The 144,179-nt window shown below is 41.1% G+C and overlaps 9 protein-coding genes across 11 annotated transcripts; 4 read left to right on the forward strand and 5 right to left on the reverse strand.

Annotated features, from left to right (window-relative positions):
- The first annotated feature begins 11,310 nt into the window (after window positions 1–11,310).
- Window positions 11,311–25,968, forward strand: rfng (RFNG O-fucosylpeptide 3-beta-N-acetylglucosaminyltransferase). The gene is made up of 9 exons (XM_080455262.1): window positions 11,311–11,743; window positions 15,040–15,647; window positions 21,403–21,448; window positions 22,025–22,127; window positions 23,143–23,296; window positions 23,658–23,743; window positions 24,080–24,245; window positions 24,435–24,520; window positions 24,893–25,968. Exons 2-9 carry the CDS (start codon window positions 15,141–15,143, stop codon window positions 24,957–24,959), a joined length of 1,215 nt encoding a protein of 404 aa, XP_080311388.1. The 5' UTR covers window positions 11,311–11,743; window positions 15,040–15,140; the 3' UTR covers window positions 24,960–25,968.
- A 915-nt stretch (window positions 25,969–26,883) lies between these two features.
- On the forward strand, window positions 26,884–34,172 carry dcxr (dicarbonyl/L-xylulose reductase). The gene is made up of 9 exons (XM_080456371.1): window positions 26,884–27,008; window positions 27,933–28,010; window positions 28,808–28,905; window positions 29,256–29,410; window positions 29,893–29,935; window positions 30,043–30,142; window positions 31,664–31,728; window positions 33,072–33,189; window positions 33,743–34,172. The coding sequence occupies exons 2-9, from the start codon at window positions 27,959–27,961 to the stop codon at window positions 33,844–33,846; spliced, it is 735 nt and encodes a 244-aa protein (XP_080312497.1). The 5' UTR covers window positions 26,884–27,008; window positions 27,933–27,958; the 3' UTR covers window positions 33,847–34,172.
- Window positions 34,173–34,181: 9 nt separating this feature from the next.
- Window positions 34,182–41,774, reverse strand: rac3b (Rac family small GTPase 3b). Of its 3 annotated transcripts, none has more exons than XM_080456372.1 (6): window positions 41,634–41,774; window positions 39,283–39,354; window positions 38,697–38,814; window positions 38,346–38,408; window positions 37,599–37,758; window positions 34,182–37,035 (listed from the first exon to the last, which is right to left on the reverse strand). In XM_080456372.1, exons 1-6 carry the CDS (start codon window positions 41,666–41,668, stop codon window positions 36,905–36,907), a joined length of 579 nt encoding a protein of 192 aa, XP_080312498.1. In that variant the 5' UTR covers window positions 41,669–41,774; the 3' UTR covers window positions 34,182–36,904. The 3 variants fall into 3 exon arrangements, with proteins under 3 accessions (XP_080312498.1, XP_080312500.1, XP_080312499.1); XM_080456374.1 differs by having other exon boundaries at window positions 38,673–38,814; XM_080456373.1 differs by lacking the exon at window positions 38,346–38,408.
- A 494-nt stretch (window positions 41,775–42,268) lies between these two features.
- On the reverse strand, window positions 42,269–55,906 carry lrrc45 (leucine rich repeat containing 45). Its single transcript, XM_080454503.1, has 18 exons — window positions 55,826–55,906; window positions 54,621–55,023; window positions 54,082–54,143; window positions 53,099–53,169; window positions 52,797–52,975; window positions 52,534–52,662; window positions 51,403–51,515; window positions 50,696–50,754; window positions 49,650–49,727; window positions 47,891–48,026; window positions 47,712–47,789; window positions 47,114–47,225; window positions 46,748–46,818; window positions 45,685–45,777; window positions 45,452–45,544; window positions 44,859–45,032; window positions 44,544–44,691; window positions 42,269–44,340 (listed from the first exon to the last, which is right to left on the reverse strand). The coding sequence occupies exons 2-18, from the start codon at window positions 54,850–54,852 to the stop codon at window positions 44,141–44,143; spliced, it is 2,028 nt and encodes a 675-aa protein (XP_080310629.1). The 5' UTR covers window positions 54,853–55,023; window positions 55,826–55,906; the 3' UTR covers window positions 42,269–44,140.
- A 4,932-nt stretch (window positions 55,907–60,838) lies between these two features.
- Window positions 60,839–66,834, forward strand: sult1st6 (sulfotransferase family 1, cytosolic sulfotransferase 6). Its single transcript, XM_080456076.1, is given in 8 exon segments — window positions 60,839–61,572; window positions 61,691–61,819; window positions 64,601–64,698; window positions 64,927–65,053; window positions 65,535–65,629; window positions 65,716–65,896; window positions 66,346–66,449; window positions 66,451–66,834. Coding segments are annotated over 8 exon segments (1,062 nt in total). The 5' UTR covers window positions 60,839–61,385; the 3' UTR covers window positions 66,592–66,834.
- Window positions 66,835–67,129: 295 nt separating this feature from the next.
- On the reverse strand, window positions 67,130–79,963 carry LOC308105388 (sarcoplasmic/endoplasmic reticulum calcium ATPase 1-like). Its single transcript, XM_080456075.1, has 23 exons — window positions 79,691–79,963; window positions 78,589–78,606; window positions 77,993–78,075; window positions 76,480–76,584; window positions 75,298–75,436; window positions 74,211–74,291; window positions 73,914–73,999; window positions 73,452–73,749; window positions 73,134–73,300; window positions 72,730–72,818; window positions 72,488–72,590; window positions 72,252–72,383; window positions 72,008–72,124; window positions 71,661–71,879; window positions 71,439–71,550; window positions 71,060–71,283; window positions 70,732–70,952; window positions 70,365–70,567; window positions 70,174–70,259; window positions 69,918–70,051; window positions 69,579–69,696; window positions 68,951–69,068; window positions 67,130–67,416 (listed from the first exon to the last, which is right to left on the reverse strand). Exons 1-23 carry the CDS (start codon window positions 79,806–79,808, stop codon window positions 67,403–67,405), a joined length of 2,985 nt encoding a protein of 994 aa, XP_080312201.1. The 5' UTR covers window positions 79,809–79,963; the 3' UTR covers window positions 67,130–67,402.
- Window positions 79,964–88,848: 8,885 nt separating this feature from the next.
- On the reverse strand, window positions 88,849–98,069 carry LOC308105572 (serine/threonine-protein phosphatase PP1-gamma catalytic subunit B-like). The gene is made up of 7 exons (XM_080456394.1): window positions 97,648–98,069; window positions 95,126–95,257; window positions 93,973–94,203; window positions 92,538–92,642; window positions 90,743–90,966; window positions 89,900–90,034; window positions 88,849–89,754 (listed from the first exon to the last, which is right to left on the reverse strand). The coding sequence occupies exons 1-7, from the start codon at window positions 97,700–97,702 to the stop codon at window positions 89,659–89,661; spliced, it is 978 nt and encodes a 325-aa protein (XP_080312520.1). The 5' UTR covers window positions 97,703–98,069; the 3' UTR covers window positions 88,849–89,658.
- A 3,551-nt stretch (window positions 98,070–101,620) lies between these two features.
- Window positions 101,621–108,923, forward strand: pelo (pelota mRNA surveillance and ribosome rescue factor). The gene is made up of 13 exons (XM_080454531.1): window positions 101,621–101,818; window positions 102,973–103,065; window positions 103,206–103,356; window positions 103,755–103,845; window positions 104,464–104,627; window positions 105,838–105,898; window positions 106,017–106,178; window positions 106,264–106,310; window positions 106,447–106,520; window positions 106,621–106,692; window positions 107,536–107,610; window positions 107,732–107,763; window positions 108,361–108,923. The coding sequence occupies exons 1-13, from the start codon at window positions 101,778–101,780 to the stop codon at window positions 108,453–108,455; spliced, it is 1,158 nt and encodes a 385-aa protein (XP_080310657.1). The 5' UTR covers window positions 101,621–101,777; the 3' UTR covers window positions 108,456–108,923.
- Window positions 108,924–109,513: 590 nt separating this feature from the next.
- LOC308105585 (progestin and adipoQ receptor family member 4-like) lies at window positions 109,514–111,957 on the reverse strand (the record flags this gene model as incomplete). The annotated part of the gene is made up of 3 exons (XM_080456408.1): window positions 109,514–110,054; window positions 110,272–110,490; window positions 111,792–111,957. 3 exons carry the CDS (start codon window positions 111,955–111,957, stop codon window positions 109,618–109,620), a joined length of 822 nt encoding a protein of 273 aa, XP_080312534.1. The 3' UTR covers window positions 109,514–109,617.
- Window positions 111,958–144,179: the final 32,222 nt, after the last annotated feature.

Genomic DNA, 144,179 nt, shown 5'->3' on the forward strand with positions numbered 1-144,179 from the left:
AAAATAAATAAGTGATGTAGAAATAAAAACAGAAGGTAGACTACAAAATACGGCAGGTTATGCACTGCATAACCTGTCGTATTGAGTCTGCATAATATGCAGACTGCCATGGTCAACTCTTTAAACAGCCATTTAGAATTTCTTCAACATGGTCCCTTCCTAAAAAGTTTAATAAACAAGCAAACAAACAAATAAAGTAGAAAATGTGCTCCTCGGAGCACAAGTCTCCGCCAGCAGACCCGTGCTATTTTAATAGCACGGGTCGTCTTGGTAGAACGGGTCGTCTTGGTAGAATGCGCGTGGTTTTTGGTGTTCTGCAGGGGCGACTGAATATGTAGTGTCTGCATCTAAAAGATGTTCTTCTTGAAGCAATGTGTCATATGGGAGTCGTCGTAATTGACTGGTTTGTTCAAATGCTTGTCTGTCTTCTTCATCTTCATTGTCTTGAACAGTTTCAGCAGTTGATTGGTGTGTTTGATCTACTATGTCAGTTTTCTCTAGTGCTACATAATGTATTTGATCAAGGCGGCCAATTGTTACAGTATTAAGACTTCGGCCTTGTTGTGGGATCAATTCAACTCTATAGTCCTCTTCTGTGTTACTGTTGTAGATGAGTATGCTTTCTTAGCTTTGGCCTTCTGCGCCTTTGCTTGACCAATGTTAGGTGTTCTCAAGAGGGACACACACACGCACGGACGGATTTGTACTGGAAGGTACTGTTCCAATCAAGACTGATTGATCCTGTCTTACCTCACTTCAAAAGTCATAGGATTTTATTTCGTCATGCGTCCCTCTAGCCAATCAAAGGCATTGGTGTCAACATATTGACACGTGTCACGTGGAGCTTGACCAATGTTAGCTTGGCTAGGGGCCATGCTAACACACGGCGGGACGAAGCAAAAATATACTCTTAATTTCATTCCTTCTCTCTGTTTCTTAGCTTTGGCCTTCTGCGCCTTTGCGTCTTCATCAGGTTTCAGATGCTCATTTGCTGCTTCTTTAGTTTGCATAATGGGAGTTAGTTACATTGTGTGATCTCAGCCTCCTATTTATATATTTATATTACATATTGTGATGTCACGTAAAACTGACCAATGTTAGGTGTTCTCAGAGGAACACACACACGCACGGACGGGTGATTTGTAGTGCAAGGTACTGTTGGTAGAATGTGCGTGGTTTTTGGTGTTCTGCAGGGGCGACTGAATATGTAGTGTTTGCATCTAAAGAATGTTCTTCTTGAAGCAATGTGTCATATGGGAGTGGTCGTAATTGACTGGTTTGTTCAAATACTTGTCTGTCTTCTTCATCTTCATTGTTGTCTTGAACAGTTTCAGCAGTTGATTGGTGTGTTTGATCTACAGTATGTCAGTTTTCTCTAGTGCTACATAATGTATTTGATCAAGGTGGCCAATTGTTACAGTATTAAGACTTCGGCCTTGTTGTTGTGGGATCAATTCAACTCTATAGTCCTCTTCTGTGTTACTGTCGTAGATGAGTATGCTTTCTTAGCTTTGGCCTTCTGCGCCTTTGCTTGACCAATGTTAGGTGTTCTCAGAGGGACACACACACGCACGGACGGGTGATTTGGACTGGAAGGTACTGTTCCAATCAAGACTGATTGATCCTGTCTTACCTCACTTCCAAAAACATAAACGGCTTTTTGAAGTGACACACCTATTTATAGGATTTTATTTCGTCATGCGTCCCTCTAGCCAATCAAAGGCATTGGTGTCAACATATTGACACGTGTCACGTGGAGCTTGACCAATGTTAGCTTGGCTAACAATGTTTGCTCACACACGGCGGGACGAAGCGAAAACATACTCTCCACCTACGGCGGAGACAATAAGTTAAGAACATTGAGAAAGTTATGTTGTCAGTATGTTACAGTGATGATAATCCCTTGGCTTTGTATCTGACAAGAAGTTCTCTATCTAACGTCTAGAATTCGACACCTACGTGCCACCGCCGATGTGACTGATATGCCCATATCTGGAGATCTCTGTATTTGTCCCTTTTATTCCCATATGGGGAGATCCCTGATCATCAGTAAATGCCCAATTGCCCATATATGGGCATGCTGATATAACTATTCATAGGGGTGGGCAACATGGCAAAAATATCATATCCCGATTTTTTCCCGGCAGAATCACAATCCACGATCGTATCATAATTTATTTTATGTTGTTTAGGATTGTGTGTATACACAAAGTTGTCTAACCACAAATCAAGAACAATGCACACGCATTTGAAGATGAAGCATCAGATACAAGAGCAGTCCATTTCAGAGTCAGGTCACGTAGCGTGCAGGAATTATGGAATGCATGCATGGTCCTAACCCGTAAACAAACATTACCACTTAAATGGAAATTCTTTATGAGGAGATGGAGACTGTACATGAAGCTTATTCAACTTTCCCAAAGTTGCATAACAAATGCATGGACACACTCGATCCCGACATATATGTCACCATACAGTATGACCATACCAGTGAGTAGCTTATATTTTGATTAATTTGGCCAGATGAATCTATCAATCTTATGAAACATTTGCGCAGACCCGACTTTTAGACTGTTGCTTGTTATTCTGAAGAACATGTGTTGGCAACTTGGCATGAAACTAATGATGCAATATGTTGAGAAATCATTATGCACGCAGCCAGCCACGGACACAACCTGCGCGATTGTGGCCCAATAATTAATTCCCAGCAAGATGAATAATAATAATAATAATAATAATAATAATAATAATAATAATAATAATAATGAAGCTGTACATTTTTGTATATCCTACCACTCCTTTACATTCAATTAGTTTTCAGTCCCAAATATAATGCTGTCGTTATTATTTGTAATAATATTTGTGCACCTTTGTGCATATTTGTGCACCACCTTATTATGTCCGTTATTTTGATCAGATGTCCGGTAAATGTTCATTATTCTGGACACTATGACCGGGAGTTTAAAATCCTAGCGCAATGTCTGAGAGAGAGATAGAGAGATGGAGAGATGGAGAGATAGAGAGATAGAGAGATAGAGATATATGTTTGTTGTTCTGTTCTACCATTCAGACATAATAATGTGCGCCCGGACGTTTATTACCAACGCACGTTTAATAAAGGAAAGGAGGAAAACCGAACGGGGTGTGGAATTAAGGCAATTGTAATAATAGATACTTTTAGGGTGTGTTTATAAAGTGAGTACACTGGCTTTAATGTGGTCACAACTGCCTGGGACTAAGTTGTAAGACAGAAATCATATGTACAAAATAATAAATCTTTGCAGAAGACAGAGACAATTGGAAGCCACATTTAATGTGTTCAAGTCACTTACAGTAATGCTATTGTCAGTTGAGGAATCTAACAAAGATAAACTATTACACAGGAAATTGAGAATATTTGAGAATGTATTGCAGTATTTTATTATATTTTTAAAGATATTTTTTGCGGCTTTTCTACCTTTATTGGATACAGAGAAGAATGACAGGAAACAGGGAGAGAGACAGGGAGTGACACCCAGCAAAGGTCGCCGGGCTCAGGAATCAAACCCGCGACTCGCTGTCAGGCTGCAGAGCCCACATTTGGCATGCGCCCCAAACACCAGGCCATCAGCGCCCCTGAATCTGTTGCAATATTAACTAAGCATCGATATCGAGAAAGTACAACCAGAAAGAGAGCAGTGACAACAGAGACTCTGGAAACCAAGAAGGGATGAAATCTATTACAGAGAAGGGCCCCAATACATAGCACAACAAAGCTGCATTAATGCACCATCAGTGAGGATGGTGATTTTCTAAGCTAGCCATGATGGAACCACAGAGGTACATTTAGACACTGACCTCAGTGACCTGCCACCCACAGGGATTCCGAGCAGCAGGATGAGGGAAGGACAAAGAGGAGGCAGATACGGAGCAAACATTGAGACAGAAGCCACGTCAGTATCAGAATCTACCACACGAGGAGCTCAACTAGGTGATCAATACTTGATCTCTGGTAAATCCTTCGCTAATGACAAGCTTACAAAAAAGAAACAATCGTCTTTTATCGCTACCCTGAATTTGACACACAATTAGGGTAAGTCCTATCCCACAGGACTTCTAATGAGACAGTTGAGTGTGCTTTCTCTTAAACCTGCCCTTTCAGGCCTCATTCTGAATTCTGGCCAGTTGAACTTGTCCCCAATGCCACTCCAAAGACACTTGCCAAGAAAGCAAACTTTGATATTGAAACTTTTAAAAGACAGAACACAGCACAAGAGCCAAACTAATTTAGCTGAAAGAGAGCTTTGGATGATACGTCCCAGGTGCATCCATGTGATGTTTTTTCGTTATAGTTATTCTATTTATAGTGGCTCATAGGAATTTATAGACTACGTGACAACCAGGAATAGATTGGTGACCACCGGAGAGACGGGTGACAGCCGGAATGTAGACGGCATCCGGGAGCAGTTTGGGTTGGCGCCCCAGTCTGTGTCTTCCGTGAGGAGGAAGCCCAACAAATCCACGGTGAGGCCTTTAGGAGGGCCATTCAAGCAAGCCGCAAAGGGAGCCTGCAGTACCACCACGGGCCAAGACACCATCACACCAGAATGCAATGTTTGGAGCGGGGGAGTCTGGTGCAACGCTCAGGTCCTGTACCTGGTGAGACGGAGGAGGAGCTCGGCCAGGAGGCCATCCACAGAGCCTAGCCCCTCCACGTACCAGAGCCTCTCCTCTCCCCCATTCCTGGCAGAGTAGTTTCGGACAAGCGTATTGAGTGGCCCTGTCTTTCCCTATTTAGGACTGACCGTGGGTAGCTACCTGGGACATAAGTCGGGGCTTGATCAACCCTGGCTGGGTCACCTGGGCGAGGGTGTATGTTGCGAGACCCGAAACATCCTATGACCCCAGGCTACAACACTGATGATACGTCCCAGGTGCATCCATGTGATGTTTTTTCGTTATGGATGAGTGGACAAACGATGAAAATATCATTATACATAATATACAAAAAGCCGATAAAAAGGTTGTGCTATAGCTTTTTGAGACAAAGAGAAGTATCTCAGTGAGGCATTGCAGCAATTGAATGACAGCTCTTTTTCATCAACCTCTGAAGTTCAAAATGGAGATATTTCTCTTGACAGCCCTCCCAGTACACCAGTGATATGAATACTGAATCCTTGGGCTTTCATACGAGATACTATGGATGCTGTTTTTCTTTTTTACTTTATTGACTGAATGGTCAATATCATCTGGTTGGGGAGATGCATAGATGATAGTATTCTATTATGGTCTGACGTGGAAGAGTTGTTGCACTTGAATGATGAATACCTTAACAGCCTTAATAAGATACAATTGTCTTTAGAGTATAGCCGTGATAACATACATGTTTTAGTCTCTCTATGCAGTCATCTACTGCACAGAAAGAAAACAGATAAGATGAATGCAATCCTACATGCCAATTCCTTCCATAGTGGAAACCCTAAAGGACTATATCTGGATCTGTGAGAGGGAAGATTATATTGAAACTAAAGCTTCTGAATTATGAGACTTTTTTTCTTTCTATCTATTATTAACCAGTTCTATACCAAGGCAAATAACAAGACGGGGTCTAATAATGGTGTGGCTTCCCTGTGCAATATGTTGCTAGGAATAGCAAGTTACTTCAGTACAATGACGTCAGTCATCTCCATATCTAAGGTTTCAGCCCGGTTTGACCACCGTTGACTTACAGTACAAGATTAAAGTTCTAAAAAGTATACAAATATTCATAATTCCTAACATAAAAATATATACCCCTATATACTACGTTGTACAACAATTAGCAGAAAAAAAATTGTTTATTTTGGTTATACTTTATGAAGGACAAATAGACATGATCAACACATCATAATACAATGCATGCTTCACTAATCCATTCACATAATAAAATAAAATTCACCCACCCAATCTATGACTGAAAAAGGAATAGGTTGAGCCCAGGGCATAATACTACTGCCTATCCTATACAAACCATAAAATAAGTTAACCCAGAATATAAGCATAATAAAGTAAAAAGAGATGGGGAAAAGAATACTACAATTGTGTAAGTTTATATTTTATGGCTTTTTAAAACTCAGAGGGTTACAAAGTTTTAAGTGGTCTTTAAAGACCATTCCATAGTTTGACTCCCAAAACAAGTTTCAAATATGCACAACCCTCCTCAGGAAGAGGGAACAGCTTGCCCTGTCCCTATTCCCGATAGCCTTGCGAGCCAGACTGTTGCCTCCATAGACTGTAAAATAAAATATGGTCAATATTGTCAAATGCTATATAGCATTCAGAGATTGTGGAATAATTGACTGGCTATAGTGGCTACGCGAGAGTACTAACTACACAAACCTACTCTGCAGAGTGTTACATTTTGTTGATTGATGGTATATTTTATTTTAGACTCTAAATGATCAATCAACAAATCCACTCTGCTTGTTGGACAAGATAAGAATATAAACGAACACTGCAATACCCTGCCCCTTGCTGGATATCATACAAAACTGCACTTTTATTTCAGTTGACCAACTCACATATCGCCAGATACCACATTATTATCTCATCTTGAGAGTTTACACCTGTACAGGACAAATACAAGACAGGTGGGCACTACGGACATCTGGGCACCATATTTTTGGGATGTACCATGAATGGGCACCTGAAGGTGGGCACCTGAACAACTGAGCACCAAAACCACCTGGGCACTAGGGACATTGTGGGAACCTGGACGAGTGGGCACCTGGAGAGGTGGGAACCGGGAGCACTAGGATGAGTGGGCACTTAAGGGTGGAGATAACTGGGCATCTGGACGAGTGGGCACCTGAATTAGGATTATTATTATTATTTATGCCACTAATCTCAGCCTATTTAGTTGGAAGTTGTCTTTCTATGAGGTTTTAAGATTAGAAGCTTCCAGCGCTCTAGCCCAAGGAGCAAAGACAGAATATATATATAATATTGTCATGGACACAAAAGAACACATCTACAACCTTGATTAATAATAGACAAGGCTTGAGCAATTTGCAGGTTCTTAATTTGCAGCGCATATTAACATTAATGACTCTGCCTCTGACACACACACACACACACACACACACACTTTTTGCCTTTCAATAAAATGCTATTTTCTGCACACACACTTCTATTTTGGTAAATACACTCTTATATTGTACTTTCAAACTCTGTTATAATGTACTTTTGACCTCAGTACTACTTTGACAAATAAACTCTTATATTGTACTTTTGACCTCGTTGTTGTGTTGTGTTTGGGGGAAGAACAGTGGGTTAAATATCACTTACCAACAACAAAGCAGCATGCTACTGTATGTAAAGTTAAAAACCACTTGTGGACACGAATCCTAATTCATATGCCCACTCGTCCAGGTGCCCACATGTCCCTAGTGCCCACTCGTCTTAGTGCCCAGTTACTCTGTCCCCTACACAACCCTGCCCTGACATCATCTCTCTTCTGACTCTTTCCTCTCTGTCGTATACCATCCAGTAACCATCCGAGGAAGCGTATCTGATACGCAGGAGGGGGGGCTGGGGGCAGCAAGAATGTAAACTTCAGTTCAAATAGCCTTTTTCATGTGATAATGTGGCATCTGGGATGAAGGCTTATGTGTGGCTATTGTCTTGAGGTGCTAATGACCGCTGGCCGAGTTTTCGTAGTAATTCACACATTAACTACTTAACAATAGAGCCGTAATTTCATTCGGTGACCACGCACGAGCGTATATACGCTCGCATGTGTGCGTGAGTGAGCGTGCCGTGCATGTGGGAAGGAATAATTATGGTATACCCAAAAGAAAATACTATAACACACCACTGCACCCAAGTCATGGTTTTCCTCAGCCTGCAGGCCTGGCATATGTTTATTGAATAGAGTGAGTGAGTGCATGTCAAGTGTGCCTGGGAGGCAAGCCTGCCTCCTCTGGGTGATCTGACTAGACAACAACTAGACAAGAGGAGACACATGATGGAGGAGTGGGGCCTTCAGAGAGGGCAAAATCCAAGTAACAAGGTGGTTGCATCTCAGTTGCGGTTTTTAGCTGCAGGGCTGGGGCCTAGGTGTGGTAATAGCTTCAGGGAAGGAACTTTAGCTCTCATTCTGGAGGTGTAGGACAGGTCATTGATTGTCTCTATTGTGGCCACAAAGACAGAAAAAACTAAATGCTTCAATGACACTATTGCTACAGCAGACCCTGCACTCCCAATTTAATATGATATTGGTGCCTATTAACTGCTGCCTAGTTACATGGGACAAAAATACATCTAATTATATGTACCCCTTTTCATTGGCTGGGGGCCAAGCTCAAATTAAGAAGCCTGTGTCGCTGTGCTGAGAGAACCGAGGCAAAGACAAGAAGCGCGTCAGGAGCTCATGGCGGAGAGAGAGAGTGACACAGAAGGAAGAGAGCACGGCATTCACAGTGACTACATAACATCACAGGTGAAACATGCACTAGTCCTGCAGGACCTGTGCTACCGTGCTAATCTGTTAATTTCAGATAAGGGGTGTCCCTCTGTATCTCGCTCTTTCCCATGCATCCTCTGTAGCACTGCCAGTGAGGAAGCTGGAGGGTAGGAATGTAAGCAGGAAGGCAGGCTGGAACATCGCAACATTGTCAAAGACTACAGGGGTAGGCAACCTTAGGCGTGTGTATCACCATTGGCACAGGGGAAGGTAATCACTCACTGGCACACTGGCATAACAGTTTTTTTAAAATTAAATATTGTTTAATGTAGTCAAATAATTTAAGCCCCGTCACATCTGCATGCAATTTATCTCCAGCACATAATCCTTCCTCCTCAGGCAGTATATCCTATTATTTATCCTATCCTATTGGAGCATGTAGCTTACCTCACACACTAGCAATCAGACAGTTATGGCTCAAATGGCAAAGAAAACTGAGATAGACGTTCTGGCATTCCAGCCCTCATGGATAAATTTTGTTTATGTTTTGAAATTTTGGAGAGACTAAACATAAGGGCTCTTATATCCGGCGGAGGCACAACATATGTATAGCCTACAACCGGAACTGACGCCCACTCTCGTTTTTACCAATGATACTAATTAAGGCTCTGTTCCAATCTGGTCAAACAGAGTCAGGGTGCTGATACTGTGCATGTTGGCTCACTGGAAACATTCTGCTACACCAGAGGGTCTCAAAGTATGGTACCCCCATGGTTCCTTGAGCGGGTTCCAAATGGCCCCTTATGGGTGCGTAACTCTGAAAGTGTAGAAATGGAACCAAATTGACCATTTGGGTCCCTTTGTACACTCCCAGAGTTATGGGATCCTTGAAGTAAAAAGGATCCACTGTGCTACACGGAACAGAGCCTTAATCTTATCTTACTATCTTACTATCTTATCTTACTATCTTATCTTACTATTTTACTACTATATAATTGACAAAAGCTCCGAAAGTTCGTGCGGGATTCGCAAGCACAGGATCACTCCACATAACTCCAAGACCCGCCACAGACTGTTGATCAGAGCTCTGGCTATGTTTTAGGCTCCTCACCCCACCTGGATCAGTGATCAGACTCTCGGCTTGATTGATTTTGCGATTTGCCTATCAGACCCTCAGCCTGATCTGGCAGGTTGCCATAGCAACCAGATACAGGCAGTCTGACCTCCTTATCACATGACCACGGTTGGGAGGTTGGGACTAGACTAGAGGTTAGGGCCGCAAAGCAAAGCGGGGAGGGAGGAGAGGAGAGGGGAGGAGACGAGAGGAGAGGCCAGAGGGGACGGACTTCGCATGACGTGTGTGCAGAGTGACTATAGGCCAGTGCTGTCTGGACCAACCTCGGATCGGGCCTAGATGTGAGGGCCGCGAAGCGGCCCTGACATCTAGTTAGTATAATTGGTAAGACCTGTGAAGCTTGTGGAAAGCCAACATCTTAACCACTAGCCTACAGGGGAATTTCCCCTTGACTTGGGGAGATATTAGGCTTTTGGTCATCAGGCAGGTTCTGAGCCACTACTGCTACATAAGGAAGAGGCCCAATTTCTTTCCAATATGGCTGCTGCTGTGTAATATGCATATAGCCTATTGGGACTGACATGATACACTTGTCTGTCTGTCTAACATTTGATCAATATACAATAAAAAGTATAAATGCACAATATATCGGCACAATATATATATATTTACATTATATGATTGAAAATGTTTCATACATTGTCAGGCAGCATACCTTAAACAGTGGGTATCTGGATAATATAATTATGAAGTATATAGACCTTAAGCCCTAGAAAGAAAGAATGGCTGTGATATTACATTAACACTTGTAGTGTTCCATCTGTAGGCCCACTCACCCAATAATGCTGCGACTTGGGGTCAGCTGTGTCATCTAGTTTCATAGGTGCCATTTAATTACCCCGCACGCACTTGTGTGCCCCATGATATATATACAATGTCCTGGAGGAAATGTGGTCCGTGTGAAACTCGTGGAAAAGTGGTGATACTTTACACTAAATACACGTTTTCTGCCAGAACCTTTAAATGTATATGAAACTAGAGGACAATATCTCGTGTTTTACAAAATACGAGGGTTTATTTTTAAAGAAGAATTAGAAGAATCTGAGAAATGTGTAGAAGATTCAATGACAGTTAGTGGCGCTAAAATGCTGCGGTTGGTAGAACATGCCGGGCATAAAGTAATGAAGAAGAAGAGGTCCCACCATCTATGGATGCATTACATGTCACCGCCTCCAGGCGGCGCGAAATTGCAGAGTTTATTATGTGGTCGATTTCAGAGGGACAAACTAGAGTTGCCATGTCCGCTTATTATAAGCGACGTTGGGCTTGTTTTTTTCTGGTAAGTTGCTTGTAAATATTGGTAGTTGCGTCGGGTTGCAGTTTTTTGGGCTTGTTTCTAAAGTGTAGTTGAGACATTTTCATGTCAAGAACCCCCAAATGAATATGTATTTATTACTAGTCGTCTGTGTGTGTGTGTGTGTGTGTGGACCCCATCTGAAAATATTTTATGACAGGGACCCCCATACAAGATTTGTGTTGTTTCAAAAATATTCCACATTTTTTAAATTTTCTTCAAGATTGTTGTGTGCGTGTGCGTGTGCGTGTGCGTGTGTGAAAATAGCAGATCTACAAGCTCAAAACGCGTCGCAGCTATTTTTTAAAGGGCGAAATCAAGCTTCTTTTGTGCTTGTTTTCATAGACCTGGTTGCTTGTTTCTTTCTCAAAACCTGGCAACGCTGATTTTATGTCACCGCCGCCAGGCGGCGCTAAACTGCAGAGTTATTATTATGTGGTCGATTTTCAGGGACAAACAAAACAATAATCAAGAGCAAGTAGCGAGGAGGAGGAGGAGGTAGAGCTTCGTTGAATGGGCTGTTGTTACGTGAGGACGTCCTGACTCTGACAGTGGCAGCGAATTACAGCGATATCATCCATTAGTTGATGAATCATCGGGATTGACAATCCGAAGGGCTTGACGAAGAGGAGCTGCATGTGAGCAGCAGCAGTCATCAAAGTTTAGGCGCTGCATCAAAAAGTCACGAACAAAAAACAGAACGATCAGACCCACTTCTCTAGTCTTCCTCTTCACTCTTCAGGTTTGAATCAACGTTATCACATCCGACCGACGTGATTCCTTCACCAACTTACAGTCGATCGTTGCCGTTTAACATCGGGAATCAACGGGAGGTTGGAGGATGGTCGGGAAAAGACAACAGATTCGTGCTCCCCCGGCAGATTATTTCACGGTAGGTCAGTTCATCGTGGCCATTTGCGTGAGGTAACGTCACATGCACACTGACTGTCACTGCAACATTTGTCTGCACATACAAATCGAGAGATTCTTGCACGATTGCAAAATCCTGCATGGTGTCACACATTTCGAAATGTGATCAAAAGTTCACAGCAAGCAGCCAAGCTGGTTGAGCAAGAGAGGCTAAGAGCTGTGCAGGGTTACAGGCTGAGGCCATGCACTGCAATCTGCAATGCAATGCATGCTGTATGACTGTGACATTTAAACCAGTGGTTCTCAAACTTTTTCAGGTCAAGGACCCCCAAATTGACACTTATTAGCCCGCGGACCCCCATTTCAAAAGATATATAGGGACCCCCATAAGAGGAGATTTTTTTTTACGGCTCTATAGCAGTGATTCTCAACCATTTTAATTTCAAGGACCCCCAGTTTGACATGCATTAGGGCTACAGACCCCCATTTAATGGCATTTCTATCACTTGGACCGCAATTTATATTGTAAAATCATGTCAATTTAACTCTGAGAGTGTACAAATGGAACCAAATAGTCCATTTGGTGCCTAATCTATCATTTAGCTGGGGACCCCCTGGAACTCCCTCAAAGACCCCTGGGGGTCCCCGGACCCCACTTTGAGAACCAATGATTTAAACAGTGCGTGGTGGGGAGAGTACTCACATTTTTTACTTAAGTAAAAGTATCATTCTATCAATACTGCAATGTAGAAATACTCTGTTACAAGTAAAAGTCCGGAACTAAAATTGACCCGACTAAAAGTGCAAAAGTATTGTGGTATGGTATCTGTTGTGTGCCTAACTTAATACTTAATTAGTTAGTGCAGTATACTTTTAAGTACAGACGTAAAAGTAATCATTATGCAGAATAATGTCCCATTTCACAAGCTTTCAAATGGATACAAATCTTTTGCAAATAGCAGATCTACAAGCACAATGTGAGCTATTTTCAAATGGCCGAAATGTATATAGGGCTGAAGTGGTTGAAGTATGTTTTTGTAATAATCAAAATCTACAAAGTAACTAGTAACTAAAGTTTTCATATAATTGTAGTGGAGTAAAAGTACAATATTTGCCTTTGAGATGTAGTGGAGTAGAAGTAAAAGTATTGAAAATTGGAAACACTCAAGTAAAGTAAAAAAAAAAAAAAACCTATACATTATACTCAAGTACAGTACTTGAGTACATGTTTAGTTACTTTGCACCACTGGTCAGTTGTTGTCATTCTATTCTGATAATTGCTAAACAACATGCCTGTGTTCTTGGTCTTGGTAGAGATGCATTTAAACCACACTGTGACAACAGTGCTGTGACAACAGTGGTACCTTTCTCGTAAGCCTTAACACTTGCTTAAAACTATATGGCTTTACTTTTATTATAGCCATGCCGTAGCATTCAACTGTTTCAGTAACGTTAGCTTTAACTCGATTGCTGCTGAGTAATTATATTATATGCTTTACTAAGGATTCATTCATCACCGTTTGCTGAGTTGGCATGTTCGATGAGCTATCCCAAAATAACAGCTCTTCAGGAAACTGACCTCTGGGTGGAAACGATCACATGTAATAACCAGTGGTAAAGTAACTATACATGTGCTCAAGTAAAGTACTGTACTTAAGTACAATTTTTAGGTATTCTTTACTTTCTTCTGTATTTACAATTTTAAATACTTCTACCCCACTACAGTACGTCTCAGAGGAAAATATTGTACCTTTACTCCACTACAATTATATGAACATTTTAGTTACTAGTTACTTTGTAGATTTTTATTATTATTACAAAACACTTCAGCCCTATATATATTTTGGCCATTTGAAAATAGCAGATCTACAAGCTCACAATGCTTTGTGATGCGACGCATCGTGAGATTGTACTGTAGATCGACTATTTTCAAAAGATTTCTTGAACTTGTGAAATGGGACATTCTGCATAATGAGTACTTTCTACTTGTAACAGAGTACTTCTACATTGCAGTATCGATACTATAAAAAAAATGAAGTACTTTTTCCACCACATGTAATAACACTCACTGGCAAATTGGTGCCATTTGAAAGGAAATCTTAATTCACTCACTAAGCCTTGCAAAAGCAAGTGTTTGGTTGATTTAAGTGTGCTCCCAGCCTCTGCCCGTTACTTGGTAATGATGGATCCATCTCTGGTTTGGAAGTAATTTAAAGAGGGCGACTATGTGGGGGTTAGAAATCTCAATCACTAACAGATGCTTCATAGACTATTTGTGTCTGCCACAGGCAATGGATTGTTAAATTACTGAGTAATATAACTGTTGTGACAGGCTCAGAAATAACAGATGTATAACTCTCTTTCCCCAGTGTTTTCCCCCTAGCCCTTGCTCTCCATCTTTAAATAATGTGTGTGTGTGTGTGTGTGTGTGTGTGTGTGTGTGTGTGTGTGTGTGTGTGTGTGTGTGTGTGTGTGTGTGTGTGTGTGTGTGTGTGTGTGTGTGTGTGTGTGTGTGTGTGTGTGTGTGTGTGTGTGTGTGTGACATTTTTTTCTTATAAAAAGTATTGAAGGACACTCATTTGTCACAGGTCTGCTGTAATGTGATTGTCACCAGTTCTTGTCTGTCCATTAGGACCACTGGGACACCACGGGACCTGACAACAATGTAATATGGGTGTAAAGGATCCGAAACGGAACCAGAAACCGCAATCCTAAATCGTGGTTCTATCTTCCCAAACCACAGTTTGGGAAGACGATATAAAACTATATAAACATTTATTTTCACTCCAAGTCTAATCAAAACAAAATAGGTCTGAAATACAAGCGTTTACAAATATAGGCGTGACCAACTTGGGGGTGGATGAAATAATGGAGTGCTCTGAGAGGCTGTGTAAACAAAAAAACGAGTGATACTGAGTGTTAGTGAACTGTGAATTTTGAGAATCGTTACAGCCTTATTAACAACCAGGCCAGGGGTCTTCAACAGGGGGTCCGGGACCCCTAGGGGGTCCTCCAAATCTTTTTGTGATAGGATTTATTTTTTACATTAACCACTTGAACCCTAGCATCCTTTTTCTGAGGAGAACTTTAGCCAAAAATAGCAGATCTACAAGCGTGAGGCATTGTGAGCTTGTAGATCTGCTATTTTTGGCAAAGAGGTATAGGCGTAGAGGGGAAAAAAAGTAGACCTAATTTAATAGTTATATAGAGGGGGTCCCTGCTTCATCTCTCTCTCAGCTAGGGGGTCCCTGGCCTGAAAACGTTGAAGACCCCTGAACTAGGCTATGCTCTTCTTGAATTCATTTGTGTTTTCCGTAGGTTTCCAAATGATGTCATAAGGATGGGACACAGGGGCACGGGGAGTGAAGCCAGTGCCGGCGGCTGATAAGCGCCGCCTGCCCATCCATTGGCCATTCAGGATGCACGTAGCTTCAGTGGGCGTCAGCAAGCACTGCTTCGTGTTTTCTCTCGCATTCTGTGGCCTCCTGCTGCTCCTCATCCCTGCCCTCCAGCCTCCAACACGCCAGGGGGATCTGCCCCAGCCCCGGCCCCATGCCGGGCCTGGGCGGGCGGGCAAGGGCTCGGCCGACACCCAGGGCAACCCTGGAGGTTTGGATGGGGAATCGCCGTTGGACGTAGAGCTGACTGGGAGTTCATTGGGACGGGGGAGAGGTTCTGGTGACCGGGGCCGTGGCATAAACAGAGATGACACCCACAGATTGGGCCCCGGGAGGGGTGCAGAGTCCCGTAGACGCCCAGAACAAGTGCGTCTCCCTGGAGGAAAAGGTGGTGGACATGTAGGGTCCAGATCAAGGGACCCATTGGAGCTGAAAGACATTTTCATTGCTGTGAAAACGACCAAGAAGTATCACAAGTCCAGGCTGGAGCTGCTGTTTCAGACCTGGGTGTCCCAAGCCAAAGAACAGGTATGGAGAAGACATAACGATTTGACTCAAATGGATACAGGGATGCATGCAGCCGATTGGTCACCACAGTCAGTCCCTTATTGTACTGAACAATGAAAATTGTTCAAAAAATGTAGAATGAAAGTAGAATTAGAAATCCTGCTTTAAATTTCAGACTACCATTATTTGCTCTAGGGTCCAAAACAGTTCTATTCAGTTACCGGTACATTTTATTCTAGTGCACTGGCAAATCACAGCAATTTCTCTTAAGACACTTTACGTGTAGAGCAGAGACCTAATGTTTCCTCCCTGAGCAAGCATTTGATGACAGTAACAAGGAAAAACTCCCCTTTAGCAGGAAGAAACCAAGCAGAACCCGACTCTAGGGCAGTGTTTCCCATTTTTATGGGTCGCGAGTAATTGTTTGTTTGTTTGTTAGTTTGTGTGCATTACCTACACATGTTTTCTTCATCATTATTTCAAAAGGATTTCCAAAATAAATTTAGAAAATCCATAAATGTCAAAAACAAGTAAGAAATAGTGACAATGGCCCATCTACAAACTATAGATCTGCTATTTTCACTATGTAATTCACTATGTATTTTTGTATGTTTGGGTCCCGGGGAAACGCCAAATGTATCTCTGCTCTAGGGTGTGCGGCAGCCACCTACCTTGACTATGTTGTTGGGAAGGGGGAGGGAGACACGAGATGGACAACAACAATATGGGATATGGGATAATAACACCAACAACGATACTAACAGCTATAATGACAACAATAACTATAATAACACCTGTATAATAACAGCCCGCAGTAAAATTCCGTGGAAACCCTCGATCTGCAGCCGCGGGGCCCACAATAACGATACCTGGGAGGTAGAATAACAATACGCAGCTGTGTTACATGGAAAACCTTGATCGCCGCAGCCGGGGGTCCGCAATCATGATCTATGAGGGCCTGCGAAAAGAGAAAGCACAAAAAGTCTCCAGAATTTGAGTTTGTGACATGCATTGATGGAACTCAATGGCATTCAATTACACATGTAATTTGTGTAGATAAAGCTAGGACTCTGCACAGGCTACACTTTCGTTACACATTACTTAGAAGTCGCATTTTGACCTCATGGAGCCGTGCACTGCAATACCATTCAGCAATCTTGGGTCTTCTTTGGTTCGCGGTATGCTATTGGAAACATTAAATCTGTCAGTTCCATGCTGTCAGCAGGACATAATATTCAGACCACATCTTTAAGAAACGCAGCCAAAGTTTATATAAACAGAACATTCCTCCAACCATGTATTGGCTCCTGTGGTGATAGTGTGAAAATAGATTACGACATAAATTTATCATGACCCTCGTTCAAAGACAACTGAAAAAGCAGCCATCCTGTGTCATGCAGTGATGTATGAATTAGCCTTAAAGGGGCTGCAAGTGCCATGTTTTGTTAAAATAAGTGTTAAATGGCTCTATATTCACTACATATACTGTAAGTGTTTGTTCAGTAATGGTGGTCTCCCCATCTTTCCAGATCTTTAGTTAACAGCAAATACATTTTTAGGTCGGGATACCAATTGTATCCAGCTGAAAATTTGTTTTCTGTTTACTTTGATTGATTGATTGAATACTTTATTAGCAGTTTGAAAACGGTACAGCCAGGGGGCTTGTTTCCATTGTGGTCCATTGTACTCAGTTACAACCAAAGAGCTGAAGACATGGGGAGACTCATGTTACTGAACAAATGCTGTCTAGCAATCAGAATAAAGATCTTTTAACATTTTAACAAAACAAAAAAACAGTGTAGCTTTGAGGCTGATTGGCTTCCACTGGCTTTGTATTGGCCTCATTTTATACGTCCTTATTAATCCGTGCTTTAACTTGGTGTCTTTGAGTGTTTGAGTCATTTTTGGGTGTGCCCTGATCCCCACATGGAGATTCCTCTGCTGATAATGTGGTTAGGATGTCCTCAATGAGAGCCATCAAAACTGTTATTGAAGAATAAATCTTTGCTCTCTCCACCCCTCATCTATCAGTCCCGAGAGAGCGTGCGTGCGTGCGTGTGGGCGTGTACACATGCATGCAAGATGGAAAGGCATGGCCCAGGGTACACAACGGCTGGGGAAACTGTATGTGTGGTGTTCTTCAAGTTCTATATACTTAGTTGTAGGACACAGCTTAAATAGCCACTCTCCAAGCTCACAACACGTCACGGCCATGTGACACATTGTGAGCTTGCAGATCTGCTGATTTTTACAATTGTGCTCACTTTTCATTTTTCTGAAAATGTTTCCCAAAATAGGGAGGCCAGGATGAAAGTGGTTAATGTGTGTGCTGTTAGTGGACAGTTCTACCAGAGGACCATGAGCCTCCACAGCGACCCAAGTCTGGGACACACATGTGGTGCTAGAACAGTGTGCACTGTTTGTTCTCTCACTGCAGGAATCTCTGCCTCCCCCCCTTGCCCACCCCTCTACACACACTGTGCGTGCGTGCGTGCGGCACACACAGCCTCTGACCACAACTAAAAAAGTTGGGGTATAGAGAGTTGAGCTGAAAGTTGGGTGGTGGTGTATGATGGATAGGGGGGGAAGTCAAGGGGACAGAGGAGAGGAGTGGGATTTGTACTGGGTGGTACTGGTCTCTCTCAGGGAGGACAGCCAAACAAGACACTCTCTCCAAGAACGCATGGGCGTTTTGAAAGCTACGTTATGCTATGAGCCAAGTTGTTTACAATGTTTGTATTGCTTGTGTGCTTGTGTGCCTGTGTGCGTGTGTGTGTGTGTGTGTGTGTGTGTGTGTGTGTGTGCTGCGTGTGTGCATGCATGTGTCTAACTATCTATGTCCGGGCTCATTTAAGCTTGTGTTACCTCACCATTATCACACAGCTCCTCTATACTTTCCATGACATTTAGCCTGGCAGAATGATGTGGCCTGTTTCTCTTGGCTGTCAACACACTTGACACCTTCACGCTGCTCACAAGCGTCAAATCCAAGTCAATGGGCCAAGTAAAAAAATGTTTTCCAAAATACTACCTTTTTTTGTTTTTTTTTGTTTTGAGTGGCTACGTTTGTAAGCAACGTAATCATTTCTGTTTTGGGAGCCATAAACACCATTAGCGGTAGGTTCCGCCATCATCGGACAAAGAGCCCCAGTGTTCAGGGAAGGAGATTTAACTGGAGAAAACAGACACACCGCCCCAGTTTAGCCTGGAAATGTCACAGGATGGAGCAACTTCAGGAGAACTCAAACCAGTTGTATTCGTGTTTACGCAACCATTCTACACTGGTTTTTGAGAAGGGTCTGGTTAATAAAGGACCTCATTGTGTCAAGGGCGGACATGAAGTGACCACTTTACTCCAAATGGGTGCAAGTGGTTATAGCTTTAAAGGTGGCGTTATGTTTACTTCCAGACCAGTAAAGTCTAGCCACTCATTTTTATGAGTGCACATAAAAAGGCGGTTTGTATGTGATTTAGATCTGATGCGTTAGTCCCATTATTTGTTTGACATATAGTCCAAGTTGCACACATGATGGGTATTTTCTAACGGAGACAGACAGCAGACAATTTATAGGAGTCCAAGCAATGTCAAGTAAAAGGAGACCTTTAGCCGTATGCCTCATTTTGATGGCATGTGAAGTTTAAAGCGTGCCTGCTGGGCTTGTTTAACCTTGGTGAAACTTTAAAGAGTGTGGGGATGCACCCCTGACCCCTCCGTCTGCCTCGTACTGTATGACTTGTCTGGTTAGTGTTAACCTCGCGTTCTGCTGTCAGGAGGAGCACTCTATGAAGAAAAAACATAAAGGAACCACTGACTCACAACGAAGTTGAGACCTGTGGAAAATAGAGTCCTTCAGTGAACAAGGCCTTTACTAGATGACATTGAAGTGGATGGAATGTTTTGAAAGAAACTGAAACAACATTTTGACAATTTCATGGCTTGGTTTATGAAATTCATATGATAATATTTGGCTGACTTAATGTGTTTGGATTCAACAATCCAAGTGTTGCGTCAGCCATCGGTACAGTTGACGCCAGATCAACCAGTAGGAAACTAGCGCTGTGGTTTACCCCACTTGGCAGCCATTTCGCTAGTAGTTTTCTTTCAGTGATCCAACTCTCCAACAAACTACACACCAGAAAACCGGAACTCTTGCCGGCACTGCACACAGCCCTGCAAGACGGCATTGGAAATTGACTCGTCTGAAAGTCTCGCCTTGTGACAGTGCACTTATCCTTCGCCGCACACCGAAAATAGACGATCTACAACACGCGCAAGCCTGTAGATCCCTATTTTCATCCCTTTAGCTTGTCAGGCCCTGCATGGATGGAAAGCGTGCGCTTCTCCTGACATGCCTGTAGTGTTCTGCTCCAAGCCTGGCAAAGATAACTAGTGTCATGAGCTCAGGAAAGAGAGTGCATGCCACCAGTGCCACCACCAGATCAGGCAAAAGAAAAAATGAGCTGAGAGGAGAGAAGTTTCCCCACCGTGACAGGTGGGCATAAATGGAAATGTTTTGAAAGGGAAGATGGATGAGTGGAGTGATAAACTAGTTTGGGATGTCCGGGAGGTGTTTGTTTGCGACTCTGCGCGTGTGTATATTTTGGCTGGACAAGGTTTGGGAGAAAATGGAGCCAGAGCCAAGAGAGAAAGAGCTAAACAGAGTTTGCTGGCCAAGACTGAGACCTTCTCGCTGTTGCCTCGTATCAAACCAAATAACCCCCTTGTAAATCAGCAGACAGACAGATAGTTCTGTAGACCAAACATTCTCTGTCAATGCTCTCACACACACTCCCCCTCATATATACTGGCATGTAGCACGCCCTCTGGTGCAGCCCCAGTATTTATTACACTGTTCACTTAACCTCCAGTACTGAAACCACTTTATTTACCTGCCCTAATTATATGTACATATTATAACTTAATTAGAGATGAATGGAGCCTAGGGACATCAAATATTAGAGATAAGGCACCGGAATTAGGGAGAGCGTGTGTGTGTGTGTGTGTGTGTGTGTGTGTGTGTGTGTGTGTGTGTGTGTGTGTGTGTGTGTGTGTGTGTGTGTGTGTGTGTGTGTGTGTGTGTGTGTGTGTGTGTGTGTGTGTGTGTGTGTGTGTGTGTGTGTGTGTGTGTGTGTGTGTGTGTGTGTGTGTGTGTGTGTGTGTGTGTGTGAATTCAATTTCAAAGGAGTTTTTTTGGCATGAGAAAATGTACGTTTACTTTGCCAAAGCAAGTGTCAAAACATAATACAACTATTTAGAAAGTATGTACAGTTGGAGGGGGTACAGCATTGTGTAAACAGAGCTATGTCACATTGCAAGGTTATATGTTGGCAAGGGTAGCTTGGTATAAAGCTTTTTGAAACAAAAGACGGCAATATTTCAGAAATTTGCAGTAACTTGTGGGACAATTAGCAGCATTTCCCCCAAAACTATTAAAATAGTATACAAAAAGCCTCAGATTTCAAATGTGTTTAAAGGTTGTAGCTCCGTTTATATGTGCATCAGATCTTGCTACTGTGTTCGCACAAGCAACATGAACTTTTTTCTCTCTACCTTTCACTTTTCCCTTTTTCTCATTCACCTTCTGTGCCTACCACTCGTTTATTATTCCTCTCCCTCCGTCTTTACCCTGGTCCATGTTCTGCATAAACATCCCACTGGGAAAACAATGGACCGGTTCATTGTGGCCTTGGAGGCGGGGTGGGGTTGGGGGGGGTGTGAGTAGTTTGTTCTCAGATGGGAGCGGTGTATAACAGTGGGAGTTCTTGTCTGTTTCAGACCTTCATCTTCACTGATGGTGAGGACAAGGATCTGCAGAGAGCAGGTGAGATTCTGACGAGTGTACACGACAATGCTTGAAGTACAGACCCCCGGGGCATCCTGGTCAACAAAGTTTATAGGGTTTTAAGAGCCTGAGAGGATGCGAGCTCTACTCAAACAAATGTCTTACTGTGTACACTACACGGTCTTTTACAGGATTTCCAGTACTCAGAAATGTCCTTCGGGTACCAGCACGGGTAGCAAATAGAACGACATGCGTTTCAGAACAAAGCCGCCTTCATTTTTATACAATATAAAATGAAAATGGAAGTGGCTCTTCTATAGAGACCCATGCGCGAGGTATACCATTTAAACACTGTACACTAAATAAACCTTCATTAGATTCAGCAACACTAGAAATGTAGTAGTAATACCACATGATTTGCGGTATGTCTATACAATTATTTTGATGAAACATGACTTTGTGCTGATATGCGTACATTGTTCTGTTTGCCACCGTACCTAAAGGACATTTCTGTGAGGGCTACTAACCCCTATCTGACTGTAAAAGAAATGAAGCAAAAGCAGTATATACCGGTAGTACATACTAGTATCTTGTCGCTTCCTCTCTCATCCCCAGGTACCAACATCATCAACACTAACTGTTCAGCAGCGCACACTCGACAAGCTCTCTGCTGTAAGATGTCAGTGGAGTATGACAAGTTCATCGAATCTCAGAAAAAGTGAGTCTCGTCTCTCGCCCTGTAGTCTCCCACTCCCCCAAGACAATGACTACCAAATAGTAGCTACACCACATTAACCCTGGCATCTCTATTTTGGGGCATGTCATTAAAGAATGAAAAAAGATAATCATCATTTTTTATTCTAGTATTGGATCTACAAGATCACAACACTGCTTAAGTGGTTAAAGTGATTGTAGAACTTTGAGTTGTAAAGCTAGTGCTACATGGGTATACGTCTAAATATTGATCATAATCTTTATAGGTTGCTTCTGATCCACAAACTGGAATTAATTATTCCATTCACTCTCACTGTATCCTATATGAAAATAAAATTGCCTAATGGGTCAGTGGGCCCACTTGGGGGGCCCTCTAGCGGTCCGAACCTCTAGTGCCGAAAAAGGCCTTCTTTGCTCTGTAGCTAATGCTATATAAGCACAAGACAAAATTCTCACGGTTTCTATATTTGGTTTATTACAAACACTTCATTCAGTCCATATGTGCTGAGCAGATTCACATGAGAACAGCGAATCTCACATTCACGTTCTATGTATGTACTATGTTTATTTGGTTAGAAAAATCAGCAGATGGGGCTTGTTAAGTATTTATATGCACTTGGAGCCCTACCAGTGACAGACGGTAGAAACGCAGTGCACTTGACATGGGTCTGTGGTTTTGAAAAGCCTAAATGCTATGTTGATACAGTTTACCTTCACAGCTGCCTGGTGAGAGGAATCAAGGAAGCAATATCATGTAAAATGTCAATACTAACTTGTGTTTTCCAAATGTGTATTTCACATTGGATTAGTATTCAAACATGGAAAGCGCACTCTCTGTAAGGTGCTGATGCATAATTTATGCATCCTAATCCCAGCAGCCTAATGATCTTTCCCACTTTCGTTGCGTTTCATTAAACTCCTGCCATCCGCTCTTAAGCTATTTGGTTAACAGACCAGTAATTTAAATATCGGTAGATTGGGTCTAACCGCTGTGATTCTGACCCGTCTCTCTCCTGCAGGTGGTTTTGCCATGTGGATGATGACAACTATGTGATCCTTCCCAGCCTGCTGCAGCTACTGTCCTCCTACCATCACAGTCAGGATGTCTACCTGGGCCGGCCCAGTCTGGACCACCCAATAGAGGCTGCAGAGAGGGTCAAGAGTGACGGATCGGTCAGTTGCATTTAGCACTGAAACTTAATTCCATAATCAAATAATCTGTTAACAATTTTTCTAATTCAGATTGAATTTAGACCATATTATGATGGTGAAATAAGGTAGTAAAGTACAAAATGATGGTTAACATTAATCAGGAGTTTTCCAAACAGACAAATTGCTTAATATGTTTATCCAGCAGTTCAAAACATAACTTTTCATTTTATAATGTGTGTCTTGTGTGTCTATATTTCTCCACCTCATCCCTGTATCAGTCTCATTTGGCCCCTGCTTATTCAAAATTTTCATGTAGAATTTTTATATGCCTCCAATCTGCTGTTCTTGTGCTTACCCTTGGCCCGATTTAATCTTTTATTAGGTTTCTGTGAAGTTCTGGTTCGCCACAGGTGGTGCTGGGTTCTGCATCAGCCGAGGTTTGGCGCTGAAGATGAGTCCATGGGCCAGGTAAGTGGTGGTTTGTCCTGCTCCTGGTTAGGCCGGTAACAATTATTACATTACGTAACAAAATGTAATTTTTATTCATAGATTCCAAAGTTCAATGCCAAAGAGCACAATTAAATCGGCCCTATCTATCGTACCAGCTAAATCCAGGTTGGATGCTATGGTGCTACATTTTCCAACAGAGAGGATTAATTGGAAGAATTTCAGAGCCTGTACCGCTTTCTGTGGGAAATTACCGTTTTTGGTCAAGCCTTTGGACACTACAAGATCTATTCAAGGACATTGTACTGTACTCATGGAGCTATTTTAAATGACGCTGTCTGTTTCTTTGTTCCCCAGTCTGGGAAACTTCATCAGCACGGCGGAGAAGATCCGACTCCCTGACGACTGCACTATTGGTTATATTATAGAAGCTTTGCTGGAGGTGATGCTGACACACACACACCTGTTCCATTCTCACCTAGAGAACCTACAGAAGCTGCCTATCGACACAGTGTTGGAGCAGGTATGTGTGTGCATGTGCATGCATGCTTTTAGGTTTGTGTAAGTGGGGATCAGTCTTAAAGCAATGGTGAATTATGAGAGAAATCATGTGAGATAATTTGACTGATGTTAGATGTAAGATTTATTGGCTTCGGTTCTGTCCATCAGATACTTTTAATAATGGAGTTCAAATGTGTGTGTTGTGTGTCAGGTGACTCTGAGCTACGGGGGTTTTGAGAACAGAAGGAACGTGGTCAGCATTGGAGGACCTTTCTCCCTGACTGAGGACCCCACACGGTAAACCCAAATGAATAATACGCATTATGTGGACTGTACAGTGACCCACACATCCTATCGTTCTTTTGTGAGGAGGACATCACCACCAGCCTATGTAAAAAATAAATACATGTAATTTTAAGTAAGCTAGATGGCGTTTTGCAAGCGCATAGAGAGCAAGCTCTGGAAACACAACACATTGGGAAGAGTTGTCAAATTTCAACTAAAGGAAGTTATGTCCTATGTTGGATTCAGATTTCAAATCAGTGAAGTTGCTCTTAATTACTCTAGCAAGCACTTACAGTCGCACTTACAGTAGTATCATCATGTGCTCGAAACTTTGACCAAACTTGTGAAAATGTTCATTTATTAACTCTCTCTCTCTCTCTCCAGGTTTAAGACAGTCCACTGCCTCCTGTATCCAGATACTGACTGGTGTTCTAGGATGAAGCCACACTAAGACGCACTACAATGAAACCCACTACATTTGCATAACTCACCACTGAATCACACTACTACACCTTTATCTCGCACACCACTCTGCTCTGTCCAGACCATAGTACATGTGGGTCCCTTCCTTTGCACCCTTAACCAAAGTGACCGAGTGATTGATTGCCTTTTCAGCTTTGTTTATTAGCAGTATTCCTGAACAGTCCAAACACCCACCGCACACTGAAGAGAAGCTTTTCCAGAACCCTGTTCCCTCAGTGCATCATCACTGAACATTGGGAAAGTTGCCATAGCAGTATGATTCATTTTCCATAGCAGTATAATTCACCAACCTTTGTTCTTGACTGCTCTACCATCCCAAAGTGTTTTGGTGGAGTGTGGGGGGCATATGAATGATAGTTTAGGTACTTTTTTAAAGAAGCTGAGCTGAGATTATTTATTTTTTGGTGCCTGCCTTCAGTGAGAGAATACATACTCTAAACGAAACTCTAAAGTGTTTGTGTGAGAATGGCTGCCGCTCCTTTTTTACTTGCTTTCTCATGTAAATTTCTACCTAGTGTGTATGTGTATGCATGCATGTGCACACATTAATTTCACACTCTGTCTCAATTGTCCTCACAGCTTCATATTCTCTCCCAAATGCCGTTATTTATCATTACATCCAACAGGCCTGTTTTTATTGTTTTTAATTTGCACTACTTGTTTTGAAGTTGTCAATCCCTGTATCCTATGCTCTGTGTACGACTTGTTACAGTGTTGGTGTAAATATGAATTTGTGTGTCTGTGTGTGTCTATGTGTGTGACTGTTCAAACACACTAAAAGCCAAATCCAGAACACCTAGTAACTATCTGTCTGTATGTTTGTCAATCTGTCTCACTGCAGGTCAGTGGATGAAACGGAGCTAAATGTATTCGCTTTTTGCCATGGCTTGACTAATATTTCCTCCTGTGTTTTTGTACCCTTTTGTTAAGTATTGCCATTTTGATAAAAAATAAAAGTGTTTTTCTGCTTTAGCAAAGGCCTGTATTGGGTGTGAATTTGTTCCAGAATTTGTAGATTATTTAACAGTTGGTGCATGCTTTAGCTTTGCATGGTTCTTCGAAAGAATGCCCTATGTTTCTTGGCACCCTATTAACAGTCTTGAATACAGACTAAATCACATCATCTGTTATTGGAATGTAATAGTATCAGATTTATGTTACCTACCTGACTTGGTGTGTAATCAAGTTAAATGCTATTAGATTCGAAGATAAATTGGTGAGGGGAACCCAAAGATGCATGAGTGCTTTGTAGTGCAAGCATGGATTTTTAGCTGAGGGTAAGTTCATTATCTCCTGGATGGATATAATGGGAATGATGAAGAGGTTCAGCAAGAGGACAGAACAATAGGAGCTGACATAGTTCACAGTCGGGTGTACCATTTATAAGCCTATTAAGGCCATGGGTTTGTGTCAGATCATTTGATATATTAAGACAGTGGTTCTCAAACTTTCATGTCAAGGACCCTCAAATTAATATGGATTTGGCCACATACTCCTCCCCCCTCCCCATCTGACAATATGTTGTGCTAGAGACCCCCATACAAGATATGTTTTAAAATAGTTTTTTAGCAGATCTAGCTCACAGCGCACGTTGAGATTGGCTATTTTAGAATAGCCAAAGTTAAAGTAGGGTTAACTGATTTTGATGCAAAATGCACTGATTTTGATGCAAAATGCACTCATTTATCTGGGCCTGGGGACGCCCTGGAACCTCCTTAAGGACCCCTGGCAGTCCTCACACCCAAGTTTGAGAACAACTGTGTAGTGTGTATTAAGACACTATTTCAATTAGGTGCCATAAGCACTAGAAAATCAGTCACCTGTGACCTGGAAGATGTTTTCCATCATCACAGTGACTGTGCAAGTAATGGGCCAACCAGCAATAAGTGTCCCATCTTTTGGTCATTCACTTTTTTGTGGGACTTTAAACTTTTTTTGTGCAACAACACCGGGTCCATCTGATCACTGTCCAGGTCAAGCTGCAAGTTCTGCAACTTGTCTAACTGTCTGCAAGTGGGTAAGCATTCTAAGCAACGAGCTAGCCTCATTGGACCAAGACGGTCATAGATCTTTTATCGAGTCATTTGCGTTTCGCAAATGTCAGACTAGATAATAGCCATAGCTCACACGATGCTCGTCATGAATGAACTTCAACCTGGTGTTTGCACTTTCTCCATTTTTAGCCCGTACATCTACATAAACGTCCAGATTTCAACTATAAAGTACTTACGCCATGGCCACGGATGTTACAATGATGCACGGGCCCTCAGAAGTATCCTTATGTTCCGTATTGTTCAATAAAAAGCATCTTAATTCGACCGGTGACCGGAGTTATAATGTGTCAGAGTGCAGTACACCTTCCAAGCGATAGTGTCACGTAGTTGAAACTTGAAAGCATATGGAGAAAATACGGATAAAATGGCCACCGATCGGATTAAAATGTTTTTTATTGAATAATACGGGTACTTCTGATGGGCCGTACATCATTGTAACATGTGTGGCCATGGGGTCAGCACTTTATATTTGAAATCTGAACGTTTATGTAGATGTGGGGGCCACAAAGGGAGAAAGTGCAAACACTACGTTAAAGTTCACCCATGACTCATATAATATATGACAGTCATGTTTCAGGGCTAACTCGATAAAATAAATCCATGACATTCTTGATCCAAGGCTAGTAGCAAGGAGCAGTGTTTAGCAAATTTTCGCTGCAATTCAGAATGGTAGTCTCTGTGAACAGATTGTATTTTAATTCAGCCAATCTGTTTCAGAGAAAAGAGAATCAATAACCTAGCTGGATGCTAACGATTTTGAGCTATTAACTGCTCAGTAAAACTATAGACTAAATCGGTGGGACAGTTGTATATGAGTAACAGGCACATACAAAAGTGAATCTTTCCGTAATATATATCTAACATCCAGACTGTATGTGAATTCACAGCTTATCTTCGAGGACTTGACAAAACCATGGAGATTTCATTTGCAGGGAAACGGGCTCTGGTCACGGGAGCAGGAAAAGGTACTGTAAAAACAAAACCCCTTCATGTTTCCAAATGCTTACAGTGACACCATCTGGTCGCTTTATTAAAAGTTACACAGAGCCAGTGTGGAAAAAGTAAGTAAGTTACTCTGTAACAAGTAAAAGTATTGGCATTGATCAAGATCAAAATCAAAATGTAGGCCTACTTAAAGTACCAAAAGTAGAAAGTACTCATTATGCAGAATGTCCCATTACACAAGTTTTCAAATGAATAAAATGTATAAAAATCCTTTGAAAATAGCAGATCTACAAGCTCACAATGCACCGCAATGCATTGTAGATCGGCTATTTTCAAATGGCCGAAATGTATATGGCTAAAGTGGGTAATGCATGTTTTGTAATAGTAATCAAAATCTACTAAGTAACTATAACTAAAGTTTTCAAATAATTGTAGTGGAGTACAAGTACAATATTTGCCACTGAGATGTAGTGGAGTAGAAGTAAAAGTACAAAAAATTGGAAATTCTCTAGTAAAGTAAAAAAGGACTCCAAAATTGTACTTAAGTACAGTATTTGAGTAAATGTACTTAGTTACTTGACACCATCAGGCCGGTTTATTAAAAGTCACCCAGAGCTCACAGTACAACCTGTTCGAGCTGAAGTGCACTGTTGCAAGGGAAGTCCAACTATTCCAAGCGTAGGGGAGTCAATGGAAGAACCAGTTCCAATGTCGTAAGCCCTCAGACATGATAGGAATGCGTGTGTGTCACCCCCAGTGTCACACTGGGAGCTCAAGTGCATAATAGGCTTTGTGTTTATGGATATTTGTTCCTCAGGGATAGGGAGGGCCACCGCACTCGCCCTGGTGCGCTGCGGAGCGGAGGTCACCGCTGTGACGCGCACTCGGTCAGACCTGGACACCCTGGTGCTGGAGGTAAGGTATACCCCCCCCCCCACGCCCCCCACACCGTCCCACATACCGTACACACACACCCTGATCTCATTTCTATTCTGGGGGGCCCCACTTTGCGACCTCTGCACCCACAATCTCACCCTCCCACCCCCCCCCCCCCCTGCTCCAGCTCTCCATCTCGCTGTCCTATTGTGTCCCCCATTCCATCTCTCTGCTCATTATGATCACAGGCACACACTCTGTCTAGTAACGTCCCCGCTGCTCTTTTCATCTCTGCCGCCCCCTTTTGTTTCCACGGCCTCCTCCCCCCCCCCCCCCCCCCCGAGTTATTTGTTCCGGTGTCTGGTGTCATGTGGCTTGTCGTCCCGCAGTGTCCGTCCATCACTCCGGTGTGCGTGGACCTGGCGGACTGGGAGGCCGCGGCCGCTGCGCTGCAGGGCGTGGGTCCCATCGATCTGCTGGTGAACAACGCCGCGTATGCCGCGCTGCAGCCCTTGCTGGAGGTCACCCCCGACCAGTTTGACAAGTAACAGAGCCTTTCACCCCGAGTCATACTCTGTTGTATGATTGTGTAGCATGCTGAATTAGTCCTATCTACACGCTCACAGCAATGCGCTGCGGATGTGGCGCTTTGTGAGCTTGTAGATCGGTTATTTTCAGAATAATGTATAGGCATTATTCATATACTGTAATAGGGTGCATGTGGGTTTGTGTATAGTGGAGGGGTGGAGGGATTTAGGCAACAACGTTCATTTTCTTCAGTGCAGACAGTTTTGAGAGTAAGCCTGATTTATACTTCAGCGACAAATGTTGTGTGATGTCAATTCTGTTGAAAAAAGTGTTATTTTATGTTGCCACAAAAAAACATTATTTATTATTCTGAAGTTTAAATGAAACGTATTTTCATCCAGCGACACAATTGCACAACACTTAAGTCGCCAAAGCATAAATCAGGCCTCAGAATCAACGCCAAAGTATGAAACTCAAAAAGTCTCCCCCGATCTCCAGGTCAATGAACGTCAACGTGAGAGCTGTGCTCCAAGTTTCCCAGGTAAAGCAACATTCATCATCATCAGATCATTGCCATCTGTACAAATGCCTGGTTAGTTTGGTCATTTTGTCTCTCTCCATCTCTCCCTTTGGTTGGATCATGTGTAGATTGTGGCTCGGGGTATGAAGGCCAGAGGAACAGGGGGCTCCATAGTAAACATCTCCAGCCAAGCCTCTCAATGTGCCCTCAGAGACCATGCTGTCTACTGTGAGTAACTCTCAGTTCACACTAGCTAGTGACCACAAACACTGCAAGGGTGACGTAAGGGGAAAATGGCAGCTGTGTGATTATGCCATAATCCAAACAAAATGTACCATAATCATTACATTTTGTCTGGAAGATAGATAGTGATTAGACAATGTCCCCCTATATTCTTAATCTCCTCTCCTATTCATCTCTCCATCTGTGTGCCCTCTGTCTCCTTTGTCTCTCATTTTTACGGAGTGGCTCCGAAGGGACCCGCTAATGTGAACTGTGTGTGTGTGTGTGTGTGTGTGTGTGTGTGTGTGTGTGTGTGTGTGTGTGTGTGTGTGTGTGTGTGTGTGTGTGTGTGTGTGTGTGTGTGTGTGTGTGTGTGTGTGTGTGTGTGTGTGTGTGTGTGTGTGTGTGTGTGTGTGTGTGTGTGTGTGTGTGTGTGTGTGTGTGTGTGTTGATATTTGTTATGATGATGGTATGATGGATGACTGACATACAAAGACTATAAAACAATGTTTTGCCCAATTTGTGCCCTGCTTGGAACTCAGCATCAAGCGTTGGATTGGGGGTAAGTCCCTGTGACATACTAGCGTCATGTCCAGTAGGTGTACTACATCAAGCTCCTTACACTGAGGAAACAGGAGATAGGCTCCTGACCTAGATGCCACATGACTTTGGTTCCCAAGGCTACTTATGTATTTCCCCTGAGTAGACCATCTGTATGTCCAAACAAAAGTAAATCAATCACAGCAAACTACACAGCTCAGCTGACGCTTCTATACCAATCACAGTCCCCACAAAAGTAGACCAATCACAGCTAACTACACAGCTCAGCCCACGCTGCTATGCCAATCACAGCTCAAAAACATTACCACACAAACTTAAGTCAGCGTCTTGGCTCATCAGTGGTGATGTGTAGGCATTGTTCAAGATATACAGTATGCATGACACTGTAGCGTAGTATAAAAGAAAACGGCTCTGTGCATAACTGTAGTCCCAGTTTCATTTTCCCATAGCGTTGTATGATTGGATAAGCAGCAGATTTGAACCGGACACACATATGAAGGAGAAACAAAGCTACAGGCATGGGAAAATGAACTAGAGCAGGAAACGAGTACGCCACCTTCGGGTAACTGGGACTACAGTTTTACGGACAGAGCTGATTCTTCAACTACAGTTAGCTGAGGAAACGTTTTCAATATACATTATGCATTATACAAGATGTAGGCTAAAGCTCACATTAGCATGTTAGCACATCTTGTAGGCAATAGGCATTGTTCAAGATATAATACATGCTGAGTGCTGCCTGACACTGCTATGCCAATCACAGCATATCTCATGCTGCTAAGCTCCCCATAGCACTTTAATATATCATTGCTGCTTCATTCACAAACTATACACGTAGTAACTTGCTGTCCATAGCTACACACTGCAGAGGGAAGCGGCATGCCACATCGTTATTAGACCCTGTCTTATTTCTCTCTATTTATCTATCTCTCTTTCTCTCTCCTTTCTGGTCTGTTTGATTTAAAGGTGCCACCAAAGGAGCCCTGGACATGTTGACCAAAGTAATGGCTCTGGAGCTGGGACCCTATCAGGTACCAGACCGGCATTATGTGTTACACTGACTGGACACAATCAGTTATCGGAACTGCATTATGTATTACACTGGACCCTATCACATATCAGACCCGCATTATCTATCACACTGGACCTGATCAGGAACCAGACCTGCATTACAGTATGTATCAAACTGGATTAATCCATGTGGCTATTGTTACACTAGTGTGCTTGTAAAGGGAAACCTTCATGGGTTGTAACGGTTGCTATAGCTCCAGCTATAGCAATAAGAGGGAGGAGGGAGGATCAGTTCAGAATAAAACAATAGAACTGATAAGCAAATAACTTCAGGTCAATTTAATGTGCAAAATAATAATATTGTTTCAATTTGCAAAATGATTTTCATAAACAAAAACAAAACTGTCTTTTAATAGGTCAAACCAAATTAAATATTCAACAGTGACATTAATTCCAGGCTATTCCATGCAGCAGTTATGGCAAAATTAAAGTCCGCTCTTACCACCAGCACAACTCTTCCGCAAAGTTTGTCCACAGAAATCCTTTAGCCCAGAAATCCAAGAATCCACATGGAACCAAAAGTTCAGTCTCTTCTTCCAATGTGAAATCCAACAGTTACTCCAGTAGCAAGAACTTGTGATCAAATTATCTGGTCTCACTCCTCATTCACTCGGTCTCAGAGAGCCACACTCTCCAGGTGCCACAAACATTTGTCATCACACAATCATCTCTTGACGGCCCTTCTCAAGTGAGACAGGTGAATCCTGGGCGGGGTTTACCAATCACTGCCCAAATGACAGCAATAATGTGTACACCAACCATAATATGAACACAAAATAACACAAATGGTTTCTTATATAACATAAATCAGTACATTAATAGATAATGAGAAAACACAACATAATTGACATACTGCACTCAACCATCTCTAGCTATTTGTGCAATGCACAAGTATTCCATGAGTAATTATGGGTGTTGTACTGCAAACTGCAAACTGATCCACAACGGTTAGGGTTAGGGTTAGGGTTTTAACAGCGGGCGATTCAGGATAGTATTTTCCGGAAGTGCATTATATGTCTATGAGAGCCGGCAACTACTGGCGATGAGGCGAAGTGGGCGGGGGGACGATGTTGATCCCAAAAGATGGATTTTATTTATCTTTTGGACGATGTCGCCCCGGCGATCGTCCGGAGACTCGCCCGCTGTTAAAACGTACTGTAAGTACTTACCGTCCTGCATATGGGGGTTGATTTCCTCCCTCCTCTTTGCCCTGCAGAACTCATGTCTGTGAGGCGCAGACCATTTATAATACAATTTATTATATAATCCCTTTACTGCATTTCTGTACCTGTGCTGTGTGCAGATCCGTGTAAACAGTGTGAACCCCACAGTGGTTATGACTGAAATGGGCCGTCTGGGCTGGAGCGATCCGGACAAGGCCAAGACCATGACCTCACGCATCCCGCTGGGCAGGTTCGCAGGTCAGACTGTTTATTGCTACTGTTTATTACCTTGTACCTCGTTATCTTTATTATAACACACAGAGCACTGGTATCGTACAAACAGTTAATTGAACTAATCGGTTTAATCGGTTATAATCGATTTTCAAACTGAAACTAGTGGATTTACAGGGCTTGTATTTTCACTATCTTTGTGCCACACCATTGTACGGCCAAGTAGAAATTAGGGCTTAGTGGTTAATCAGATTCATCAATTTAATCGATAATAAACAAATCCGAATTTCTGCATTGAATCATTGATATACAAAGAATTAAGTATCCCAAAAAATTGCTTCCTGATTATTCGATTAATTGAAAAAGTAATCCAAAGAATAAGAAGATGATTGATAGGTCCAGCCCTACTCTCTCTCTCTTGTTTCATTTCCAAATTCTCTCTCTCTCTCTCTCTCTCTCTCTCTCTCTCTCTCTCTCTCTCTCTCTCTCTCTCTCTCTCTCTCTCTCTCTCTCTCTCTCTCTCTCTCTCTCTCTCTCTCTCTCTCTCTCTCTCTCTCTCTCTCTCTCTCTCTCTGTGCAGAGGTGGAGGATGTCGTCAACAGTATCTTGTTCCTGCTGAGCAATAAGAGCAACATGACCAATGGAGTCACTCTGCCTGTGGATGGAGGATTTCTGGCCTGCTGAGAGGGAATATTCAATTAGATTTGCACACGCCTGGAATTTGTAACCCTCCCTGCGTTGAACCCATCCTAACTAATAGGAGCAGTGGGCAGCTACTGAACAGCACCAGGGATGCAGTTTGGGGCTCAGTGTCTTGATTAACCCTTTAAGACGGGGAACGCATCTCTGTGATTTTAAGATTTCTTTGGCTATTCAAAAATAGCAGATATACAAGCCCATAGTGCGGCACCGAGTGCCACACTATATGAGCTTGTAGATCTGCTATTTTTTTGAAAAATAATGTTTTAAAGCGAAACAAATATTAAAATATGTTGTTCCAGGGACCCCCCAGAAGCAAAGATTTTAGTTATAAATGTTATATTGGTAAAAAAATATATATATATTCAATGTTCATGATTTTTCAAAAATAGCCAAAGAAATCTAAAATGAAAGAGATGCTTCCCCGGATTGAATGGGTTAAGGACACTTGTCGGGAGAAGCCGGGATCAAACCAGGAACCTTCCAATTCCAACCACTTCCATTACCTCCTTATCCACTGCCACCCCAATCCGGGTTATTGTTTCTCATGTCACTGGCTAGTGGCTGAACAAGAGCAGAAACACTTACTACTTCATCTGGTGTAATTAGATCAATCAACTGATTTATTCCGAGCTCTCTTATTGGTTTTCTCTCCAGCATGTGAACCCAAGCCAGTAAAGGCAGACTGTAACAGAAAGCAAAATGTCTTACATATACATTTGTATTTATTATACAAAATTGAAATATTTCACCACACAGACATGTGAAGTCATAAAAAATAAGACAAACAGTTGAAACAAGTATACAAGTCATCTTACATTACATACATACATGGCCAATGCATTTCATCATACAACCTTTCCTAAGAATTACAGTGGGTCAAATAAACCAGATAATTTCCATGCAATAGTAGTTTGTATTTTTTGCTGCGCTTCTCAGCTACATTTTTCACACCCTAGGCAGGACTGGACACAACATTATTCAACCACACAGTTGCTATGCCAACCAAAGACAGCAAGGAATTGCAGTGCTGCGTCTCGCCAGAGGAGGGAGACTGACACTCTAGTTCCACAAACCATACAGAGATGCATTTCATAAAGGTGCAATCTGCACTGTTTGCCACATGTGACAAATGGTACAATGATTGGCACCTTTATCTTACATAGTTTTGCAACATTTCTAAATTCAATGTGAGTGACTATAATCCTTTTAGCTTGAATCATTTTAGAAGTTTAAGAGCTAAATATTCAGGTACATGTAGATACTCATAATGCATTCCTTCTCTAAGGGTTATTCTGTACATCACTAGACTTGTAATCAATATCCCTTTTTCTTTTTTCTTTGTTGACCGTTGAAAAGTCTTGTGTATTACTACAATACAATATGAAATAGTACCAAAAACTTGACACTAAAAAATCTGCTTCAAACAATACTGTCTTTTAAACACTAACCCACGCTCGCTTTCTCATTGATACCAGCATGTGCTCATCTCCACACACACGCGCACACAAACATGCACACCCCCACATGCATGCTTGCGCCACACACAGGACACAGATAAGAGATCTAAAACAATGGGATAAATTAAGACAGATAATATTATTAAGACCCATGCAAGCTCTTCCACCTCAGAGGCAGAACTCAGGCAGCAAGGTTGTACAGCCCACATGTTTGGCATGCTTGTCTGTCACACGTTCACAGAGTTAGATGAAGTTACCCAGAAACCCCTGCCTAGGATCAGACCCATTTCTTAACCAAATGAACCCCAGCATCCCTATTCTGGGCTAGCCGTAGAATGGCTGTGATATAACGTATATTTCATATACACAGCCATAGATCACTCCCATGCCCTTCCGGGTAGCAGACTCATCGTGGCGGCATTAAGAGTTGTAGCCTTCCGTGTGTACTCGCCCAATAATTAATTGCTGCGACTTGTCCTCTAGTTTCATATCCATTTGAAAGTTCTGGCAGAAAACGTGTGTTTTGTCAAATATATCAACCTTTTAACAAGCTGCACACAGATTCTTCAGACCCACATTCTCCTACCCGACGGGCCTAAAATGATTGCAGGACTGAAAATATGAAAACTTCCTTTGGTGAGCATATGTATGGGGCACCTGTCAATTGTGTGTCCCATACTTATGTGCTCACCAAAGGAAGTTTTCATAATGTTCAGTCCTGCTAACATTTGGGTGAGTACACACACAGCGCTACAACTTTTGCTACTCGGGAGAGCATGGGAGTGATCTATGGTTGTGTATGGGATACATGAAATGTATACAATATCACAGCCATTCTAGGGCTAATTCTGGGCTTGTCATAATGGGCGAACATTCTGCGAAACCAGTAGAACTTTCGGCGAACAAATAGCAGATCTATAGGCTTGTAATGTAGCTTATAGATTGGCTATTTTTGCCATTTGACATACAACGAAGTATATAGGCTTTAAGTGGTTAAGAAAAAGAATTCAAAAAGTGTTGCATTTTGGGTACATCAAATATGGCTCTCAGTTAAAACATACAGTATAGCTCCAATTGACCTCAATCTGCCTGCCAATTGTATGAATTCATTCTCCATGTCACTGCTCACTGATCCAACATCAGATGTCCTGGGTAACTTCAAACCTGAAGGCGAATTCACAGTTCACTTTCTATTTAGTCAACACTGCATCAACTCAAGCAAGCATGGCTGATAACGGAGGGATGTCATGAATGAGATTAATAGACAGCTTTGTCAATTCTGTGCATATAAAATACAATTGCAACTTGATGCAGTTATGTATACAAAGTACATGGAAAGTCAATGCTTTTCATCGAGTGATGAACATATTAAGTCATGTAAAAAAAAACGTTTGTGTAGTGGTCTTGATACCATTGTCACTTTGAAAAACATGAATAGAAAGAAGGAAAACCTCAGCAGTGCTAACACTCTTTCTCTCTTTCTCTCTCTCTCTCTCTCTCTCTCTCTCTCTCTCTCTTTCTCTCTCTTCCTCATACACTCAGAGAAGTAGTGGTTGTTGTTATGTTGTTGTGTTATGCCATCCTCAGAACATGGTGCACCTCTTGCCCCTTTTCTTGACGGGCGGAGGGCAGAGCACGGCACGGATGGCCTCGTCGAACACCGTCTTCAGTCCTCTCTGGGTCAACGCAGAGCACTCCAGGTACTTCACAGCCCCTGAGAAACCAGGACGATCATAGTGTGTTAAAAGACGGGGAACACACTTAACTTAGGTTGGCTCTCGGTGCAATCGCCTCCCTGGGAAAATGCAGTGAGGCCGGTTAAAGGCACGGGAAGCGATTTCTGGGTTTTCTGTGCATTTCTAAATGCGACACTAGTTTAGTTTGAGGCACAACTGCTTACACTGAGAGAACGTAATGTAAAGCCAGCAAAAGATACAGTGATAAATCTGGGTGTGTTTGCATGTTTCTCACATCACATAAATGCATATGGACGTAGGCAGAATATTCCATGGCTTGCAAGTCAACGCACGTGTTTCAGCACACAGCCATCATCAGAATGTGCTGAAACAAGCCTGTTTGTACTGTTCTGCTTATTCTACTGCCTATTATTTAAAATCTATTTTCAATGTTATCCGTGAGGGCTGGTGTCTCCTTTCACCATTGTACTCCTCAGGCCCACGTACCCGGAAAGAAATTTAAATGAGAGTTGTACTCACACCCACCATACTCATACATATAGATAATACACAACATATCCAGCCCTCCAAACAGTCTCACCAATCTCCCGCGCCATGGCCAGGCCCTGAGGGTAGGTGATGGGGGAGAGCTTCTTGTCCCTGAGTCTCTCGATGGTGTCCTTATCATCTCGAAGATCCAGCTTGGTGCCCACCAGGATGATGGGCGTGTTAGGGCAGTGATGTCTTACCTCAGGGTACCACTGAGGCACCACACGCACACACACACACACGGGAAAAGTTTAGTTAGAGAGAGAAAAGTCAGAATACAGTGACTCAAGCAATGGACCCCATTCCATGACGACACCGAATAGACTCATTTGTGTCAACTATTACAAGAATCCGTGGATTGTGGAATGAAATGCAGAAGCGGCATACATTTGTAAGAGATTCACCTGAATGCACTGAAAGGATCTTGTTGAACCACGAAAGACTGCATAGAGAGAGTTTCAACTTCGGTCAAATTATTGCGATTTCACATGAGAGCACCTCAGGGCGCTCTGCAGCTGAAACCACAGCGTGCCGTCACTATTTCTACACAGTCTTTGGCCCCCTTCAGACCTCGCCTTACAACATTTAACCCATGACACATTCCACACGGAATGTGAGAGCGCTCCATGCCCCTAAGAACATTAAAAAGCACAATGTTCTAAGACGAGGCCTGGTTGGAGGCATTCACGGCAGACGACGCCAGGTGAAGCCATAGATGTGCCTCCTTATGGTCAGACTCGGCATGTGGGGGAAGGGGGGGTTGGGGGAGGCGGATCAAGGGGTCAGTCAGCGTACTGACCTTAGCTCGGACGTTCTCAAAGGAGGCCGGGCTGACCAGCGAGAAGCATATCAAGAACACATCCTGGGAGAGAATCAGAGAAATGGCCATTTGAGAGCAAAGTCTGTGTGTGCCTGCATGCGAGTGTGTGAGTGTGAGTGTGAGTGTGAGTGTGTGTGTGTGTGTGTGTGTGTGTGTGTGTGTGTGTGTGTGTGTGTGGACGCATGCACAGTGTCAAAAGCTGTGTGTCGAGGCCTCGGAAAGTGTTTAGAAATTAGTATGTTTTCATGTGTGTAAGAGAGAGAGAGCGAGAGAGATAACGCATAGATTAGGTAGGTATGTGTGCACAAATGCATGTGTGTGTTTGGATACCGTCTGTGGGTAAGACAGTGGTCTGAGCCTGTCATAGTCCTCTTGTCCTGCTGTATCCCACAGGCCCAGGTTGACTGGTTTTCCATCCACCATAACATTGGCAGAGTAGTTGTCAAAGCTGTAGGCCAGGGGAGAGAGGAGCACTTTTAGTGAAATATATATCAAAGCAATATTTGACCATTCAACTGCACGTGTAGGCTGTTAGGCTCGTTAACATAAGGTTGGAAATGATACGCTACAATAGTGAGCAAACTAGATATAGAGTCTAATAAAGGCGTGGCATTTTTAGTTATCGATAGTAGGTTTCTAGGTGTGCAGTTTGTAAACGAAGCGACGCATTTCTCAATGCGGTGTTCAGTTTACAAACAGCCGCACCGTGTCATGGTGTGTACGTCTGTTGGCTGCTATACAGCGAGTTGCGTTGTTAAGTTCCTGTTTTGTGATGTCACACACAGCTGTGATTGGTCCGCGTTCGTGGGGAATTACAGACGTACTGTACATACAGTACAGACAAACCCTGTTCTAGAAAACAGGTCTGGTCTTCGGCCCGGCCGGGCCATTAAACATTTGCATGTGGTTTACTCACACAGTGGGGATGTATTCTCCAGGGAAGGCATTGGTGGTGTAACTGATCAGCAGACAGGTCTTACCCACAGCCCTGAGGGAGAGGGAGAGCAAGAAAGAAAGAGAGAGAGCAAGAAAGAGAGAGAGAGAGAGATGAAGAGGAAGGAAGAATATAAGTATATAACTGTCTTGTAAGTAAAAGAAAAAACTAAAAAGCGTTCTAATATCTCCAATATTAAAGATCAATTGTGCAGCATCAAACATCTACGGTCAGATTCAAATCTTATTATCAATGCTGTCAAGTTTGAGAGAAACGATTAAAGGTAGATGAAAGAACAGCATCTGAGACCAAGACAATCTGCTGAGATATTTGGTGGCTCAATATTGTGTAGAGGTTTGTAATATAATGTAAGCCTTTAAACGTTTATGGGGTTAAAAAAAAAAGGAAAAGATCATTTTGCATGCGTGCATGAGTGTGTGTGCGTAAAGACAGGCCTCTCCCTCTTTCAGTGTCACACAGACAGTGTCCTACATTCACATTGCCTGGAGGGTGTAGTAGACCTCACACACACACACACACACACACACGCGCACACACACAACCTCCACACGCACACGCTTACACATAAATGGGAACAACACGGCTCGCATCTCTATTGCTCTCAGTCACACACACACACGAGCTGAATATCGGCTGGCAGTGTTTGTGTGCCCGTTCCGAGGGAAGATGTGCAAATTGGAAGTGGTATGGATGAGTATGGGGTGATCGCCGGTGCACTCATGCATGCAATAACGAGCGATCTTGTGTGTGTGTGTGTGTGTGTGTGTGTGTGTGTGTGTGTGTGTGTGTGTGTGTGTGTGTGTGTGTGTGTGTGTGTGTGTGTGTGTGTGTGTGTGTGTGTGTGTGTGTGTGTGTGTGTGTGTTGATAGAGTGACTGGTGTGTGCTACACACACACACACAGTACCAATGTTCGTGAGGGTATCACAATATTTGAGGTCAGTGGGTTTCACAGGCTGGGAGGAGAGAGGAGGTGGGAATGACATCAGGGATGGAGAGGAGGAAAAACAAGGAGTGGTAGTTGACAGTATGGCTTCGTGGGTGGTACAGACCACTAAATCAGAGACACACCGCTCAACGCCTTGACATCTGCATGTCATCTATTGATCGATGACCTCAGTGCACTGCACTGCCTTTTATACTTCAGATGTCCACTGTGTAACACATCCATCTACTCTATGGCTGAGATACTAAGGACATGGGATTTGACAGGTGAATCCGACAGGGAGGGGAAATTAATCATGTATCTCGCTGAAAATGTCGAACCAATACAGCTGAATGGCATAGATATAGCAGTATAGCCTGTAAAATGAAATGATAGACAAATGAAACACATACAAGACACAAACAGAGAAAGGCCAGGCCTATTATTGGCCACAGATTCCTCAGCGTGCATCAGCACTTCAGCCTAATTCCAACGGCCTAACGGTTGTACAGTACAAGGCGTGTAGGTGTTTCCCTCAGTGTTGCCACGTCCGCTTATTATACGCAACTTTGGGCTTGTTTTTCTGTTAAGATGCTTGTAAATATTGGTTAGTTACGGCCGGGTTGTGTTTTTTTTGTTTTTGTCTCGGTCGTTTCTAAAGAGTAAGTTGCTTGCTTGGGCTTGTTTCCAAATATTGTTTAAACCAGTGGTTCTCAAGCATTTTCATGCCACAATAAGTAATAAGTATTTGTCCACCGACCCCCCCCCCCCCCCCCCCCCCTCCATCTGAAAATATTGTGTGCCAGGGACCCCTCCATACGAGATTTGCGTTGTTAAAATATTCCAAAATATTCCAAATCCCCCCCCAGATTTAATTTGAAAATAGCAGATCTACACGCTCACAACGCGTCGCATCGCGACGCGTTGTGAGCTTGTAGATCGGCTATTTTCATATAGCCGGTGTATATGTTTAAAGTGCTCATGTGGCCTAATAATAGTCGTTTCTTTTGGGCTCGTTTTCCTAGACCTGGTTGCTTGTTTCTCTCACAGAATCTGGCAACACTGGTTTCCCTGCATAGCATCCCAAGGCGCTCTGATCGTAACCTACAATGGGGCTCAACACACAATACGAGAGAGGAAAAAACACCGATCGCATAAGTGATCGGGTGATCCAAAACATCCGAGAATGGTTCTACTAGCAAGCACGATCGCGTAGTCGTTTGCATTGCAACAACGATCAGACCTCATATAGACGATCGAGGCGAGACCACCCGTCCAGCCGCGGATCAGCCCCAGCCCCTTTTTCTCATAGCATCCTCCCATCCATTCGTGATCGCATCACTGAATCACACATCATGAAAAGAAATATAAATACATTAAATTTCTTACCCGTCGCCGACCACCACACATTTTATAGCTTGCATTGCTGGCGGCGTCAATAGGCTGACAGCAGCGTTAGTTTAAATAGATCCAACACAATTTGCTGTGTGTGGGTTTTAGAATGAGAGTAAAGCGGGCCAGTCCGCTCAGTGATGGAGCCGCAGTGAAAGGGCTCGGTGGATGTCGGGCACAAAGCCGAGTGAATCCGGAAAAGACCGAGGGTATTTAAAGAGACAGTGCCCGCATGCCCCAGTGACCTCATCCCAACTGTCACACTTTCCCATTGTTCCAACCTACACCCAGTGGTGGAGAAAGTACTCACATTTTGTACTTAAGTAAAAGTATCAATGCTACAATGTAGAACTGTTCTGTTACAAGTAAAAGTCCGGAATTAAAATATACTCGAGTAAAGGTACAAAAGTGTTGGTATCAAAATGTACTTAGAGTAGTCCCATTTCAAGTTTTCAAATGTGTAAAAATCTTTTGAAAATAGCAGATCTACAATACTTAAGTAAATGTACTTAGTTACTTTCCACCACTGCCATTGTTCAACTACACCTCTGAAATACTGCACAAATAAGACTCCTGTAACTAGTCTAGAATATCATAGGCTACAGAATGTAAATCATTATCTAACATGCATACAAAATAATGATAATTTATTTATAAAAACACATTTCACTGACAGAAATTTCAGATTAAACGATTAAAAATGGTTAAAAAGCCCACCTGAAATAAATCATACCGTTCTCTCGTTGATTTCACAACAGTATATAAAAGCACAAGTTCTAATACAAATAAAAATAATACAAAATCACACCAATCCGTGATGCTCTTAGGAAACTGCATGTTCTTGCAATAGTACATAAAACTGTAAATACACATTGTCAAGCCATTTTAATGCTCTAAATTTGACCGTCAGAGAAAATAGCTTAAACAATAAAAGCATGTGTAACACAAACATTAAAACATAAGGGCTTATGTAGATCAAATCTCTTTCAGCTGGTCCTGACTATAGCCTAATTTATACTGTCTGAGACCATGGCTCATGGCTCATAGCTCTGGGCAATTGCGGTACAAAGCTATGAGCCATGATCCATGGCTTGTCTCACACTGTGTAATTTAGGCTTATCAGTCAGTGCCACTATTGTACAGCATGTAAACATGTAAACTGTGACTGTGACTACTATTACAGTGACAACAACTATCCTGGCTTTGATTATAGATCGCTATGAGTTCCGTATAATTCTACTCACTGGATAGTGCAAACACTCAAATGTACTGAATGTTGGATTGTGGATTATTTTCAGCACAACCTCATTAAATACATTTTTATTGCATGTGAGAATTACTTGGCCATTATCTGAGCACCTACAGCACTGATACAGAGCTGAAATAACAGAATAGGATGATGTCGATTTGACAGCAATGTTGAACTTTGGTAGAACCATGGGTTGTATAGCTACAGTCCAAATATTGTCGATTACCTTCATCTGTTGCTTTTGTGCTCTGCAAGCAATTAACCGGAAGTAGCAATTCCATTCACTCTCATTGCATGGCAAGACAGGTCTCAAAATCACACTCTTAGCACATAAAAGAACACAAACAAAGCAGATTCTGTCGGTATATAAAAAACAAGGTACTGGAACTTAATTTCTTTACTGCCTATTTAGAATTCCAAGAAATGAAAACTATCGTGTTACTAACATTGGCTGGTGGCTGTTGCTAGGTTACAGGTAAGGCAAACACAGGTGGATTTGTTCAGACTGCTTTATCGTGAGATTTTGGCACTCTTGGAATGCCTCTCAGCCAAATGCAATGTGAGGTACAACTGGACTTATATCATGCCCAGGTAGTTACACAACACAAACGTTCTACCAAAGATCAATCACTATAGGGGCCATGTCCACAGAAAGTATTTCTTTAAGTTGGCAGCGCTTTTCTGCCATGCATTTCTATGGTAAAGACGTGCTGAAGCACTCCTCTTCCTAGCGCAGAGCATCGCGTTTCAGTGCTTTTGGCATCCAGCGTTTTATTGGCGGAGCGCCTCAAGAAGAAAACAGTTCAACTTTTGCCGCTCATCAATGACACTTTCCTATGCAGAGGGTTGGAGAGACACGCCCACAATCATTGAGCAGAGGCGTCTCGCACAGTGCATGTGTAGCGCTCTGGACATGATATCCGCCACTCAAAAAAAGCGCTTTATAGTGTGGACACAGTCCCTTAAGCAATAGAAAATGTGAGGCTTTGGGGCTGTCGTGCCCCAGTATAAACTGTTTTGATATGTCATGTCACTGAAGGGTAAACACAACTGAAGCCAATGACATTACTGTCTTTTGGGGGTCTGTTTCATTTACTGTAGGTGTTTATGTGCCAGCATGAAGTTTGTACTGGAGTTGTCTATGCTGGCACACAGATAACACTTAAATGAAACACACCCAAAATGTTATTACCTTCACTTTCCTTTAACTATCAATGACACGTCCTAATATCAGCTGTGGAAAGAGGTAAATGGGTCATTTCTTGGGGCTGCTGTAGTGGCCCAGTGGTGAACCCTGAACGTAGGTGAGGATGGCACTCTGGAGGTAGCTGGCTCTCTGCGCCTCGTCCTCCCTCATCCTCTGAATCTCCGCCTCTCTCAGACGCAGCTTCTCCTTCATGGAGGAGATCTCACTCTCCTTGTCAAGGATCGTCTCTCTGTGGTTGCTGGTTTGCGCTACAGAACAGCACACACACGCAGACAAGACAGTCAAAACGTATAATGCATAATGAATGCCGGTTCGACCCGAAAAAGCTGTGATTGTGTGTGTGTGTGTGTGTGTATGTGCGTGTGCGTGCGTGTGTGTGAGTGTGCGAGTGAGAGAGAGAGAAATGGTGGAGAAGGTCAGAGGAAGAGCAGAAGGGCAAGCGAACGTGCACCTTTCATCTCTCTTTCTAGAGCGCTGATCTTTTCTTTGAGGCCCCCTTGCGCCGTCCTCTCAGCCTGCAGGTGTCCGATCTGCTCCTGCAGCTCCACCCTCACCCTGCACACCTCTGCCACCTTCTCCTGGTCCTTGCCCGACAAGTCCTGGTACCAGAACACACAGTTGGTTTTGGACACAGAAAGCCCATTTTTAAATATACACCCTCAAACATTTCAGTGCAAATTCATTACACACTGAAGAACATTTGAACGGAGGAGGATACAATCTGCGTGGGTGGTATTCATATTTTGCACATGTTGTGGGTGCAAACCTGCTGCAGCTCTTCAATCCTGCGTCTAAGTCCGTCTATCTCAACGTTCTGTTGTCCATTCTTGGCCTGCAGGTCGGCAATGGTCTGTTTCTGCTGGGAGCAGTGCGTCTGGGCCTCCTGCCGGGACTGACGCACAGAGCGAAGCTTCTCCTCCAAGGAGGCTGCATGTTCCTGCTGCTCCCAGGAACCAACGGGAAGGAAGGAAGGCGGTTTTGTGTCTTTTCTTGTGAGATAATGATTCAGTCAACTGATGTCAATGTGTTTTTTTCTAATCAGCCTCTCAAGCCTAACTTATACTTTGTCAAAAGAGTGTCACTTAAGGATATTCCATAACCCGTTTAATTTTGTTTCCGGGGTTTTATTTTTTATTTTATTTTTTGCGGATTGATGTTATCGATGTAGCCCGGAAAATAAATGCTTACAGTGAGAAACATATTCCAAATAGGACCCCGAATTATGGAGGAGAGGGGGCTAACTAGGGGGAAAATACAGTATTTACTTTCTTTTTTGACTGAAGGAAAAGAAAAATTTCAAGACACTTTTTTTGTCGTAGCATAAATAAGACCTTACTTACACGCACTCTCAAAACGTACCTGCTCCAGCCGGATTTGAGCACGCACTTTGCCAAATTCCTCTTCTGCCTGGGCTCTCTCTGTCACACACATCGCCTTCGCTTTGCTCAGCTCCTACAGCGCACACATTGCACATGCGCCTTTTTAATGTCTGTGTTATACTGTTGTTTTGTTTTACAAGCATGTACATTGTTGACAAATCTCATGTTTTTAAATCTACTTTAATCTACTTTATATTTTATAAACAAGCTGACCTCTTCCAACTGGATTCTCTGACTCTCCAGTTTGAAGATGCGTTCCTGCAAAGCTCTCTCGCTTTCCTCTAGGTGCCGATTCACATTGTCAACCTGTACAAAAAAACACAATTATTTAGATAATAGATAGACTTCCGTAGTCACTAGCGTATCTAAAGCATTGCTTGGGCCCAGGAAGTGCTGTTTGCAGCATATTCTCCAGATCCGCTCATCCTATCGACTTCATACTCAACACTGCACTCGATTGAGTCTTCAGCAATCCAAGCAAAAGATTTATAGCAGAAGCAGTGGCTCCTCCAGGCTTCATGTCCCTGAGCAAGACACTTAAACCCTTGCTCACCCTATGTACTGTACTTAGTTGATCAGGGTCACCCAGGGCTCTATACTAGGTCCGCTCCTTTTCCCCCTCTACACTAAATACTGCATCTTCACTGAAAATATCTGATCTAGGGTGAGAGATCGAGGGTGAGCACCTTCAGCCAGAGGCTCACTCTCCCCCCGAACATGCACACTGAGCGGTAAAGACTCTCATTCATGCCAACTGCCATCAGACTCTACAATGCTTAAGAACTCTCCCTAAATGCATGTGGTCGACCCTGGTCTATCTGTTTTGTTTTGTTGTGTTTGTTTGTCTGCTGTTTACTTATTTATTGTTACACTGTGCTGCTGTGACACCATAATTTCCCCTTGGGGATTAATAAAGTATTTCTCATCTCATCTCATCTCATCTCATCTACAAGCTTGTAGATCTGCTATTTTCACATTATGTTCCAGAATAGGAATGTTAAGGTTCATGTGTTTAACTCCTAGCTCCCCTGTGCACTCACCCCAGCAGCACACATACATACAAGCTCAGCTGTGAGCTTGTATCTACAAGCTCGCAGCTGATTTTGCCTTGTAGATCTGCTATTTTTGCTATGTTAGCTATTCGTCATATGACGACATATTATGTGGGGCTTAAGTGGATAACTAAGGTTCATGCTGTTTACTGTACTCTGTCCTTGTACTTTTCAAAGTTGCTCTAAATTGTAAATTATAATCGTAACTACATTCGGGATAGTACCTCTTTCTGACGTAGGCTATCCATGTCTTCCAAGGCCTGTTTGGATCTCCTCTTCTCCATCTCCAAACGGTCTGATGGAGGGTGAGAGAGAAAGAACAAAGACCTGGCTTTCAGGACACTAATACTATAAAGTCGGCCATCCCACCCTTGACCCAAAATTGCATTATATAACAAAATGCCAAACGCTTAAACTGGTCTTTTGTTTGCAGTGCCTTATGCCTGATTTATACTTAGTTGCACACCGGTCTCGCACGCCAAAAATATCACATCTTGAAGATAGGCTAACTTCGGTGCATGACAGGATGCGCAACCAAGTATAAACTAGGTACTGAATTAGCTAATTAAATTACAGTGTACGTTTGTTACCTTCTGTCTGTGCTAGCCGTAGTTTGAGCTCTGCTGTAGTGTTGGTAAGCTCTTGCTTCAGCTCAAAGATCTGCTGTTGCTGACACTTACACCTGCGCTCCATCTCCTCCACCTAACACACACACACATACGCACACACGCACACACACACACACAGTTTAGAGAATGGTTTCCAGGGCCTTCACACACATACAACAGGCATGGAGGATAGACAGGACTGTGATAATAATCTCTGATAATGATCAAATTAATATCAAATATCAAATCTATTGACTCAAGCAACTTAAAAACTGTCTGGGGTGCACAAAAAACAACAACCCCAGAAGTGTTTTAAAGTGAGATACCCCTTCAAGGCCTGGGACTGCTAGCGAAGTGGTCCAGGCAACTAGGCTCCAAAGTAGCCTGACAGCGTGTCGCGCATTCGAGTCCCGATCCCGACGGCCTTTACTGCATGACATGTCACTCCCCATTCCCTGTCAGACTACTATCCTATCAATAAAGCCATAAAAGCCACAAACAAAATCTAAAAAAAGATATACCCCTTCAAGTGCTTAAAGTGTGTCTACCTACCCCAGGGCATTTCACACCTTTTACGCACCTTATTCCTGAGTTGCTGGTTGGTTTCTGTCGTGTTTTGCATCTCTCTGAGGAGCTTGCCCTCCCTGAGTACGCTGTCCTGTGGAGCAGAGGACACACAGTAAGTTACATGACAGCCCACACAGTCACCCTGTGATTCTAATGTGTTTCTTCTCTGTCCTTGAGTATCTCTGTTCAAACCTCCTGCTCTTTCCTCCTCTCTCTATTCTGCCGTTCCCGCTGTTCATCCTTCTCAGTCTTCACACGAGCCAGTAGCTCTGCCAGATTGTGATTCTTCTGCTCAGAGAGTGCAAGGGAAGCTTCTGTCATCTGCAATCTGTGCACGCACACACACACACACACACACACACACACACACACACACACACACACACACACACACACACACACACACACACACACACACACACACACACACACACACACACACACACACACACACACACACATTGTAACTTCAAAGCATGCATAATGCCAACAGTCTATATGCAGTCATAACTATAAGTTAGCGAGTTATCACTCTTCCTTCCCAAAATGGTTCTATGTGAAGCCAATCACTCTGAAAAAAGACTAAAAATGACTTTATGTCTAGCCAGGTGCCACCTTGTCTGAAAGCAGTCTAATGGAAGTATCCACAAAAACAGTTCCCAAAGGGAGAAAGGGGACAGCAGTATGTGGGTCGTCGTGGAGAATAAATAGCCATGCTGTTGGGGTCGTGTATGTACATGGGAATCTTTGGCTGCTAATAATAGCTGACCCTCCAAGCGCCTGATTAAATATTCAACACCTGTAAGGTCTGTATGAGGCTGAGTCAGGGGAGATGCCTCTTATTATGGGAAAAAGATGGGATCACAAGTCTATAATATATCAGCCAAGATTGCTATTCCCTTGTTTTGTTTTTTTTAGGGAAGCTCCAAATGGGACGTCACACGTCAGCATTGTCAATATTAGAAATTGAAATAAAAAGCTTATTTTAATTAATTGAACATCATTTTAACCCATCTGTATGCTACAGTAGAGTATGTTAAGCAAGGGATAATTGACGGCGTGTTGAGAAATAAACCCTGATAGGATGATAAGGCCCCGACGAAAAGCAAAGGGACCTTATCATCCTGACCTGAAGGGGTTTATTTCTCAACAATGACCGGCTCGCCGTCCATTATCCCGCTTATTACACGGCTACTTAATTAAAAAGATATATAAATTGACCATTGACCCAAAAATAACAACGAAGGTTTCATTGCTTACGTTAATGAAAGTATTCCATTAATTAATGCCAGGTCACGGCTCTTCCAGTGCAACGTGTCGCCTCGGAAAACAACAGGAAGTGTTGATCAAATAGAATCAATTTTCGGTTACTGCATTGTCTGTCTATTTCTCGCTTCAAATGTTTTCAAAAACATTCTTGAAAGCAATATTTGGCTGTATACAACATTGTGTGTTTCTTTATGGCTGCCATGTTGGGTAAGGCAAAAATCAAGCAGCGCAGCAGGTGGCGCTCTGAGACTTTGATTAGACAGAGGTCTGTTATTGAGCCCAGCGGTCTAAATTATTATTAAGAAATAACACACAGCTGAAATCAGTGATTGCCCAATCAGAATCAATAATTCAACCAAGCCGTGTAATAATACAATATAACTAGACCCTGGTGCGGGGTAGGTCCTGCCTGAAGTTCATAAGTTCAGTATCTCCCTTGATTAAGTGGGAATTCTGTCTTGATAGAGTGGGAGACATGAGAGACCAAATTTCTCCCACTCTATCAAGACAGAGTCCCCACTTCCCAGTCAAGGGAGATACTGAACTTATTAACTTCAGGCAGGACTACTTGTCCACCAGTCGGATCTCAAGTAGGACATAGAAGATATGGATTACAGCTTTAATTTGAGTATTTTGTGCTTCCATTGTATGAGCAGAGAATAAAGGAAGAGTTGAAGCGTACTTGGCAGTCACTGAGTTGACAGCTGACTTCCTCTCGTTCAGTGCTTCCTGGAGCTGGCCAACATGGATAGAGGTTGATCTGATGGGGGGAAACATTTGAACCAGTTAAGCCCTATTTTATACTTTGCTGTATGGCGGAAATAGCCGATCTACAAGCTCACAACGTGTCACAATGCCACATATATGTATTTTTTTATTAGTGTCAAGTTTCAAGTAGTCTCCATGATATGGCCGCGTCACGTCCGTGACATAACCCAAGAGAAAACAATGCGTGCCAAAACAAATGAAATGACATTTCGCAGCGCACCCGTTGACATTGAAATGCGAAAGGGACATAAGCCAAGTTTTATATAGGATAATGATGTCAGGTTTAAAGTGGTTAAAGGGATATTTCGCTTTCAAAAAAACTTTGGGTCATTTTATCACCTACTCAGGCTTTTGTGAGCCCCCCAGACAGTTTTTAAGTTGCTTGATTCACTATTTAGATATTTGATATTCATTTTATCAGACACGTCCCCTTCCTAACAAACCCATTATAACTTCAAACAAAATGTTTAACATGTTAGATTCATCAAAAACACCCGTCCTTGGTTCTGGTGACTCCCCCTGCCCTCCTAATACGCGAGGGGGCCGTGTTCTTTCGATTACTTTTTTCATTTATTTTATTTAATATTTTTATTGTATTTAATTATTTTCATTTTCCAAAAAATAAAATAAAATAGAAGATAAAATGACCCAAAGTTTTTTTGAAAGTGAAATATCCCTTTAACTATAGTATCTATTTATTCTGTTGATAATATGAAATTTTTGTCAATTGAAATGTGCCTTAACCACTTTCAACCTGGTGTCTCTATTTTGGGCATAATAACATGGGCAAAAGTTTTTAAAACATGTCAAAATGTTCACAAATTAAAACATCTGAAATATACCAGATCTACAATCTAACAATGAGTAGATTGTAGATGGCTATTTTTCTCTTTTGTCATACGATACAGTATATAGACTATAGAGCTTAAGTGGTTAACCCAATCATCCCATCCCACTGACCTGCTGGAGCGTCCCATGTCCTCTCTCTGTTTGTCTATGGTCTCCATCAGACTTAGGTACTGACAGGGAGATATGATGACCAGAAAAATACAACGTGATGTTCTTTATTTTTCATTGAACAGTTGATTGTGTGGGTTATTGGCACGCACATGCAGAAATGTAATGCTTCATCAAAATTAAGTAGCGTTAAATACATGTGGCCATGTTCTGGCTAGGCATGGCAAACAAGCATTCCTGAGACATCAATACAGCTTGTAAAGGCGTTTGTGTCAGAGAAGCCACTCACGCTTAATTTCGTTAATAAGAAGCAGACGGCTAATAGAGCAATAAAACAGGTAATACAAATATACAATACTCTGACAAATTGCTATCACATTAATCACAATGTCACCTCCAGTTATTTCAATGCAATGTAGCAACTTTTTATGTGCAATGAAGTCAATTTCCAATCTTTAGGGTGTTTGCGTGACTTCTGAAGTTTCATTATATAAAGTAGGGACAAAGTATAAAGTAGGGCTTAAGTGGTTAATCAGACTAATCAATTTAGTCAATTATAAAACATCAATTAGAATAGTTTTACTTTGATTGGTTGATGACAAAATAAAAGTACAAACATGAATATTAAAAAAAGCGCTTCTCGATTATCCGATTGATTAAAAAGGACAGATTAATCTCAAAGAAAATAATCAATAGCCGCAGCCCTATACCTGTCGTCCCTTCTCCTCCTTGACTGTCTGGATCTCCTTGGTGAGGACCTGGGTTCTGTTGCGACTCGTCTTCAGAGTGGACTGTCTGTCCGAGTTACGCTCCATAGCCTGCTCTGGAGGGGATAATGACAGGTGGGAGCGGGAAAGGACGGGAAAGAAATGAGGCTGTGTGTGAGAGTGGAGGGCACACAGGGCAAAGGCAAGAGATACACGTGGTATAAGTGGATATTGTGGAAACATAACGATAAAACATGAACAAACCTGCAGTCAGTGGTGTAAAAAGTACTCAAATGTTTTCAAAGGAGAATTTTGGACTAAGGTTTTCTAACCCTTTCTATGATGTTATGATATCTTAGGGTGAATGGTACAGTAGAACATTTTCATGTCACTATGAACATCAGATCTCACAAGAAAAACAAACAAAAAAAGCTATTAAAATATGTGATCTAACGCAAGGCCTATCCGCTCACGTTTTAAGCTGTGGCGGACCCGGGATGGAGTTATGAAAATGTTCTACTGTACCATTCATCCTAAGATATCATAACATCATAGAAAAGGTAAGAAAACCTTAGTCCAAAATTCTCCTTAAGTAAAAGTATCAATACTGCAATGTAGAAGTACTCTGTTACAAGTAAAAGTCCTGAATTCAAAATGTACTTGAGTAAAAGTACAAAAGTATTGGTATCAAAATGTATTTAAGTACCAAAAGTAAAACTACTAATATGTTTGAAAATAGCAGATCTACAAGCTCACAACGTGTTGCAACGCGTTGTGAGCTTGTAGATCTGCTATTTTCAAATAGCCTATGTATAAAATAGGGCTGAAGTGGTTAATGTATTTTTATAATGTAATAATTTATATCTGCAAAGTAACTAGTAACTAAAGTTTTCATATAATTGTAGTGGAGTAAAAGTACAATATTTGCCTCTGAGATGGTGGTGAGTGGAGTAGAAGTAAAAGTATAGACAATAGGAAATACTCCAGTAAAGCAAAAGTACCTAAAAATTGTACTTAAGTACAGTACTTGAGTACATGTACTTAGTTACTTTCCATCACTGCCTGCAGTGCACGGGGTATATGCATAATAATGTGTGCACATACTGTGAATACATGCATAGATACGCTCCTTACCGAGAGCCTTGAGCGTGTCACTAGGTATGTTGTTCCCTGCCAGGTCCAGCTGAAACAGGGTCTTGTTCTGCTGTAAAGCCTCTAGAAGGGACCTGCCGCCCAGAAGACCAATGTTGTTCCACCTCAGATCTGTGGTATGAGAGGCCGGAGTGGACCACAAACATTTTCACAATACTGATCGCAGATCTACAAATAAAACTGGTCTGTGCGCTTTCAAATGATTGCATTATATTTTGCTTCATAGTTTTTGTTTCACAAGTTACCAAGAACTTCCAGGGTGCTGTTCTTCTTCAGCGCCAGAGCGAGCTCTGAGGCCCCCTGGTGGCTTATCTGATTGTTGCGTAGGTCCAGATGGGCCAGAGCGTTATTGGAGCCCAAACCCTCACAGAACACAGAGAATGCTTCATCCCACATGCCCAACGCATTCCACTCCAACACCAGCCTGCAAGCAACACATGAGCACTACTCACTGACACAACAGCACACACAATAAGACATACAGGGTTTAAAACCAGACATGCATCTTGGGATGTTGCCATAATAATAACAGCTGCACATTTCTCACCTACGGATAGTCTTGTTCCGAGCGAGCAACTTCCCCAACACCTCAGCACCCGTCGATCTCAGGTTATTTCCCTACAAAGCATTACATTAAATAATATACAGTATATGCAAATCCTTGCTGAACCACAAGAACCCTAAGGTTCGTATGATTCTATGTAGCTTTATTCCATGACGTTTTGTAGTATATTTTGTATTGTATTGTATAATATCGTCTGTATTACATGTATTACTGATGAATTGAGTACAAAGGACCACAATGGAAACAAGGTACTGGGGCTTTTTGTGTAATCCCTTTAGCATAACCTTTGACTGTACTACCTAGCTGTGCTGTTAATAAGCATGTTAATAAAGTATTCAATCAATCCCTATTCTGGGCACATCATAATAGGGGAACATTAAAGGGACCACACCATGAATTTCATTTTTGGGGGGGGGGGGGGGGCATTTTTTGGGCTCCCCAGTGTCTCTTGTACCCCCAAAAATATTTTTTTTTAACATTCAGTCATTCATTCTCATTTCAGAGATTTTCAGAATGGGCGTGTCTGAACAGGCCATTTCAGAATGGCAATGCAAGTGATGTCACTTGCATTGCCATTGCATTGATGCTGGCCAGACAGAATTGCTCAGTAGCCCCCCCCTGCCCAAGAGGACGTTTTGGTATTGCAGCTGAAAGTGCTGTATAAGCCAGAGACAATTGACTTGGGATGAGTATATCTGAGTGATGATTTAGGCTCAAACCTTTTGAAAAAGGTTTGAGGGACATACACTATGATATTAAATATCAAATATTTTTTTTTAATTCATGGTGTAGATCCTTTAATTTGGCGAAAATCTACAAATTCACAACACATCGGGTTGCAACACGTTGTGAGCTTCTTGATCGCCTATTTCCACGTACAACAAAGTACAGTAAGGTTTAAGTAGTTAATGAAGAGACTATTGGCTGTCGGTGATTTTGCAATGCCTGGTGGGTTGTGGTCTTACCTTCAGATCCAACACTTTAATAGTGGTGTTACCAAACAGTCCGCTGATGAGCGCCTTGGCACCTGAAGTGACACACATGTACAGCATGGCAAGAGACATTGTTCGAGCAATTAGAGAGATCTCAGCACAATTAATCATTGGCTGTGTGCTGTGCGCTACAAATTAGAATATCACTGACATGAATCCCCCTATTCTAGGGCTAGATAGTATTGGTTGAAATTGTTTGTGCCTTACTGACAGAAGCCCATGTGATTATTTGTTTTCCAGGAAGAAAATAAGAAATCATGACTGGATTTAGGGTATAAAGGATATAAAAATAAATATATTTATTTATTTTTTAACCAGGGAGCACAATTTGAATGACCATGTGTTTTTAACCAAGTATAACAGAATACAATAAAAACAGAGATAGCAATACTGTATATACAGGTATATTCACAATATATTCAAGTGCCATTATGCTCACTTCCATGGTGTGACACAGAACATGTCTAAGTTAAAACAGAAGGATGTGCCAGAGGCTCACACACATACAGTACCTTCCTCACTGAGCATGCAGTCACTGAGAGCCAGTTCTGTGAAGACCGTATCTTTGTGGAAGACCCTGCCCAGCACGGCACAGGTGTCTGCATTCAGGCTTTGCGCCTTCAGGTCCAGCCCGGCGCCCCCCGTCACCACCCTGGTCTCTTGGAGCTGTGTCAGAACGGACTCCTGGGGCTCCGCGCTTCCCTCTTTACACAAACGCAGGTATGTCCGCCGGAAGGCCTCCATCCTGGGTCACACTTTCTGCTTTCTCTCTTGGTTGCTCTCCTCCCGTCTCGTCTTGTGCCCTACCCCTTTCATCCACCACTTGCACCACTCTCCCGACTCTTTACCTCTCCTCCTCAGGTCCCCAGCCTTTTTGTCCTCACCTCCTTCCTCTCGGGGACTGGCTCTCTTTTCCTGATGAGGTAAATACATTGTTGAGGGAAATGGCGGGTCAATCAGAATGAATGAAAATCGAGCACAATAGCAGAAGAGTCCTCCTTGCTTTGTAATATTTCCATCTATTACTACTGCAGTTGTTCAATTATGCATCTAGCGGCTAGCCCTTCAGTCACAACCGTCACAACCCACCCCAACCCAGCCCCACCTCATACCCCAACTATCTCCCTTTGCAGGTCCCAGCGACCCAGCTTGATAGTTTAATCACCCAAGGCTCACAAGCAGTAACCAAAAGAGGTACCGGACCACTGGAGGACCTCAATTAAACTGTAGTAATCAACCACCATTGTGAATCTTAACAGTACAGGAACCTCTCGTGTCCAACATAGTGTGTACACTACAGTACTTGCTTAGTAGCCTCCAGTTCATCAACCACTGAGACATTTTAATATTTGGCACATATTACATGATTGTTGAACCTTATAAGATGGTAAGAAGGTACTGTTAATGACAATGAAGCTGATAACATAGTGAAGAGGAGCCTAAAAAGACAATATGCTACTAATTTCATTCATTTAAACTCACCCACGTACACTGCTTGAACGAATATAACCAATAGCCAATTAATGTGATTATTGTGCAAAAATGAAATAACAACTAACTGCAAGGCAGTGTGTGCTCGATGTCAACAAACTGGACACAATTCGTTTGTAAACAACAGGATTACACACGTCCCCTAGTCCATATTGCTTTAACGTCTTTTGTACACATTTTAGACAAAAATAAATGGTTGGCTATGAGCAAAAGAACAATACGTCACCTCTCTATAACGATCGCATGGTCACATTATAGTTTTTCCAGTACTTGTTAGGTTAGTTGCTGTGTGTGTTGTTGACAGCTCTGACGGTTATGATACCGGAAGTGATAAGGTAACTAGGAACTGGAACTGTGACCTCTTGCCTGGATCTGGCCGCAAGGCATCTTGGGTGGTGTAGTCCTGTCTACAGCAACTGTACAGTACAGCATTGGTTCTCCAAGTGGGGGTCCTTGAGGGAGTTCCAGAGGGTCCCCAGCTAAATGAAAGATTAGGAGCCAAATGGACCCTTATGGGTCTGGGGTCCATTTGGTTCCATTTGTACATTCTCAGAGTTAAATGAACATTGATTTTGCAATATAAATTGGGGTCCCAGAGATAGAAATGTAATTAAATGGGGGTTCTCAGCCTAATGCATGTCAAACTGGGGGTCCTTGAAATTAAAATGGTTGAAAATCACACCGAGCCATAAAAATCTTCTCTTATATGGAGGTCCCAGGCATATATTTTCAAATGGGGGTCCGCAGGCTAAATAAGTGTCAATTTGGGGGTCCTTGACATGAAAAAGTTTCAAGTTTGAAGTTTGTACTGCAGTGGTTCCACTGCAGTACAGAGTAGTACTAGAGAGAGAGATAAGAATATTAGATCAAATAGAGCTAAAAATAAATGAGTCTTACTTAGTTACAGGGTTAGTCTTATACAGTCTAACACTGCCCATCTATAGCCTTTTGGAAAAATGTTGAGGTATTTTACTGATTGATTGATTGAATACTTTATTAGCAGTTTGCAGAAAAAAGCACAGGAAAGTACAGTTCAATACAAGGTCTGCTAAGAGGATTTAAAACCCAAGAAAGCCTGTATATATGGCTTGTTTCCATTGGGGTTCTTTGTACTCAATTCATAGAAATTGAATTGAGTACTTTCTTCAGTAGCCTATTTACAGTATTTACAATTTGCAATACTTTTACTTCTACTCCAGGAAAATGTTGTACTTTTACTCCACTACAATTATATGAAAACTTTAGTTACTAGTTACTTTGTAGATTTTGATTACTATTACGAAACATACACTCACTTCAGCCATATATATACTGTATATATATCGTCCATTTGAAAATAGCCGATCTACAAGCTGACTATGCCTAGCGATGAGATGCATTGTCAGCTTGTAGATATTTTTTTATAGATTTTGAACTTGTGAAATGGGACATTCTGCACAATGAGAACTTTTACTTTTGGTACTTTAAGTATATTTTGATGCCGATACTTTTGTACTTTTAATCAAGTATATTTTGAATACGGGACTTCTACTTGTAACAGAGTATATCTACATTGCAGTATTGATACTTTTACTTTAGCAAAAACATGTGAGTACTTCTTTCATCACTGTCTATCACATATGGATGTAAAACGTGTGTAGGCCACGCCAGATTCGCATTCTTGCGTGATAGCAAAACCAATGTCAGAAGTGGGATTGAACCCACACCTCCATTCGGAGACCAGAAGTCCTGGTTTTGAGGAAGGAGTTTGTCCTTGAGTCTGGCACCTTAGACCGCTCGGCCATCTTTACACGTGTTTTATAAGCAAATAGAACAATACAACAAACCCATTCCACTGATTCTATTTTGCCGTGACACGATCGATTTGAAACTTTGAGTCTGGACACGATCCACAGAGAAGCAGGTAGAAGATAGCCTGGCATTGCCAGACTGATGATGTGGATTCACGTTTCAACTGCTCACCTCACTAACACCAGAGGGAGTCACAGTAGTCTAGTCCAGGGGTCGGCAAGTAAGTTTGGCCCCGGGCCAAAATTTTTCAAAGACATTAGATGGTGGGCCAGAACACAATCAATGGCTAATTTAGGACCTGGAACTTGCAACAAACAACCTTACACACAACAATAATAACTATATTGTTTACAGGTGCACACAGTCAGAAATGCTTATGTAATCCTTTTTGTGCAGGGGTCATCCTTGAATGTTTCACTTAGACTTAGAGGATATCTAGTTCATCAAAAAGTTTCAAAAGAACATTTTGTCTGGAGACAGAGAGTCATACTCCTTTTCGAAAAAGAGCTTTTTCATGGTTCAAGGTCTCTTAGAACGTAGAGAAACACTCAAAGAATGGAAATGGAACTATTTGTTCATCACACCTGATTTCATCAATTCAAAGCTATTGCTGTCCATATCCTATACCTGGACTGTCAGTCAGCTATTGTTTATCTTTTGTTGATGCTTATGAAAGATGGGTGTGATCCAGCTAGGGGTCCTTCACTATTTTTTGTTAACTCACAGTAATAACATATTAATATGCATGCATTTTGTGTTATTATAAAAGTGTCTAAAAGACAACACAACAAAGCAACAAATTCATAAGCAGGAAGACTGTATGCCTATATAAAACAATTTATGTTGTCAAGTTTAGGAATAGCTCACAAATACAATAATTATAAAACAAATAATAAAAAAATCTGAGTTGGTCTATAGGCCTACAGTATGTATGTCCCTGTCTGAATGTCCCACAATTTTGGCCCAAATATGATGTTATATTGAAGTCAGGTCTTTGTTACACTGACTAACTGACGCCTATATTTTCAATTTGCAGTCATTCTCATTCTAAATGTTATTAACTCTGGATGAAGGCTTATAGTTGCATAGATATATATAAAGGCTAGATGACTCACCCGCGCTGCTGGCCAATGGAGTACGACGTTGCCACATGGCGGCCATCTTGAAACAGTCATTCATAACATTATGTCTATGGTGCATATACTTTAAAATAACCATAGCGTGCTCAATTTTCATCCGATTTTCAAACGGTTTGGTGTGTTGTAAACACCAAAGATGTAGTTATGATACTGCATACTTAAAATTATTTAAAAAAACAACAACATGATTATAATTATAAGTATGCAGTATCATAACTACATCTTTGGTGTTTACACCACACCAAACCGTTTGAAAATCGGATGAAAATTGAGCACGCTATGGTTATTTCAAAGTATATGCACCATAGACATAATGTTATGAATGACTGTTTCAAGATGGCCGCGGTTGAGCTACGCTTGCGCCGCCCCCTTGAGCCATCTAGCCTTTATATATATCTATGTATAGTTGTGCCCTGGACCACCATGGCTGACCAGACCTGACAAAAACCTTTGAAAAGTGTGGTCAGCGTGCAAAACAACTACACTATTGTCATGTCATCAACCTACCGACGAACTTGGGTAAACTATTTTCGGCAAAGATATTTAATGTAAAGTGAAAACAGGACAGGACCTAGTATAGAGCCCTGGGGGACTCAGGGCCAACTAAGTATATAGGGTAATTCAAAAAGAGAATGTCTTTGACAGACCCTGATGAAGACCTTCTATAGGTCAAAACGCGTTGGTCATACTCATTTGCCTTGCTCTAAATAAATTCATTTATTTTTTTCACTTGAGAGTGCCTTGAAATTCTTTTCTTTGCAAGTCTGCATTTCACACCTTTTTTGGCAAGCAGTACTTCTTTAGAAATCATCTTTTGTTCATAAGTATATAGGGTTTCAGTGGTTAATTGTTAAACTGACCAGAACTATTAAAACAACCATTGAAAGCTGCTTTGCCATTTTGAAGGAAATACAATCTACCACTGAGTCTCACACCCAGCAGCTGGCAGGTATAATATATATAGCGCTTTTCTGAGTACTCAAAGTATGGAGGTATGGAGAGCGCTGTCTGATCACAGTGATTGTAGCTCTGAGCAGATTGTCTCTCACCCACAGTGACACAACAATCTGCATGTGGTCTGTGGTCGGAATTCTGGAGAAAATGGATGGGCCTGACCTAGTCAAGTTCATGGCCGACAATGTTGTCTTGTGCAAGTTCAAATGTTAAGTTCACACAAGTTAAAATGAACTCACAAACTTTGAATTTGAACTAAGTAATGAACTACTTCATGTTGATTTCTTTTAATGAGCTATTCCAAGCTATTCTCTCCTCCTACCCATCCAACCCCAGCCCCCAATCATTGACACTGCTCAGTGCTCACTTCACAAACTAAACGAATTAGCTAAACTACTATAGAATCACAGACAGAGATTACTTTTAAAAGCCAATAAAAAACAATGTGAGTATATGGTTTGCCACTTTATCTGCCGTTAAGTAGAAAGTGAAAGAGGGGCAGTAAAGCTGTATACATGTACTGTCAATGCAATGGAATTGTTATTTAGGAAGTGATTGTGCTTTTTCCTTGTCATTATTAGTGCTGCATGATTGAATAGAGTGGTTTTTAAGAAAAATGCTCATACATTTTGGGAGATGTTAGGTCCCACTATTTAACACACACAGCTTATTAGAGAAGCGGGCAGCAGTGTGCAAAGTCTGATTGAACTTGTGACCATTAAACTGTTCTTGGGAATCTTGGGAAATAAAGTATTTCAGCACTGCAAGTTGTATCCAGAGAGGAGACCTTTTCAGGAAAAGGGCAGTGACTGGCTCATGACTAGATCACTTTAACCAAGGGTCCAAAGGTTAGATAGTGCGGGAGGGGGTCTACTGTTCTGTCTCTCAGTATTCTGTAAGAAAATGAGTAGTCACACCACACCACTTGGAAACTGACATAACACTAGGAAACTGACATAATGGCAAGAATTCAACCTTTTATTGTGGCAAAGAGCAATTTCCTTTATATTCATTAATTGCTTCCCTGTTCATCTGGTTAAACCTGTCAAAGTTAATGCTCAACCTAACTCATGGACTCTGTGTGTATGAGAGTAGCATGCTCCTCCCTAAAAATGTCATTGCCATGGTGGTTGGTTCGGTTCGTGTGGAATGCAGTGATTTAAGACCCTCCCTTGTCCTTTCCTAGAATTTCAGATTCAGGAATAATATACAGTATATTATTGTTGGGAGCAAGAGTGAAGTTCAGACGTAACTGGGCTAGTTACATAAGGGCACTTTACTATAGCAGTGGAACTGCCAGTGTAGACGGTCATGTGAACCATTCAGACACAGACAGTGACGATAGAAGTGAGAAAGAGGAGACCTGTTTTAGAGTGACTGAAGCACTTAAGCTTCAAATCAGTCTTCAAGAGGGAGGGGTTTTGGAAGAAATTAGAGAGAAACCCTTTTCCTAGAAAAGGGGATGTTAAATTTGGAAAGGGAAAAGAAAATGAAATGCTGAGGACCAGGAAGAACCAAGAAGAGTTCACACAAAGACAAAACTAAAAGACTTGCTGCTGTTTGACAAAGGCCACCTGTGGGAACATAATATAAAGTGGATGATTACACAGGGAGTGTAAACCTATCCGGTGTACTTTGGAATGAAATCAAGCAGAAACATTTTTGCAGGAGGTTCAAATTCACGGCTTAAGCGAGCGACCGGCTGTGCATATTTGACACAGGACCAAAACAGAATCAGCCGAGACAAGAGCATCTGGGAATGTGCCTCGAAAGAATCCTGTTGTACTCAATTGCATCTACCCCCAACCATCTCAAGGTCTAGCTGTGTGGTCTATAGCGGCAGTCAGTTGCCGCTGACAACTTTCCGTGCCTGCCCTGACAACTTTGTTGTCATCTGTCGTCATGTCAGAGGAGGAGGAGATATCCTTTTCCGATGCCATTGAGAAGGCCCGGGATGCCATCTATCGTTTCCCACTTATCCCCATCAGGGGTATACCTCTTATGAACCACATTGCCAACAACTGGGACTCCATCTGGGCTTTTCAACCTCATCCCTCGGATCTCCTCATCGCCACCTATCCCAAAGCAGGTAGCTTTCTCTATACCTGTAGACTGGCATACACTAGAGCCTCAGAAGAATAGAATAATATGAATATTATGCAGCTGATTACATTCTGTGTTTTTACCTGTCTTTGATCGTGGCCAAGGAACCACATGGACCCAGGAGATAGTAGACCTGCTCCAGCACAATGGAGATGCCGAGATTTGCAGAAGGGCTCCAACAATTGTCAGGATTCCCTTCCTGGAAATCTTCTCTCCTCCACCCATCCCCTCAGGTATGCATTCCCTTCTATATTTCCCATTTTTAGATTCCTAAAATGTCTGGGGCATTTGGAGAGTATATATATACACACGCACACGCACACACACACACACACACACACACACACACACACACACACACACACACACACACACACACACACACACACACACACACACACACACACACACAGTATCTATAATCATTGTGTTGTGGACTGGACTCTGGCATCCATTTCAGTTAGAATAGTTTTTAAAACTATGTATTTATTGTTATATTTGTGAAGAAGGAATAGAGAATGAACACAGTATATAAATGGATAACTGATATGGCTGGTACAGTATGTCATGTTTATTTTGCAGTCTGTCAGCTGGCCTGGATGCTGCAGTATTTTTACAGGGGCTAACGTCTGTGTTAGGGGGACAGGTTCAGTTAATTCTCATTGATTTAAGAATACTGCAATATTTAGAACACAACTCTAAGCTTTCCTGGACAAAATCATCAACAATGTTCAGAAGCAAGTGGGCAAAATAGAAGGTGCACAACCATGGACCTGGTCCAGCTTCACAACTGCAGTTTCGTCTCCTGTTTCTATTATCACCACCCATGCATTGTGCGGGGAATTAGACATTGCTTGACTGCTGTTGCCTACAAATATACCGGTTGCTGTGGAACTATTGGTATTGCTTCTGAGCTTTTCAGAAGTATTAACAGATTTTGCTGTACGTTAATTTGGGCAACACAGGTAAACTATTACTGTAAGCTGTATGCATATTGGCCCCCAAGAGTAGAAACGTGGCAGCTTGTTTAGTGTTGTGTTATAGTGCTTGGTGTGGACGCCCCTCAACAATGAAACAGGGAAAAAAGCAATACCTAAACCGCCAAACACGTATATTCTGATTTCTGAAAGTTGAAATATACCATCAATCTAAATAGAGATTAAGAAATAGTAAACTGGGATGCCTTGATACAAGAACAAACACAACAGAGCAGTACCTGGGGAAAGGAGAGAACAGACAAGAAAATACTCACACCACTACAGCCATAACACCCATATCTTTTGATTATATACAGCACCATACAGAGTTAGTATTTGTGTTGAATTGTTCTCATCATCCACCTCCCGACACGGACATGACATGGGTGGCACTGACTCAGGACTGAGGTAGAGCAGCCACTTGGGAATTGGAAGGTTCCCGGTTTGGTCCCCAGCTTCTCCTGCATGGCTTTGCGTCAAAGTGTTCTTGAGCAAGACACTAAACCCCTATAACTACTCCTGACGAGCAGGTTGGTGCCTTGCTTGATTTCTTCTGCCATCGGAGTGTGAATGGGTGTAATGCACATACATTGTAAACCACATTGGATAAAAGGCTCCATATAAATGCACCATTTTAAAATCATTTTAAAGAAATGAAAAACCGTCTCACATGCACGCAAGAAACATACAACAATGAAAACTCCCCTGTTCATGAAAGAGCTTTTGTTCTCTGTTCGAAAAGGAGTCTGCTTCCAGGTACAATGTTCTGTTTCACTTTTTAATCAACGAAATGTCCTCTAAGTGCCACATTCAAGGATGTGGCCTGCAGAAATTGATTACACAAGCATTTCTATCAGCAAGCTTGATTACACATGCAGTTCTATCAGTATGCGGTTATACCACACAAATCTTTATTTATTAACTTTTATAGCAATATAGTTCTTATTATTTAAGCGTATGTCACAAGCCATTGATTATGTTCTGGCCTGTCATCGAATGGCTTAGAAAAACATTGCCTGATGCCAAACTTACTTGCCGACCCCTGCAGAATGTGAGATAGACAGACTGCCTGAAGAGCTCTGTCTCTGTCTCTCTTTCTCTATCCCTCTGTCTGTCTGTCTGTCTGTCTGTCTGTCTGTCTGTCTGTCTGTCTGTCTGTCTGTCTGTCACTCTCTCTTTCTCTCCCTATCTCTTGAGACATGAGCACACAGAGACTTAATCTGCCTTATTAAGGTGGAAATCTAAGTATGCTCAATGGGGGGTGGGACTATGTCTTGCTTGTTTATGTACCTGTCCCAGGTCTCTTGAATGCCCCGGGGCTATTTCAGAAACCAGTAGAGATGCAGGTACTGTTACCATCCCAGGAGATCATTAAGAGGCTATTACGCACACGCACATGCACACACACACACAATCTAGTACTCCAACTCCAGTGTCCTAATAGTATTCTAGGGTTGTGTCAATGCAAATAGAACATGTGGTTAGGTCTCAATAATGCTAAAGCAATTTATGTCTGTCAGTGACCCTGTCAGAACATGTATAGGTCTATATGATGCTAAAATTTAGTTTCGCAATTCTGTGAAACAAAGGTTCGAAACACTTCCATACTGTACTGTATAGGAGTCACTGACTGCACTGAATCAAATTATCAATCTCTGCCCTGAAACATACTGTGAAATATTCTTATAAAGCGTAGTTAGCCATGCAGTTAGAGCACAGTTGGACAAACAGGCTATTAACAAACACATAGTTTGGTCCCAAGTGGGGTCCAGCCTTGAGAGCGTTCCAGGGGGTTTCATTTCACTATTTGATGGGCCAAAACTTTAATATTCAGACCATAGGTTTCACTACGGGCGTTGCACACCAACAAATAGCAGCTCTACAAGCTTGCAAAGCATTAAAGCGCATTTTTTTCGGGTGGGTGACAAACACGTTCAAATAAATATAAATTTAGGTTTCTCTCAGGTTTCTCTATTGCAATTTCTCCTACCACTTTTTACGTAAAGTAGATTGACTGGACTAAACTGCATGTTTCAGGTATTGACCTTCTGAAGAAAATGGATCCACCAAGAGTCATCAAGACTCATCTGCCATTCCAACTGGTGCCAACTGGATTTTGGGAAAACAAATGCAAGGTAAGACCTGGGGTTTAAGAAATGTGTCATTATTGCTTAGTCACCTTTGTGAGACTAAATATAAAATATCTTTTAGGTGGTTAATCGATTTGTTGATATGTATAAAATAATTGATAGAATAATCGCTAAGAAAATCCTCTATAGTTGCAGCCCCAAATTTCACCCAATCCCTGTATCATTATCCTTGTGAATCCCTCCTCTGACACTTCCTTCCTCTGGCACCCTAAGGTGATCTATGTGGCGCGCAACGCTAAGGACAACATGGTGAGCTACTATCACTTTGACCGTATGAATCAGACACAGCCAGAGCCAGGGCCCTGGGATGGCTACATCCACAAGTTCATGCGAGGAGAATGTAAGCATATTGTAGGTTATTGGTGCATAAGTATTACTATATGTAGGCTAAAGGTACATTGCTAGGAAGTTACCACGAAGCACCAGCCCTAATGCTGGTGAGTTTTGTCTGTATACTACAACTCAATGCTCAGTGTTAATTTAACTCTGAGAGAGTACAAATGTAACCAAATGGACCAGAGTTTGTAGTATTGTCATCGGGTGTGACTGTGTACTTGTTGACTGTAAATGTACAACTTGGATTTCTAGTGCTATTCAATTATACTGTATAACTCTTGCCACAATATAGCTTGGTGTTTTTGAACATTTCAGGAAGAATATTCTTTTTGTATACTATTTTTTGGTACAAAGAAAATTCAGTCCGTATCAACAGCATGTCTGTATTAAATGCATGATGAATAGACACAACCGGGAGAAACAATTTGCTGGGATTAATGTTAAGGTTCGATGATAAAGACTGGACTGACTGCTGTTTCCAACAGTGGCATGGGGCTCCTGGTATGACCATGTGAAGGGTTACTGGGAGGAGAGAGAGAAGAAGAGCATCCTGTATCTTTTCTATGAGGACATGAAGGAGGTAAGAACGTTCCACATTGTCTTTCTCTGTCTACCTCTCTCTCTCTCTGTTCCACACACTCACACTCAAAACCTTTGTCTCCCCAGAACCCACGACGTGAAGTGGAACGCATCATGCACTACCTTGACATGTCCCTCTCTGATGATGTCATCAACCGCATTGTGGAACTCACATCGTTCAAGGTCATGAAAGAGAACCCTATGGCAAACTACTCGTTTGTCGCAGAGCCTGTGTTTGACCACTCTATCTCTCCTTTCATGAGAAAAGGTCAGTTCATCTCTGATTATCCTGTCGGTCTCGACCTTGTCCACAAGCAATCCAAAACAGTATAATGCTTGCCCTTAGGAAAAAGGGAATCAAATGTATGGGTACGGCTGATTTATCCTGTGTGCATCAATTTGCACGGTGTGGCTGTTTAAGTCAGGGACATGCACATCCATACTGCTTAAATCAGCCATCATCACTCATCATTTTTAAAGCTGTGTAATGGAATGCCCGACATTCTGTCTACTGGTTTGCACATGCTAAAGTTTACACAATCCAATGGTGCCCCCTAGCAGTTACTTTCTAGACCAACTGGGTCTGCTTGCTAAGGAGAACGGAGGAAAACAATACTATTACTTAACTATTCTCAGACATTTAGGCTACTCATGTAGAAAATATTCTACTGAGTCTTCTGTTTTTTCTAATTATTCTTTTTCTCACTTCATATTCAGGTGAGGTAGGTGATTGGGCCAATCACTTCACCCCTGAACAATCAAAGATGTTTGACGAAGATTATGCAAAGCAAATGAAGGGAACAGACATACCATTCAGAACCCAGATCTAAAGTGGACTTCCTGTTTTCCAAATCGATGCAGGCAGTGCTGCAAACAAAGGACCCGTTTTGTACTGAACAGCACTTTGCAGTTGTCAGATATCGTCTTAGAGATCAGAGATTCAACAGTGAACTCCAGTATTGAGCTCACTATTCAAACCCAAATATACAACACAATAGTCACTGTGCCTTATTTGTGCATATCTATGTATCTATCTATGTACCTGTATCTATCTATGTTTCTATCTATGTTTCTATCTATGTATCTATCTATCTATCTATCTATCTATCGAACTAGTGTAGTAAATATACAGGAGAAAATCAATGTTGCTTGTATTGCTCAACAAAAATGTGCTACACAATACAATATATTCATTTGTAATCACTTTATTGCAACTTGTCACGTAAACGATATATCTATAAGACCAAAAGTGTTCTGAGTGTGCGGGCATGCCCATTTATGTCATGGGACTTCCAACAGTGTCGACTGACAGAGCTTATGGAGAGCACTGGCAGCTGGGAAGCATGTGCCTTTTTCTGTCCATATGAAGTCATTTTGCAACCCTACACCCCCACACTATACAGTGCTCAGTGAAGGCAGCCAGTGTTCACAAGACATGAGAAACATAGACAAGAACAAGAGTAAATGAGATGGAAAATCAAACAGACAAGCTGAGAAAATCCAAGTTTAACAAAAAATCACTTTTAATACATACTTTATTTCTTAGAATAAAATCTTAAATACTTTACTATGTAATTGGCAGGGACAAGTACCTCCATTTCAATACATCTTTCTTTACATAGAGGTTATTTTTATGTAGATTTTTTGGATGTATTTTGTATTGTTTTTTAAAGGTTTTCCGGTGTTTTGTCCTCTCTTCTTCGGGTTGGCTCTCTAGAGCTCCCTCCTCATTGGTTGTGATCTTCCTCCTTTGTCGACTCTTCTACATGTCTATTTAAACATTTGAAGCTGGAAATACAAAACCAAAAAGACACAATGAGAGTGGGAAATGATACTCTTAAAATTGTTACTATACACTAAAATATAATTAATACTGCATTCAAGTGATATTGTTTTCTTTAAATCATCCAATTATTGACTGATAAAAAAAGTACATACAACTAGGATTATGTCAGTGTAGAACAAACTATCTACACTAATATAATCTTTCTACAACTATCTACAAACTATATTGCCGAAATATACAGTCAAAAGTGCAGCTGAAGTAAACTGGCTATACCTACAATGTGACATTGAAAACCTCTAAGCCAACTGCACTTTGGACTGTAATAAAATTCAATGCAATTAAAGCGACTGCCATCCTTACATAGTGTGCAAGCAAGGCATCTAATGAGTATAAACGTGGTGACAGTCTCCTGCAGAAACCTCAGATCTCCCAAAAAATAATGAAATGTTCAGGAATTTAGTTTTCCCCTCAAACAAGGGCATCATTGGAGATACAAGGTTGCTGTGGGATACAGGCGATATGACACATGTTCATACTAGCGGTACCAGAAAGGACGTTGCTCACTGTTTACACGCTCCTACTGCAGAATACAAACAACAACACGGTTGAGGTACCTTCACTGATACGAAAACCGTGACAAGACACGGGGAGCTCAGAGCATGACAAAAAAACAAAAAGTCCCACAGAGGATGCAGCACAGTGTGTAAAACAGCCCTTTGGCTTGATTATTATTGTTTTTAAAAACAAGAATAAAGTATAAAAAAAATAATTTGTAATTCAGCTCGGCAAAAGGTGGAGGACTGAGTACCAAGTTTTGTCAACAAACGCTTTACCACACTGGACAACACAATGTATGAAGTGTAATTTATACTATGTCGCACGACAAATTATAGATTAGGCTTAGCCCTGACACGCTCGCTCCAAAAGCACACACAAAGAAATACACTAACATACACAAATATAACAAGACATGTTGCTGGAAGGCCAGCTTGTAGAATACCTTGCTTTAGTTACAGGCTAATGATGGAAAGTTGATTGTTTATTTATTCTGGAATGGAATAGAAAGGGGGTAAGTGAGTTAATGACGAGTTAATGATGAATGGAGGGTTTCAGAGTTACATGAGGAAAGAATGAGAGAACAGAAAAAAGAGATAGAGAGATAGAGAAAAAAGATAGACATCAATGAAAGTAGATAGGGAGGTAGATGGATAGAATTATTTCAATGAGAAAAGATGATAATGGATTATATTGATTGAATTAGTAATACATTCATATAATTAATTAATTGATTGATTGATAGATTAATTTCAATTACACTTAGTTAAATTATTAATGAACAATTAATAACGTATGTGGGAAATTAGATTAACATGAAAGAGTTTAGAAAGAGAATCTTGAAAAGCTGTCTGTGGAAACTCAACGGTAGCAGGAACCATCATCGGATGACACAAAGTATGCCTTTGATTTAGTGTCTGACTGTTCCTAGTCTCTTCAAGTTGAGGTATTTACAGCTATTATCAATGTGAGGATACGTACTCTCAACGTAGTTACGGGCGCAGAACTTCAGGACTTCATCAATAAGGATGACGGGGATGGAAAGCTTCAGGACGACCAGCCACTGATCAATGTTCAAGTGAGTCAGATGGAAGACCATCTAATGGAAGGGAAAGAGTGGTCAGTATTACAGTATGTCACAATAGAAATGCTAGTCAAAACCACAGAAATTCCCCCTTTAAAAAAAACTATAAATACATGTGTCTCAATTGCGAGAAAAAAAAAAGAATCATCGCATATCAAACATATCATGTGGGTATCAAGACAAGGAATGAGTTTGATGGATCTCTGTAACATCTGAGTAACATTCTCAGACAGTACATTTATGACAGTGTATATGTAGTCTACAGTATGTCTATCAAAATGTACTACATAGGGTTCCCCCCTGAATCAGCCATCAGTCAAATGAGATTCTTTAGTTTTTCTGATCATCAAGATAATTTCTTTGGAAAAAAAAAACATTATGATTGTGAATGAAACAAGAATGTCCCCAGAGCCCTTTAACCATGTTATTATTTTGGGCATGTCATAATAAGCAACATATTTCACAAATTCCGCTTAAGTGGTTAAAGTGGACTGTAGGGAGTGATGAATCCTGGTGCAGACTTACGGGCAGGGGATCCACATAGATGATCATGAAGTGAAGGGAGAAGGAGAGGGTCATGGCAGCAAGCAGCCAGAAGTTGACCCATGGGGGCATGCGGACCAGAGACTGGTTCTCAGACAAGCTGGAGAGAAGAGATGGAGGTTGAAACTGCTATCAAAGGCAACGTGATGGCTTTTACACCAATAGAAGAATCTTCCCCTAAGTCATGAATTTCAAAATTGCTAATTGAATTGCTTGGCTTGTTTTTTTGCTTTGTTTTTTAACGGCATATGTTGATGTAAAAGTAACATAAAGTTAAATGAACTCATTTTATTGTGTACTCAGAGATGAACCGTACTGTACCTGTTGAGAGCGTTGCACATCTCAATGGTGACCAGCACAGACAGGGCCATGGTCATGGGAGCTTCATTCTCAAAGATCACGCAGTCAACGCCAGTAAAGTCCTCATTGGCATCATGGCACTGCATGAAGTGGGACTGTAGCGAAAGTCAGAGAGAAAGAGAGACTTGGTCACCATGTGCTGGCATCACGCGTTATGTGCTTGAATTTCTGTGTGCTTTTAGAGAGTCACAAGTGTGTGTCTGTGAGGGATACGTACCAGCTGGTAGTAGGAGACACCGGGACCCTCAACATCATACATGAACCAATAGGCAGCACCACAAACAGTGGCAGCACCGACGTATCCTGTCAAAGGATGTCACAGTTGCTATATGTGAGTCTGTCCTTTATCATGTTCGCACTCTGATATCATTCTACTACATGAAACACCGGAAGAAGTTGACTACTTACCACCAATAGCCATGTATCTGAAGAACAACCAGCCGGAGATCAGGGGCTCCTTGGCGTGACGTGGGGGCTTGCCCATGATGTCCAGGTCGGGGGGGTTGAAGCCCAGGGCGGTGGCGGGCAGACCGTCAGTCACCAGGTTGACCCACAGCAGCTGGACGGGGATCAGAGCCTCTGGCAGACCCAGGGCAGCAGTCAGGAAGATACTGAGAGGGTGGGAGGAAGGGTGGAAGGTAAGGACACGTGGGAACAATTGCACAGTGGACAAAGCCAACATGAACAAAAAGACTGCGAAGAAAAGGGGAAAGGAGCATACAGGAAGAGGAAGAAGACACAACAAAATCAGATGACTAGATCAGTGGCCACTCACCAGACGACCTCACCAACGTTGGAGGAAATGAGGTAGCGGATGAACTGCTTCATGTTGTTGTAGATAGCTCTGCCCTCCTCAACGGCAGACACAATGGAAGAGAAGTTGTCGTCAGCCAAGACCATCTCAGAGGCAGACTTGGCAACGGCGGTGCCAGAGCCCATAGCGATACCAATCTCGGCCTTCTTCAGGGCGGGGGCATCGTTCACACCATCACCGGTCTGGATTAAGGGACAGAGGAGGCACACAGTCAGCATGGACTTCTCTAATGGTACACACCTGCAGATCATGTTAGAGAAGATGCATGTTTCTGCTGAGATCTCCTCACCATGGCAGTAATCTCATCGTAACTCTGCAGGAACTCAACAATCTTGGACTTGTGGGCTGGCTCCACACGGGCGAAGCAGCAAGCTCTCATCACAGCTGGGCCCTGCTGGTCGGCGGGCAGATCGTCAAACTCACGTCCGGTGTAGGCCTTACCCTCAACATCCTCATCCTCTTTGAAGATGCCAATACGACGGCAGATAGCGATGGCGGTTCCCTTGTTGTCACCTGGAGTAGGAAGAGTCTGCAGGTTAGCGGGTACAGCCAAACCAAACAAGAGTCACACAACTGCTTGATATTACACATTAGCCAGGCACCTCTAGCTGCATAAACATCTGGCTATAAACTGTCATTGCAAGCGGTACAGGAAGTAGTATACAAACCAGTGATCATGATGACACGGATTCCAGCGGCTCTGCACAGCTCAATGGCTGGAGTGACCTCCTTACGAGGGGGATCCAGCATACCAACGCAGCCAACAAAGGTCATGTCAGTCTGGGGGAAGAAGGGAGGAAAGGAGGTAAGTACAGGCTTATCGAGTTATATATTTAGCTACTATGCCCTTCAACGTTCAACAGCAAAGCCAGAATGTGTGTGGTTCTTACCTCATAGTCAGCAAACTTAGTGGCGTCCTCAAGGACCATATCCTCAACCTTCGGGGGGGTGTCACTGGTGGCCAGGGCCAGACAACGCAGGGTGTCACGGCCACAACCCCACTCCTTGATCACACTCAGGATTTTTTCCTTAACAGCACCGGTCAGGGGCACGCGGGTTGTGCCAACGCGGACGTAGGCGCACCTATCAATCACACCCTCGGGGGCACCCTGTTGAAGAAATGAACGGTTTTCATGTTGTTCGTTGACAGTGGATGATGACATATTCATCACCACAAAAGCACGGGTATTATGAGCAATTGTATTCTGATGGGAAGAGATGGAAAGACGGAACTGACCTTCACGAACATCTTGGCACCGCCATCACCCTTAGAGGGAAGGCAGTAAGCGGACATGGACTTCCTGTCACGGGAGAACTCCAGGGTGAACTTCTTCACCATCAGCTGCTTGATCACCTGTTGAAAGAGGTACAAGAGTTATATTAAAAACAGAGTGAAGGGAGGAGTGATTTTGAGACGGTTGGTGATGAAGAACATGAGGATGATTTTATCAACTATGTGGCAGTGGGCACAAGACACTCACTGAACAGCAGGCATTGGCCCTCTCAATCTTGTCCAAGTTCTTGACGTTGGAGTTGAACACGTTCATCTTCTCAACCAGGCAGCTCAGGGCGGTCTCAGTAGCCTCACCAACCTTCTCATAGATCTTCTTGGTCTGGTGAAATAGAGGTGATGATTAGAAAGGGTTGAAGGCTTGAGGGAGAGGCCTACAGTACCAGTGTCCTACTTCAAATTCCAGGTTCAAAACATAAATTCTACCGTATTGTAGTCGAGAGAGGAGTCATTGCACAGGGCGCAGATGGTAGCCAACTCAACAAGGCTGTCGTATGAGCTGCAGTTGGTCTTGGAACCTCCCTGGGTACTGAAATGTGGGGAATGTAACAACAAAGGAATTAATTGAAAGACAGAGGTCAAGTGTAACTGCACCTCAGTGTTGGACTTGGAAGATATAAGTCTCAGTATTGATTTTACTATACATTTGTCATGGAGATCAGACTTACACTTCGCCCTCAGGAGTGTACTTGGAGCCAGAGATGTCAAAGGCATCAAGGTCACAGTGGTCACCATCAACACTCTTGATAATGAACATCTGTGTGCAAGAATCAAAGAGATATGTTAGCTTTCAGGGTATGATAGGTATGGATCATTACATCAGTACAGGAACAAACTAATCAAAAGTATGGAGAGTATGGATGTACGGTATGTTTTGACTTTTTGCTACATATTGACAACGGTAGATACAACTTTATTTATTTCACTTCCTGTTGTTGGTCACTGTATGGTCTTAGTTTGTCTTCTTGTCTTGGTATCATCAACCACCACTTAATTTCTCCTTTTCCCTGACAGGGCGCTGCGCTCCATCTCCATTCTTGGTATAATTTTCCTTTGATCTAAAGACACCCACCTTGGTCACACACATCTGGTTGGTAGTGAGGGTGCCGGTCTTGTCGGAGCAGATGACGGAGGTGCAGCCCAGGGTCTCCACGGAGGGCAGGCTTCTGACAATGGCGTTCTTCTTGGCCATACGGCGGGTGCCCAGAGCCAGACAGGTGGTGATGACAGCGGGCAGACCTGTGACAGATTGGTGCAAACTGTGAGTGTGATAATGAACAAGCAGAGCAACAGACAATCGAGGACACAGCCGTGTTACTGTCTGAAAACGTTCTGTCCACCTCTGATGCTAACCATCATCTCATTGTTTCGTTGAAAGTATTTTGCTCACCCTCAGGGATGGCGGCCACAGCCAGGGCAACGGCGATCTTGAAGTAGTAGACGGCACCACGGATCCAGGATCCTCCATGGACGGGGTCGTTGAAGTGGCCGATGTTGATAGCCCAGACAGCGATGCAGATAAGAGTGATGACCTTGGACAGCTGCTCGCCGAACTCGTCCATCTTAGCCTGCAGAGGGGTCTTCTCCTGCTCAGTGGCGCACATCTGGTCACGGATTTTACCAATCTCAGTGGAAACACCGGTAGCCACAGCCACACCAATGGCCTTGCCTGAGGTGATGTTGGTACCCTGAGGAGGAGACATGAACAGGAAGGTGAAAAGACAATCGTGGACATGAAAAAAAGAGAATGTCGAAATAAAGTGAAATGAAGATTGGAAGAGAATTATTTTTTTATGAAGAACCACTACTATTAAATAATAAAAATATAAAATAGGAGTCACAAGACACTTACAGAGAAAAGCATGTTCTTCTTGTCCTGGTTGACAGCCCTGGGGTCGGGGACTGCATCAGTGTGCTTGATCACAGTGACAGACTCACCTGAGGGTAACAGCATCAAATTGATTAGAAACAGGGTGGGAATAGAAACTACAAAGTCATGCATGTAGAAAAACAATGTGAGGTATACCTTATGCACTACACAAACATTGCTGCAAGGAATATGTAATTCTATCACCGACAGCCTCTCACTAAAGTATCCACATTCAATCCTTCTTCCCTTCTTATAATACAGTAGACTTGTAAATCTTACCAGTAAGGATGGACTGGTCAACACGCAGGGTGGTGGACTTGATGGAAACAAGTCTGATGTCAGCGGGGACTTTGTCACCAACTGTAGACACAGACAGACACAGAGAGGTGCTCTTAATCAAGCCTAGTTCGTGTCAGTTACGAGAGTTATGTTATCCCATGATATTGAACACATTTGACACATAAAAACAGCACACAATGTATTTATGAGGGTTAATGCAGTGAGAAGGAATTTAGCTGCATTAACCTAAATCTATTATGCCTCCTTGTCATCAATGTTGCAATAGCTCCACTGTAAATTCCACATCATTTGCAAAATACCAGATGAGAATAATGTTTATCAAAGGTTTCCCTGTGTTATAAGACTGCATGAGCTAACTTCCTTTGATCCTCAAATTCCAAAGTTAAGAACAATCTCAAATGGCATATAGCAGCACCCAATCAGAATGAACCATATGGCACAGAGAGAGAGCAGAGAGAGAAAGAGCGAGAGGGAGTAGGGGGGATTGCACTGAAATGAATAGCCCATGAGCAACAGGTGTACATTGGGATTGAGGGGGGGGCGGGTGTGAGGGGGGCAGGTGCCAGTGGGAGTATTTATAACCATGATTTTGTTTTCCTTCACTCAGCATGTTTTCACAGCAGTGCTCGCCCATTCCCCCGTCCCTCCCGCCCTCTCGTTGCCTTATAAAGACAGGAAGCTCGCCTGTCAAATAACACACATCCCAATTTTCTAGGGAATTTATCAGTTGTGTGTATATTTTAAAGCGTCTGTGTTTCTTCCTCAGACTTCACTGACACTATATAGACTCCGACCGACAGCAAAACAGCATTTGACCCGTAGGAATCTTTCGCTATTAATAGGGATATCATTTGCCTGTCCTTGACAGCACAGATTGTGGAGTTGGATTACACCTCAAGAAGAATATCCCATTGCGAAAGGGAGAGAAAAGGTCTCCAGTTTCTCTCCCTCCGGCCATGTAAATAATTACGCTGTAATTACACAAATAGTGAGGTTTTGATAGGGTTTCTAAAACGGTTCCCTAATGCATGGTGATGACGTTAAAGGGAAAACACAAGCAACATACCAGACACCTCCACAATGTCTCCAGGGACAATTTGATTGGCCTTGATTATCTGCACGCTCTTTCTGTCAGCACGGTAAACCTTGCCCAGCTCAGGCTCATACTCCTTCAGAGCCTCAATGGCGTCCTCAGCGTTACGCTCCTGTGAAAAGTGCAACCATACAGTATTTAGATCAGTGGTTCTCAAACATTTTCATGTCAAGGATCCCCAAAGTGATAAGTAATAGGCCGTGGACCCCCATCTGAAAAGATTTTGAGCCAGGGACCCCATAAGAGAAGATTTGTGTAAAAGTGATATTATTATTATAATCATTCCAAATCTTTCATAATTCTTCTAGATTTTCTTTTTTTTTAATAGTAAAAAGCTCACAACGCGCCGCATCGTGATGCGGTGTGAGCTTGTAGATTGGCTTGTTGAATAGCCAAAGTATAAATGGGGCTAAAGTTGTTAAACTGACTGTGATGCTAACACATTTAGCTGGGGACCAGCTGGAGCCTCTTCAAGGACCCATGTGGGTCCCCGAACCCTACTTTGAGAACCATTGATTTAGATCACTAGATGTAAACATTTCTTAACAGACAGAACTTACATTCTTCGTATAAATACTGAGTTCACATCTAAAACTTGGAAGGATCCAATATGACCTGATACGTACAGTGATTCAGTGAATACATTTTGAATAACAGTTGCCAAAGACAGATTTATTATCAATTAAATTGTAAAGACAGTGAAGAAGGGGTGACTGAATTTGGCTAATTATCAACAGAGGATGCTGTAATCTGAAACAATTTGGCACGGACTGCAGAGCACATCATCTTTCGATGAGGAAGGGAATGTTCCCTTGCTGACTAAAGCCTGATGGCCGTGCCAAGTTCTTCGAAGGATGCATGTAGCAGGTCATTGCATACATAGCCATTGACAGCCTGCAGGCAAAACAAGACCTCATCCCAGGACAAGCAAAAAACTTTGTAAGGTCCCTTTACAATGGTCCATTACAAAAAAAAACAGCTATCAAATTTAGACAATTGTTTTCTTCCTATTTCTATGAAAAACAGATTTGCTCAATGGAGGTTGAGCAAATCTCCAAACAAAATGTCTAAACCTCACCAAGAATGAATGGTAACCCTAACCCCCCCAACGTCTGTCATCACAGCAGACAGGAGTTGCTCAACATTTTCACTAACCTGCCATACACCGACAGCGGCATTGGCGATGAGGATGAGAAGAATGACCAAGGGCTCCACGAAGGCGGTGACTGTCTCCTCACCTTCCTCAAACCAAGCCAGCACCTGGGAACAGAGAGGCAAATAGCCAGTTAGCGCCTATAGCATTTGGCATCTAAAATAGCCTACAACCTTGGACACCACAAAATGCTGAAAAGGAACACAGCGTCCAGCATGAATCATGTCTCTGTATGTAAGATATTTGTCACAGCTGTTGAAATGGTGTCAGCTTTTACAATGTGTCATCATGGGAGTTCTCCCTGGGTTATTATAATCTCATCTGGAGTGTATTTCTTTTTTTTTTTATGATTGTTGAGTTTGCCAGGTAAGAGAAGTGCATGAAAAGGTAGTAGTGCTTCCTGTTAACACTAAATAAACAATGAAGGGGCTGAAAATATTACATTTTGATTAGTTTGAGCTTAGCTGTAAAATAATAATAATAATAATAGTAGTGGTAGTACATTATTATTTTTTGTTGTTGTACAGTATGTATTTATGCATGCATTTGTGTTTGTACAGTTATGCATGGTTCTCTTGTTTTTAAATGCTCTTGTCCAGTGTCGATCTCTCATCAGCAGTTCTGATTAATGATCCTATAGCGTTACCCTATGTCATAATATGATTACATAATCTGTTTTAATTTGATCTCCATGTCCCATAACTCCTTGCTCCTATCCACTTCAATCTTATCTACCACTTTCTGTGGAAGCCGCTCGTTCCTTGCTTCAGTCCTGACCTTTCCCGAAGGATTCAGTTTCTCTCCCTGGCTTGAGTCTTTCTTAAAATAAACCCTTACCCCTCAGCCCCCCTATACTTCCCTGACCCTCATCTCTCACTTGCCCCTCAATATATTCGCCTTCTAAGGCCATAATGACAGCTGACCAACAGGGTGGAAAGTAAGGGGCAGGAATTAATACACCTCCTACTAGCCCTCTAAATGTACACCCCTCCCCACCCAAGCCAACCCGTCAAAAATACAGAGGGGTGGGGGGACTTTAGAAGGGGATAAGAAGTTGTCTTACAAAGTGACAAGATGGCAATGATCAACTACAGCAATGCCTGCATGTTAGCTGGACACGTGTGTTCTAAAAATGTGAACTGCAATATAATCTGTATCAGGATGCTACATAAGACTCAGGGGTCAAAGGGGATTATTCACTCTGAAGAGCTTGTTCTGGTATGGTATGGTATAGTTATAGCTGGCAGTAAGACATTTGTGAAAGCTGAGAAGAAGAGAAAAAAACTTTACTGACATTTGTGAAATGCAAATGTCACCACAATGACAAAGTTCCTGTCGAGGGGACTGTTACTGCATGAGATGAACACCTCTGGTGAATTGCAAGGGATTTCTTACACTTTCTGACTACTACACTACTACTACTGTAACTGTTACTTGTATCTCAAAATACCGTGACAGCAATAACCTGTAATAAAATGTACAAAATACAATATATAAAGAAAATTGAATACTCACAAAAGAGATGCAAGCAGCCAGCATCAGAATCCTGACCAGCAAGTCCTCAAACTGCTCAACGATCAGCTCCCATACGCTCTTACCTGGGTGAGAAGAAGAGAAAGGAAATAAAGATGCCATTTAGTAAATAAATGACAAAATACCAATGTGTACACCAAATATTTGAAAGGAAGAGTATATTGGGTATTTGTTTGGTGTTTGAACTTTGTCTCCGATGATGCCCAAATGAAAAAGAGTAAATTTTTACTTATTAGTCTTGAAGGAGAGAATACATTTGAATAGCTGTTGTCCGATAACAAATAGAATTGTGCTAGACTAGAGCAAGGCATTGCACAATTGCACAATACAGTGCCAGACATTTCTCAATTAAAATAGTGCATGCTTGTTTTGATCACCTCCCTAAGTAGATTTATTGGTTGTGGACAGAGGCCAATTTAGAGCAGTGATGATGACCCATCCCTTGTGCTGATCAAGGATTTGTAAAGGTGGTACCCTGAGACAATAGCCTTCACTTCTTAAAATTGAAATGATCCAATAAAAATAATTGGGTGTATGTTTTATTTGATTTTTAGTAGTGTGTGTGGATAAACACTTACCCTCCTCAGCGGGCAACTCTGGTGTTGAGAACAGAGGAAAGAAAAAAGAGAGAGAAACAGAGAAAAGGGACGGTTATTAAAAATCAATAACAAATATTTTCAATTTGTATTTGAGTTGGGTAGCACAAGATTTTGTCTGTTGAAATGTTTCTGACACCATTGAGTATAATGTCCTCCATGTACCACAATGGTACAATGGTAAAGCATGGTATATATTTTACAATTTCTTAATGTCTTGGAGTTATATAACAAGGAGCGTGTATAAAAAGCGAATGAAATGTATTTCTTAAACTCCTAGTGATTGTAAGTTACAATTTACAAGGCCTTTGATGCTCTGCCTGACAAAGCTGAACGAAGAAATCCATCTGAAGTAGCGTGCCACTTTTTAAGATACTAAACAATGAAAGGACTGATACCTTTATCTTTTCAACAAAATAAGATATTGTAATATGCTTCATGAGTATGTTCATGATGATGAGGATAAACTGCACAGTGAACACAAACAGCTCTCACAGTTTGAGAGAAGCAAAGAAAAAATAGTAATAGCTTTGGTTCTATAGCAGCACGGGTGAATAGCCTTTGGTATCTAATTACCCATACCATTATTGATTAGCATTCACATGGCAGAAACTTTAGCCAGAAGATATCTAAGGACCTCCCCCTTTTCACCCGGCCTAAAATTATCCACCTCTCCTGTTAACACCCGCCCCATATATCACCCAGGAAGCTTCTTGAGCCATCACCTGTCTCTCTCACTCGCCAGTCATCTTCTTTGCTTATCTTTAAATAGCTCTTCAAAGCCCGCAAAGTCTCTGCTTCTCAATGTCTCCACATTTCTACCAGCTGTTGCAACTCCCCTCTAAAAGCAGCCAATGCAAGACCCTCAACCCTCTCTGCTATAGTTCCTCTGAAAACACCCTACTGTATGTCATTGACTGCTGGAGTCAGGCAATGTTACACATTAGTCATCCCATCAAACATCATCCAGCTCTATACAAGAATGCAAACATTTTGGGCTTGTTACTATATCTCTGTGTAAGCCTTCGTTGAGTATGTCTCGCAGCCCATCCCTAATGCCCATCCCCGATGCCCATGCTCTTACCGTTGGGTCCATACTTGGCGAGGTTCTTCTTGAACTGGTCAATGGAGAGGCCGGTTTCTTGGTTCACCGAAAAGTATGTCAGGCATTCTGGCGCGGGGTGCATGTGTGCGTTCTCCATGATTGGAGAAACAAAGGGAGCGGGCTTCTAACCGCGTCTATCCGTGCTCTTTAACTTCTTCGCGGTTATCTGCAGCTTTTCACCTTTGGTCCACCGTTGCCAGAATTTGGGGCACCCTCCAAACACTGGAGAGACTTGACTGACAGAAAGAGCGAATTATCTCATGGATTTTCAGGGTTTTATACTCCAGAGGGGCACATGATTGGTGGACAACCCACGGACACACGCCCCCCAAATACCAGCATGGGAGACAGGGGGGTGGGAGGGGGGGGGCTGTCAGGGAGGGTGGGTCTCGAGGTGGAGCAAAAGGGAGGTGTGAGGATGGCAGTCTTGGACGGGGGGGATGGGGGGGGGACTTGTTTCTGGGGAGGAGGTGATGGGGACTAGTGGCAGAGCTGGGTGGGGTGGGGTGCGGGGCACTGGAGTGTGTGTGTATGTGTGTGCGTGTGTGTGTGGGGGGGGGGGAGTATACCATACATGTAAATGAGATCTGTTTTTGGAACATGCATGGTCAGTGGAATAAGGAGAAAGGAGAAGGTGAGAGAGTAGGACAGAAGATCGTCCAAAGGGGAAGGGGAGTGGGGGGGTCATTGAGTGACGGCTCAACTGGTTGCTGCTGAAGAGGGGGCTGAGCCAGAGCGAGAGAGAGAAACCGACAGGAAGAGCGAGAGAATGAAGGAGGGAGACGGTGGTAGAAGGTTAATTTAGTACAAGCTTTAGTGGGGTGCGGTTACACTGACCCAGCCAGGGAAACCAGTGTAGTACACAGACACACAACATGCACGAGTGCCAAGAAGCAGGACGTACGGCTCAAATGGGTTTTGGGGAGGCTTCATGCAACATTTTACCACAATCTAACTTTTTTTGTATCATCATCATCACTCTGCAGTGCACAGCACTATAATACATTATGTATTTTTCAGAAGCTTTGTTTCAGCAAAGCAATACCGATACATAGAAAAATAAGCGCCAACTAACCTAATTGAAATAAACTAAATGAAAGTATTTGAAGTCAAAGGAGGACACACTTTTATGAACAGGCTGATGACAGAAATGAGAGAATAATAAAAGAACGAAGTGAGTGTACTGTACAGCAGAGGAATGACTGCTGGCGGGGGGCCGCGGGGGCACAAGAATGCCAAGAGGGGAGCCGGCGTGTCATCCAATCTCACCACAGAGGAGAGACCCCGGCTGCAGATAGAGAGGGATCAAATTTTATTTCTTCTTTTTTTCTTTTCTTTTTTTGAGGAAGGGAAGGCAGTTGCGAGATATGGCACGCCGCAAGTAGCTGTGCGACAGATGATCCAACACCACAGACTGCCATCCAGTGATGTACAATGGCCTCTTGTGGTGGATCCGGAACATTGATTTAGTTGTTTAGACTGTGATGAACGAGATAGACACGTGATCAAGTAGAGCTAAATAAGAGCAAAGTTCAGCTCCTTTGCCAGTTTGTGATCATAATTGCCTCTTGGTGAGTTTATGCTTTAGACGCATGGAGCATTGTCTAGTCCACTCGTTAATTAATGAATAGGTATGTTTGTCAATCATTGGTTTGAATTGGCTTCAGCAAACATAGTGAAAATCACTGTCTCATAGTCCCAGGAATTGTTTTTGCCATTGTATTTGATATTCAAAAAGGCTCTGACATTTTCACTCCACTTATCGTAGAATGGTTTTAAATGAAAGGACACGTCACCCTCTGAGAGTTTAGAATGATTATGAAAGACGTTGGAGCCGTCTCAATAAGAAACTCTAGATGCTTGGCTTAAACCAAGATCTATTTCAGCTTGGCCTCTGAACTGCCATTGGACTACTGCCTTCTGACTCTGAGCCTTCATATAATGACATTGCAGTTAGCTTTGGTGTTATTTTGAGTTAAGTTGTACTATGTTGTTTGTTGGATTACACAGTATAAAATTTAGCATTAGAATAAGTATGAGAATGACCAAAATGACCATCATTTGTTGGTGACATCTTAATGTCACAAAGTTGTGACATTGGATTGTCAATGGACGGTAACGCAACATTTGTTGTATTCTTATCTCACTGGCAAGTGCAACAACAAACTAACACACACAGCTGTATTGTCAAAGCATGGTCTCTGGTGTCAATAATGATTATACAGTTGAGTTCAGCGGCACTGTGATAATGATTTAGTGTTTGTTTTAACAGCAGTAAAACAGGCAGCCCTTATCTCACAGGGGGGCTGACGTCCTCTGTGGACAGGAACTCAAGGTGCTCTGCGTAATGAATAAACAGGTGTTCCTGAAAAACCACCTGTGGTCATTGCTCACCCCTTCCAACAGAAGGACAACTGGTGGCATCTATTCTGTTAATTTACTACATAATGTGGTTTAATATGATATAAAATCTAGAAATTACATTATTGTAGATACGGAGGCGTCAATATTGCCACAAATAATGGCACAGCCATTTGATATATGCAGTGTAGCTTTGTGGGAGTGTAAGAATGTATCAATTAATGGCGACTGTAATTATTGCTTTAATTACATGTTGCATTTTCAATACTGAGGTACTGAGCTAAGCTAGTATAGCCACAAATAACCCCAGGCACGGTGCAGAAACATGCATATCTTCACCCTTGTGAATGTTCAGGTCAAGAGAAAGGTCAGAGGAGCCTAAAATAATCGATCTCTGTGTGTTTTAAGACTAATATATACATTGAGCCTATTCAATCATGTAGTCCACAGTAAATCATGTTACAAATATACCATCAGATCCATGCCAGCAACTTTTGCTGAGATGTACTGAAATGCAAGAGGCTGCAGCTCAAGCTAAGTAATATTCTAGGGTTCATGATCTATTGAGGGGTCATACATGAAGCATTTATATTGCACGTAAGTGTTATCTGACAAACTGCCAACTTAACTTTAACAGTCTTTAAAACAGTCAACCAGTTAACTAGCTATTTTAAAATGTATTCAATTACAAATTAATATCATGCATTTTTTCTTTTGACTCATGTAACTAAAAGGTGTCAAGTTAAATTTCTCTTTAAGGCCATTTTCAAATGGCAACCGCTAACATAACGCAAGTGGTGGTAGAAGGCCATTTGGCCAGATGGCATTACTGAACATGGGTAAACAAAATCTAATTTCTTGATAAGATTATCCACTGTCCATGAATTCCACCAATGATATGAGGATGGAACTATGACTCAAGTGTTCATTGTGATCCTCATGTGGAATGAATGTCCCAGTTAGAGTCAAATCAAGGTTTGACCCAGTTTTACTCAACATTGCCTGAACAACGTTCCCTTAAGGATCGGGTTGAACATCCTCCATAATATTTCTCAGCAACTTCATCAATGTTTTTTTTAATTTTAATACATAGTTATATGTTATATTTAGATATACAAGTACAGGTGCTGTCACGTCTTTAAATGGACTTAGATTAGCAAGGGCACTTCCACAGTGCATTACTTAAAAGGGAGGTTTTTCTATAGCACAGGCCCCTGAATACCTAATCAACAACTGGTGACCTGCTGACCTCACCCTGTGGTCTCTTGGTGAGAGGCATTTCAGTTCCTTAAACGTACTGTATGGTCAGTCGTACAGGGTTAGGAACCATAAGTGGTAACCAACGACTATACGTGAATGTGTGTGTGTGTTTGTATAAAGCTCTGAATTATTTGCAGCCGGAACAAGGCAACATCACAAAAGGCATGAAATAATTATTTTAAATATCTGACAGGTATAAATAGGAAATATGCATGCAAAAGAACATGAAATACAGAATAGCATTTTCCACCATTGCATTTTTTGTTTTAGCCAAAGGTGATCAGCAATTTTGCAACTGCATTCAGCACATACAAAATTTTACTAGCATTCAAGTAAATATTTGGTTTGATTTAGCGTCTCAGAAAATATGATCCCTTTGAATTCTGTTGGCACTTGAGATGGAATGAGAATCATTACAGAGTATGATTACAAGTGAGTAAGCTCACATAAGCCCAGTAGTGCCCATGGTGCCCTACTTATAGAGTAGCAAATACATATAGCAAGATATCTGTGCAGACTGTACCTTTTAACGTGGACATTTTGAAGGGGCACAGACTGTGCCCCTTCAAAATGTCCTTGTTAAAAAGGTGCTGAATCTCATGATGTGCATAAAACAGTTAGAAGAGTAAGTACTTTATTTGGCTTAGACAGATTACTAACACCTATTTCAATTCTAGCTTTGAATTAACCATTTATATACATTTTCCTCTTCTGTGCCCCCTACTCTGACCAACCTCTCTCTTTCACCCACATGGGTTCTTTGGGCCTCTCAGCTGTTGTACAGCCTGCCTGACCTCTGAGATTTGTTTTGGGGCTGTGACAGGGGTCGGCCTGTCAGTGTCTCCCTCAGGGTACAGCAGTGACATTTAACTCAATATCCCAGAAGGATAGAGTTTCTCTGTCTTCCCTCTCTGTCTATGGGTGAGGTGTCACTAGCCTGCGTGAGTGGCTATAGACTACGCCAGTGTAACCCAGGAAGTCCAGGTCTCCCTTTGCTCCTGACACCCCCCACTCTTGCGCTGCTGATCTCAGATTGGCACAATAATGTGCCACACCCTCGTGTGCCCGGGCTGAGGGGCCTCCATGCACGTACCAGCCCCCCTGCGAGGTTTCTTGAACCCTACACATGTTCCCAAAAGTGATAAGTACCGAGGAGGTGCAGCCTGTCCTGTTCCTGCTGACTTGCATGGCACAAGCACTCCAAGAGGGACAGGGTGCCAAGGCAGACCTTTGTTCCCCATTGGTGGAGCCACGGAATGCTGCCGCCTTTCTTTAGGGAAACCCTTAACAGCTTTCAACCTGTTGTCCCTATTTTTGGCATGGCATTATACTGTATATAGGTGAAAGCTTTTATAAATATAATAATAATAATAATTCTAACACTTTCAAAAACCTCAAAAACTCTTTGTGAGCCTGTAGATCGATTATATTTGCTATTCGTCATATAACGAATACAAGCCTTAAGTGATTATGGAAGGTTATTGCCCTCAATAATATGCTCTATGAACAGATTCATCTGTAGTAGAAACTACTTGGGCCGCTTTACCAAACAACCAACAGATTCTAACGTTTATGAAATGCATATAGTAGGAAGACACATTGAACAACACTAGCTTATAAAGTACTGTGTTGTGCAATGCTCGGGGAATGCAGGGGCAATGTCGTAAAAGTATAACTTTTTCCTTCCACAAGCTTTAGATTTCCTTGCAGCAACCTTGAAGCACACACCAAAGACATTATTCCAAAACCTCTAGTAATCAACAGCACTAATGAAGAATCTCTTTGTCTTCGACAGCGATGCAGTAATTAGCAGCACCCAGTAACATCTAAAGATAAAGGAGTTATAGTGTCATTATTAGCAGAGTGCTTGTTACAGCATTACCTAATAGTAATAATAGAAGTAGCAGCTGAGTCTGTGAATCCAGAATTACTCTCGAGATATAAATAGACCAGGTGACATTATGCAGCTGGGCACATAGCGGCGCAGCAGCTTTGCAGATTTTTATTTTGGAATGCTGGACCTTTAGCTCAGACCTTGTAAGTCATGCTTCCACCTCTTTGGTGGGAGAAAATAAGACAGGTGAACGGGACACTGTTTCCCAAACAGTGGGTCGGGACCCATGTTTGGGTCGCAGACACATTTTATGGGTCGCGAGTAAATATCCCCTTCTTTTCCGTTTCCTGCATTCAAATAAATAAATAATTGTTTCAAAAGATTTAAAAAAGTTTGAACAGAAAAAGTCACAACTTTTCATCAATTAAAAACAATTCCAACATTTTTCAAAAGTAGCTAATAAATAAAATCAAAAAATGTAATCATTTCTACAAATAAATTAAAAAGAAAAGGTTTAAGAAGCAGTGCAAATAGCAGATCAACAAGCTCACAAAGCGACACGTTGTGAGCTGCTATTTTCACTAGTTTAGGTCCCGGGCAAACGTCTTATTTCTTTTTTGGGTCTTGAGCTAAAAAGTTTGGGAACCACTGGTTTAGGACATGCTCGCCTCCATCATGTCAAGTACCGTAAGTAAGTAAGTACATGTGGTACAGTAGGTTGAGCATGGTGGTCTTGGTTGTTCACACCATTCCAACCACTTAGGGCCATCCTACGTACAAGCCACATGGGAGCCAATAGAAAAATGAGCCTCATAGTCATAAGGGTCAAAGGTGGACTCTGTGTTAGAAATAGTAATGTCAAAGTTTATTTTTTTGATATATTGACAACCCCAAGTTAGACCTGGCATCCCTATTTTGGGCATGTGCTGCAAACCTTTTCAAAAATGTTAAGAAATTGTCCAAAATTGCGAATTAGCAGATCTTCAAAACTCATAAAGCGGATGGGATGGCATTGGGACGCGTTGTGAGATGCAGATCGGCCAAAGTCAGAGCATGTATTCAACTTAAATTTAGACAACAGTTCCCTTCCCACAACATGGATTTGAGGGATTTTGCATTTTGATTTTGATGAAGAGTTTATTTTTCATTAGATGCACAGATCATGTCAAGCCAGTGTAACAATACTGTTGCAGGCAGAGTTGACTCTGCTAATGGTGTAATAATTATGCTATTATTACACTGTGAGACAAATTGCCCTCTTAACATTTTTGGGATTCATAAAAAAATGCTCCTGTTCATCTTAAAAGACAAAGCATTTAGACAGGCTTGTGCTCACAAGTCAAATCCCTCCTGGGCTTCTGTATTAGCAGCCAGCAGCTAAACTGAGTTCATCTACAAATTAATGACAATGAATGTGGACTTGCAACAAAGATCACTTTGTTTTAATGTGTTAGTCTCCTTTTGCTTGATCTTACAAACATCCAACAGATCTTTATACGCTGTCAGCACGAAGAGCTGTTCTTGCTGGCAAGTGACACCGTATAAATTAGGCATGCGGCTAGGATGCAGCAACAGACAGCCAAATGGTCATTCATGCAGCTAAGTGATGATGTAAATGCACATGCTACTTCCTTAAGAGGAGTGTTACAAAGTCATGGCCCGGATTACTCTTTCACCTTCAGCCTTCAGTCTAGATTACAATACACCCGGGGCCCGAAAAATCTGCTATGGTTTCAGCCTATTATAGAGTGCAAACTACTTTGGAACATGGTACTGGGAAACTACCAATTACTATTTTATTTTGTATAGTCTGCAATACTTTTTATTGCCATTTTGCAATAACTGCATGCTTAACTTCTACTGTACATATGTTATATGTAAGGCTTTTTCAATCTAATCATATCTTCATAAGCTCTCTCCTTCACCTCTCCCCTTATTGGGCTTGTGAAAGGACGGCAAATTGACAGCATGTCTTGAAGGAAGAGTGTTGGTGACAGTGAAAGATGAATGAATGCAAGCGGAGCCTAGGTGATAGCTAAGGAAGAAACTGGATCTTCTTTTGATAAATATAGCATGAAGAATGTGAAAGAGTGATGTTCAGTTTTCAACACATTCTCTGGATGGCAACAGAGGATCAATAATCCCCTCATTAGCTTTACTAAAAGGACATACCGTAATCTGACAATGTATCAATCTAGAAAGGACCCTTAAACAAGAAAAATATATTGCACACAAGTCCACCTAAATAACCACACTAAAGATTTTGTGAAATATAATGCCTCCATGGGAAACAGTTACGAACTAGAAAATATTTTTCTAATGTGCTCCTCGGAGCACAGGTCTCCACCGGGCCAAGTCAAATTTAGCCAATCAGGATGAAATATGAAACATCGGACAGGTCCGTCTTGATGACATGACTATAGAGATTATGTGTAGCGATTTGCGTGATGTTTGGACAAAATCTGTAGGAGTAATAGCAGAAAATATGTTTTGCAAAAATAGGCCTCCTGGTGGTGCTATAATGGGCCAATGTGAAAAGAATGGCATTTCTTCCTGGGCCTAGTGGGACTGTGCATGCAAAGTTTCATGGCAAACGGACGCTGCATTCATGATTTGAGGCATTTTGTTCAAAATGAACCGCTCCAACAAACTTTAGATGCCAATCTTAGCCAATCAGGATGGAATATGAAAAATCAGACAGAAACGTCTTGATCACATGACTATATATAGATAATGTGTACCGATTTGTGTGATGTTAGGACAAAATCTGCAGTAGTAATAATAAAAAAGGTGGCGTTATAAATGGCATGAAAAATGTGAAAAATGCAGGGCAGAGGTTTTTCCCTGGCCTCTAAGGAGTGTGCGTGCAAAGTTTCACACTGATCGGTCCAGTTATAGGTAAAAACGTGAATCAGCCCGTTATAGTGCCAGGCCGATTAGAAAAATGTAGGGTGACATTTCATTCACATGACTATAGAGATAATGTGTACAGATTTGCGTGAAGCATGGATAAAATCTGTGAAGTTATAAAAAAAAAAATTGGTAGTGCTATAACAGGCCAATGTGAAAAAGTTGGGGCAGAGGTTCTGCTCTTGCCTCCAGGGATAGTGTGCCGTTTCACACTGATAGGGCAAACGATGCCGGAGATTAGCTGTGTACAGTGTACACTGACGGACAGCCACACGGAGGGACAGGGGGCAAAACAGTCTCGGCCACGCCGTCGGCCTGGCGGAGACGATAAGCACCATTGAAGGACAGCTACTTGTATTACTGCATGCAACCTTGAAGTATACAAGTTGAAGGAAAGATACTCAACAGCACCACCTTGTGGACAGGATCTGAACATTTTCTTGCATACAAGATACGATACAACTATACTACAGGTTAATGCACAGGCAAGTATGTACACACAAATTAACAGCCGAGGTTAAAAACCTGTTTCATTGAGTGCTGTGTATTTAAAGCATTTAGGAAGCAGGGAAAACTTTGATAACATAGTTAGCTAAGGTAAAGTTGGTAATGCCAGCTTTTAAGAAAAATCACTATCCTCTACGTACCTAACCACCTTCTCATCTAGTTTGAGTAAACATTTTTAAAGTTATACCATTGGGTACAGTAATGGTGTATACCACCATGTTTAAAACAATACTGGTTTACAAAGACGACGACGCACAAGGCACAATTTAACTGAGATTCTTGCTTTATTTATTGGTCAACTTGATGAAATACTACAAAACGAATTCACAAAAAATCTCTTTCAAGTAATCAAATCTGTACAAACCTAAACTGTGTGGGTTTTTTTACAGCTCTGGCTCGTGTATGAATCTGTGAAAAGAGTCATGTGTGTGTTTATGCTTGTGATTAAGTGCATGCTTACGCTCTCGGGAGACGAGGTGACACACTTTTGCCTTCCTGCTCAAGGACACTGAAACATCTTACTTTGAACAGGATCGGCATGGCAGCGTGCACATACACATGGACAAACACAACCGTGTTTGACATTTTACAGTACAGAGGACAGGGGAAAAAACAAAACACCTCCCCCCACCCCCCGACAAACACACACATGCCATCTGTTCACAGGAGTTTGCTGCTAAATTCATCAGGGCAGCGGTCTCGCCAAACCCTGCTTTTTCAGTCACAACTACTGTGGTATCAACCTTTCAATGGGGCTAAGTGGTAAGAGAGAGAGAGGGATAGTACAAATCTCTAATACTCTCACACATAATGTACACGCACACACACACAGGTTTTAATGCTCGCTCACAGGCAGACAGACAACTCTGTGTTTCTCTTCTCTCCTGTGCACGCACGCACTCAAGACAATTCATAACATTAAATGTTTTAAGAAGTACAGATTTAAAAAAAAAAGGAAAAATAAGCCCTGGGTACTGGTTTGATTTCTGGCTGTTTGGTGAAAGAGAGGAAAAAGAGAGGTAGAGAGGGCAGGAGGGATGGGGGCGGAGGTGGAGACTGAGGGCAAAGTTGCGTGTCATTTCTTGGCTTTCCTTGGGGGGGTGACTGGACGGCCAGAGCCCATGCCTCCTCCGCCACCGTAGAACAACTTCTTGTCTGCCGGCTTGAGAATCTGAAAGATGACAGAGAGTAACTAAATGACAAGGCAAAGTAAAAGGATCCTGAATGGCTGAAGGATGATGAATTATATTAAAAGGCTATTTGGCCAAGAGGGATGACTTATTTCCTTTTGGGAAGGCGACTCGGCTGTTTCTTACCTGGAAAGAGCACATAAGTGTCTCGTCCACGCTCATCATGGCTCCAGCGTTGTCGAACTCACCGCAGTAGTTTGGAGCTGAGAACAGTGTCACCAGCTGTCTTTTTGCAAAGAACTCATAGCCGTCTTCCACCACCTGAAACAAATGTTATCCATTTGAGCAAAAGGAAACAGGGTGACTTCCTTCATTTTGTGTTTGGACACAAGAATGTAGAAGTAAGCAATTCCTGTTTTATGTAACAGAAGAGGGAACTAGATTTAGTGAGCAAAGAGGTGCCATCATTAAGACATTGTATCCATCTAAGTACCTGCCTACCTGGTTATCAGCGAGACTGGGCTAAAATCCAGAACTGCACTGAAGTAGGCACACAAGATGGTCCAGGCACCGTTTCAATACTTCAGAGGTGCTGCCTGACCTGTCTTCAATTATTCCTTATCAGCTGACCATGGCTTGCTTGGCAAAATTGTTAACCTTCCCTGCATTTCACAAAATCGTGGTTGTGGCCTTTTTTGAATAGGAGGAGGAAAAGATATGCATGACAGAACAGTGCAGGATTAAATCAGAGGCGTAAACAGCAACAAGCCAACTGGGAAGTACTATGGCATCCACCCTCTTGAAACTATAGGAGTCAGGCTCCTTGTGTTCTTCAAACCAAACAGTGTTGATGAAGGTACAGAAGTCTTTCTTTAGGACCCCACCTGATTAACGGCTATGCAACCATGTCCATTTATTTAATTATTTCAAAAAGCGCATCTCTTTATTGACACTAAGCACCTTGAGTCCTTATTGTGAGCCCCTACACAAACCCACCCACCATGTTTAGGCTCTCCCACTGAAACTGACCTGGTGGGCCCGACAGATGAGGTCCATGTCGTGTTTGTGGAGAAACTTGGTGACCACGTCGGCGCCGAACGTGAAAGAGACGCCGCGGTCGTTTTCACCCCAGCCCAGCACGTCTTTGTCTGGGTCGGCCCACAGCAGGTCACACAGCAAGCCCTGGTCGGGCACGTCAGTGGGGCGCATGACCCTCCGCACCTGTTCCATAGACTGTAGGTCTGGAGACAGACCTGGGGAGAGAGGAGTGACAGCAGGCAAATAATTAACACCACAGAGAGCTTCATCCTCAAAAGCTATGGTGTTCCGGACATAACCGCATTCCGGACATTAAAAGGTAGGGTAAGTAATACTTTTTTGGAACATTTTCTTTGTGAAAGATTCAAAGCTCTATTATTTTGAAAGTAATCATTGATATTAAGTGTTTCTTCAGTAACAGGGGCCTACCATTCTCTCCAACAATCTAATAAGCAGAAAATTGGATTGCCAATTTCAGCCAATCAGGAGAGGGCACCCATTTATCAGCTTACATTTTTATAGTGTTCCAGTTTCAAATTTGTCTGTTCATTTCCTTGCATCATCACTTCCTTTTAACTTGTTTATGCTGTATGAGTTCTCGCTCCTGAATGGATCAAATTGTTGTCCCGACCTGAACATTACAGAGACTACTCAGGCGTGTAAACAAATAAGGAACCAACTTCCTCAGTTTAATACAACAAATAGCTTTTGTTGTCTGTAAATATTTATGCTTAAATACTTTTTTTTTGTGGTGCAGCCACTTAAACACACAAGTGTCTGTGTTAGATACATGCACCGCTTACTTCACCAACAGTAACTCGGGTTAACTCAAGTGATTTCCTTAATGGGAAACTTTGCCTATTTTCATTGTTCTGATGTCCTCACCTCATTGCAAACCAAGGAGACAAAATATGGTATTATTAAAGGTAGGGTAAGTGATTTTCTTTGGTTAAAATAAGTGTTAAATAGCTCTATATTCTGATAGTACTCATTGCTATAGAGTGTTATTTCAGTAAAAGGAGTCTCCTTGTCTCTCCAGCTCTTTATAAAATAGAAAATGCATTTTCATTTCAGTTTCATTTCCAATGTTATCCAATCAGGATAGAGAACTCAGTCAGGATACAGATTAAACAAGTGAAATTGGAAGTGATGACACTAAGAAATGAGCAGGCAAAATTGGAACTGGAACACTATAAAAATGAAGCTTAAAAATTGGTACTTTCTCCTGATTGGTTGAGATTTTGACACCTACCGGAAAATGTATTTTCTGTTTATTAAAGAGCTGGAGAGGGGAGACTCCTGTTACTGAACAAACACTCTATAGCAATGATTACTATCAGAATATAGTGCTTTAACCCTTTAATAAAATACTTTTTGTTTTAACCAAAAAATATCACTTACCCTACCTTTAAACTAAAGTTGTAAATATCTGTAAAATTTCACAATTGAGAAGCCTACATGAGGGAGAGCAGAGTACACTTACACTGAAACCGTTTACAGAGCGGCGCACACACACACCGATCTTATGAACAGACTAAAAAGTCCCTACCAGCGCTCACTTCAGAGCGGATAACGTGAATGTTTTGCACTTAATATTGGGAACTGAGTAAATCTAGTCAACGTTGTGTCAAATATGCTATTCAGAATCGATTTGGCAAGAAACAACCAGTCTTTGAGCTTTACTTATATACTGTGCATAGTCTTCATAACTGTCCCAATCTGGAGAAGTTGGCGTTCACATTTTGGGTTTCGTCTTCTGTCTATGAAGCTAACAAAATGGGCATACCTCCATGGCAACAGAAAATCTTCTCGTCCACGATGGCAGCCACAGGCAGGCAGTTGAAGCAGTCTGTGAAGGTCTTCCACAGCTTGATGTTGTACCGCCTCTTACCTGCAGGAGGCGGACAGAGTTTGGTTGTTTAGTTACAACCCTATCTTGGGGCCCATAAAAGCTTGTCCCAACAACTGCCACTCTTGCAAAACATCAGGTACACTTTGTATTTTACATAATCCTGGCTCTGGAAATAGCTGTGAAAAAGCATGTGATTAATCACCGCCAAGGCAGGCAGCTCAGTCAAACTCTTTTACCCCAAGCACTTTATTCTGATGGTAGTGTCTTTTGTTTTGCTGTACTGTTGTATTTGTTACCAATGGCAATTGTATGTATTGGTGGAAAATAGCAGATGACAATTTAAAGAATGGAAATTTCTTGAATGTGTCCAATACATTCTTTTACATACACTTGCAAAATAATTTGATGTCACTAAATCAAATAAACAAAAACCTGCTTCTATTATAGCTGATCAATACAGGATTATGAAAATAACTGTATTTACATGTTGTGGCTGGTTGGTTTGACAGCTTCTTGGAGCAACTTTAAATTCCAGTTAGTATCTAATATACCGGTATGTTCTAATATAAGTATCTAGAATGCTCGCAAAAACCTGATAAGATATGCCATACAGTGGACAAAAAATAAATAAATCAAGTAACAAAGGACTACAAACACGTCAATGTACAAAAATGTACTAACTTTGACACAATGTAGTGTCACAATGCTGATGAGGTTTTCCTTTTTTTATATTTTGGGGCATTTTCTAACCTTTATTGACAGTTAGAGTGGAGAGAGAGAGGAAGTGCAGAGAAAGCGAAGGGAAAGTACATGCGGCAACGTCATCCCAATCAGACACGGGCAACTAATGATTACCTTGGCTAAACAAATAATATGCTTGCCCTTAAGATATATAGACACACACATATATACAGTATATATATTGACCTTTGTTCTTACACGTTAACTCCTCAAATTTTGTATATTTAAAAAATATTTTCAAAGGCCTGAATATGTTGTACAGGTAACAAACACTGAATACAATGAAGCTGCCGCTTGTTATTAATCATTCGTTGAAGCAGTTCTAATGCTATTGTAAAGTCTGTGTCAAATAAAAAAAAAGTGACTCCTATTGGCATTAGGAATGTATACTTTGGAGTCGCCGATAAGAGTTGCTAAGGTGTGTACCATATAGGCTATGATACCTGACAGAGTCCCCGGTTCGATTCCTGGACCCAGCGGACCTTTGCTGCGAGTCAATCCGGACTCTCTCCCCGTTTCCTGTCTCTCTCTACACTGTGACTATCAATTAAGGCAAGAGAAGCCCGAAAAAATTACATTGAAAAAGGAATGTGTGCTTGTGCATTTATATACATGCCACGTGACTCACACTCATCGTAGAAGCCATATATTCTGTTGATGGAGGCACATTCATGGTTTCCCCTCAACAGGAAGAAGTTCTCTGGGTATTTGACCTTGTAGGCCAGCAGCAGGCAGATGGTCTCCAGGGACTGCTTCCCTCTGTCCACATAGTCTCCCAGGAAAAGGTAGTTGCTCTCTGGAGGGAAACCCCCATACTCAAACAGCCTCAGCAGGTCGTAGTACTGACCATGGACGTCACCTGATGAGGAACATAAAGGAGTGCTGTTGGCCAGAGTGGAATGTAACTGGGTGCCAATTTTCCAAGATTTGTTGTACGTGTGACTGTTCTGCTGTGTTTATGTTCAAAACAAAGGGCAAGGGCTGGATAGTGGTTGGCACCATGTAAATCAACAACAAGCATTCCTTTAAATCAGCAATTCCCAATAAGTGGAATCAGCAGTATGACAGAGATCAACTCCCTGTAGTATCAGTGTTAAACACATTACACAAGGCATTACACACCAATTCTGTAATTAGCATGCAACTGGGAAAGTTAATCCATTACCATGCGTTACACTTTGTGTATGGCGGCATTTGCCGGGTTTTTTTTTCAGTCAGCCTTTGTGTTATTGTGATGTTAAAGGACCATTCTCATGGCACAACATGTTACTATACTACACATGTCATAAATAAACTTATATCATTCTTCTGTAAAGGTATTTTTTTTAGATAGTTTGAAAGTTTATCCTTACGCACCATCGTTCAAATTGAAATTTGAAGATGTGTAAATACACTGAATTAAAAGTTGCTCGGCATAGGTAATGAAAAAAATGTCAAAGCCTTGCGAAAAACTGCTGTTTATTTTCAGCAATTTAACTAAACAAGCCAATGTTGAGGTGGATTTTGTATCTTGAGGGGTGTTAACGGCACAGTGAGGTTAAGCCAACATCGATCGAAGTTCAGTTAACGTTTTAATTAGAATAGCCCGAGTTGTAGATAAACAATGATATGTAGGGATGTCGGTCCTTCAAGTAAACATGCATACATATACATTGAGGATTCTTTATAATAAGCCAGCACTGAGCAGAATCAGTAATCTTGGAATGTTTCTGAATGCAAAAGCTGACCACACTTGGAGGAATTCAATTCCCTCGACCCTAAACACCACAACTAAGCCTTACCACAAATCTTGAGCGGCGCCTCAAGCTCAAGCAGGATTGGCTGGCTAAGGAAGATCTCGCGGGACTTGAGGCAGAGGCCACGGATTTCATTCTCGGTCAGCTGAACATTTTTACCAGGTCTGGAGCCTTTTACTGAAAAGAAGAAATTAGGAAAAATCAAGGGTGGGGAAAAAAACAACACTACCACCACCACCACATTGGCAACATTGGTTGATCAACAATATTGTCATTTGACATTTTACATTGATTTAGCCATAGAAAACCAGATAGAATTATGGCTGCAAGCAGCAATGAGATGACATGGGGAAGAGGAGGAGAAAAGGAAGATGAAGAGGGAGAAAATAACCTCGACATAGAAAGGTCGTTGTCGGGTTTGAACACTGAAACCTCAAGACAACAATGCGAACCACTGAGCTACCTATTAACCTTTTGTAGTTGCAAGTAGGCCATATAAATAGGACATAAACAGTATGACGAACAGCAGGGCGATGAAGTAGAGTAGGACAGATAGATATTTGCATGCAATATTTAGGGTGTATTGAAATGCTGAAACATCGGAATAATTGCAGAAATAAGTTATGCTCAACAGATTACATTGATACCAGCACACATTGACATGTTCATCTTCCTCAATAAGAATAGACTAACCTACAAGTAGCCAGGGTCAGGCGGTGTTGACTCTCAACTAGGCTGCCTACTGCATTTGAGATGTGCAGATCCAATTATTGTTATAATAATCAAAGGAGCATATGTAATGTCTCCCATTCTGATATTTACATGCATTTTCTTTCGGTTTTCTGGGTCATTCTCATGACTATGTGTGTGAGTGTGTATTTAAATATCTATGAATCGAATAAGGATTTCAGCTAACTCTGTTGCAAAACAATCTGTTTTTGACATTCCTACGTGTGACAGTATAAAATAAACTTAAATGGTCAAAATAGTACAGGAAATTAACACGGACAGTCAGCATTTTCATCTTAGTCAAATCTTCACAGTATCACTGGGGGATTGAATACACAACGAAAAATCCTTAACAGGTTGCACCAAAATAAATGTGTTGATGAGATGTGATCATTTGCGCATTAATAGGTTAAAGGAGAAAAGGAAATGAATTAAAAAAAATATTTTGATAAAAGTTAAGATTCCAACAAATGTGAACATGAATAAATAGGGAACAAAATAATGTCCAAATTTTTTTTTAACTTTCAAGATAAAACCATGACATGTTGTACTCAAAGTAAACTGGGGACACCCAGATGAAGGCATTGGCTGAAACACAGGTCTATTAAATGAAGTTGGCATCTAGCACTGGAGTGCACCCAAAATATTTTCTTAACACTAACCTAATTAATTTTGTAATTAATTTAGATTAGAGATGTATTATGGCAGAATATACAGTGTAAGTGTAATTATTATATTTTTTATTTGCTGTGGAGATGCTCGACTGTTGCCACTATTATGTAGCATGCTTAGAATGAGTACCAGAGGTTGTAAGTAAGTACGAAAGAAAATCTGCTTCACTTATTTACTTAATGAGGATACATTAATTTTCACTTCACTACATTTTCAAAGACATTTACTTTATTACTCCCAACACATTTCCCCATGCCCGTCAAAGTGCTTGGCACTCTAAGCCCATGAAAACAGAAAGAAAATGTTGTGCAAGTTATTAATGCTGTCAGCATGGCCAGTATGTTATTGCTACCAAGGGAGATGGCAGCAGCAGATGCAGGTCTCTCCCCACCTGCAACAATCATCACCCATGGCCATTATGTAAAAGCTGCTGTGCTGTATGCCAGCGGTTCTCAAAGCGGGGTCCAGGGACTCTCAGGGTTTCTTGAGGGGGGTCTCAATTGACCTTTACAAGTCTGTAACTCTGACAGTATACAAATGTAACCAAATGGCCCCGTTAGGGTCCATTTGGTTCAAGCTGTATACTGTCAGAGTGAAGGGGGGTCCTTGACATTTTAAAGTTTGAGAACCACTGCTGTATGCACAGAGTTAAAACTAAACCACTTAACAAAAAAACAAAACATACTGCGGGGGCAAGGTTCATAATGCCAACAAGGGACAAATTCTGCATACTGAACATCAAATAAATTAAGAATGGCCCTGAACCCAGATCTACTTTTTTAACCATTTGTATATGCACCACAATAAAAGAATATATATAAATAAAAACAAGCATCTGCATAATTGCAATGGATAATTGCACAGGCACATAGTGTACCATAATAATATGCCGGTACACATGGGGATGTTATTTCAGATGGGTGATGCAGAACAGATAACAACAGAGCACATGTCACGTACATTATTATTATGGCACAAGCCATGACTATTTAACTGTTAACACTGTTTTCACCCAAACTAGGCGCGACGACACACCAGTCAAGTCAACGAGCTACTCGGCTAACTAGCCAAGCAGCTAAACTAGCTAGCATTAGCCAATTTAGCTCGAATAGCTCACGTTATCCTGGTGGGGAAAAACAATACCAAGCAAAATAAGTGAACCTTACCTTCCAGGAGACGCGTTATGATGGAATCGATGTTCAGTTTATCGGCTTCGGCCATACTATTCCCCTATTTGTGGTCGGGTTAAATCAACTGTGAACGGGCTAGCTAAACTAGCTACCGAGTTAGCTCAAGTAGTTTTTTTTTATAATCGGCTATCGTTAGCCTAGCCAGCTAAAGCTAACCTTGGGACAGAAGATAAGAACTGCAGCTGAGGCAACCTCGAAATTATTTTGAGGTTGTTTAAAGGTTTGAAAAGCCGCGGTGTGGTGATATTTCAATTCAACAAGCCGTGTTAGCCAACTATTTTCATTTCAACGATGAACTGGACAATGTGAACGTGTTGTTGAGTTTCTGTTTCAGTGTGTGGTTGGTTGTTGGACCTAACGCGGTTCCGTCTGTCGGCTGCCTGCTCTATGCCTGTGCCTCCTAGTGTTGCCAGGTTTTGCGAGAGAAATAAGCATCCGGGTGTATGAAAGCAAGCCCAAAAGAAGCGAGTCCTTTGCCCTTTAAACATATACATAGGCTATTTTAAGAAAAAAAACGAAACATTTTAACAGCACAAATCTATCCCACTGGCATACAATATTTTCAAATGGGGGTCCGTGGACAAATACATATTCATCTGGGGGTCCTTGACATGAAAATGTTTAAGAACCACTGCTTTAAAGAACATTAGGAAACAAGCCCAAATAAGCAACTACACTTTAGAAACAAGCCCAAAAACCGCAACCCGCAGCTACCAATATTTACAAGCGACTTCACAGAAAAACAAGCTCAAAGTCGCTTATAATAAGCGGACATGGCAACGCTGGGCCCAACCCTGAACCCCCCTCCTCCCTGCTCAAAGTAGCTGCTTCAAGCCGGAAGCGGTGCATCAATGCGTGAGAGGGGCGGAGCGGAAGTGGTGCACGTTGTTCCCTCGATGTCATTGGTCCGTTTTGGACCGCCACTGAAACCAAATATGCGTGCTGATTGGTTAATTACCTTGTCTGTCAGTATCAAACATTGATTAATTGATTTGCTCTATGATTTGATCATGTACAAATACAATATAACATTAACTAATACCAACAAATATTTTTTTTAAATCCCAAGGACCCCCACAGTTTGGTATGAGGACCCCCATAATTTTGACAGTGTACTAACGTTCCATTTGTACACTGACAAGTGTCTATTTGGTTAACTATCAGTCATTATGATGGGGACCACCTGGAACCCCCTCAAGGACCCCTGGGGTTCCCCATTGACTTATACCCAGGATAATACATATGTGTATTCCTATTTTGTCTCATCTGTTTATGAAAGTAGGTAGCTGATATATTGCACTTTTACTTTAGCGCTAGGTATACTCTTGGTTGCTTGTTTTAGAAGAGAATGCACTTAATGCTTCTGGTGATTAGTAGTTTCGTTCCCTACCTATGTTGAATGCACTTATTGTAAGTCGCTTTGGATAAAAGCGTCTGCTAAATGACTGTAATGTAATGTAATGTATCGTAAAGTAGAAACAGAGGTTCAAATGAATAAACACATTGATTGATTGATTGATTGATTTTATTCAGTAATACTATACAGTGTACACACAATACAATTCTACAAGTTCAAACTTGTACCCAGGATAACGCATATAGCCTAGTATAAGGCAATACTTATTTATTTCCAATGTGGTCCTGTCAGTGCAACCATACTTCTGTAAGTTTTAAGTTACCTTTACTTACTTTGTGGTAGTATTATCTTGTATGATATATTGTTGGTAACAGGCTATATCATACAAGATATAATATTGGCACAATCTGCTGGCTGTGTCACACCAATATTTTGCAGCTTGTACTTGTACGAGTGAGTGACAAATAAACCTGTTTGAATCCTTTAAATCTTGAATCTCTGAATAATTCAAGAATGTCACCGTTTGTCAGTCCTATTGAGGCTTTTTTCAGATGGACGGATTATCCAGGCCAAAGGAGCCAGTGCCCAGGGGCCCTTCACTACCAGGGGCCTTTGCAGCCTTGGGCCACAAGGCTCAATGACAATCTACTAAAATATACATAGGTTAACTCTCAAATACATAGCCCCCTCAGCCTATACAGTACAAGACCCCTCATATATGGCCGTAACAGGGCCCTTTTAGACTGTAAATCCTGTTAACAGATCTCTACAGGTGCTTTTTTGACCTGCACAAATGCCTTACAATCCGAGTAGTGCTGTGTTTCAGTGCCCACCCGACTGCCCATTCGGGGTGTGCGGGTCCTTCTAAGATAACTGCTCCAGGGGCCCCTGTGAGTCAATCCGTCCGTGCCTTTTCACTGTCTGTGTTTTTAATTGACTATACTTAAAAAATATATAACTAATAATTTCTTACATATCCATAGCAATTAGCAAGATATACACTTGTTACATTATGATATTTGTTATTAATCATAAAAACGTGTACCATCAACTTGATGGTAACTTGAGGCAAGTGAGTCTGATTTTGAAGTCACACCAGAAGTCCAGTTTTACCCAGAGTTACATGTATTGTATTATAACTCTATGTATAAAAGGCGGAAGTGGTGGAAGAAGTATATTCAAATTTTTTAAAGTATCAATATTGCAATGTAGAAATACTCTGTTACAAGTAAAAGTCCATAATTCAAAATTTACTTGAGTAAAAGTACAAAAGTATTGGTATCAAAATGTACTTATAGTAGGCTACCAAAAGTAGAAAGTACTCATAATGCAGAATGTCCCGTTTCACAAGTTTTCAACAACAAAAAAAGCTGATCTACAAACTCACAATTGATCGGCTATTTTCAAATGGCCAAAACGCCTTAAGTGGTTATATGGTATATGTTTTGTAATAATAATCAAAATCTACAAAGTAACTAGTAACTAAAGTTGTCAAATAATTGTAGTGGAGTCAAATTAGAATATTTGTCTCTGAGATGTATAGTAGAAGTAAAAGTATAGAAAAATTGGAAATACTCTAAAAATACCTAAAAATTGTACTTAAGTACAGTACTTGAGTGCATGTACTTTCCACCACTGTTTACCACCTAGTAGTCGTAATAGACCGCTTAACAGACGACGTCACACGGATAAGAACCAGTATGCGCGCGCAGGCTGGCACCAAAAGAAACCCATTCTGTCATGTCTCGCTAGGACGCGCCTCACTAGCCAACACACAAGAGGAGGTTGAATGAACTGAAACCAGCGCACCCCGAAACTATGTTGGGAATTGATTGCATGAAACAATCACCTTTTTGTTGGTAAACAAATAATTGGTCTATAAAAAAGCATTCAGTCTCTCTCATTGTAGCCTCGGAAACCCATGTCTTTTTTTTTGTTACAAAGAAATACTCTCATTGCAGTCGCACATTTGTTGTAGAAGTGAAATATAAACATATTTCTGCTGCGTTGCACTCGTGTCGCAGTAAAAGCGACGCCCACGGAAGACACCAATAAAAGTGTAGTGTTTTGGTATGACGCAATGTCATGACGCATGACCAGTGTTGCCATGTCCGCTTATTATTAGCGACTTTGGGCTTCTTTTTCTGTAAAGTTGCTTGTAAATATTGGTCGTCTGCAGGTTGCGTTTTTTTGGGGGCTTGTTTCTAAAGAGTAGTTGCTTATTTGGGCTTGTTTCCTAATGTTGTTAAACAAGTGCTTCTCAAACATTTTCATGTCAAGGACCCCCAGATTAATATGTATTTGTCCGCAGACCTCCCCCATCTGAACATATTTCGTGCCAGGGACCCCCATACAAGATTTATGTTGTTAAAATGTTTCAGAACGATTCCAAAATTACCTTCTTTTTCTTTTCAAGATTTATTTTCTTTTTTTATAAAGTATCTGATCTACAAGATCGTAGATCTGCTATTTTCAAATAGCCGTTGCCTAGTCGCTTCTTTTGGGCTTGTTTTCCTGGTCGCTTATTTATCTCAGAAAATATGGCAACGCTGGTCATGACGCACGACGCAATGTCTTCATCATTCATGACGCAATGACGCACGGTTCAAGGGACCGAACCTGGAGCCGAGTGATTCATTCTTAAATAAGTTAAGAAATCATTTGGCCAAGTATAGTAAACATGGAATTCACTCAAAACATCGAATACACGCACATAACACCGTAGTCCAAACACCGCAACAATACAACCATGAAGTTGGTTCGTAAAGACATCGAGAAAGACAGTGCCGGGTGAGTTGCTAACGTTAGCCAGCTAGCTAACCAATGTTGTTGTGACTTGCACGTTGTTGTTTCTACCAGGTGCACATGATGACATGTGTCGCTATAGCAGCAACAGCACTGATGTGTTTCCATATGCTACGACAGTGGTTCTCAAACTTGTTCATGTCAAGGACCCCCAAATTGACACTTATTACCCCCATTTGAAAAGATATGCCAGGTAGGGACCCCCATAAGAGAAGATTTTACGGCTCTAGCAGTGATTCTCAACCATTTTAATTTCAAGGACCCCCTTTGACATGCATTAGACTACGGACCCCCATGTAATTGCATTTCTATCTCTGACACTCCAATTTACATTGTAAAATCAATGTAAATTTAACTCTGAGAGTGTACACATGAAACCAAATGGACCCGTTAGGTTTTCATTTGGTTTTATTTGTACACTCTCAGAGTTACAGACCCATAAGGGTCCATTTGGTTCCTAACTATCCATCATTTAGCTGGGGACCCCCTGGAACTCCCTCAAGGACCCCTGGGGGTCCCCGTACCCCACTTTGAGAACCAATGCACTACAGCATTGATGTGTTTCCATATGCTAAGACATAGGAGGCGTCCAAATCTACAGAAGTATGATAGACTGTGTGAAATGTTCGACACCCTATGAATTAGGCTCATCATGCAGAGCCAGTGGTGGAAAAAGTACTAAACTTTTTCACTTAAGTAAAAGTATCAATACTGCAATGTAGAAATACTCTGTTACAAGTAAAACTCTGGTAACTCAAGTTTTCAACTAATTGTAGGGGAGTAAAAGTACAATATTTGCCTCTGAGATGTAGTGGAGTATAAGTAAATGTATTGACAAATTGTACAGTACTTGAGTAAATGTACTTAGTTACATTACACCCCTGGTTGGAGTTAGGGTTAGGGCTAACATAGGGCAGAGAGAGAGAGAGAACATGCATACATACATGCTCCCTTAATAATGAATGGGCATTCAGCCAGCACATGAACTCATCACTGTGGATGTGAGTCCACAACACGTTGAGTACACAGTAAGATCTGCAGTGTGTTAAATGCAACTCCAAAGAGTGTACAAATGACAGCACACTGACAGCACTATCTATCACACTGACATGTACCTAACATGTCAACCGCATCTCCAGTCAGGTGACTTTGATACCGGAGGAGGCGGAGGACATGTGGCATACCTACAACCTTCTCCAAGTTGGTGACAGTCTCCAGGCCTCCACTATCAGGTAACTACTTCAGCCATCATCATCACCAGGCCACAGTGGTTGCTGCTGGACCAAATTCCCCAGTCTTGGTACATTTTGCACACAAATTCACCACAACACACCTGAGCCAGATACACGACTGCTGTCCCTTATCCCATCAGGAAGGTGATGACAGAGTCATCTACCGGTAGTGTGGGCAGCACCAGGGTGCGGACTACCCTGACTGTGTGTGTGGAGACTATCGACTTTGACTCCCAGGCCTGCCAACTGAGGGTGAAGGGCACAAACCTAGAAGAGAACCCATATGTCAAGGTCTGGAATGAACAACTTTAGGCATGTCATTATAGCCAGAAATGTTAAAAAATGTTCAAAAATTGCATATTGCGTTGCGTAGGGCTGACCCAATTACTTTAACCCTTTAAGACCTGAGGCGATTCTTTTAAAAGTTTTCTAAATCCCAACAGTTAAAAAAAAAAAAAAAAAAAGCAGATCTACAAGTTCATAGCGCGGCACTTGGTGCAGCGCTATGAGCTTGTATATCTGCTATTTTTGAATAGCCAAAGAAATCTTAATGTGACACAGATGCGTTCCAGGTCTTAATGGGTTAAAGCTTTGTTCGATGCCATGGTTACTTATACTTATTTTATTGTGGACGTGGCATCTGCCATTTGACCTGTGTGTGACTGACAGTGTTCTACTCTGTGCTTCAGATGGGAGCCTACCACACCATTGAGCTTGAGCAAAACAGGAAGTTCGTTCTTGCCAAAAAGTGCTGGGACAGCGTTGTGCTTGATAGGATCGGTAAGCATGCGTTTCTTTTTCCTGCTTTTGGAAATTTTAGATCTGTGTGACCTGAAAAACATAAAACACAACGTCACAGTAACCAATTATGGCTTCATGTAGAGTTCAGCAACTCGGAGGCTCTGTGTGTCCTTGTACACAGTAAAATCAATATGTTAATTTATCCATTTGTGATATTCTTTTTGTTAACATAAGTATTGAATCTATATTCTGATAGTTGTCATTGCTGTATAGAGTGTTTGTTCAGTAACGGATCTTTCCAGGTCTTTAGTAAACAGATTTTTTTTTTTTTAGGTAGGGATACCAATTTAATTGAGTCATGAGAGAGGACTAACCCATAATACAGTGGATAAGTGCAATAGGAAGAGATTAAACAAAAAAGGATCAAACAAAATTGGAACTGGAACACAATCAAATTGAAGCTATATCTTGTGTGGCTCTCTGCTGATTTGATAAAATTGGTATACTGGTCTGAAATTATTTTTTCAGTTTACTAAAGAGATGGGGAATCCCCTGTTGGTAAACAAACACTCTAAAGCAATGATTACTATCAGAATTTTTTTTTTTTACACCCCACACTTTCAATTAACCGTATTTGACTGTGCATCTGGCATCCAGAGCAGGCATGTGACCCCACCCAAAAGGCAGATGTGGCGGCGGTGGTGATGCAAGAGGGTCTCGCTAACCTGGTGCTGGTGACTCCTGCCATGACCCTGCTCCGTGCAAAGGTGGAACTCACTATTCCTCGCAAGAGGAGGGGCAGCTGCACTCAGCATGAGAAGGTGGGTCAGCTGGCTGGTGGGTTAATCTGTACCCTGTTGTTGAGATCCAGTGACTGAAACGTCAATGTGATATATTGTAGTTAAGCAGCCGTAGCTGAGTGGGTAGAGAGGCCGTCGTCAGAAGGCCGCCAGAGTGACCTTCGTTCCACCAAGTCTATATGGCAAAGTGTCCTTGAGCAAGAAATGTAACCCCTAACTGCTCGCCGGGCACTGTATTAATGGTAGCTGCTCCTAATAGTTAGTTAGGATGCGTTAAATGCAGAGGACAAATTTCAAAATGTACAAAAATGTACCCCACAAACAACTAAAGGGGATTCATTTATATTAGTATTATCATTATTATTAATAATAGTCATTATATTATACAGTAAAATCAAAGTGTTTCACATTAAAGGACAAAAGAAAATAGGTAAATAGATATAAGTACCGCGTTTATGCAGTTATTGATATAGCATAGCGGTGAGATAGCGATGACATTGTCGGAAAGGTGAGGCTCTTCTGGGTGGCGTAGACTAGAGCAGTGGTTCTCAAAGTGCATGTCAAACTGGGGGTCCCTGAAATTAAAATGGTTGAGAATCACTGCTAGAGCCGTAAAAATCCTCTCTTAACTCATTCAGTGCCCGGCTTATTTATGGCAGTTTGGCTCTGAGTGCCACAGCCAAAATTCATTGTAAAAAAAAATTGCTTAGGAGCCGAGATACAGCCTTTTTCAGTAAGAAGTTAAACAAAGAGTGAATGGAGCAGAACATTTTCAAATCATCATATCTTGGGTTCTGAATTTTTTGTTCCAAAAAATAATAATAATATATATATATATATTTTTTTTGGACGTCTTAGACGTCCAGTGGCACTCAGGGCTTATGTTAAAACGGACTTCTTAGACGTCCAGTGGCACTTAAGCAGTTAAGGGGGTCCCTGGCATGTATTTTCAAATGGGGGTTCGGGAAAGAAAATAGGTAAATAGATATAAGTACCGCATTTATGACCCACCCACCCCCACCAATGACACACCAAGGCACGCACACGCACACTTGCTCATAAAGGTATGAGAAAATAAGAATGTGAAAAGGCAAATGTAATATATTACGTATTGGATTCATTGCCATTATTAGAAAACATTATAGTGCATACACTCTTTGTACAAGGGAAGGACAGGTTGGATTATTTGTGTATGTGATGTGAAATTGTTTCCTCTGTGTTTCTGGGTTAGGCTTTGGAGAGGTTCTATGAGGCAGTGATGCAGGCGATTCTCCGTCACATCAATTTTGATGGTGAGATTACTGTGCAGACGTATAGACACACACACTTGTGAGCTTGTTGAAAGGCTATTTTTGGTGAGCGATTCGATGCACAACAAAGGCCTAAGTCTCTTCCTTGCCTCTCCTCCAGTGGTCAAGTGCGTCCTGGTGGCCAGCCCGGGATTTGTCAAGGACCAGTTCATAAACTACCTCTTCAGGGAGGCGGTCCGGCAGGACAACAAGCTCCTGCTCGAGCACCGGCCTAAATTCATGCTGGTCCACTCCTCATCAGGTCACAAGTACTCCCTCAAAGGTAGGAGGTGTGTCGGATACTGAGAACAAAAACTACGAACCCCCACCAATGAGTCAGACACTTAATAAGAACCTTTGCTTTGCAGAAATCCTGTCCGATCCCGCTGTCACCAGCAGGCTTTCTGACACTAAGGTGATTATCTTTTATTATGCTACTTATTTGTGTGTCTCTCTCTACATAGTACACGGTCTATAGACACTACAATAATGTTACATTCACAAGTTAGATTGGATGCTAAATGCTCCTGTGTCTGTGTAACTTCTTTTAGGCAGCAGGAGAGGTGAAAGCCCTGGAGGAATTCTACAAGATGCTCCAAAATGAGCCTGACAGAGCTTTCTATGGGTGAGGGAAGGGCCCTAACATTAAACAAGCTGTTACCTACAGTTTCCTCGTGCCTAAACTTTCTAATGTGCAAACTTTATGTCGTTGTGTGCCGTCATAGGGTGGCTCATGTGGAAAAAGCTGCTGAGGCTCTGGCTATCGACACCCTGCTGATAAGCGATATACTTTTCAGGTACGTGCTAAGGGTTGTCATCCTGTTATACTGCTACTTTTGAGTTGGACAGATTAATTTAATCTGCATTCAGATTGCAATCAACAAGAAACCACAATTTCATTTTCTTTGGCAAGAGAGATGTTGACTTTGAACATGGTTGCCCCACTGCACTGTTGTTTGTTATGGCACAGAAGTCGGTGGCAGCTGAATGTTGACGCACCAATACCCATGCGTGGCCAACAGCTTATTAACATTACTACAGTAACACAAGCAGTGCTACAGCAAAAAAAAAAAGTTATTGATTGATATAGCATAGCGGTGGCATAGCGATGACATTGTTGGAAAGGTGAGGCTCTTCTGGGTGGCGTAGACTAGAGCAGTGGTTCTCAAAGTGGAAGGACATGGGGTCCTTGAGGAAGTTTCAGGGGGTCCCCAGCTAAATGATAGATAGTTAGGAACCAAATGGACCCTTATGGGTCTGTAACTCAGTTAAATTAACATTGATTTTACAATATAAATTGGGGTCCCGGAGATAGAAATGCCATTAAATGGGGGTCTGTAGCCCAATGCATGTCAAACTGAGGTTCCCTGAAATTAAAATGGTTGAGAATCACTGCAAGAGCTGTCAAAAATCTTATGGGGGTCCCTTTCATGTATTTTCAAATGGGGGTCCGCAGGACAATTTGAAAAAGTTTGAGAAGCACTGGACTAGAGAACTGTTTCTCAAAGTGGGGTCCAGGGACCCCCATGGGGTCTTTGAGGGGGTTCCACTGGGTCCCCAGCTAAATGATTTACAGTATAGGTGAGAGTATACATTTGTGTACTCAGAGTTAATTTCCTGTTCTGTGTGCACACATCTAGGCATCAAGATATCGCTACTAGGAGTCGGTATGTACGGCTGGTGGACAACGTGAAAGACAACGCTGGAACCGTCAGGTACCAGTGACCGCTACAGATGAAACACTGTCTAATGTCAGACTCCACTTACCCTCAGGCAATTATGTTGTGCAATTATTAATGTTTTTTGTTTCTTTGTTTTTTTTCTCCTTTTAAACAGAATATTTTCGAGCCTTCATGTGTCTGGCGAACGTAAGTAATCTACGCTGCAGAATATTTCATTGAACTTTATATTAAGATAATAGTTCAGGCTTTTACATTTTATATAGTCTGTTGAGAAAAACCTTCGCACAACTAGAGTAGAAGCTTAAGAGCAGGTGCGTAGGCAAACAAGTGCACATCAATTATAAAACAGGAGCACATTTATTGAGGGAGAGGCAACGTTTCGGTCACTGATGACCTTCAGGCAACTTTTTATATAGTAAATTATTGTGGGAAAAATAAGATTTTTCTGAACAATTGACTCTTTGCAAAACAAAAGATATATGCTGTATGTAGGATTTTGTTAGATTTGTCCAACACACACTGTATGTGAAAAACGGATGAAATACCCATCATATTGCAAAATTCGTCCCAGATGTGGGATGTAATGCATGTACACTGGTGTAGGTGGTAATTAGTGAGAATTGTTTTGGCCCACAAAATAGATTAAAGTCACCACGCCTTGATTAGCGTTAAGTAGATTTTGGTCATTGATGCAGTACAGAATGAATCAAAACCTTTTCTGTACATTCTACTGTATGTATTTAGAACCATCAAGTATTGATGTATCCATGTCAATTTCCTCAGAGCTGACTCAGCTGAGTGGGGTGGCAGCCCTCTTGCGGTTCCCCATTGCTGACCTATCAGAGCCTGAGGATGACAGCAGCTCAGACGACGACTAATCCACTGAAATGAACCAGAGACCAGGGAGGTTCTTATTTGGCAGAAAAGAGAGGAAAGCAGTGAAATGTTACCACTAGAGGAGGAATGCACAGACTAATTGTGTTCAGAACACCATGTGACTGTGTTGGGTCCAATGTGTTCCAGTTCTACAATGTTACTTTGCTAACCTCTTTCGAAGCTAACTAATTGCACACCTAAAACAGTCCTTAATTACGTTCGATGCGCTTGTGCTTTAGGGTGTTGCAGTTTGAAAGTTGCAGTATCTTAAAGGTGTTTGAAATGCTAAAGCATGAAAGATGAGCAGTTCATGTGAATGCCATGGAAAGTTGGGAAACTTTTGTTTGATTTGGAAATTGCGATTACAATATACTATAACGGAGCAGTATGGAAAAACACATGGGGTTAATTTCTGTGGTGCAGTTTTCAAATGTACATATCTCTTCTTGCAATTAAACAGTTGAAGCATACATGCTTATTTAGTGTTATATCACTCTGTCACCTGAGCCACACTGCTCCCACACAAATAAAATGTAACTTGAGGCAAAATATAGAAAATATAATTTATTACATAAATGTATATTTGTACATTAAAAACGGCTATTTTGGTTACAGGCATTAAAAGCTAATGCATTTTGTCAAACTAAGAATCAAGTGTGCTCAGGATTTTTAGGTTCATATAGCATATAGTGAGTATGAGTTCCACAGTTATAACACTGTAACACCCCTTTATCCTTCCCTGGGGGAAAAAACATCAAGTTTTGAGTCATTTCACCAAGAAGGGAGACCATTCACCATAATGCATAATACAATCTTAATGTCAGCAGCTAGGACTAAAGTGCATATACAGTCAAATCACAGTTTGCTTACTGGAAATACCGTTCGTAGATTAATCCGATTTTAGCGTAAACCCGTGTATTTCATAAAGGTGCCCACAAAACTTCACAAAAGCATTTTTTCCTATGTACCTTTCTGTTTGTGTCAACTTATTTGTTGATAAACACACCTAGTGTATTCATAATGTATTGCTAAACCGTTTCAGCTAAGGAGACTACTCTTGCAAGGCATTTTGGGAGATGTACAGTAAAACCTCTGACTGCCTAAACAAATGCAAATTTCTTGACGACATAGCCTTGAAAGTTTGTCAAGTCTGTGTGCTTGCGCCTATGAGTCAAGTGGACACTGGTAGGTTTTAATCCAGGCTAAATCCTCCAGCGTGCCCCAGTGCAGGTAGAGGATGGAGCAGGTGACCATCACGTGCATTATCTGATGGCTGTTGCCCCAGTTGTCGAACAGGCCCGGGCTGAAGCGTTCGGGTATCTGGATGATGTTCACCAGACCCCCGACCACAGCCAACGAGTCCATGATGAAAAAGAGCCGCAGAGAGTTTGGGCTGCCCACCCCGCTGCCGTACACACGAAACATGAAGAGGCTGAAGCGGAACAGGGCCTGCCAGAGAAAGGCTTGCAGACGCAGGACGTTGGTGTGGGCCGTGGTGGCACAGTAGATGCCATAAGCGGACACCAGGATGTAGGCAAGCAAGGCCGCCTGCTGCACCGCTGGGTAGCAGAGAAGGGTGATGTAGATGATGGGAAGTGCGCCTGGGGACAAGAGAAGATGAGGTCACACAGGGATCGCGTGGGCGGGGATACTGGGACTATGTCAAAATATTGATTGATGGAGCACTAACAGCTGGCTGACCCTCTAATTGACTGCATGGAAGGTTGTAGCTATAGTTCCAGAGCATAAATGGATCTGAGGCAGTACAAATGACATGGACATTTTGAATTGAGGCTCCATCACTGTCGGTGTACCTACCAAGGGTGTTGACCAGGCAAACCCCAAACATATCCAGAGAGAGCAGGTTGTCGTAGATATGTTCTCCGCCCTTGTGGTTCATGAAGATATGGTAGAGGACTGAACCCACAGTGGGAGCAAGGCAGGCCAGGTAGTGTACCACACAGATCCAGTAGCTCTCCACCTCTGTCCAGGGGATGCTGAAAGGCAGCAGCACCAGGAAAAGGAAGAATGGAATTCCTGGAACGAAATAAGAGACTTGAAATTGGAACAGTGTTACCACTTAAACCCTATATACTTTGTTGTAGGTCAAGTAGCGAAAATAGCTGATCTACAAGTTCACTTTTCGATGCGTTTTTCCATGGAAAGTTTTCCTTTTATGCCCAGAATAGGGACGCTAGGATTCATGTGGTTAGAAGAAAACACTGATCTATTATCAGCTCATTATGAAATAATGCAGAAGCTGACCTGTGATTAACTACCTATTTATGTATCCAATTGCAAGCCATTTTTTACCTGAAGGCCTCATTTGGTTCGTACTAGGTGAATGGCAGCTTGAATTGTCATATGTCAAAGTCTAACTTCTCAATTACAGCTTGCACCTAAAACAATCACCCTTTTGCAGAACAATGACAATTGGTTTGAAAAAGCATTGGTTCCTGTTTGGTTGCACCAGGAACAATGTAATAACTGGATTGTTACAATATGGTTGTACTGGAACCAACTGAGCAACTCTATAATTAATCTCTAGTTCTTCCCCAGTAAGATTGTCAGTCTTAATAGACTTATAGGATAGAGAGGACAGAGAATGCCTTTGGAAGTTCGAGGGTGTACACATAGCTCATGTACAATTAATGTTCCAAAATCACCAACTTTGGCACAGCCTTGGTTGAAATAAAAGCGATTGACAAATCCTTAATAATAAATCCTTTCCTATTCAGCTCACATTTCTGGGCCTACTGCTTTTCTGTTCGATGTCACGTGCCTCGTCTCACAGCTGATGCTGAAGATGGATCAGCAATTTACTTTTACTCTTGAAACGTGCCAGTCACCTGCACATCCTTTTAAGACCCAGTTAACGGTGGGATATTTCCAGGACAGGGATTCCCGTGGCAGATTACTGTTAATCCTTCACATCCTTAGTCTCTTTACACAGCCTTATGCTGTAAAGTGAGAGTAGGGCCTCGTGTCACCCGTTTTGCATGCAACTCCACTTTACCGTTTAAATGTGATACTAGATCATTTTAGGAATTTGGTATGGTATGACTCAACATTTTCAAATATTTTATTTGAACTGTCCATTGCAGCAAGTGTGGCCATAATCCTTCGGGTTTGTAACATGTAGCCTACTTTAAAACACAGTTTATTGGAATGCACAGTGCACACATATAATATAAACCAGGCTAATTTACATGCATTCACAAATTTAAAAAGAAAGTATGCACACGAAATTACCTCAAAAAGGTATAGTGAGAATTGACTCCCAAGGCAAACAATAGCAGTTGAAGTACAAGCAATGCACATTACATTTATGAACTTACCATGTGTGTAAATGTTCCCCAGCTCATTGTGCATATAGAAGAGGCTTTTGAGGCACTCATCGGCATTGGACACCGGCCGATAACCTGTTAGGACATATCTGTTGAACTGGAGGTGTGCAGGTGTCTTTTCCAAATCCAGCAGACGTGGTCCTTTAAAAGCACCCATAACTTCTCCAGCCCAATGTATTCGGAAGACTACAGTTCATCAGTTGACACTTCTGTTAACATCATAATTAGTGGCCCCACTCAGGAATGTCATGATGAAGAATAGCAACACACTCCCGGCTTTTGAAAACCATCACTGGGACAGGTTCAGGTCCAAGCTGGCAACCTGTTGAGCTGGCCTGAGTGGCATGCTTCCTCTTGAGCCAATCAGCAGACAGCTTGTTATTCCTAGGGATAAAGCTGGGGTAATCCTCAAGAAAGCAATGTGCAGTGCTGCCGCAACTTCACTGTCCTGGCCACTAAGTTACTTACCCCTCAACTTCATAGTGAACAAATTCCTACAGTATTTACAGTACCTTACGTGGTTATTCTAGAAGATGGTACACATGTTGTAGCATATTCTAAGACCGAAATTATCTTGCAGAAATACAGCACATCAGATGAATGGTTAGATGAATAGTGGAGCACCAAAAAGTCTTGATAATATTTCCTGTTTTCATTATAAATATGTATTACCATGCATACCTATTATCATGTCGGCATGGCATATTAAAGAAAGAAAAAAAGACAATATTTGACAGTGGTAAGGGTCCCCATATGGTTTTATTCATTCAAAAACTGTCCAAAAATTGACAGGCACTTGCCACAGGTAGTAAAAAAAACACTCTTTCCCATGCAAAATAAATTAGACTGAATTTGAGATTACAAAACCATGTTGAGTGGACAATATGGAGGCAAAACTGACTGATTCAATCAACACATTGTAGATTTGCAGAGGACAATCTCTAAAACAGTCCTTTGCATGAACTGCAACCAGTAGTTGCAGGTCAGAGAGGTAAGACAGTCAGGGTTTGATTTGTAAAAGAAACAGAGGGGGGACATGTTCTTAACTACCTGTATATGTTGTTGTATGCGTAACTGCGAAAATAGCCAATCTACAAGCTCAGAACTTGAGTGCTTGTAGATCAACTATTTTATCTATTTTGAACCCTGAAGAAAGCAAGATATACATATGTACAGTACATCATTGCATAGAGAACGGTTTTGCTGTCAGATTCCGTACCAAGATTCTGTTTCTTTATCTATCTTAGGCATAATGATTCTGTGAGTTATATACTATTTTCTATTATGTGCTTTGTTTTATGTTGTTTGCAACACTGTAATTGCCGCTATCTTGGCCAGGGCTCCCTTGACAAAGAGATCTTCTAATCTCAGAGGGACTCACCTGGTTAAATAAAGGTATAATACTAATAAAAAATCAGACGCAAAAACTATTGTACACTGACACACACACACACACAAAATACGTTAACAAAAAAAACGATAGGAAATGTTTGTGTCCTTGAAATACTTAATGTTGACAGACCAAAAAAAATACAAAAAAAAGACAAGAATACAACAACTACAGGAGAAATTCAAAATACAAAATTAGAAATCAATCAAAAAATAATATACAACAGCAAAAAAAAAACTATTAAAACAAAATCTAGTTTAAGATGAATCTTCTCACTGGCCATCGACAGAATCAACCTGAAAAAAATGGAATATATTCAGGTTGAGAAAGAACATGACAATTAAAATGTTAAATATCAATTGTGAACCAGCCTGTTCTTACCTTGTTGGTAACCTTGGTTGCCAAGGAAGCCACCCAAATCATATTTGCTGTCCTTTCCTCCTGCAATAAATAAAATGTGTCAAACGTACATCACACTCTTTGATCAGTATTCAAGATCAGCCATAAAAAACATGTTTTCTTTAATGGAATCAATCCTGTGTTGCTTGCATTGGTTAGCTACACATGAAGCAAGCTCACATCCAGTTCAAGCAAATATGAACAATTCACTGCACAATGTTTGACTTATGTGTCAAACAAACAAAATAAATCACAATTAGCCCCTTGCTTACAATGGCGTGTTATTTTTCAGGGTAGTAAGCATACATAGCTAGCAATGAGGCTGAAGCTAGCAGGTTTGTAAATATATTCAGTCTGAAGTTTTATCATCATATATCTTAATACATTCTGAACAAACCCACTTCTATGGTCACTGGTCTCTTTGTAAAGACACTGTTAAGATATGTCTATCTTCGCCAAACTAATTCTTAGAATTTGCATGGAGACGTGGTGGTAAATAGTTTTTAATTAGTCAATCCATTCCAGCCTAAACTAAATCAACTTCATGTAAAATATATTGAATAGTGTGTATACTGTACATCCATCCCAAAAGTGGGCACAGGTGCAGGACAAAACCCCTAATCCAAACAGAAAAAACTGTCCGCACACTGAATTAAGCTTCAACTTTATGCAGGCATACAATTTATAAACTTCATTGCTGCCTTGTCAGCATACCGATACTTTACTTTGCGTATCCCCATTTCACGCCTCTAGAACTACCCTGTCCCTCCTAATTTGATTTGTCTTTGCCTCGGATCTACGTCTTTACCTCTCCACGACTTGCTGTGCGGGTGAAAGTGCAGCTTGAGGTGCTGCTGAATGTGTATCTGACGTGGTGATTGCTGCGGGTGCTGCGGGTGCTGCGGGTGCTGCGGGTGCTGTGGGTGCTGTGGTTCTGGCAGCTGCTGCGGCTGCTGTGGCAGAAAGCTGTCGGGCTGCTCAGGCAGTAAAGGCGGGGCTTGCGTTTGCGTGGCAGGTTCAGGCTCCAGGGAGAGGCTGGCAGTGGCCACGGCCTCGGGCAAGTCCTCTATACCTGTTACAGGGGCCACATCAGGGGGGAAGGAGGGTACCACGGGCACATAGGAAGGGATGGGAGGGTAGGCCAGAGACGGGCTGTGCGTGGGAGCTGCTGGAAAGGCGACGACTACAGGAAGGAAAGAAAAGATAGGTAAAGTACAGTATATGGACATATACAGGCAGGACAGAGACAGAGGAGGATTGGTGGCCATGTAAGCTTTTGCATGATCCTCATGAGCAGAAGAGAAAGTCAAAGCATGTTCACAACACCCACAAAGCATAAAGGCTGATATTGTGTTTGGTCAAATGTGACTTCATGAAACACAGACAAATGCCATGTGCAGTATTCAAATATGTGGTAAACCGACAGTATATGGCTCTGGGACGTACAGTATGTGGATTACAGTGTGTGTGTGTGTGTGTGTGTGTGTGTGTGTGTGTGTGTGTGTGTGTGTGTGTGTGTGTGTGTGTGTGTGTGTGTGTGTGTGTGTGTGTGTGTGTGTGTGTGTGTGTGTGTGTGTGTGTGTGTGTGTGTGTGTGTGACTGGTGGCAAGGGATGCAGAACACATGAACTGAATGCAGGATCCAACATACACGCTCTATACTGGATATGTTGCATCATGCACATAATTAAAATTAAATGTGGAGCTGATGTTCCTGTTACCTTCAGGCTGCACATGTCCGTTTATGTAGCCTCCATTTTCTGGAAAACAAAAATAAACTGAATGTAGCAAAAGACAAAATTGTCCGAAAGTCTGCTATTTTAACACAGGATAAACATAGTCAGACACAGAGATATGAACCATAATTAGTAATGGATATTCCCTCGCCTTCCACTGCAGTGGCAGGATTTGGGACTCCTAAATACAGGTGTGGGTTTGTGCAGTAAATTAATTGTTTAAGTGAACTCTCCATTTTTGACAGGGCACACGCACCGTATGACTTTCCAGCTGTCTCTGGCTCAAGAGGTAGAGGCTCCTCATAGGACAAACCTGCTAACTCTGAAGAAGAAGAGAGATCGAATTTTCATTCAAATTTGTAAATTTGCCTTGTGCATACAAGTTGCCCTATGTGGCTATTCAACAGAGAACGGTTGAGCTAAAACTGAGCTATATGGACTTATTACCATATTGGCCTGCAGGTATTTCCCCAGGAATAGAGCCAAGGGGTTGTGACTCATAAGCTCCTGGGTTACCTAAAGTGAAAAAAAACAACACAAGGCTGTGAAATAAGCACTAGATGCCATTTTGAAGACTAAATGAGGACTTAAATAACTTAAATATCATTGCTCTCGGGTAGAAACCTTGTATCTCCATATTTCAATGTGTTTTTTGTAAATTAATGTCTACATCGTCATTCTACTGTGTCACAAAAGTAGCAAAAATAGCAGCTCTACAAGCTCACAATGTGTCACGATTTGATAATTTTTTTTAAGTGAAGGTAAAAGTGTGGGTTTTATAAATATTGAACTAATGAAAAGTATAAACAGGTGCTTGTGACTAAATAATAACTACATTGGATCCATTGGTACGCAGGTTATTTTTTCCCCATTACCTGAAAAGTAATGGTTTTGGACATACAAGGTTTCCACGCAACGGCGACAATATGAGAATGAAAGTGACAGCAAATGAATTTAAGCACCATATTTCCCCGCAGATTTAGCCTCTCCGCCAAGGCTAAGGGTTTCTGGTGCATAGGGAACTTCACCGCCACCTTAGAAAAAGGTCAACCATACAGATTTGAAAACGTAATATGCAATAGAAAATCAAACGACATTGTGAAAGTGGTTGCCATGTTTACTAAATCTCACCATATTTGCCTGCTGATTTTCCGTCAGGTCCAAGCCCAAGAGGCTCAGACTCATATGGCATTCCCCCCAGACCTGGGAAACAAACAATGAAAATGACATACTGCAAGCATACAGTATATGTCAGCATTCCACTACCTACAGTATGGTATTTAGGCATGGGCTACCCAAAATAAAGAACAGCAGGATACACTGTGCTGTAGTGTAGTGTACCCACAAAACCTATGAATGACAATTTAGACATTTAACAGATGTTCTTACCCAGAGCAACTTACAAAATGTGACAAAGTAACTACAGTAGGGCAGTAGGTAGACAACACCTAGCATCTAATATAAATAACATAAATAGCATATCCATCTAGCAAACGCAGAGGAATAAGGAGCGATATGGGGATGTGCTGCTGCAAGATGGGGAGTAGCCACAGGATAAACAACAGGATGAACAGATATATGGCATCCATATGGAAAGACTTATTTATTTGCCTTTGGGGACAAACGTGACATATTCTGCTAACATACTGTACGTCGCGGTTACTACATGATCATGAAGTGTAAGTAAGTAGCCTTGGGAGTCAACAGTTCACGAGCCATGTGGCCCATCTGAAGCGTGAGGCGGCTTCATGTACAAGTACACCCCCCAGCCATGATGTACACGGTACACCCATGACTAGTATGTCACAGAGACTTATCCCCAATCCAACCCTTGATGCTGAGTGCCAAGCAGGGATGCATTGGGTAACCCTTTATAGTATTTTTTAGTCTATGGGAATTGAACCCAGACCTCCCAATCTAAAGGCAGACTCTCTAACCACAAGGCCACTGAGGTGGTTATCATGAAGTGGACATACATGCAGAAATAATGCAGTACATGTTTTGTTTACCATAGTTTCCTGCAGATTTATCATGGCCAAGTCCAAGGTGCTGAGCTTCATAAGGCGATCCTCCATAACCTGTGGGAGAGGTGGTAGAGGATGAAAGGTTATAGTCATGATCAGAAAATAATTCAATGTGGCATTTAATACAGATGCCAAGACATAGTCTACTATTCACCATAATTGCCCACTGATTTTCCATTGTTGCCAACAGTAAGAGGTTGTCCACCATAGGGGAGTGTGCCATATCCTGTGAAGAGATGGGAAAGTGCTTTAAACAATCACATGACCTCATTGATTAGATTCCCATACAAAAAACTAATATTCTTGGTCCAATATCCAAAATATCCCAATTACTTGATAACATTTTAGACTGGTGTAATCAGTATTTACTACGATCTGATTTGTGGGTGGTATTTTTTAATTGTTTGTTACTTGTAACTGTGGGTTGAATCACCGCTTTCAGGCAAACTCATTCTGCTAAGTGCGCTTGTAGAACTTTCCACCAAACTCACCGTATTTTCCAGGTGCAGGTTCCCCTCCAGTGCCAAGGCCACCTGCAAGTACATTGAATTAACATCCTTGACTTTTACATTTACCGTTATGCTCAATATAGTAGCTAAATAGCTTTAAAAATATATATTGGTTTTCAATTTGATAAATAACAGAGCAAGTCACTTGATTTATACATATAATATCCATATACACTCAGACCCAGTATAAATGGATCAACATTTTTTCTTGAGCCTACTCAACAATGAAGCTCTTACACATGTCAAAGAATTGCTAAATAGCCCAGCTATATATTTATCTTAAAGTTCTCTCTCTCTTACATCTGTGGATGTCGTTCCTGTGGCAACTTGTCTTTTTCTTTCACTGGGATAATGAATGACCAGCTTTTTTGTCCGAGTTCTGTCCGTGTATCTCTTTTTTAAATTGATTTTGTATTAATATGTTTATTGGAAGTCGGGCACAAAAACAGTGTGATTGAATGATTCAACACTAATGAGGTCACAGTAAGTAAGTAAGTAAGTACCGTAAGTGATATAGCCTACCCACCATATTTACCATGTGATTTGCTATCACCACCAGGCCCATAGGGGCTTCCACCATGTCCTGGACATGAAAGAATGACATTGTTGGACATGTACATGCAACAAACAAACATACATTCATCCATGTTACATGGTGCATGACTGCATACACAAATATACTGACATTCATACACTCATTCTACTTATGCTTCAGTCATTTCAGTGCATGTAATTATCAGCGTATGCATACCACACCTGTGGATACAATGTACATTCATTAATTGACGTGATTTTGTTTTTTACAAGGAACACTGTAGGTAGACTAAAATACATTATACAATAAATACATGGACATACCGTACATTCCTCCACCATTAGATCCCATAGTGAGAGGTTGGCCACCAAATGGCATCCCACCAATGCCTGAGTCAGGGCAAAAGAATCCATGAGTGCAAACAAAGTGACAAGAAGGCAAAGACTAACGTTAGCTTGCAAAAATCATGAAAAGACAATGATTGCTAGCTTGCTTCAATAGGCTAAAGCTTTATGACAGAACTCGGCAAAGCAAGGCGGTACTGGGATATCCCTTCCCTGATTTGTCTCTGTTTATCTGCTACAAAGAGCCATATTTGTGGAGTGACATATTAGTCCAATAGACTGAGTATTCACTCACCATATTTGGTTTGAGATTTCTCTGGGCCCATACCAAGGGGTTGTCCACCATAAGGCAAGCCACCCATACCTGTAATAGTACAGGTTACATTTCATCAGATAGTACACAGCAAAATCCATCCACCACCTCTTACACAATAAAATCCTCATTTGTCCTTTTGTAACTGAGATTATACAATTTTAACCAAATAGACCTGCGAGGGTCTGAGGGGTTTACTGTGTATTAGACAGTATTGTACAAAACATATCATAGAGATAAACTATTACATACCACCATACATGCTGCCTGATTTTCCATCAGGACCAAGGCCAGCAGGCTGAGCCTCAAACTGACTGCTTCCTGTGTGACAATACAGAGTAAAGATAATATTTATCATTATAATTATAATTACATTAGGCTTTGCCTACACCCAAAGACAAATAAAATGCTGCTACTGTAACTTGCAGGAGTGTTTAAGCCAGTACAGTGAGAGATTGCCCTAAAACAAAATAACACCACCACGTTAACACCCAAAACCTTCACGTTCATCCCTGTTTTAACCATTTAGTGACATGGTGTAATGACATGGCCTCACCATCTAGTCCAGCAGGAACAATCGGCGCTCCGTTGTAAGGAAGCTGTCCAGCTGCAGCTGTAGAGAAAACAGCATGTGACATTATTGTGGGATCGCTAAAGCGATCACACTACTGTTATCTTCAACGTTTTGGTACGTTTTTGGTACAGTTTTTTGGCCCCTAACTAGTCCTTCATACTTTTAGCTACAAACTCCGTTCCAACTCTACAACGTTCGGCCTACTTAGGACATATCGGCTACCATTTGAATTTTTGAAATCATTTGTACTTTTAGAGATATTTCACTTTTTACTTCTAAAAAACTCCCATTCATTTCAATGGAGAAATTCATACTTTTAGCTAGAAACTCCGTTCCAACTCTATAACGTTCAGCCTACTTAGGACATATTGGCTACCATTAGAATTTTTGAAATCATTTGTACTTTTAGAGATATTTCACTTTTTAAATGGTAAAAATACTTAAAAGTTGATAAAAAGAGTAAAAATACTTAAAAGTTGTAAAAATTAGTAAAAGCTACTTTAAAGTAAATAAAGTGACTAAAAATACTTTAAAGTAAATACCATGAGTAAAAATACTTAAGAGTACTTATATTGAGTAAAAATACTTAAAAGTACTCAAAATTAGTGAAAATACTTAAAAGTTGAAAAAAAGAGTAAAAATACTTAAAAGTTGATAAAAAGAGTAAAAATACTTAAAAGTTGTAAAAATTAGTAAAAGCTACTTTAAAGTAAATAAAGTGACTAAAAATACTTTAAAGTAAGTACCTTGATTAAAAATACTTAAGAGTACTTATACTGAGTAAAAATACTTAAAAGTACTCAACATGAGTAAAAATACTTAAAAGTTGAAAAAAATAGTAAAAATACTTAAAAGTTGTAAAAATTAGTAAAAAATACTTTAAAGTAAATAAAGTGACTAAAAATAATTTAAAGTAAATACCCTTTAGAACCTTTCAAACCTTTAGAACCTCTTAAACCTTTAGAACCTCTTAAACCTTTAGAACCTCTTAAACCTTTAGAACCTCTTAAACCTTTCAAACCTTTCAAACCTTTCAAACCTTTCAAACCTTTCAAACCTTTAGAACCTTTCAAACCTTTAGAACCTTTCAAACCTTTAGAACCTCTTAAACCTTTCAAACCTTTAGAACCTCTTAAACCTTTCAAACCTTTCAAACCTTTAGAACCATTCAAAGCTTTAGAACCTTTCAAACCTTTAGAACCTCTTAAACCTTTCAAACCTTTCAAACCTCTTAAACCTTTCAAACCTTTCAAACCTTTAGAACCTTTCAAAACTTTAGAACCTTTAAAACCTTTAAAACCTTTAAAACCTTTAAACCTTTCAAACCTTTAACTCTACTAACACTATCAATACTCAATACCATCAACATTCTTAGCGATCCCACACTGTTTCTTCAGGAACAGTACCTTCTAGTTATTAATATTAACCACTGGCATCCCTAATTTGGGCATGTCATAATAGGCAAAATCTTTCAAAAATAGCTAAATTAGCCGTTCTACAAGATCTAGACATGTCATGTTACATGTTGTGAGCTCATAGATCATAGATAGTTTTTTAAACTATAAATTACGGCCTGAAGTGCTGTAGCTATAAACTTTTTATGAAACCAAGACATTTTTTATCTTTATGCAGGTGAGGTCAAATAAAACACAAAAACATTTCACCTCAAAGCAAACAAGTAAAGAAAGTAATGACAAAATATATATATATTTGAGGTGAATGAGGTAAATTGCTGATGCTGGATCGAAGTCTCACCATATTTGCCATGTGTTGGTAGAGGTGCACCTCCATACCCGCCAGCACCATGCTCACCTGTGAAAACATCAACCACGTGATGAAGGCCACCATGACATATGATGTTGTGATGGTGACACTGACAGTACTGGACATTGTACAATTTATGAACTTGTATGCTACAACTGAGTCCTCATCTCCAAGCCTGCTCGAAAGAAGCTTTTAAGATACAGTACCTGATTTGCCATCAACACCAGGTCCACCTTGGGTAAGACCTTGGGAAGAACAGAACATTTTTGTCCAATTCCATTTATTGTAAAATATCTTTGTGGGAGTACAATTTGCAAAAGAAATTCTCCTCATATCTACGTACCTGCATAGTCAGGCTGTACACCAGCATTGTAGCCATTCCCATAGCCTGCATAAAGATTAAGTAATCGGTCACAAAGTTCATAGTACTGGGATCAGGTAATCCATGTCTTCCGTAGTCACAATATGCAATAAATGTAAACATTTACCCGGTTTTGACTTGCCCGTCTCACCCTGGGGAGCTTTGCCTGACAAAAAGGGTAGTAATAAAAGTAAACAAGTTAAAAGAATATATATAATTCATAACTACATTGAATTTCTAAATAAATGCACAGGTTTATTTAATATAAATGTCTGACTCTTACCGTTTGCGCCCCTGTAGTGGTTCCCATTTCCATATCCAGCCCCAGCCCCAAGGTAAGCTCCTTGTCCATAGCCTGAGAACAGCATTAAATGATCAGAAAACTAATAACATTTATGGAAGAAGTACTGCCTCTAAGCTCTTCATATTATGTGCACTGGGGTCTGAAAACGGGTTTCAGGTGTGATAATGAAAGATATTTAAGAAGCTTCATAAGGAGCTTCATTTTTAATTTTTTATTATTTCAACAAGTTGCAATTTGACATTTGTATTCCTCCTATAGCCTTCATGTGTCATGAGATGAGGAAGTGTCAGGAGTTCTAATGAGAAGACTTGTCATAGTATTGGGGCGGCTGTGGCTCAGGAGGTAGAGCGGCCGCTTTTCAATGCAGGTCTCCCCCTGAGTTAGTGTCAAAGTGTCCTTGAGCAAGACTCTGCACCCCCAACCCAGGTTGGTGCCTTGTATGGTGCGTGAGTGTGTCCGTGAATGGTTTAATGTAATGCACTTTGGATAAATGCACCATTTATTTATTGGCCTACTTGGGAACGATGCAAGTTGGAAATGGATGCCCCACCCGGTTATGCAATACCCGTTGTGCATGTTGTCAGAGTACCAATTGTATCCATCTGTCTGTCTGTCTGTTTGTGTATTTCAAGGAAAGGTAACCGTAGGTTGAAAATGTGGGGAAACATTTCTTACCGTGTTGTTTAGGCTTTCCTCCATATGGATATCCAAGGGCTGCAGAGTGAAAAGCAAACACATGAGGTTGATGATCAGCTTTGTTGTCTTTTTGTCAAGACATTAAGACTATTTTAGAGTAAACACATTTATCACTGTACAGAGCATATTTACCCGCTCCAGCCGCATATCTGTTGCCATATCCAGGCACATAACCTCCTGCCCCAGGTCCATAACCTATGGAGTAAACAAAAAAAAGAATAAACATACGTTTTAAGCATGTGTCATTCAGGTCATAATATGATTAAGTTATTAGGTAATAACATTTTTTTATTCTGTATTAATCTTAACAAGATTTTTGGAACATTGTTGAATGATTATCATCCATAAAGGTTTTTGTGGATGACAATAAGCGTCGTTCTTAACACGACAAATTGAATGTAAGCATATACCAGGCCAATGTGTTGAAAGACATTCAGAGAATGTCTCTTGAAATTGTTTTTTTCTATTTATTTATTTTCTCTATTACACTGCCATTTTGCTAAACAGCTGAAAGTAAGTTCATGTTAATTGCGGGTGTTTCATTTAAGTCTTGTACAGTTAACTTCATGGTAGCACACAGAAACATTATAACATTTCACATTAAGTAGCACTATGAAACAGAAATCTTGCACTTTTTAAAACATATTTAGTTTTCCTACCTGGTTTGGAAGGCTTTGTCCCTCCATTTGGATATCCTGCTACACCTGCACTTGCACCATAACCTAACCAATTACAATTTACATCACAATAACCAACACATTGTGATGTGACACATAGTGAGCCCGTCTCAATACCATTTCTTCTATTTTTGGGAAAGAAAATATATATATTCACCTACATGCCCAAAATAAGGACACCAGGGTGGAAATGGTTGAACATATAACGACCAAATGGAGTGGGCTAAAATAATACAATTCATTCAACTGTGAACTTTAAACACTGATGAATATGGAATATTGAAATTTAAATTCACCATTGGGTTTGGCACCATATCCATTTGGAACCCCAGCTCCTGCACCATATCCATTTGGAACCCCAGCTCCTGCACCATAACCTAATTAAAAAGCAAAGCACCATCTTAGTGATATGAGGAATAACTACTAAAGTATGGCCTGCCAAAACAACACAATCATCACAACATTATCTCATACAAAATATATCACAAACATATACCGGTATGCATCATGTTGTAGCGAATTACAATACACCAGGCTACAAATACATGAACATGAGTCTGTTTACCTTTGGTATTAGTGCCAGCTGATAGACCATCTCCATTACCGTACCCTTAAACAACAATATTGAAAGAGATCAGAAAACATTAACAATTGACGATTTTCAACATCCCACCCTGTTTTTTCTTTTGTTTTTTCTTTTTTTCTCCCCAATTTAGTAGTTGCAAATTCCCCCCTGGTGTATAGTCGCTGTCACTGCCAACCCCTACTTGATGGCCTTAGGGAGGGTGTAGATAACCACGTCTCCTCTGATACACATCACAAGTTACCAGCTACTTCTTTTCACCTGACAGTGAGGCGTTTCACCGGGAGGGCATAACACGTGGGGAGGAACACGCTATCCCTCCCAGTTCCGTTCCCTCCTGAGAAGGCACCAGACAAACCTGGAGGAGTTACCAGTGCAGACAGTAACCGAGAAAACCCTCCCCTGACAGCTTCTCACCTGCGAACACGGCCAATCATGTTCGTTGGAGCAAGCAAGGGGGACCGTGAAGGAATGAAACCTCAATCTCCACGGTGTAAATTTAACCCTTGTGCCACTCGGACACCACTAACTACCCAACCCGTTTTATAATCAGTCATCAAGTTAGTGATCACACAAATGTAGTTCATTAGGCCTAATAGGCTACAGCAGTTCTCAACTTGAGCTTGCAATCTTCAGTGGTTTGTAAAATGATGTACTGTACTGTATATACAAATATTAACATATTTTTTCCATGTCAGTAAAGTACATTTGTGTAGCTAATAGGCTGTTTCCAATTATTTGAAAGTGAAATAGCCCATCCCTGTATTTTTATGTGTGGCAAGACAAAATGGTTGAGAACCACTGTTTTAAATCATTATGGTACTTTTACTATTGACAGAAGTCAAACAATTCTAACATATGTGTTAAATTTGATATTCATACAGTCAAACTGTAATGTATGAAGGGATGTGAAAACAGATCAAAGGTAATAAATAGGTCATGCACTAAGGCAAAGTACACTGTAAGAAAAGGAATTTACTGTGTAGAGGGGAATAAAGAGAGGTTAACCATCCACTAATAAACATGCCAACAGTATTAAGTAAGAAATCAAGGAAATCAAACACATTAAAATATGTACAAGAAAGAACCTGTTAAGAATAATCTAAGCATACAGTGAATGTCAAAACTAGATCTTGGCATGCCATGCACATACTGTAAGACCATTGAAGTTATGATGATCACTCAGTACATGGCTGTAGAAAGCCATACTGATCACCCATATTTAAAATGTTAAACTCTCAGTTTACCAGGTCTGGGTATTTTCACCCATTGCCCATTTGGTACTCCTGATGGTCCACAGTCTAGACGAACCCGTATTAAAAAGATGCATTACAAATACTATTCAAATGTTCAAAGTAAAGAAAACACATACAAAAACACATCATAGCATAATATAGATTAAGACACATAAAAGAAATGGACCTAACTCAATAAGGCAACCAGTCTTAGGTGGGGGGAATAAATCAACATTCAATATCACAATAATGCTCACTTGGGATCTGGGTAAGGGTTTTCTATAAGGGCATCTACAGTATGTACACATCCTGGACGATGTACAGTAGCTCCATTTAAAAGAAAGTGATAACTGCATTGTTTTCCTATAATGGCAGTGGCATCCTGGAAGATAGCTCCATTTAAAAAAAGAGTGATACTGCGTTGCTGTTCTATAAGGGCTATCACTTCCTGGCAGATGTAGTTCCATTTAAAGGGCAAGAACACTTATCGAGCTTTTGGTTGTGTAGTTACCTGTTGTAAACAGTACTGGGTTTTGTGATGTTCTATATTGACTGAATCAGCTGTGTTTGCTTTTCGTTTACCGGCTAAAAGGGTGACTTTTAGAGACGTTTCACCGTACAATGTAAGTCAATGAGGAGCATGATATTTTGAATGATTCATTTCTAATCAATGGATCAACCAGTTTTTATTTCTTGCCCAACTTTGGAGTTACATCATGGCAAGGAACTACACAACCCAAACCTCTACCAAAGTGTTCTTGCCCTTTAAAAGAGAGAAGCATGACATGTTGAATGTCATATATATTTCCATAGCTGAACCTCCAAATCCCTGCACTATGGCTGGACTTAAAAGGTAAAGTGTCTGTTTACCAGGTTTGGCTGATTTAGCTCCCTGTCCATTGGTGCTTGCTGCTCCCTCTGCTCCAACATTCTCTGAGGGTCATAAAGGCAAACTTAAACTTATACTTTATTTATACTCCATCGCTTGCTGGCAAATCAGTTCTTGTCAACAAGCGACACCATCATACTCCGATGTTTAAATTAGGCTTTACAAGTAAGTGCTTAACTGGAAATGTGTCATTCCCCTCAACTCTTCCTCCACCAAGCTGTTCTCCAGCAACAACATTAAACTAAACAACTAGCCAATATAAATGAACTACTATACAACATCATTTTAAAACATCACATGTCCATAAAATGCCAATTATAATGACCACAAACCAAATCAATTTCTGATATATGATCAGAGTAGGTAACGCTGACATTTCAGAATAGCCATAAACGGTTTGAACAATAAATCAATATAGGGCAATGTAATACTCAACCCTAACCTCATAACAAGGATAAGAAAATAAATACCTGAATCAAATTCAACTAGGGATGTTTTGATTACTTATCCTGTGTTCCAAGATGTCAGGTTTCAACAGGAAACATTAGTAACAACAACATAATAGGCGGTGGTAATTTGAGACAACACCGAACAGAGCATGCAATCTAGTAGCAACTCAAGAGTTGCAATAATGCAAAGACACAAGCTAATATTAATACTACGGTGAACACTGGCTAGGATTCACTCAATAGTGTACTGCAGTATATCTGTAGAAGGATGCTCTTCACCAAATATCAAGGTAATGTGATGAATGATATTCAAATAAAACGTAACCATTCCCATAGAGACGTGTCCTAAATAAATACCTTGATTTCATGAAACGGTGAATTAATTAAAGAAAACCCAACTGCAGATACCACAGGCAGATTGTCTTGAATCCTAGTCATTGAAAGAAAATGCAAAACAAATACACATGATACTATATAACAAACCTTAAGTGAGACAGTCAAACCAAAGTGTCCATCAGTGACGGCAGTAGACATATACACATGAGACAAACAAAAGGAACTACTGTACCCAACATGTGTGCAGTACATGGAAGGAAAAACATGCACTGACTGGTGCTACGTATTTGACACGTATGTGACAACAACACGTCATCATGAAAGACACTTGAACACACACATATCAAGGTTCAGTTTACCAGGATGACCAACGTTAGATTCCTGTGCCCCAGTTCCCACTACTGCGACACCTTTGACACCAGGTCTGTCAGGGTCTACATCGGGTTGGCTCCTGATGCTCGCCTCTTCTGGTGACAATTCTGGCGCTCCCTTAATCAGTGTTACTTCAGGAGTGATGTATCCCACGCTTTTAGCTGCCATCGTTTCGGGTACAGGGACATCTTTGGTGCCCAGGGGTTCACTACTTTCAGGGGCCTGTGGCTTAGGGCCAATGACCCTGTCACCCGTGTTGCCTACTCCAAAAGCAATGTCTGCCTCTGCACTTTTTTGCTCAGGGACAGCACTTCCTGTGACATAAGCTAAAGGCCATAATTTATCAACATTAACGTGGATTTTCTACAACTTCAATTAAACACCACTTCATATTTTACAAATAAGTCAGAAAAAAACGGAAATTACACAAACATTGTTTTGGTTCACTTATGAAACATGTTAATTCAAATGCAGCTATATTAAAGACAATATCATGAAGAATGACCAATTCAGAAATTATGTATCTTCAAACGTTTTGTTGACATCTCTCACAAACATGCAACTTCATGCACTGAGATGCCAGTGGCTAGATGTCACATTCAGAATGTATATTTTAATTGTATTAACAGCATGCAATGTCAATGAAGTTGCCACCAATCCACAATAAATAAACAAATAAACGAGGGCAAACTAGAGGTGTGCATAGTTGAGCCGCGAAAGCTTTCAAATGACTCCTACAATGAATAGTTCTGAATTTATATGACAATGTAATTTATCTTCTTGACCTTGAACCACCAAATTGCACATTATGTCATATAGAGTAGAGATGAAATTGCATGACCTTGTGTTGTGATTTTATGATGACAATGATTCGCAATCCCTTTGCAGCTCAACTAAAAATGCTAACAGAACATGCAATACAACAGCAGACAGACTTGAACAAGACAAAACATGTGCACTAACACAGCCAACTAATGACATAGTGACAGCTAGTGCAGGGGTCTTCAACAGGGGGTCCGGGACCCCTAGGGGGTCCTCGGAGTTGCTACAGGGGGTCCGCCAAATCTCTGTGTGATAGGATCATTGTTTTTTACACTAACCACTTGAACTCTAGCATCCCTATTCTAAGGACAACTTTAGCCGAAAATGGCCGATCTACAAGCTCACAACGCCTCGCAGCGCTGAAAATACACATTAACATGAATCCTACATCTAGGAAAAGCTTTAATCTACAACACAATTTTATGTAATATATAGTGGGGGGTCCCTGCTCTATCCCTCTCTCAGTTAGGGGGTCCTTGGCCTGAAAAGGTTGAAGACCCCTGAGCTAGTGGCTTCAGACAGGCAATCACAGCTATAATCTAGAAGGCTACTCTAAGGTTAAAGCTACAATCCGGGAGTTATTTTAATGAATACAATTATCTGTATACTACTAACTAGACTAGAGGATGTTGATAGTTCTGCAATGGAGGTTGTCTCCATAATCTTCCATTGAGAAACAGCCATCTTTATTGCAGTTTCGGACAGCGTTGCAACATCATTGTAAGAGACAACGGACAGAAAACTTACGGATTGTAGCTTTATAATTTTTACTCACACAAAATACTATGATCGGGTTTCATAGACTGTTCTCTTAATGCACCCAACAATTTATGTAAAAGGCCAAAACTTCAGATAGAGATGAAGATTAGATGTAGTTCAGATGGCCATGATAATTATCTATATATATTTAAATGTCAAATTGAGATTATGTTTAAGAGAACAGGCTTTAAACTGATCGAATTTTAATACAAGGGGATTTACCAAGACTCTCTAAGAGCCAGACGGACATTTGTCCATTGGGCACCACAGCTTCAGCACCACCTGAAGACCACAAAGTCATCTCTGTGTTTGCTCAGAAATATTCTATTCACTGTCCATGAACATGAAATCATATGTTTTGCCAATTATACACAATAGTCCATCCTTCAGTCTGAATATTGATAAAATTACCTCCATAGATGTTGTAACACAGATACAGAAAAGAATGAACACAAATTCTTAAAGGTGGACAATTCATTTTCACAGATTACAGTAACATGCTGCTACAGCATAACTACCAGTGCAACAACACAATCAAGCAGAGCAATGTAGTCCTTATGGAGTACACTGACACCATACCACTTAATTCACATGCTAATATACTTTATCTACCATTGATTGGCTGTAGGAGTCATGTGGGTTTCATTTAGATTAACTAAACAGAAAAGAAAAACATTTTGAATCACAATAATGCATAATTGAAAAAGGGATATATTGAATAGCTTATGGTTAAAGTAGTTATCACAATACTGTACAGAAGGTCAACTGAAATAATTCAGTAGACACAATATTAAATCAATAGAAGAGATGATGAGTCAACAGAGGTCAAAATGTAGCGCTTAATCTACAGCGCACATTTTCTTGTAATATATTATTGTTACGAGTACATTGACATGCACATTTTAAAAGGTTATGACTTTTGTGGACTACAAATCCGGCATATTTACACTTAATCATGCGTGTATCATGTCTTAGTGTTCGTTAATGTGCATTGTCCTGACCAAATTAACAAATAAAAGTATTTGCATGCTATTTATTCCTGGATAGTAAATTGCCTCTAAGGCGACGTCAAATTATGTGGTACTAAAGTTGGCACAACCTAAATATTTTATTCTATGGTGGATAACGTTTTTTTGTTTTTTTTACAATACGATAATCAAAAATAACGGTGCACTCATATAATTCAATCGAAAAAGTTGATGACAGTCGTATAGCATATATAGGACTCTCTCTGTATTGTATTGCATTAGAAGCAAATCCACTTGCAAGAGCATAATTGTCGAGAGAGTCAAACTTCACTCTACTGACCTTTCATCTCCCTAATATAAATCCATGTTATCAAGGAATGTCATTATTACATAACATACTACCTCACTGGCATGCTGCATAAAACTGATGTTTACCCTTGGTCGGTGGTTTTGAACCTTGCCCTTTAGGAAGCAGTGGTACTATTAATGCTAGGCTCCTTGTTTGTGGAGCCACTGGTGCTAAGTGAGGTGCTCGTTTAGGGTTTTCCCCAACCGAAATTTGCTCAATCGTTGGTTTAGGGTACTTGCCTTGTGGAACGACTGGTGCTGCTGGCTTCGGACCCTTGCCCTGGGGAACCACGGGTGCTGCTTCAGGCTCAGGTGCTAGTGGTTTGGGGGCCGTGACTGGTTCCAGCTCTAGAGCGGGCTTATACTTGTAGGTCTTCCCTTGCGGTTTGACGGGGACTGGTTTTCCTTGAGGAACCATAGGTGCTGGCTCAGGCTCTGGCTTAGGACCTTTGCCTTGTGGGACCACTGGTTCTGGTGCTGGATTTGGGCTCTTGGTTTGTGGAATTAGAGGTTCTGGCTCAGGCACTGGTTCAGGAGCAGGCTTGTAGGGTTTGCCTTTAGTAACCACTGGAGCAGGTTCAGGGGTAGCCTGTGGCATCACTGGTGCAGGTTTGGGGTACTTCCCTTGTGGAAACACTGGTATGGGTGCAGGTGCTGGTTTATAGCTTTTTGACTGTGGCACTGGTGCTGGAGGCTTCTGAGGTTTCCCCATCAGTGTCACCACTGGAGGTAGACCTTGGGTGGGCTCAGGGGCCACAAGTACTATATCTTGGGTTGGTTCGTCTGTGCTTGGTACTGGTGGCTCCACTGGAGCTGCACTTGGTTGTTCAGGTGAGAGCACTTCACCTTTTAGGCCTTTTCCGTTTATTACACCAGGAGTTTTTGTACCCTGCCCATTTGGCATCTTGCCATAACCTGAGGACCAAACAGATTCATGTTGTCCAAGCGTACAAAAAAACATGTGTTGGTGGTTCAAAGATTTCCATTTAACAATTAAAAGATACAATACATAAGATTAGCACAATTTCACACAAACAGTTAACGCTTTAAAACATGACAATACAACACAGACAGACAAATAACATGCATGACATCCCATTAACTTGACACAAATCATAAAACATGCATTGTTAAGGCCACAACTGTCATAGTTCAAAGATTTCCATTTAACAATCAAAAAATGATACTATACAAAAAGATTAGCACAATTTCACACAAACAGTTAATACTTTAAAACATGACATGACAATACAACACAGACAGACAAATAACATGCATAATCATGACATCCCGATCCCATTAACTTGACACAAATCATAAAACATGCATTGTTAAGGCCACATACAGTATAACCACATAAAACATATGTTAGGCAAACTACATGGAAAAACAAAACATTTGATACATGCGTTAGCCTGACATACAGATAACACAAACAAGCAACACATTTACCAGTATTGGCTACTTTAGTCAACTGCCCATTAGGTACACCGGCTGGACCACCATACCCTAAGAACCACAAGAATATTCACAAACCACCTCAAATATCAAGCGTGCATTGCAGAGTGCAGATCAAATAAACAAAAAGAAAAAAAAGAAAAAAAAGATACAATCTCATATGCAGTGCAAACAGAATAATGCTCCCATACATTCTAGGTTATAACCTGCATTGGTGAAAAACATTCAACCTTTTCTGGTTTATAGTAGTCTATGTCCCAGAACAGTGGTTTTAAAACTTGGGTCCAGGGACCCCCAGGGGTCATTGAAGGGGTTCATTGGCAAAATGAAGAGTAGACCTACATAAGTTTAACTCTAACCACAAATGTGACCCAATGTAAGGTGTAGATATTTAGACATTATTATACTTGATCAATAATAAACAATGTGGCCCTTAGCACAATATCATAGCCAGTGGGGGTCTTTGGAGAGGGGTGTGTTCATTTGGGGTCTTGACTTGAAAACGTTTGAAAATCCTTGTCCTACATGTATGTAACCACAGCACAGCACTATCCAGTAGATCATGTAACATGGCTTAAATATCCCATATTGAGATATTATAAATTATATTTAATGTTCTCTTACCTCCATTGGGTGGAACTGCTCCAGTTCCTTTTAGAGGCTTTGAGCCTCCATTTGGCGCACCATATCCTAGAGAAAGAGGGAATATTGTTTACAACCATATAGTTTCAGGACAGGTATAATATTTTCCATTTTGCACAGTAAAATCTTAAGTGTCAATGTAAAATGAACATTGAGGATTTTACGGTATATATGATGTGCAATAAAAAAGAGAATTTAGCAGCTGTGCTGTACTTAAATGATAATGTGTTACATCCTTGGCTCAGGTTCAGCTTTATTAGTCATATTTAGGTTAACACAAGGTCAACGGTACAATGAAATGTGTAATAGCGTATATGAGAAAAACAGGTTCTCTCTCTCTCTCTCTCTCTCTCTCTCTCTCTCTCTCTCTCTCTCTCTCTCTCTCTCTCTCTCTCTCTCTCTCTCTCTCTCTCTCTCTCTCTCTCTCTCTCTCTCTCTCTCTCTCTCTCTCTCTCTCTCTCTCTCTCTCTCTCTCTCTCTCTCTCAAAATCTTTTTTTAGCAAGCAATAGGTTTGTCTGATTCACCATTGAGTTGAGGTCCATGACCATTGGGTGCACCACCAGTTCCAGCTCCAAATCCTTGTAAAGGAAAAATAGGCCTACTATTAGACAAATGTATGCAAACATAAGAATACAGTAGTTCTATCTGGCATGTTTGATGAGAGTTATCTTGATGGTCAGTCACCATTAGGCTGAGCTTCATGTCCATTTGGAGCACCATTGGCTCCTGGTCCATAACCTGACCATCAAAGGTGGAAAAAGTTAAATTACAGTAAAATAAACTGGTTCCAGTCCAGAATGGTCCCTGTCCTGCTATAGATAAGACTCAATACTAAAACAAATGGCTTTCAATTAGCATTGGATTTAGTTTGATATCCACTAGATAAAGCACCACATTTCTGATCTCAGTATAAAAAGTTGCTTTAACGAATTCAAAAAAAAAATATTTACCACTTATACCCTGGCCTATATACTTCATTGACCAAAGTCCCTCAGGGGTCTATACTTGTTCTCCCTCCTTTTCTCCTCTAAACCAAATCTCTTCACCAAAATTAGCTGATCTACAAGCTCACAACGTATCACATTGTGATGCATTGTCAGCTAGTAGATGTGCTTTTTTCCAATGTAATGAACATTCACCTATTTTGGCCGAATTTTCATCTATTGCTCAGAATAGGGAATGCTAGGGTTCATGTGGTAAGCAGTTAGATGTGGTTGACGTTTACCTGGCTTTGGTGCCTTCGCCCCTCCATTGGGATATCCATACCCTGAGAAGAACCCAAAATATGTATAACTTAAGTCTCTGACACATCATACAGTATACAGTACATACATACAGTATATCAGAATAACAGTGTATCAGTGTTACAAAATAAGACAGCAATGGTGGTCTTACCATTGCGTCTGTCTCCATACCCATTGGGAACACCACCATAACCTTAAAATAACCAAATAAAAAGGTTCATGAATTTGACCTGGTTATGCAAAGCTGTGTGAGTGTTGTCAGCATCTCTGAGCTTCAGCAAATTAATTATAGCTAAATGGTAGCTTTATTCACTGTAAAGGTATGGCAGTAATGCAAATTATTTGAAAAGAAGTAAAGATCTGATGCCCAGTGTGCAGACGGAGTGTTACATGTAATGGTAAGGGTTAGGTTAGTTAGGTTGAACTTTATTTGTATAGCGCATTTCCAAACAGAGTTACGAAGTGCTTTGCAAAACAGACGTGAAAATTGAGTTACCGGTTTGTGCTGATCTGGCAGCACCACCATTGGGGTATCCATGTCCTGGGAAGAGCCATAGACAAACAAACTTATATAGCCTTATTACCCTGAAACTCACTGAATTAATGTTCAACTACGTGGATATCATCATGTGTTTTATTGGTATTTGTTCATATACGGCTACACACACCATTGGGCTTAGCTGATAAAAAATCTGTAAATTAGAATGTGTGATAATTTGCTTGATATGATATAATGAACAGTTTATAATGATTGGTTTAGGTTTACCATTGGACTTTGCACCCTGTCCATTTGATACACCCGCTGCAGCACCATAGCCTGAAAGTAAAGACACAGTAAATCAAATGTGACATGACCATTACATTGAGTCGATGTTAACGTGTTATGAATGTGAAATATAGCAGCAGTTCATGTAGTGTTAATCATTTTACCATTGGGCCTAGCACCATATCCATTGGGCACACCAGCACCAGCACCCGCACCATAACCTACAGAAGAAGAAAGACTTAGAATGCCAGATGGATAAATTCCATTTAATGAATGAATTCCCTAAATATCTATCTTTTCCTTATTAACCGGTTAAAAGTGTTGACCAATGTCCCCCAGGGATCTGTCCGTTACCCCTTACTTGTTTCCCTCTACAGTACATCCAATCTCTTCAACAAAAATAGCCAATCTACAAACTCACATCACAACAAGACGCGTTGTGGCAAGTTCTCAGCTTTTAGATCTGAGATGTTTGCCAAATGTTCACCTATTTTTGCTGAATCTTGCCTATTATGACATGCCCAGAATACGCACGCTACGGTTCATGTGGTCAATAATTTAATAAGTTAAGAACCAACAGATAATAGAACAAACAGCTTGGTCAGTCTTAGAGAGTCAGTGCACCATAATGCCTGATTTATACTTGGTTGTGTGCTGTGCACACACCGAAAATAGCCAATCTACAAGCACACAACGTGTCCGATGTTGATCTTGTAGATCTACTATCTTCGGTGTGCAACTAAGTATAAATCAGACTAAAGAGTCAAAGGCCAACAACAACTTAAATACCTGACTTCGGACCCTTCATTCCTCTGTTACCATATCCATTCCTAGGATAACCACCATTCATCCCATATCCTTAACAGATAATGGAAAATAGTAGAATCATATTAAGTAAGTAAAGTAAATATTCATGATATATTCATCCAAATCATGTCGAATATGCATCAAATGATCACAACTATGACTGTTGGCTATAGTGACTCACCTCCCATTGGTTGACCACGGTGACCACCGTTGGCACCATATGCTGAAGAAACAATTCAACAAAGTAAAGGTTAATTTGTACTCTTCAGTAAAACCTGAGAAGGTATAACCCAGGTTAAATTGTTGCAATGGTAAGTAAAGTAAAAAGAAAACATTTGATATATTAGCCTCTTACCCTGGATAATAAGGCACATGAAAGAGCTGGCCGAAATAAAGGAACGTAACACTAATAGAAGTGAATAAAGTGGCATTGCAACCAGTGGTGGAAGAAGTACTCTGATTTTTTTTAAGTTAAAGTAGCAATACAACAATATAAAACAGCCGATGTATAAAACAGGTCTTAATTGGTTGCTAATGTACTGTTTTCTAATAATAATCTAAATCTAAAAAGTATCTAGTAACTTAAGTTTTCAAATAATTGTAAAAAGTACAATATTTGCCTCTGAGCTTTAGTGGAGTAGAAGTATAAATTATCCAAAAATGGAAATATTCAAGTAAAGTAGAAGTACCTTGAAATTGTACTTAAGTAGCCTACAGTACTTGAGTAAATGTGCCTGGTGACTTTACACCACTGCATACAACAGGAGAGTGTTTAGGACATTTTCATAGATGCGTATTAGGTAGATGGTGATCCCGATGTTTTGTGTCAATGCTCTCACTTACATTTCCTCTGATTCCCTGCACGCTGAGGAGCACCCGCACCTCTGGGAATTCCCATTCCAAGAGCTGCCCCTAATGTCACAGAAACACCATTGTAAGGAAGCACAGGCTGAAACATGTCAATTGGTATGGTAAGGTATGATTTCCTGGAGAAGAAAGTAGCAAAGGTCACGGGATCAAATACCTGCACCGTGCGGTGGCCGACCATATCCTTTCATGGGTTTACCGCCCCCATATCCTCCTGTGAAATGTAGATGTGATCAGAAACTATTCTTAAACCTCAAAACTATTCTTCCTTGCACAAACTTGCTGATGATTTATATCCGCATCTGTCTATTCAAACATTTATACATCTCTCACCATTTGGCTTAGCACCGTTTCCATTGGAAGGGCCGGCTGAGGCTCCGTGACCTGAAAGTGCCCATACATTTACTCATCTCAGAAGATCTTTTAAATGCTTCCATTAAACAGTGCAAATTAACTCTATTTTTTTGTAGTTCATTTACCATTGGGTTTAGCTCCATTTCCATTGTGTCCACCGGCTGCCGCACCATAGCCCAAGAAACATTTAGAAAAACAAACTGAATGCTTTTACAACTGTTACAATAATAGTCCTAATAATAACCCTAATAGTCTATGAAATGAATACCAAGGACCACAAGACCACAAGGACCTTTTTGGACAGACCTTTTAGACAAAGTATTATAAATGTAATTGTGATGTTTTACTTTTTTTTTTGCCTAATACAAATTTCAATCAATCAATCAATCAATACAATACAGTAGTAGTACAGTACGTATACTGTATGGAAATATTAACATTAGCTGATAGTCACACTGTATGCATTACCATAATGCTGTTGTTACTAGATGTTGCTGGTGTGTGCGTGTGCGTGTAATCAATACACAGCCGGATTGCACAACGGATAGCCAATCAATTAACAGTTCAATGAACATCTAATGACTTGAGTCCATTTGCAGTCTGGAACACTGTTAACTGCTACTGAAAGTAACACTTTAAAAATGTTCCATCATAATGTGATGATAACATGATAATGCGAATGCTACCAATAAATGTACTGCATGGTCTCAATTTCTCTTCAATGGGTTGTGAGATTCAGTTTGCAATAAGTAGAATTAAAACAAGTTTTCATTGTCAGCTGTAAAACTGATTGATTACTGAAACTTGCATTATGCAGTAGTGATATTAATACTAAAAGTTATGCACCTATGTGCACAGATATAAAGCAATTAAAATCAAGGGGGGGGGGTATAATGCATGGTTAGATTTTAATGGTAGTATGACAGAGAGCCTGGGTAGATAGCCTAAGGGGATTTATTGTGCGGATGACTTAAAGGAGTATTCACCCAAAACATTACTTATTTTATATCAATTACAAACCCCAATGTTTTTGTCGCATTTCTAATACAATAATTTGATGTCCGGGTTATCAGTCAGTAGGAGACTCTTTGAGTTTCCTACTCTTTGAGACTCTCATAGAGACTCTTTGAGCCGGTCATCAAAATATTGGCCTAGGAATGCGACAAAAACAAAATGTCTCCATGAATTCAAGCCTTCATGGGGTGTGTAATTGATTGATAGAAAATAAGTAATTTTTTGGGTGAACTAATCCTTTAAGTCTAATTTAGCAACATGATGCAACACTATAAGACATGTTATTACAGTAGCTTTAAAATAATGTATTTGCGCCAAGCAACACGTCGTGTGATGAAGTATAAGTTAAGCTTTACCGTGGGCACCATTTCCATTTGGTGCAGCAGCTTGGGCCCCATAACCTAATAATAACACAACAAATATAAAAAAAATATATCTTTATGCTGTGTCCCATTATTTCCAGTGTAGAATTTGTTTACTCATCCAGAATACCCATACCATTGCCCTTGGTTCCTTGTCCATTAGAGAGACCAGCCTGAGCTCCATAGCCTGCAATTGAAATGAAAAGTTTACACGTATACAATAATTTGCATGTACTGTTCAATGACATACAGTCATTTGACTGTAACATACAGTCAAATGGCGTATACATTTACTGAGACTTCACTCTACCGTTGCCTTTGGTTCCTTGTCCATTAGATGGGCCTGCTTGAGCTGAATGGCCTATAATTGAAATAATAGTTTTATGTACATTTTGTCTGCATTTTATAATTTATTGCTAATAATGAGATTACAAAACAAATATCCATTCAATATACAGTATACTGTACCATTGCCTTTAATTCCTTGTCCATTGGATGGACCAGCCTGGGCACCACCTGTAATTTAAATCAAAGCATTATACATAGGTTTTATGTATGTAAATGTGTCCATACTACTATAGCATGACATCCCACCAAATTTAATAAATGCACATAGGGGTGCAAACCCTGCCCGCACCAACATCTATTGTCCTATGTCTTTAGATTGTGATCTTAACCTTTGTAATCCAAAACGTATTAATTTCTTCGGGGCAGCCCACTGATCATTCGCAATCAATTTCATGAAGATCGGTCCATGTATTCTCCATTTGAACCTAGACCTTCACTGGTAATATATGTTGTTCTATACATACGTATGTCTGTATATTGTTGTGACTTTGACCTTAGCAACCCAAAAGTGTATCGTCTGTTCAAGGCCATCAACGTATTAAAAAAGTATATAAAAAAAAGTTTAAGTCTCTATGAATTCAAGGCTTCATGGGGTGTGGAATTGATAGAAAATAAGTAATTTTTGTGGTACACTACTCCTTTAAGTCTAATTTAGCATCATGATGCAACACTATGAGACATGTTCTTATTACAGTAGCTTGAAAATAATGTATTTGCGCCAAGCGACACCGTCGTGTGATGAAGTATAAGTTAAGCTTTACCATGGGCACCATTTCCATTTGGTGCAGAAGCTTGGGCCCCATAACATAATAATAACACAACAAATGTTAAAAATATATATCTTTATGCTGTGTCCCATTATTTCCAGAGTAGAATTTGTTTAATCATCCAGAATATCCATACCATTGCCCTTGGTTCCTTGTCCATTAGAGAGACCAGCCTGAGCTCCATAGCCTACAATTGAAACGAAAGGTTTACATGTATAAAATAATTTGCATGTACTGTATGTATGTACCCATGTATTCTGGCATCAGTTTGCTCGGCTTGCTCATCATTCCCTCCAAGTTTTGTTCAAAATGTGTTCCCAAGTTATCTTGTTACAAACAAACACAGACAGACAGACAAAGTGCCACACATTGCTGCGGGCAGGGTAATATGACAGCCATTTACTGACAATAAACCATACCATTGCCTTTTACTCCATGTCCATTGGATAAGCCAGATTGAGCAGCACCATAGCCTGCAAGTGAAATGTAAAGGGGTATTTCATTTAAAAAAATCAAAGATTCAATATATAGATATTTGGTATTCATTTTATCGGACACGGTAGGCCTACACATCACAGTAGTGTGACTGTGTACCAGGTGTCAACAGTGAGCTTACCCTGTGAAAATATAACCAATAGTTTCATTCCTTGGCCTTTCCATTATGGCCATTATGGCCAATGGAAATAGTTAACCCCTTAAACCCTCTATACTTACTTAGTGAACTAATACTTAGTTGACCAGGGTTGGCTCTGTACTTGGTCCGCTCTTTTTGTCCCTCTACACCAAATAATAATAATTGATTATTGATTATAGGGAATATAATGGATAATTGGGACTATACTGTACCATTGCCTTTGACTGCCTGTCCATTAGATAGGCCAGCTTGGGCACCATATCCTGAAATAAAAATCACAGGATGATGCAATTAATAATTGATTACAGTCACTCTTATCCAGACTTATAATGACCAGAGTCAGTCAGTCAGTCAGTCAGTCAGTCAGTCAGTCAGTCAGTCAGTCAGTCAGTCAGTGTGTGTGTGTGTGTGTGTGTGTGTGTCTCTCTCTCGCTCTCTGTCTCTCTCACACTGTACCATTGCCCTTGATTCCTTGTCCATTGGAGGGGCCTGCATGAGCACCATAACCTGTAATTGAAATCACAGTGTAACGCAACTTTGTGTAACAATGTGTGAGTGAGTTTGTATATTTTATGGACAATACGGTTAACATCCAGTGAGAATGATGTACTGTACCATTGCCTTTGGTTCCTTGACCATTGGATGGACCTGTTTGAGCAGCATGTCCTGTAATTGAATTGACTGTTATAAAGTGTGTACCGTATGTTATAAAGTGTGTACTGTTACTACTGTACTGTATGTAAGTATACTGTATGCATCTGTATACTGTAGATGCATATAAAAGGAGGCACCTGTGTGTATCATTGATTGCTTTGATTTGATTTGTGTGTCTCATCTAACCAAATAACAGCAGTATAGTGACAATTTACTACACTTCTGCATTTGGTTGCTTGGGTGTGTCAGAACATTATAAAGTGATTCATCATTCAATAATTCACCATGACGTTACAGCTTAAGCCATAAGCCATATTGATAACAGTGGAAGTAGAAAGGTGTGTATTGGATCTACCATTGGATTTAGCACCATTTCCATTGGGTACTGCAACTGGAGCCCCCCCTAGAGGTAACACACATAATTACAATACAGCAATTACATAATCACATTTGACTCAGCCAGCCATCAAATCAGAAGACACAAAATCCTGACAGCATTAACCACTTAAACCCTACACACTTTGTTGACTGTGGTCCCTCAGGAGTCAGTACGTGGTCCCCTCCTTTTTGCCCACTAAACCATACTGTATCTCCGCCTAAAACAGCCGCTCTACAAGCTATCAGCTATTTTCAGTGAATGTTCTAAAATGACTATTTGAGCCAAATGTTCACCTATGTCATGCCCAGAATATGGATGCTAGGGTTCATGTGGTTACAAAAAACTAACAACAAAAACTAGATAAAGTACAAGTAATAAAATGGATCACATACCATTTGATGTGCCAACTTGTCCATTTGACACACCAGCTACGGCACCATATCCTGAAAAACAACAAGAAACGAGAGTGGTTTAGAGTTCGAGGACTTTTCTTGTATCCATTTTCAGGAGATAGGCCTAATGGGTGAAATGGTGAATTTACCTTTAGTCCCTGCGCCATTGGATGGACCCCCTGCAGCACCATGGCCTTAAATAGAACAGCCATTTATTGACCATGAGCTTAATATCTTATTTGACAACAACAACAAAAACTGCTGTAAAATGAATTGGTTGACTAAGATATCTGTAAGGGCACACACCCAAGCATTACAAAAGGGGAAAAGACACACATTTCTTAGTTTAATTTGAGAAACAAATATTTCATCCGTGAGAAAGGTGAGTGCCATGCACTTAAAAAGTTCTTGCACAAGACACAAGTGGAAGACAATTAAAAATTAACAGGTGGTGGTCAATTAACCAATTAACTTTACCATTAGATTTAGCTCCATTTCCATTGGGAACACCGGCTGCTGCTCCGTAGCCTATAATGGTGGACATTAGAGCAATCTCTCAAATGAAAAACAAATCTTCAAGAGAACAATTGCATATGGAAAGGCTTTATTCAAACAAACTCCAGTATTGTGAAAATTTACCTGAAAAGCAAAAGCTAAAAATATATATATGAACGTTTTGGGGTTTTACCCAGTGTCAACATTCTAAGCACGTACCTGCTCCTTTGGTGGGGTGTCCACCATGTCCATTCTGCATGCCCATTCCATGGCCCACACCTTTGGAAAAAAAGATGATTATATTGAATTCTTTGATAATAATAAAATATTATATTGACAATATCTAAAGAGTTATTTACCTTTTGATGGCATCAGCATTCTTCCGAGCCCCCCACCATTCTGAGGTTTCATTCCTAAAATGAAACCCATGACAAGAGTAAAGTCTACTTTTTGAAATGCTTGTGTGCGAAACAAATCGATCCAATTGTCATATTAAGCTAACAATTAATAACATGAAATGTGGATTTACCACTAGGCTGGGGTCCTTGTCCATTGGGTACACCAGACAGAGCACCATAACCTTAGAAATATAACATTAAAATTAAAATGTATGCTACACATAACACTATAATATCTGTTGCTCTCTACAAGGCTGGACTACACATTTACCTCCATATCCATTGTGTCTGCCATGAGCTCCATATCCTAGGATTGAGGTAAAGAAAAAATGTTGGCTGACTAGGAATGCTCTTTTCCAGCAATGCCATATTTCACATACAATCAGTTCCACACATTCACACCTGGGAGCTGCACACTAGTACAACCACAGTCTGATACTGCTGGCCACTGAGCAGCTCCACTGGAGCAGCTGGGAGTTCCAGTATGTGCCTTGCTCAAGGGCATTTCAACGTTGGGTTTTGAGGGAGGGATGAGTGTTACACAGCCACTTCCCCACCCAGAATTTCCCTCTCAGTCCAGGGGATTGAACCTGTTCACAAGTTAATAATCATACTGTGTGCATGCTCTTCTTCACAACACACCTGAAGAGTTATCAACTCAATGAGAAAACCTCTACCTTCATAATCATTTCTGCCAATAAAATAAATATTTCATGTAATATTTCATAAATATCATAAAATGTAAGTACCTTAATTAAACAAAGAATGTTTCTTGTTGGTTTGCTTTTCATTCTAAAAGTAAAAAAAGTAACCCTTAATCATGAATCTTTAAATGAGCTCATCCATTTTCAACCGTAACTTCATATATTTGGTCCTCACTAATGATAATTATAAGATGGCACCATTTCTGTTTACTTGTGTCTCGTGTCTCAGTGGTGGTGGGCTGGGACACTTCAGAAGCCTGCCTAACAGTGACATCATCAGTAGATATTCCAAGCTAATGGAAACTACAGCCTTTCTCTTCCTGGAACGTTAGCACGCTAAAATAGAAGCCATCGTTCTTGCATCAATAAAAATGACAAATAGCCTAACCACGATGATGTCATTGGTAGGCAGGTTTCTGAACTGTCCACAGCCCACTTCTTATATAAACGCAGAGTGCGTAGACAGAAATGGTGCCATAGTTAAACATTATTGAGGACCAATTATATGAAGATATGGTTGAAATGGGGTGAAGTGCTCCTTTAACCAACATTAGTGCACTGCAGCAGACATGGCACAAAATAAACAAAAAAATCAAAAGTTGCTTACTTTTTCTTCCAATACCTAATGTTTGGGTCTACAGTAGATTATAATTTTTCATTTAGGTCTGAAGAATAGCCACCAGTAAAACCATTTTCATGTTGATACATGGTTTACATGGTAGTGGGGGCAATCGTAGCCTGAATAAAGCATCTTGCCATCAGTCAGCTATCTCAAAGTCAATACTACAGTACGTAAGTAAATCTGTACCCTTAAACCAAATATCACAGCAGGCCTATGATTTTATGCTTAATTAATAACTTATTATAACAACAATGTAGCCTATTAGCTGCTGCCAGCTCATTTGGAACCAAGTGTAATCAGAGCTGCATTCTCACATACTGTACATCAACATGTAAAAGCCTTGGAATAGCATCTGAAAATACAATATCAAGAGTCCAGTGATGGTTGTGGGGTGAAACTCGGATAGAAATTCACCTCACCATTATGTAATGGAAATCATACATAATGACAGAAATCTAGGCTATTTTCGTGGGACGGCTGAAAATGAAGGGAAATTCTATGAAATGATAAACATACTGATTAGCTTTGCAACACATAGTATAGTGTGCCACCACTTGCCCAAATTGATGCACTAGACCTCAAATATATCTGGCATTCATGGTACTTTCTTTTATTTCCTTTTAAGCAATTCTTACTCAACAAGTCTCATAACAACAGACCTACAAATCCTGTCTTTTAATTGGCTTCCATTAAAACATTCTTCCAGTAAATCAGCATTCTGCCAATCATGTGGTGGAGCTGGTAGGCTTAGGACAGAGAACTCAATGGAGTGACTGTGTACTAGCAGTAAAACCTCCCTTCTCGCAGTGGGTTGTCAAATTTAGACTGCCGCTGTCACCAAAGCAGAGCTGCCTTTGATTTCACGAAAGGGGAACTGATGAGAAAGGAAAGACGGGATACATGTCGTTGAAAAGAAAACTTGCAAGAGGTCCAAATGCACTTAAGAGTTACATAGCCAAGCGTTGTCAAGACATTTTTCTTGTCTCAGTTTGACGTGATCGTTTGAAATTTGACAAGCAAACACCAGCGTCTGCGGGAGATTTCTCTCATCTCCATAACTTCCCTATTCTTCATTCAGACTGGAC

This window comes from Gymnoscopelus braueri (assembly GCF_963280865.1).
Source record: "Gymnoscopelus braueri genome assembly, chromosome: 17".
Lineage (NCBI taxonomy): Eukaryota > Metazoa > Chordata > Actinopteri > Myctophiformes > Myctophidae > Gymnoscopelus > Gymnoscopelus braueri.

What these genes read in the sequence shown, in the direction of transcription:
- rfng (XM_080455262.1), top strand. Translation starts at nt 15,141, where the DNA reads ATGCACGTAGCTTCAGTGGGCGTCAGCAAGCACTGCTTCGTGTTTTCT. An exon ending in GGGTCAAGAGTGACGGATCG is followed by an intron (nt 23,297 to 23,657) that starts GTCAGTTGCATT and finishes ATCTTTTATTAG; the next exon opens with GTTTCTGTGAAGTTCTGGTT. An exon ending in AAGATGAGTCCATGGGCCAG is followed by an intron (nt 23,744 to 24,079) that starts GTAAGTGGTGGT and finishes TTTGTTCCCCAG; the next exon opens with TCTGGGAAACTTCATCAGCA.
- dcxr (XM_080456371.1), top strand. Translation starts at nt 27,959, where the DNA reads ATGGAGATTTCATTTGCAGGGAAACGGGCTCTGGTCACGGGAGCAGGA. An exon ending in GGTCACGGGAGCAGGAAAAG is followed by an intron (nt 28,011 to 28,807) that starts GTACTGTAAAAA and finishes TTTGTTCCTCAG; the next exon opens with GGATAGGGAGGGCCACCGCA. An exon ending in TGGAGCTGGGACCCTATCAG is followed by an intron (nt 31,729 to 33,071) that starts GTACCAGACCGG and finishes TGCTGTGTGCAG; the next exon opens with ATCCGTGTAAACAGTGTGAA.
- rac3b (XM_080456374.1), bottom strand. Translation starts at nt 41,668, where the DNA reads ATGCAAGCTATAAAATGTGTGGTGGTCGGCGACGG. An exon ending in CCAAACACACACATGCATTT is followed by an intron (nt 38,409 to 38,672) that starts GTGCACACATAC and finishes ATTCTCTCCCAG; the next exon opens with GATGTGTTCTTGATATGCTT. An exon ending in TTGAGAACGTCCGAGCTAAG is followed by an intron (nt 37,759 to 38,345) that starts GTCAGTACGCTG and finishes GTGGTGCCTCAG; the next exon opens with TGGTACCCTGAGGTAAGACA.
- lrrc45 (XM_080454503.1), bottom strand. Translation starts at nt 54,852, where the DNA reads ATGGAGGCCTTCCGGCGGACATACCTGCGTTTGTGTAAAGAGGGAAGC. An exon ending in TGACACGCTCAAGGCTCTCG is followed by an intron (nt 51,516 to 52,533) that starts GTAAGGAGCGTA and finishes TATCCCCTCCAG; the next exon opens with AGCAGGCTATGGAGCGTAAC. An exon ending in AGAGGAGGAAAGAGCAGGAG is followed by an intron (nt 47,790 to 47,890) that starts GTTTGAACAGAG and finishes TCTGCTCCACAG; the next exon opens with GACAGCGTACTCAGGGAGGG.
- LOC308105388 (XM_080456075.1), bottom strand. Translation starts at nt 79,808, where the DNA reads ATGGAGAACGCACACATGCACCCCGCGCCAGAATGCCTGACATACTTT. An exon ending in TGGCTGCTTGCATCTCTTTT is followed by an intron (nt 76,585 to 77,992) that starts GTGAGTATTCAA and finishes CTCTGTTCCCAG; the next exon opens with GTGCTGGCTTGGTTTGAGGA. An exon ending in AGAAGAACATGCTTTTCTCT is followed by an intron (nt 73,750 to 73,913) that starts GTAAGTGTCTTG and finishes TCTCCTCCTCAG; the next exon opens with GGTACCAACATCACCTCAGG.
- LOC308105572 (XM_080456394.1), bottom strand. Translation starts at nt 97,702, where the DNA reads ATGGCCGAAGCCGATAAACTGAACATCGATTCCATCATAACGCGTCTC. An exon ending in ATATGGCTTCTACGATGAGT is followed by an intron (nt 92,643 to 93,972) that starts GTGAGTCACGTG and finishes CGCCTCCTGCAG; the next exon opens with GTAAGAGGCGGTACAACATC. An exon ending in CACTTATGTGCTCTTTCCAG is followed by an intron (nt 89,755 to 89,899) that starts GTAAGAAACAGC and finishes GTCATCTTTCAG; the next exon opens with ATTCTCAAGCCGGCAGACAA.
- pelo (XM_080454531.1), top strand. Translation starts at nt 101,778, where the DNA reads ATGAAGTTGGTTCGTAAAGACATCGAGAAAGACAGTGCCGG. An exon ending in GCTGCACTCAGCATGAGAAG is followed by an intron (nt 104,628 to 105,837) that starts GTGGGTCAGCTG and finishes TTTCTGGGTTAG; the next exon opens with GCTTTGGAGAGGTTCTATGA. An exon ending in CCTGACAGAGCTTTCTATGG is followed by an intron (nt 106,521 to 106,620) that starts GTGAGGGAAGGG and finishes GTGCCGTCATAG; the next exon opens with GGTGGCTCATGTGGAAAAAG.